General features: G+C 44.5%; 1 long non-coding RNA gene across 1 annotated transcript; it reads right to left on the bottom strand.

Annotated features, from left to right (window-relative positions):
* Positions 1-45,701: 45,701 nt before the first annotated feature.
* On the bottom strand, positions 45,702-95,331 carry LOC137311224 (uncharacterized). The gene is made up of 3 exons (XR_010960273.1): positions 94,385-95,331; positions 81,084-81,140; positions 45,702-46,052 (listed from the first exon to the last, which is right to left on the bottom strand). It is a non-coding gene; the product is annotated as an uncharacterized lncRNA (long non-coding RNA).
* Positions 95,332-144,179: the final 48,848 nt, after the last annotated feature.

Raw genomic sequence — 144,179 nt, forward strand, 5'->3', positions numbered from 1 at the left:
TTTTATGTCCCTTGCAAGTTTACTCTCATACTCTATTTTTCCCCTGTTAATCAATCTCTTGGTCCTTTTTTGCTGAATTCTAAACTTCTCCCAATCCTCAGGCATGCTACTTTTTAGGGCAACATTATATGACTCCTCTTTGGATCTAATACTATCCTTAATTTCTTTTGTTAGTCACAACCACTCGCTGTGTAAAAAAGTTTTTCCTCATATGCACTTTGGTTCTTTTGCCAATCATCTTAAATCTATGTCCTCTGGTTCTTGACCCTTTTGCCAATGGAACAGTTTCTCTCTATCTACTCTGTCTAGACCCTGCATAATTTTGAATACCTCGATCAAATCTCCTCTCAGACTTCTCTGCTGTAAGGAGAACAACCCCAGCTTCTCCAATCTATCCGCCTAACTGAAGTCCCTCATCCCTGGAATCATTCCAGTAAATCTCTTCTGCACCCTCTCTAAGGCCTTCACATTCTTCCTAAAGTGCGGTGCCCAAAACTGGACACAATACTCCAGTTGTGGACGAACCAGTGTTTTATAAAGGTTCATCATAACCTCCTTGCTTTTGTATCGATAGATTTTTGGACTCTAAGGGAATCAAAGGATATAGGAATTGGGCAGGAAAGTCAAGTTGAGGTCAAAGTTCAGCCATGATCTTATTGAATGGTGGAGCAGGCTCGAGGGGCCCTATAGCCTACCCCTGCTTCTATTTCTTATGTTCTTATGTTTTATCATTGACTTCCCACAGCATTCACTGATACACCGAGACTTCTTTAGCAAATGACGGAAAAGGCCTCTCAATTTAATTGGACTTCAGCCAGCGAGGAAGCATTTCAATAATTAAAGCAAGTTCGGAATGCAATTTGGGACAACCTTTGTCTCCACACACAGATGTAAGCAACCAACGGATGGGTGCAGTCCTCTTACAAGTACAGATTGATGGAATAAGGTTCCAACCAAGCCCTCGATCACAGAGCAAAGGGAAGAAACAATAACACTCACTTGATTAAAAATAAGAATATGATGGCCCTTTATATCTGATGAAACTAATTACTATAAAAACGGAAAGGTGACTTTGGGTTTCAAAGCTCTGTATCAAGCTGGACCTATTATTTAGGGGACGAGAAGGGGCTCGATTTTCCAGTGAAGTAATGGGTGCATTGGGTGCAGGGGAGCTCCGAAAATCGGAGAAATCCCATTCGGGCTCGGAGCCCGGCTCTAACCTGCAGACTTCCGGGTTCCCCATTGACGCGTCTGCGTGCATGCGTGCCTCCCGAATGCTGAGGTCCCACCGGCAATTAAAACTGGCGGGGTGATCATTTACATTGTTGTTGAGCTAGTTTAAGCACTTGAAGTACTTAATTTTCTCCACATTTTGGCAGGGGTGCGATTTTGAAGCATCCTCAGCGTGTTTCCCGTGCTGTGGGAAACACTCCATGTTGCAACAGACGTGTTTCAGCCAGCAGCCAGTGGGAGATTCAAATGCTTATTTGACAGATGGGGAGAAAAGGTCACTTATTGCAGCAGGGCACTCTGTCACTTCAGACAAAGTTTTGGCTGCAAGAACTATGTGTTTTCACTCAAAATTCTTACTTTCCACTCAAAATTCTGCTCTTCAAACATATTTAACTACTTTGCGGACCCCCTCAAACTCACACCGTCAGGATGGGAGGCGCCATGGCAGCATTCACCACTACATCCGAGGACGAGCAACATCACCAGCCTCGCCAGGCACGGCGTCCACCTCCACCACGTGGAGCTCCACAACACAATGCTGTGTCACAGGCATCTGCACAAGACCACAGAAGGCAACAACAGAGAGAGCGACATTGTAGGAGGCACTACCCTCACAACAGGGTCTACAGACCGAGGCTCAGTTTCCTGGACCTTTCTGAGGAACAGTGCATACGGAGGCTCAGAGTCAGTCGCCAGATAGTCACAGACATCTGCAGCCTCCTAAATGCCGAGCTGCTCCCGGCTGGGCCGAGCAGCATCCCCTTACCTGTCGCTGTCAAAGTCACCACTGCCCTCAACTTCTTCGCCATCGGATCATTCAAGGGTGCCACCGGGGACATTGCCGGGGTTTCTCAGTCGTCTGCACACAAGTGCAAAAGGCAGGTCACAGACGGCTTGTTTCGCAGGGCCTCGCACTGTGTCAACTTCCCCATGGATGACCTCAGCCAGACAGAGAGGGCAGTGGGATTCCACTCTGTGGCTGGCTTCCCACGGGCACAGGGTGCAATCGACTGCACCCATACAGCAATACAAGCACCTCCACACGAGCCAGGACTGTTCATCAACAGAAAGTGGTATCACTCCATCAATACGGTGCTCGTTTGTGACTATTGAAAAAGATTCCTTCACGTGTGCACCAGATTTCCTGACAGCTGCCACAATTCCTTCATCCTCCGGGAATCCAACATCCCGCCCCTCTTCCACGCTCCGAACACCCTTAAGGGTTGGATCCTTGGGGACAGGGGATATCCCCTGGCTCATGACACCTCTGAGGAACCCCATCACCGAGCAACAGTGTCGATATAATGACAGCCACATCAACATCAGGTCTACAATGCTATAGGGCTGCTCCAGATAAGATTTAGGTGCCTCGATCGTTCTGGAGGAGTGCTTCAATACACACTAGACAGAGTCGGACGCATTATAGTTGTGTGTTGTGTCCTGCACAACAGGGCACAAAAGAGAGGGTTGCCACTTGAGGAGGCCCCATCCACATCTGCCACCACATTGAGGAGGACGAGGAGGAGGAGGAGGAGAAGGAGGAGGTGAAGCAGGAGCAACCCACGGGCAGAGCGACGGCTCACCTGGCTGCTCGTGAGGCTAGGGAGTCACTGATATGTGAACGGTTCTCCTAACATCAGACAATGTGAAGAGTCCAGTCCTCACACTAAATGGATAGAGCAGCGCCCAAACCAGCAGCCCCCACCCCTCCCTGCACAAAACAGGCCTGCAACTACACATACACTCATTGTAGAGTGACCCAATGGGTGGCATCAAGTGTTGGCATTCATGGTGAACCTCATGAAAAGGCCCTATTTCAGAAGCCAGTCAAGAATGGCCAAGACGTGGCAATAGTGATGACAATAATAATATTTAATGTGAGTTTAACAAAAAGCTAATATAAATAAAAAACATGACCAACCGTCAAACACCCTTGTACATACCCTTCGTGCTTACAAAACCTTTGCCTTTCGTTTTCGACTACATCTACGTGATGCATCCCCTGTGGCTGCAGCAGAGGCAGTGGCAGGTTGCTCTTGTTCATGCACTGACCGATTAGATGCTTTGGGCCTACGCCCTCTGGATTTTAGTGCCCGTGAGGACCCGTCCAAAGACGGCTCCACCTGTGCAGGGGCAGACTCGGCCAACTGGAGAGGAGGCAGCATTGCGGGTACTGGTTGAGAGGGGGGCAATGGGTGAGACGTGGGAGCGCTTTGAGTGGCGTCCCCACTTCCATATCCCCTTTCGTCATGGGGCAGGCCCACATCACTCCTACCACTCTGCTGGACAACAGTTTGGAGGACATGTGTGAAGCCTTGTAAGGCCAATCCTAGTGTATCTGCATGCCTGTTTAAGGTGGAAGAATGTTGTTCACCGTAAGTTCGAACGGACGTTGTCAGGGCCTGAATGGACTCATTTGTGAGCCGTGCTTGAAGCTCAATGGATGCTAGCCTTCTCTCCATCGCAAACATTCCCGCAATTAGCCGTGACAGTATCTCAGGGAGTTGCTCACGTCTCTGTGACCCCACCTCAGAGATTCCCTCCCGTACCTGTGCCACCATTCCACTCATGCAGGTGTCCGACTCCTCCGTGGCACCTGTTCCAGTACCTCGCAAATGTGCTGCTGTCCCTCAATCATTCTCCTTTTAAAGGATGGCCCCCAGGGCTCCACATCTGCGTCCAGCTGAACAGAGCCTGGAGAGGAGTGCTTCCAACGACGAGGACTCTCCGCAGCTGCCCCTGCCACTGGTGTCTGCTCGTGCTCATATGTGTGTGGTAACTCGCCAGGTGCCATCCCAACTAACTGAGGACTAGGACCCACCGAGATGTGTGTATCTGCGCTGGTGGATGGCTCATTCAGATGTGACGGTGCACCCTCAGAGGCCGGCACGTCGTCTGAGAAATCGTTCTCTGCCGTCACAGTGGTCACTGAAGGCCCTGTAAGAGAACAGAAGGCAATATTAAGCATGATCACAGATGTGTCATGTTGCGATGAGCATCCTGAGGTGCTGAAGATGGCGGGGCATGTTAACATCAATTCATATCGTGTGTGCTGAATGTTAAAGTTGTGTCACCAGACATTTGTCGGGTGCCGGTCTCGGCGTCCCCGACGGACAGGCCCTCGAGGGTTCGGCTGAGCTCCAGCGCCTCCTGCTCCGCGTCTGTAGGGACAATGATTTGTTGTGGCCCCCCCACTCCTGTCCTCATCCTCTCCCGTGCATTCTGGGCTCTCTTCTTCTATAAGGGGAGAAAATACAGACATGTGAGTGAGTGATGGTGACATGGCCAACCGATGAATGCATTGGTTTGTGTGCGGATGACCATGAAAGAGATGCATCAGAGGGTGAATATGAGACAGAGCCATGACATTGTATGAGGATTGGGTTGTGTGGTAGTGGTGGGGTGATTAATGGGGAGGTGAGGAAGTGCTGATGAAATGCAGGTAAGTTGAAGGTGAGCCTTAAATGTGTGTGAGGAGTGATGTGATGGGGGGTGGGAAGTGGGGGCGGTGATGTGGAAGACAGAGTGTAGGAGAATGAGTAAGTTTACTCACTTTGGCTGACCTAGTTAGGTCACTGAAGCACTTCCTGCACTGGACCCAGGTGCGGGAGATGTTGCTGCTGCTGGTGACCTCCTCTGCCACCTCGAGCCAGGCCTTCTCGGTGGCAGAGGCAGGATACTTCCTCCCGTCCGCTGGGTAGAAGACACCCCTCCTCCTCCTCACCCCATCCAGTAGCACCTGGAGTGAGGCATCGCTGAATCTGGGAGCAGCCTTGCCTCTGTGCTGTTCCATTGTCATGTGTGAGTGTTTGCTCCAGGAGCAGCCATTGGAGGACTGCCCCTTTAAATAGAGCTCCTCCACCTGACAGCCTGTGATGTGGGTGCGCAGGCCGCCCGCTGCGCAGCTTTCGGACGGCAACCAATTGACCCGCGATCGCATGCGAAACGGACATTTTTTTATTGGGCGGGTTACCCACGCGCCCAATCACACCCTCTCTGTCACCCTGCCTCCACGCTAATATCAGGGTCTCTCTTCAGGTCCCAAGATCATTAAAACAACCAGTTCTTCAAATGAAATATTTCTTTAAGGTTCTGATTTGCTATAGAGTTTGGGAATTACACGCATTACATTACATTGCTTTTTACAAATACTTCACTTGTGTGCTCCTCATACTTTTAAAGTTTATTTTTTGAGCAATCACAAATAATTGTCAAATGAATCCCAAATCAATGTTCAAGGATCCTACTTCTGATCGAATCTGTCCTACAGTTAAAGGGGAATTTTAACTCCTTACACCTGGTGGAAACTGGGTGGAACGGGAGTTAAAATCCAGCCTACTACTGCCGTTTTACAGTCCTGTGACTATTTTAACACCTCTGTTCGCTTGGATGGTTGAGGTGCCCTTCTGACTCAGACGGGAGCCTCATGAATACGTGTAAATTCAGGTCTGATGATGTACACAGAACCCAAAGAAGGTTTTGAGCAAATCCATACTCACGACAAGTGCTATTCCAGAAGTCGATCGCCCTCTACAAAAATAAACTCTTTCTGGCATCTAACCTAACTCTAAACCAACATAACTCTAGTCCTCTCCTGCCTATCTTGCTCAAAAAACCTATCCGCTTGGACAGGAACTAATCCTTTCATTATTTTGAAGACCATAAACAATATCCTAAAAACAAAACACTGCGGATGCATGGATCTAATGAGGACACAAGTAGCTGTTGGAGAGATTGAAGAATACATCGACGCATCATTTAAGAAATATACTTACAAACTCACTGAAGGCACCATGACTCCCATTTCTCCACACATACCAGGTCATTGTTGAATCCTGTGATTACCAGTGCTTACTCTTTGTGCTGAGTTAAAATGCGGATTCATGATCATGGAAATTAGCTGACACTTAGGATTTCTGATTGGGCCACCATCCTAGGGTGTGTGCCGGCATAAGTCTGCCCCACCTCATTGCATTTCTGCTGTTGAATCGGGAATCCAGGAATTTCGGGGACAGACTGCATTTGAAAATCATTCCAGTAAAGTCTATCTAAATCAAGCACTATGAAATCCTTGAATGAAGCAACATTAATTACAGATTAGCTTCAGTTGTTGTTATACAAATGTAGCAATGTCAAGGCATTTTATTAAAAGTAATTTGTATTGCTTTACTGCTGAAGGCTTTGATGCTAGTTAAAGCTTATAAGTCGTCCACAGGGTGTAGCTGTCTTCAAGTCCTGTTCAACACAATCAGACACTGTGTTGCATTCTTTCTGTCACAATACAAATTTCAAATATTCATTCAATTGCTGTAAAGAGGTTTGCCAAAGATATTCACCGGATAGACATTTGATTGTTATATTAGACATTTTTGTATTAAAATAACAATAGTTTGCCTGAGCACTGAATGTATCTCCTCTGCCTAGGGGTTGCTGCATTTCATGGTGTTCATGGGCATCCTCACCTGATATTTTAAATTGTATGCACTATTGGATAGCTGCGTTCTTCAAAATGCAACACATTGTAAAACATTTGCAAACCTTCAGCAGTGCATACCTTAGGCACCTGAACAACCTGACAGTAGTGTCTCTGCTTTTAATATGCCGAATGTTCTTTCAATGATATTCATTGTCATCCAATACACTTCATTATACCAGTGTTTAGTCAGGGACTATAGGCTATGCAGAAATGTCATCAGCTATGTCTTCATCTAACAGTGAAGGTCCCCAAGGAACTATCCATTCATCTTGGCATCTTGTTCAAAGGACTTTAGAAACACATCCTAAATCAAAATAAATGATTATGAATTATGTCAGAGAAATTGGGTGGTAATATGCGTGTCTTGTCATTGCAGATGACCTGTTACATTTACAGGTTGGAATTCCTTGTGCATTATGCCAGAAAAATGATTTTTTTGTGGGGGGGGGTTCCAATTCCACATTGGTTCACAGCAAACATTTGTGGAAATCCACTTATAACATAAGAGGGATGATTTTCCTGACTCTTTTCTCCAAGGAAGATCCAGTTCTCTGGACAAAAAGATCAGGAAAAAATAGCAGAGATCTGAATGTTTGGATCCCCACCCATTTAACATTGCCATCTAATTTCCTGGGAGCAGAACCTGTGTCTCTTGCAGTAGCGCAGGCCCAACAGAGGAATTCTAATGAGGGTGTAGGAAGCGTACCTGACCTCATACCTCATTTCCCTGATCCACAACTCATTGGTTATCCCATCACAAGTATATCACTTTCAAATTGTCATTAAGAGAGTGAGGACAGAGATTAGGAGAAATTTCTTTATGTAAAGAATTATTGGAGCATGAAATGCTTCACCACAGGGAATGGTCGGAGCAGATCCATTGCATCTTTTAAGGAAAAACTTGATAAATATTTGAGGCAGAGGAAGATATTGGGCTATGGGAAGAGAGCAGAGCAGTGGAGTTAATTTTTGATTGCTCTGGCAAAGAGCTGGCACAGACATGATGGGCAAAATGGCCTCCTTCTGTGCTGTAAACATTTAAACACGTCCACAATGCAGCGGTCCGTCAGTACTGCACTGAAGTATCAGTCTAGATTTATGTGCTTAAGTTCCAGTAGTGGGGCATGAACCCAACCTTATGAATCAAAGGCTTTTGCCAAACACTACCTCTGAGACAAATTGATGCTAAAGTTGAAAGAGACTTAAGCATTTCAGTAGACTCAACATTTCACATTTTTACTCATGATAGAGTAGCAAACAACAAAGCAAATAAAATACTGAGCAATATTATAAAATTTCGTAAAGTACAAATTGGAGAACGTCCTCCTAAACTATACAGTGCTCTGGTCAGATGAGGACTGCATCCAATTTTGGTTACCAAGATACAAGTGACACATTCTAGCCTTATGGGCCATTCACAGAAGAGCCACAAGGATGATCACTAGTATCAGAAGACTGAGTTAAATAAGATGGAATAGATCAAACTGGGACATAGGAAGATAGGAATAAGCCATTCATCCCCTTGAGCCTGTTCTGCCATTCAGTTAAATTATGGCTGCTCTCCATTTCAACTTGATTTACCCACTTTTGATCCATATCTCTTGATGCCCTTGCCTAACAAACATCTATCATTTGCAGTCTTGAAAATTTCAAATGACTCTGTATGTACAACCGTTTGGGGGAGAGACATTCAGATTTCCACAACCTTTTATGTTAAAAAGTGCTTCTTAATTTCACTCCTAAATGGCTTGCTCTAATTTTAAGATTATACCCTGTTGTTCTGGATTCCCCCACCAGAGGAAATAATTTCTCTGTATTTATCCTATTGAGTCCCTTTATCATTTTAAAGATCTGAATCGTCTAAACTCAAGGGGATACAAGCCAAGTTTATGTAACCTGTCCTCAAGATTTAACTCTTTAAATCCTGGTATTCTGGTGAATCTGCACTGTATTCCAAGGCCAATATATCCTTCCTGGGGTTCGGTACACAAAATTGAGCACAATACTCCAAATGGGTTCTGACCAAAGCTCCTAACAACTAAAGTATCACTTCCTCACTTCTGCATTCCAACCCCCTTGAGATAAAGACTAACATTCCATTAATCTTTTGCACTTGTTCACTAGCTTTTAGTGATATGTGTACATGGACACCTAAATTTCTTCACACAAAGAGTGAACAACACTTGAAAGTTGATGTGGTAGAGGAGTGGAGGCTAAAACCTTGGATTGATTTACAAAATAGTTGGATGGCGTGATGGGGGGATGTGAGTGGGGGGCAGCGGGACTGCAGGGTTTTTGTTTCTGGATAGGTGAACAAGGGTGGGCCAAATCACATTCCTTACTCAAACCTAGATATTGTGATCTGGTGTATTGCCACAAAAATCTCTCAGGATGACAATAAGGAGCCACGTAATCGTTAACAGATTGAGTTAATTTTACTGCTGAGGAAGAGCTGTAGCAAACACAGGTGAAGGTCCAATGTATTGCCCATTCAACTGGAAGACGTTTGTAATAGCATCTTTTGTCAGATGAAATTGAAGCACACAATGTTGTTCAATGAAAACTAAACAGTTTATCCTTGAGGATTTTCTTTTTGCCTTAAAATTTCCTGCTGTTTTCTCAAGGTTGCTTATGATACGGAGTGGACACTTGTCTCATAGAGGAGTCATCTCTGAACTCACAGGCGTGGAAAGAGGATAGAGTGTAGATATTTATCATTTAAGTCATACTTCAGAAATGCTATGTGAACAATGTTTTTATTTATTTTAGCCAAATTTGGTACCTCATAAACTTGCAAAAAGCTAACGTGGATGATGCAGCGTGGAAGTAGTGACTTCAAAGTGGTATTTTAGTGCTAGTAGCAACATTAACAGTAATGTTATTGCTTAGAGGATGACCCAGGTAAGAGCCATTAACTCACATGGATCTTTAAAATACATATTTTGATTATTTGTTTTCATTATATATACCAGTGGGTTTTCTTAGTCATGTGACATTTCAGGTCTGGACAATATTTGCTGAGGTGCAAGAAACCCCAGAGAAATAGCATCAAGTGCTGCTAATCGATATGTGAAAAGATTCTGTTTAATGGCAGGCCAAAGATGGCAATTTATGTTTGTGGGAACAAGGTTTTGAAAAGTGAGCAGAAATCACTGCTTCACAAAATGACTGGTTTTAATTTTTGTTTTTGATTTCTTAATTGCTAACTCACGTACATAAGCCAAGAGCGTAACAAGTGGAAATATCATTGGCCGAGAAATTGGTTGACGTTGCCACCCTCCTCCCATTATTCGCAATCCCCACCCCCCCCCATGCCCAAGACCTACCTGTTTGAGGTCCCCTTCCCAAAATTGTACTGTGTTCTTGAAAATGTGGTCCACACGTGGCCTAACCAGCGGTCCTTAATGTGACTGCTGGATGCCGCCAGCAAGAAGGTAAGTTTGTTGAAAAATACTTATCTGAATGTGGAGCCAGGAGATGCAGGAGTGCTCATCCATGATCCACTACAGTGCTGAAGACCGTTGCTGGATCCCGCTTTGTCCCCTCCCGATCGCCCCCTCCATCCCAATCACCCCCTTCCTCATGATCGCCTCCCTCCTGATCGTTCCACTCCCTCCTGATGGCCCCCACCCAAGACGCAATGGCCCAAAATCCAATGTCAATTCACCGGCAAACTGCCCGAGACCCGTTATCGGGTATGCCTTGGGCCTACCCATTCCAGTGTAGGGATCATTCACTGCGACCAGTTTGTGACGGCCTGCCTATTTCTAGGCCATTATGTCTATGACTAGTTGTCTCTGATGGGCACACGTGCAGTTACACATCACTACTAGTCTTTGCATAATATAATCTTAAATACTACAGATGGGAGCTAATTGGCAGGAGTGTAGTAACATTTAGCCATAAACTGTTGGAGTTTATTGACTGCTGTGAGATAAGTGTCAGAAAGCAGAAACTAATAAGATTTGCCACTCTCTGCTGTCACCTACATACATTAATTGAAGTTTCTGATATCACCTTCTGATATCCTTCGAGCTCTTACAATGCTAACAGGAATATTGGTAGATTATGGGAGAGAAAGCCTGTCATGCTGAGCTATTCCTCTGCTGTGTTACCAACTTTCAGCTGAAGGTTCAGAACTTGAGTCTCTAATATTGTTAAGCAATCACAGGGTATGAGGGTAGATGCATTTTATTTCATATGGAAATTAATACCTCTCCTAGTTAAGGCTCCCAACCCTCCCAGAATGGCCTGGAGTTTCCCGAAATCAGGGGACCGTCCCCAGAGTCCAGGAGATCAGCAATTTAAATTTCCCACCGCAGTGCACACCCTCCCCCCATCCCCCCACTCCGGGACGTCACCCGGCCGCCGCTGGGAACGCGTGGAGTGCAGTCGGCAGGAGGCTCGAGAGTCGGGAATAGGAGGGCTTGGGAATTGCGAGTGTCCGCATTTGGGGGGTTTTCAGCAATCGGATGGAGTTGTTAAATAGGGGTCTCTGAAATAAGGGGGGGCTCTGAAATAGGGGGGCTCTGAAATGGGGGGTGGCTCTGAAATCGGGGGGAGCCAGGAACAGCAGCAACATGGTGAGTGGGAGCTGCACTGAGAGAGGAGCAGTCAGTAAAGGAGTAAATGAAACATGGGGACCTTACTGTGAGTAATGAGTGAAAGATTGTTTCCACTGGTGGATGAATGGGGAACTAGGGAATGGAAACCACGGATTCTCACTGGAAGAAAAAAAGGGAAAGGGAAGAGGAATGATCTTGAACTGAGGGCTATTGGACCGTGGAATACTTCATCATATGTGGCTATTGAGGAAGAGACTAATATTTCATTTCAAAGGGAATGGGCTTTATATTTGAAAAGGTGGACTATAAAAAGATCTTTGGGAGGGAATGGGGTTTCAGGAGAGAGGGTCAACACTGGGGCCTCCTCCTGTGCTGTAATTTCTATAAATCGATAAAAACTTTCCATTATTGGGTCTGAGCTCAGGGAGTGGTTTAGAAATGTTGGTGCTGAGCTGAGTTTAGGATGATGCGCCCTGTGAGAACCACCCCAAACTCTGAGCCCACTGCCCTCTGTGCGATCTCTGGGTTTGGTCTGTACCGGCCAGTTTTGATGTGTGCAATCCAAGTACAGAGCAGCTCTGACTGAGGTTCCCAAGTCAGAGAGTCACCTTCACACAGAGTCCAAACCAGAGTCCAAGGAGATAGGAAGAGAGATGGGCCCTATTAAAAGTGGCGTCAACTGGGGAACTTGACCGCACCTTGTGCAGTGCAGGGGATTTCTAGCTATGGGTTCAGGGTGAATATTAGCTGGTTATAGGATTACGACTAGTCACAGGCAGGATATTGGGGCATTACACCTATTACTACCAGTTAAATATGGACAATCAGTGAGTTATTGTATTATTGTTGGTTATGAGGGGAATCTGAGTGTTCCCACTTTACTATTAGTTATCAGTGCAATTTCAGTGAGTCACCATTAGTTACTGGTGGAATCAAAGTTCCTTCCACCTCTGGTTTCCCTCTGCGAATCGTTCCCCCACCTTCGCTTTCCCCTCTTCCCGTGCTCATGGCTGGCCTCCTGGTTCTTAGAATTTGTCACACAACAGCTGCTGGCACAAAACCAGGAGCAAAGATTCTCAACTACATGGGACCCAACATTTATAAAGTAAATGCAATAACATTTGTAGAAGTCATGTGATCAGATGTCATGTGATCAGAATGTCACGTGATCAAACCTCTCGGAATGCCTTGAACCAGTGTTGGCAACCCTACTCCTGGAGTATCATGTTCATGCAAAAGAAAAACTGAAAGACTAGAACTGCTCAGCCTGTGGTAATGTTGCATTGAATTAAAGACAGTGATGGCATATTACTACATGGATTCAAACACTTAAAACCATTATTAAGAGGAATGATAAACCAACTACTTCCAACATTTTCATCAGTTAAACATCCATTACTTCCAGTCTAGCAATAACATATTTGTTGAGGTGAAAGGGACTCCAGGAAAATATTATTCAGTGCTGTCTGCCTATATATGAAATTATGATCTTTAATAGATTACAGACCCTCAAGATATAGATGAATGGGTAGGGCCCTTGCTAAGATAAGGTGTAAGGCCTGGCTCAGTGGGTAGCACTCTCATCTCTGAGTTAAAAGGTTTGTGGGTTCAAGTCCCACTCCAGAGACTTGGGCATAAAATCTAGGCTGACAATTCAGTGCAGTACTGAGGGAGTGCTGCACTGTTGGCGGCGTGATATTTTGGATGAGACATTAAACCAAAGCCCCGTCTGCCCTCTCAGATGGACGTAAACGATCCCGTGGCACTATTTTGAAGAAGGGAGTTCTCCCTGGTGTCCTGGGTAATAATTATCCCTCAACCAATATTACTAAAACAGATTATCTGGTCATTATCACATTGCTGTTTGTGGGACCTTGCTGTACGCAAATTGGCTGCCGCATTTCCTACATTACAACAGAGACTACACTTCAAAAAATACTTCATTGGATGTAAAGCATTTTAGGATGTCCTGAGGTTGTGAAAGACGTTATAGAAATGCAAGTTCTTTCCTTTTTTACATGGTCTTTGATGTGCCAAATGTTCTTTTCTCATTCTAAATGTTCTATTTTTTATCAACTTTCTTAACCAATTTTAGCCCCTCTCTTTGAAAGTATTGACTCCTTAGTGGGATTAGTTCCACAGGTGCTGGTTTCACTCTGCCTTGCCCAAGTGCCCATCATTCATCTGTGAGCCTTGACAGTGAGTGTTAGTGGGGTATTTCACTAAGAAGGGTATCACAGCCTAGTCTGATCTTGATTTACTCAATGTCCCACACATGTGCATTTTCAGCAGAGGGGTCACGGGATAGTAGCCAGGACTCGGGCCCCAGCTACATTTTCTGTTTCCACCCCAGGAGTGCTGATCCCAGCAACCTCCATAGCTCCAAAAACCTCCGAGTTCTGGTAGACTTCAGGAACTCCTTCTTAGACTTTCTCTCCCCCCACCCCTAGATCCTATGACATGCTCTCAGTGCAGTTGTAGCATTCCTACGGGCATCCCAGCTGAAGTCAGCACAGACCAGTAATTGAACCTGGAACCTTCCTGGCCTGTACAGCTCAGCTAATTGCTGGGAATACTTACTGACCCATTAAAGTAGCCTTTTCTTATGTGCTGAAGTACATTTGAAATAGAGTTCATACATCCACTCTATGGGACAAATAAGTAGTCATGAACTTGCCATATTTATTGTGGTTACTATTAGATCATCCGGGGCTATGGAGAGATATTAGAAGAGTAGTGATGTTAGCAGGACAAACTTGTATTACTAGGGACACCAACATCAGCAATCTGGGTGACAGCTGGGAACTCAGGATCTAGCAGTACTTTGAGGTGGGCTCCCAGGGTCTGGGGGCACTGAAGAGTGCTCTGCAGGGTTGCAGAAACACAGGAGAGGGTGGTTCTAGGAACTTGGGTTAGGTCCTGGAATCTGGGATGGCTGTGAGACTAATCCTGGGACTTATGGGCGCTGTGGAGAGAGGTCAGAGGGCACTGAGGGCGGTTGTGGGATTAAAAATCACCGGGAATGTGGTCTGGGGGTGTGTATGCACTGAGAGCGAGTCATAGGATCTAGGGGTGGGGGGAGAGAAAGTCTAAGGAGGAGTTCCTGAGGTCTACCAGGACTCGGAGAGGTTTTTGGAGGTTGCTGGGATCAGCAGTTTTGCGGAGTGCTGGGTCTCGCACCCTTGTAAGGGAGGGATTCTGGAAGAATGGGACTCAAATTACCAATGGACCCCTTTAATCACCTGACCCACCCCCCCCAACCACCAAATGTTTCCGCATGTCATGTACCCTCACCACCACTTTCCTCACTGTCAGCTAATTCCTGTCCTTAATTTGTTGCCTTCAAGCATTTAAGCATAAATTTTTGCTTGTTAAAATTAATGAACAGAAAATCAGGGGCTGTGGGTGTGCAATTTGCTGATATGCACATCCAGCATAAACCAAGAGTGCACTGTTAGTGAGTTTGCCAACTTATGTCATCGTTAATAAAAATTAAATTTCCATAAACAAACAAAAATTACCTCGTAAAATACTCAAATGTAGTTTTCAAATTTTTATATTGCAAAATTGTTAAGCCTCAAAAATGTTTCTGGAGAGATTTTCTAACTGAATGTACATAGCCAAAAGGAATGATTGACTAAAGAAATCCCAGTCTCTGTCAACAATTTCTGTTCTCTTTTCTAACCAGCCACAAAGAACCCATTGTAACAGCTGTTGTTATTCCTATGTGGTGCTACCATTTCTCTGTGAGGAGTTCATAATAGAAAAGCACAATCGCAATATATTTATATAAACGTTATCTCTTGCCAGATATAAAAGCTTTGAGAATTTAATCTCCATATGTCTCAAAATCTTTTGAACAAAACAAAAAACTGAAACCCTCACAGGATAAGGGGATATAACCTTTTATCTTTCAACCTCTTTCTGCAAACTGCACATGTTCAGATTGCACAGATGCAGTAAAAATATCTGCTGGAAGTCCAGGCTGAGGCCTTCAAGTAAAGATATTAAAAGCCTTAGAAGATAGAAATGGCAATTCAATGGAGACATTTATTCATGTTATCGTGAAATATGTATTTTTTGTTATTTTGTTCAAACTGTTATTTTGGACATTAAAAATTTCAGTTACTAAGAAAAAAATGAGTGATCAAAAATGTTCAGATGAAGTTGACATAGCTGTTCCACAATGTCACCTGGTGACCAGAGTGTAGAACTGCAGTGTCACAGGCTGTCACATTAATGCGGATTCATTAATTAATTCAGCCTTACACAGAATGGTGAAAAACAGCACCATATAAATAAATTAAAGTAAGTTGGCCTCGATGGGGATAAATGAATTAAATAAACTGGGGAGGAAGTTGACAAAATTAATTAAAGATGTGGGGTGAATGAATTGAAAAAGCCTTGATACATCAGCAACATTAATTGAATAAAGACCTGGGCTTTACTTAACAATATTAATTAAATAAGAACCATGTCCTGCATTGAAAAAATTAAATAAATTAGAAAAATGAAGTAAAGAGGCTGGCCTGAAAGACTCATGGCAGAGGTGGAGAGGAACACTGAGGCGTGGGGCGGGCGGTTAGTCGAAAATGGAGCAGAAGCTCCTGCTTCCGCAGCTCAATTGATACCTGTAAGATTCCTTACATTTGTCCACCCCAGTCCATCACCGGCATCTCCACATCAATTGATACCTGACATAGGCCTGGAGGCTGGTATGCCAAGTGAGATAAGGCATACCGGCTTCCAGATGGGTGAAAGTAGGCCTCACGGGGGGGGGCGGGGGAGGTTCATATGGGTGAAAGTAGGCCTCACCGGTAAAGGGAGGGGGGGTGAGCTTCAGATGAGAGAAGTGGCCTGGATCCCTGAAGATTGGCCAACATTTGTAAGTGGACTTACAAAGGGGTCTGGAGGGGCTCAGTGTATCCTCCAGGATTACAGCCAGTGTATTTTTTTAAAGCCTGAAACTAACTTCAAAATTAATGTAGTTGAGAAGCAAACGATTGTGAAGAAAATCCAACATGCCGTTGGAGGCAGTGCAAAAGTGAGAGAAAGATCACACACTTGCTGCTCAATGCGACCTGGTGACCTGAGCCTCCAAATGTAGCATCATAGGCAGGCATCACCAGGTATAGACATAATTAACATTGAAAATCCTGTCAGGATTCTTGACATAGGACTTTTGAATAAAAAGATGACAGGATATACCAATTTTCATAATATATAGATGGAAATATGAAACTGCAATGACACTTAGAGCCACTGAGATTTATTATGATTTTCATTTATGTGATCCAGTACTTCACCCAAGTGCCATTCTTCATGTGTAAGCCTAGACAGTGAGTGTTGACAAGGGATTTGACCAAGCTGAGTGCAAACTCTGAGAAGAATAAGAAAACGAAAATAATAGTAACATTATAGAATGACAGGGAATAGGGAATTCAGGAGAAACTTCTTTACCCAGAGAGTGGTTAGAATGTGGAACTCACTACCACAAGGAGTGGTTGAGGCGACTAGCATAGATGCATTTAAGGGGAAACTAGATAAACACATGAGGGAGAAAAGAATAGAAGAATATGTTGATGGGGTTAGATGAAAAAGGGTGGGAGGAGGCTCGTGTGGAGCATAAACACTGGCATGGACTTGTTGGGCCGAATGGCCTGTTTCTGTGCTGTACATTCTATGTACTTCTGTGTAATTCTATGTAACATTATTCATGCAGCAAAATATTCACATTCGTACCTTCTAGCAGATTTCACTAGATAGTGACCAGGGGCCTTGGCTGACCTTCCACTTCCCTAATCCTAAAGCACTAGACCATCTCCAACAAGAGAGAGTCTAACCACCTCCCCTTGACATTTAATGGCATTACCATTACTGAATCCCTCACCATCAACATCCTGGGGGTCACCATTGACCAGAAACTTAACTGGACCAGCCACATAAATACTGTGGCTACAAGAGCAGGTCAGAGGCTGGGTATTCTGCAGCGAGTGACTCACCTCCTGACTCCCCAAAGCCTTTCCACCATCTACAAGGCACAAGTCAGGGTGTGATAGAATACTCTCCACTTGCCTGGATGAGTGCAGCTCCAACAACACTCAAGAAGCTCAACACCATCCAGGACAAAGTAATTGGTACCCCATCCAGCAACTCGCCAAGGCTTCTTCGACAGTACCTCCCAAACCTGCAACCTCTACCACCCAGAAGGACAAGGGCTGCAGGCACATGGGAACAACACCACCTACACTTTCCCCTCCAAGTCACACACCATCCCAACTTGGAAATATATCGCCGTTCCTTCATCGTCGCTGGGTCAAAATCCCTACCTAACAGCACTGTGGGAGAACCTTCACCACAAGGACTGCAGCAGTTCAAGAAGGCGGCTCACCACCACCTTCTCAAGGGCAATTCGGGATGGGCAATAAATGCTGGCCTTGCCAGCGACGCCCACATCCCATGAACGAATAAAAAAAACATAAAGCCAATATAATGTTTCCCCCATTCCCTGAGGTTAGATCTGCTAAGACCGCACGTGCAGACAAGAGATTGAATCTGGGACCTTCTTAGTCTGGATGGTTCAATGGGAGGGGATATATTTATCAATGAACCACTGGGGGAGACCTTCAGTTTAAGAATGGAAAATGATATCTATTTAATTGTTTGGCCGTAACTTTGCGTAAATATTGCAAGATTACTCCCTAAATACCCTTAAGGCTGACACAGAACAATACTGCTGAAAAGTTGCACAACCACAATATCAGCATGGAGATGAAAAAGACATGACACATTGGAAGACACTTTAGAATAGAAATTACATCAAGCCCTTCAAAATCGGCTGTTTTACAATACAATTTTCACATTTTATACTCTGCATGTTGCTGTCCTAAGTACAAATAAAGTCATTCTAAAATAGATCCACAATAAAAATCATCCCACGTTTTCTATATTTAACATAAAATATATTGAATCCTCTCCAACATCTAATTCTTCAGAGATTGATTTTGATACCTTTCATATCAAGCAATAAACTGCATGCTTGAACTCAAATTCTTTTCAATCCTAATTTAAACTAACATGTTATATACTGAACCAGAACTCGGGTAATCAGAATAAACTAGCAAAATTCACAAAAGGTTAGTGCCTGCAGATCTAATTAATTAATCATGCAGTATGTTGCCTGAAGCTTTAATGCTAATCTAGTGTTTGTTTTTTACATATTAGCTAATTTATCACAAAATCATTTATAGATTTGTACTGAACCAGGTGAATTATAAATGGGATAGCTGAGAAAACTCATTTTAGATTGACATCTAAGATTTTCAAAGTTAAGGAACAAGCACTATAACTTAGCACTATATGGTATTAAAGGAAAGATACTAGTGAAATAATTATTTTATAGTACCTACTCTAAGCATAGCAGCAGGCAACACTTATAATGTGCAAATATGTAATGGGGCTGGGGTTCCACTTAAATAGGTCAGATGCTGTTTATCCTTTACTTTTAGTGAACCTTCTGCTCATCAGGGTGAAGGACATCAGTGCTGGGAAATGGGACACCTTCTATTCCAGAACCTGAAATGATTATCGAGCAATCCCACATATTAACATGGTTAGATGTGAGATAACATTTGACAAGGTCCCACATGGTAGACTGGTCAAAAAAGTAAAGGCCCATGGGAAAGTGACTAGTTGGATCCAAAATTGGCTCAGTGGCAGGAAACAAAGGGTAATGGTTGATGGGTGTTTTTGCAACTGGAAGGCTGTTTCCAGTGGGGTCCCACAAGGCTCAGTACTAAGTCCCTTGCTTTTTGTGGTATATATTAATGATTTGGACTTGAATGTTGGGGGGCTTGATCAAGAAGTTTGCAGATGATACAAAAATTGGCCATGTGGTTGATAGTGAGGAGGGAAGCTGTAGACTGCAGGAAGATATCAATGAACTGGTCAGGTGGACAAAGAAGTGGCAAATGAAATTCAATCCAGAAAAGTGTGAGGTAATGGATTTGGGGAGGGCAAACAAGGCAAGGGAATACACAATAAATGGGAGGATACTGAGAGGTGTAGAGGAACAAAGGGACCTTGGAGTGCATGTCCACAGATCCCTGAAGGTAGCAGCACAGGTAGATAATGTGGTTAAACAGGCATATGGGATACTTTCCTTTATTAGCCGAGGCATAGAATATAAGAACAGGGAAGTTATGCTAGAACTGTATAAAACATTGGTTAGGCCACAGCTTGAGTACTGCCTACAATTCTGGTCACCACATTACAGGAAAGATGTGATTGCACTAGAGATGGTACAGAGGAGATTTACAAGGATGTTGCCAGGACTGGAGAATTTTAGCTATGAGAAAAGATTGGATAGGCTGGGGTTGTTTTCTTTGGAACAAAAGAGGCTAAGTGAAGATTCAATTGGGGTGTATAAAATTATGACGGGACTAGATAGAATGAATAGGGAGGACCTATTTCCCTTAGCAGAGGGGCCAGTGACCAGGGGGCCTAGATTTAAAGTAATTGGTAGAAGGGTTAGACAGGAGCTGAGGAGAAAATTTTTCACCCAGAGGGTGGTGGGGATCTGGAACTCACTGCCTGAAAGGATGATAGAGGCAGAAACGCTCAACACATTTAAAAAGTACTTGGATGTGCATTTGAAGTACCATAATCTACAGAGCTATGGATCAAATGCTGGAAAGTGGGATTAAGCTGGATAGCTCTTTTTTGGCCGGCATGGACACCATGGGCCGAATGGCCTCCTTCTGTGCCATAACTTTCTATGATTCTATGAACATCTTTCAGTACTGCCTCAACAATTTGCTTCACGTCAATGTGAGAGATGTTAGTGCTGGGGACCCCTAGAGGGCAGCCAGCACTCAGAAAACCCCAGAGAGGAGGGGAGGAGAAAAGATCAGCAAGGAAATAAAATGTAATAAAAACATTTTTTTAAAAACCCTTGGGTCTTTTAAATGTAATAAACTATTATTTCAACGACAAAATAAAGGTCACGTTATAATGAAAAGAAAACTAAATACTTTGAGTTGATATAAAGTAGAAGTGAGAAGTGAAAACTTTTAATGGAACATTGTTACAAAAAATCTTTCTTAGAACTGGTAACTATTAAGTAAGTAGAAAATGGTATCGGATATTGTTCTACTTATCCTGCAATGGTATTAAAAAGATACAAAGCAACTTAAGTGTGTGTCACCTTAAAATACATTTTTTTAATTCAATGTTTATCACACTGTTGAGAGTTATTGCTGGTCAATAGTAGAAAGACAGGAACCTTCCTATTTTATATTGTGCAACACAACAGCAGGAGGACTGGTGGGTTTAAGGTGGACTGTGGGTGTGTATTAGTAACAGGTCCAGGTTATTTGCTGGGAGCTTCCCTTTAACATATCATGGAGGTAGAATAGAATCATAGAAGTTTACAACATGGAAACAGGCCCTTCGGCCTAACATGTCCATGTCGCCCAGTTTATACCACTAAGCTAGTCCCAATTGCCTGCACTTGGCCCATATCCCTCTATACCCATCTTACCCATGTAACTTTTCAAAATATCATGGAGGTCTACTCTGAATCTTTCCAAATCTTACAATGTACAAAGTTCCAACAAGTCTTTCTTTATGAAAAACACATGATTAAGGAGCCATATGGCCTACTCCTGCTCCTATTTCTTAACTGCTACTGATAGTACTAAATGTCAGCCTAGGCTCAGTGGTAGCACTCTCACCACTGATTCACAAAGTTATAAGTTCAAGCCCCACTCCAGAGACTTAACTACATAATCCAGGCTGGCACTTCAGTGCAGTACTGAGGGAGTGCTGCATTGTTGGAGGTGCTGTCTATCGGATGAGACATTAAACCGTCAGGTGGACATAAAAGAACCCATGACACTATTCAAAGGAGAGCAGGGGAATTCTCCCCAGTGTCCTGGAAAATATTTATCCCTCAATCAATATCTAAAAACAGATGATCTGGTTATTTATTGCATTGCTGTTTGGGGCACCTTGCTTTGTGCAAATTGGCTGCAGCATTACAAGGGTGACCACACTTCAAATGTACTTCTTTGGCTGTAAAGCATTTTGGGATGTCCTGAGGTTGTGAAAGACACTATATAAGTGCAGGTTCTTTCTTACCTATGTCAGCCATAGTGTCACAAAGATCAAAGAGAAATTGCATGAGAGATAATTTACACTGAGAAAAATTAGAGCTGTATGAAGAAAACTCCATGGGCCCAGGAAATCCCATTTGCAGTCTGGATAAATACCATCATAGCCATTTCTCATGATCCAGGCCACTGCCAGCACAGGTGCTGGGCAACGGGTCCACAACTATGGATTGTAGAGGAAGATTACTGATGGAGGTTGAGATTATACCGTAGATGCCATTATCATTGCATCATGAGGCTACTAGGGTGGTAGAAGGTGAAGTAGATGGATCTTGGACTTTTTCCGTCGAGCAATTCCTATGTTCCTAGGTGCTCTAATCTGTCATGCCAAAACACAAAGCCTCAAGAAGGAGTTTTCAATGTGAAAATAATTTGAAGTGTGATTGCATTTAGAGAATTAGAAAAGTTAATCTTTAACCTTCTCATTAGAAATTTTTGAAATTCCCCCAACTCTGACTCAAGAATATCTTGGCCAAGAGTTATTGAAACTGCAATTTTGCATTGACTTCATTCTGACAGTTATGTGGGGTCGCACTGAGCTCACTGGGAAACACTATTGGAAAATCACTAAATGCAGAGATCTCTAAATAAAATTGCAGGTGTGCTAAAAGGAAAATTATGTGGTACAGATTTGAGCTTGTACATTCTTCCAAAAGAAAATGATGCCATTACCCTTAATATAATTTTTCAAGTCAACTAACCCTACTCAAAACTCTCTATTACCTTTGGTATCATCCACTATCCCTAAAAAGGGAATATTGAAGAATTAACCAAGTATAGTGGTACTCCTGAGGATGGCCTCCTTCTTGTTACAGGAGGAAAGATGGCTTTGTCCACACTCCTAGACAACAGCTTGAAGCATGGATGCTCGAGGCTAGATAATTTGTTCACATCCTAGGAGAATACTCCAGGCTTCCCCCCCCACCCCCACACACACACTCAACAAGGATTTTAACTGCTCAGTTGAATTCCCAAATGGGTGATAACAGTTTCTAAATGATTGTTCACATTATCCCAGGAGGATACACCTGTTTCTACGCACACATGGATCCATGCTTTCCCACATAGAAACTCAACACAAACCCCATCAATGGCTGCAGGCTTTTGTCACATAGGCTCTTCGGGTCTCTGGTCAAGGGCTTCAAGATTTGCTTAGCACGCATGCATCCCGACCTCAGATGGATTTAAATGTCACCACATCAACATTTCAATTTTAAAAATTGCCTGTATTTCCATGGAACCACCAGAATTTGGGCCCTGAATTTCTATGGGGGTTCTCCTGGTCTTTCATTGTAACTTTGGCAGGAGACCAGTAGAACCTTCAGGGAATTGGCATGAACAGCTGAAAACAGCCATTTACCTCGTTTCCTTGGGGGTTCTGCCAGTCTCCAGTAGATGTTAAAGCAATAAACCAGGAGATTCCTTATAGAATTTTAGATTCTAGTAAAATAGCTTCTAAGCCATGAAATTTAGCTCTGATGGGTGTGTGTAAGAACATTGCATGGAATCGTACAGCACAGGAGGAGGCTATTCAGCCCATTATGCCTGTGCCAGCTCTTTTAAAGTGCTATCCAATGAGTTCCACTACCCTACTCTTTCCGCATATCCCTGCAAATTTTTCCTTTTCAAGTATTTATCCAATGCCCTTCTGAAAGTTACTATTGAATCTGCTTCCACCACCCTTTCAGGCAATGCATTCCAGTTCATAACAATGCACTGCATAAAAAAGTTCTCATCTCCCCTTTGGTTCTTTTGCCTTTTTCTTTAAAATAAATAGCTTTTTGCCTCCACTAACATAATAGTTAAGACTTAATATATTAATCACACCACACAATCTCTAGGCTAGAATTATTTAGCTAACATAAACTGTTGGTATTTAATTTAACTTTTAGGGTTGAAGTTTGAAACAGCCATTATCTGGTTTGCCCTGATTAAATGATCCATTTTCAATTTTTGAACTCTGTTCTGAACTTGTTTAAAATCATTTTATATATAGAATAACAGAAGGTTAACTGTGGCAGTAGAATTGGCCACAGCGCTCCTGGATTAGGGAGGGGAAAATTTACCCCTGCGAATTAATGGCCTGCGACACTCTGTCAAGGCTTGCACTTGAATAATGTCCAGTTAAGCAAAGTAGCAGAGGGCGATTAGCACTTTTTTTTTCAAAAAATATACTTTATTCATAAAATTTGCAGCAGTACATACAAAACAGTTGTCATATCACTTTCCAAACGTACACAATACAGATTATACAATTTGCAGGTTACGTTAAGTGCAGTACAATGAACACATTGGACATCATTGCAGTTCATGACACTCTGGGGTGTCTCATTGCATCATACTCAACACAGATTATTGCTTACAGATTCATTTCTGGTCCATTTCAGATTCATTACAGGTACATTACAGCAATTTGAATTTTACATTCTGCCCGAGGGGGTTTTTCCCTGATTGCAGCCCCTCGGTTTACAATGGCGGGAAGGCTCTAAACGGTTGCCTTTCCCCACAGGGCCTTTGTGGAACTGTGCCCTTGCAAGCACTGAACAACTCAGCATAAAATGTGTAAATGCATTGCCACCATCCTCCTGGCCACAACTATTGCCCTTAATGCGAGGCATTATTGCTCTCGACTACAATCATTTCCCAAAGAACCAAATGAAGCTGGCATGATCTATACAGATTAGTTCAATATTTACACAATCTGTCTTAATGACAAGACACCTGGTGAAATGCTTAATCCATTTTTGATTCCTAATATCCAAATAAACTGCAACCGTTGCATTGGATACTGACTAACTGGTACATCTGTTCCAGTTACAATTTAGACTTTATTGTAAACAGTTCAAATCAAATGCAACACCAGATGTCTGCCATTTCTGATCATTCCTAGGTAAGTATCAAATCAAACTCTCTTCCTGTGAGCACTTATGTTTATTTGTTTGTTTTGATGAATTTACTCACCAGGATGCACTTTACAGAATTCCTTTCCTGTTAGTCATCAACTGACTCATTTACAAATTGTACACCAGCAGAATTGGAAAAAATGTACCTGCTGGCAAAGAAAAGAGACTTTTCTCTTCATTGTCAAATTAAAATAAGTGATGGGAAATGGAGACACACAAATAACATTAGTATCACTGCATGGAGATGAACATATGGCCAGGGAAAAAATTGTACATTATTGAAGGCCGGCTCTACATTTAAGTATCAATAAATGCAAACTTAGATTTACATTCATTCAGATCGTGAGGGATATATGTTTCATAAAAATAACAATGGATTATCCGTATAGTGTAAAATTTTCATGTCGTCCTGTAATTCTAATAACTGAATACCTAAATACAAGGTTTGTCCTTTTTTTCAGATGTCTAAGCTTGTACCATGTGGCCCAGTCATAGAAGCAATAATATAATAGAGATTAAATTTTGTGAAGCCCCATAGCAGGGCCTCACACACAGCCCACACATATCGACTAATCGTGGGGTTGCTGCCTGGTAAAATTGATGAATCCCCACTACTACTAGTTGGCAAAAATATGTAGCAGGACTTCCACCCGACTGCTTGCACATGGCATTCCCACCTAAACCTTTGGATTTGGCCGTCATTAAGAATACAATGCAAGCTCCTAGCCACAGAGTGGGCTGTCTTTGGACACTTGCATGGAATAAGGCTGGATTGTGAGTGCTGTTGCAGTTATTTAAAGGACTACGGCTGTGAAGGATGTTTGCTTTTTTTTGGCTGCCATACTGCACTCATGGCTTACATTATGCCATTGATAAAAAGCAACAGTGGGAAAAAGAATGCGCAAACAAGGAGTGTACTATTTGCCCTACATTAATTGTAAAGTGACAAATTATGACTTTTGTAGTCTATGCCCCTATTTATAAAACCTAAGATCTCTTATGCTTTATTTAAAGCTTTGTCAGGTCATTCCCCCATTGTTAAAGCTTTGCGTATCTGAAACCCTAAGGCTGAGGGATAGATTTTACTGTGTGGTGCACAAGGAGCTGGCGGGGAAATTGGGCCGCCCGCCCGATATCACCAGCAAGAGGCCTCAACCATCTTAATGGTCGAGCCTCATGTGAAACTCCTAGTCGAGCTGCACGTGTGTTTTTGGCATTGTTTGGCAGATCACTGCTTTGGAGGGCAGGGTTTCCAGCAAGCCTATGCAAAACGAGCTTGTACCTCTTAAAGCAACGTGTCCTTCATCATGGAATAAATTTTTGGGACGGTTTCTCAACTTTGTGTAAGGTAAAGGGCCAAAACCCATATAGTGCAGAACACTCTAAGGTTGAAAACAGCATGATGGACAAGGGAAATTTAAAAAAATGGTGACGGGTAATTTCGCAATCCTGTGCTCCCAGTGGGAAGCCACACTTGAACGGAAGTGGGTTGGAAATAGGACCACAATGCCGATTGTGATTGCTGCTTTTCATTGGAAGCGTGAGGTCGCTTGAAGGTGACATGAAGCTTGGGTTTTATAAATCTGCAGATTGCAGGAGTTCTAGGAGTAGATTTGAACCTTTAGGTAGCCGGCGAGAGGAGCATGCTAGCCAACCCGCCCATTCCGGCGATGGAGAGGCCGCCGCCATTTTGAGGCCCGGGACTCATTTGAATCTGACCGGTGGCAAGCTGCAGATGCCAACTGGGCATCCCGAGGCAGCTCACCAGTTTGGGGCCGCAGTAATGTCGGCCGGCTGGGCGATGGCAGCAGCTGCAGGTAGATCCTGGGAAGACGGCGGGGGGTGGGGGGAAGGTGGTGGCAAAACCAAGGTGGGGAGTGGGGGGTGGGGGGGCGAGTCGGGGCCGGCAGTATTTTTGTGGGGCTCAGAGGAGCACTCCTGCCTTCTCCTGAGCCCTACAAAAATAATTCAAAACTTGTCTTTCCCTATTGTTCTGGCGCTCTGACCAATTCAATCCTAATATGGGGATCAGGGTCCTATAGGAACAAGAGTAGGCCATTTAGCCCCTCGAGCCTGTTCCACCATTCAGTGAGATCATGGCTGATCTGTGACCTAACTCCATATACCCAACTTAGCCCATATCGCTTAATTCCTTTAGTTAACAAAAATCTATCAATCTCAGATTTAAAATTAACAATTGAGCTAGCATCAACTGCTGTTTGCGGAGGAGAGTTCCAAACTTCTACCACCCTTTGCATGTAGAAGTGTTTCCTAACTTCACTCCTGAAAGTCCTGGGTCTAATTTTTAGGCTATGTCCCCCAGTCCTAGACTCCCCAACCAGCGGAAATAGTTTCTCTCTATCTACCCCGTCAGTTCCCCATGTATGTCATAGGGTCCCAATTTGTGTAATAAAAGGGGCCCACTGCCTGAAACAGGCAAGTGCTTCAGCCACCTAGCAGTAGACCCTGTGAAAGTGGCAGCGGGCCAATCGTCAGGAGTTATCGGGGCGGTAAGTCAACCGATCCCATTTGAGGCTGTTGCTAGCCCTGTTAATGCCGATTGCAGCCGGTTAAAATCCACCCCATAGAGTTTTGAGGTCCTGAGGAAGTAGCCATTGAAATGAATCTTGTTTTCAACACAAGTAAGAATTACTGTAGTTCTTGTCACTATATATAACTGACCCTCTCTGTGTCCCTGCTGAGAGATTGGTAAACATATACAAATAATAAGGCTACCCTTAATACTGAGTATAGTTCGAGCAAAAATGGAAAATGCTGGAAATACTCAGCTAATCAGGCAGCATCTGTGGAGACGTCCCAAAGTGCTTTACAGCCAATTACGTACTTATGAAGTGTGATCACTGTTGTAATGTAGGAAACATGGTTGTCAATTTGTGCACAGCAAGATCCCACAAACAGCAATGTAATAATGATCAGATAATCTGATTTAGTGATGTTGGTGAGGGACAAATATTTGCCAGGACATCAGGGAGAATTCCCCTGCTCTTCTTCAAAATAATGCCATTTTATGTCCACCTGAGAGGGCAGACAGGGCCTCGGTTTAATGTCTCATCTGAAAGACTGCTTCTCTGACAGTGCAGCACTCCCTCACGACTGCACTGGAGTGTCGGCTTAGATTTTTGTGCCCAAGTCTCTGGAGTGGAACTTGAACCTACAACCCTCTGACTCAGGGGCGAGACAGAGTGCTACCAACTGAGCCACAACTGACAATAAGTTGAAATGGAGTGGGGTGGGTGGGGGGGTGCGGGAGGAGTGAGGAGATATTGAGTGTGGTGCCCCAGGCTTCTGTGCTGGGGCCTCTCCTGTTCCAAGTACACATAAATAACCTGGATTCATAGTCAGTGCATGGCAGTTAAATGTGCAAATGACACCAAGCTAGAGGGAAGCTGTGAACTCAGAAAGCAGCCAATATCTTACAAAGAGAGATCAACAAGATATGCATTTGGGCTGATCAGCAGCTAATGAAATTTAAAATAGACAAATGCTGCATATTGAAAGTCAAACTAAGCACATTACTCCATAGGCGGGATGAAACTTGCCAAGGGAAAGTTAAGAGACCGGAGAATGTTAATTAACTTATCACCCACCCTGTCCCAGTGAGCAAACAGCCATGGTGATTTCAAAGACCAGAAGTCATACTGAAACTGCGCTCTAGATTACAGCCTCCAGTTCTGGTGGCTATAACATAGAGGCAGTGCAGAGGAGGGCAATGAGGCTGATCTTCAGTATTAAAGTGGTGAGTTATGAAGATAACAGATAGGCTAGGGCTATTCAGCCTCTGTAAAAGGTGTCTCAAAGGGGAACTTATAGAGATATAAGCCGAGGCCTTCCCCCTTCCCCCACTGATTTTTCAGCAGATCTGGGGTGGGCAGAGGTAGAAGCAACTCCGCTCTATCCCAGCTTCCCTATATTTTCCGGTGGCTGGTCTCATCAGGGGAAATGGTAAATGCAAGCACAACTTCCTGTTAGGCCCGCTTCCCATCATTGAGAAGTCGATGAAGAGGGCCCCAGGAAAACCTTGGAGGAGCTTGTCTTTTCACAGGCCCCATCAGTGAAATTAAAAAGTTTTAGGCAGCAAAAACATATTTTAGGGGGTAGACCCAGGGCCGGCTGCTGCAAATCTCTGCCTGGTGGAGGTCCAGGAAGCCTGTCTCCTGTATGTGACCCTGGGGTCAGAAATACAGCCAGGTCATGGAGGCATCTCAGGAGTGGATGGAAGTCCAACTCCACCGGCGATGCACCAATTCAAGGAGGGGCAGAAAGTTTAGGTCCTGATATTTAACAGGAGAAAGATATTTAACCTGGAATAATAGTTTCAGATATGCCAGAAGAGCAGGACAAGAGGGCACAGGTTCAGAATTGTGAAGAGTAAACTTTTGGACAGATGTCAGAATGTATCTTTACACAAAGGGTGAGCTCAACATAATCAGGTGAGAACTATAAAAGGTGCAAACAGGCTTGAAACTGAGGACAAGCACAAAATAGTAAATATTCTGAATGATTGCTTCCTCCAAGTATTTAATAGAGAAGGCATGAGCAACGTGTCCTCCTCAAACTGAGTCAACCAAGGCCGAATTAATGACATTGATTTAAATAACTTGGAAATCCTAGGCCATGTTAAAGGATTCAAAACAAATCAATCCTCAGGGATAGATGATAGTTATTAAAGAGTGTTGAGGGAGACGAGGGAGGAGATTTGCGAGGCACTGATAAGCATTATGAAGGAGTCACTAGACACTGGAGAGATACAAGTAGATTGGAAACGTGAGGGGTTAAATTCGATAACCCCTGAATCTGGTCAGGGTGTGCAATTAAATTGAGATTCAGGCAACAAGTGAGTTTCATGCTGCCTGGTGATTTACCTGATTCCTGTGAGCAACCAGGACCAGCAGTGCTGTTGAGTGGCTTCTCTCCAGCAGGGGGGCCCAGATATTGCGTGAGTGGCTCGCACCTTTTAAAGGCAGCCTGCACTTCTTAAAGGCAGCCTGCAGCTTTTATTTGCAAAATATAAGATAGGGGTCTGCACGGAGTCTGAACTGAGATCAGGCATTGCATATGTAAAACACAAATGCAGGTCCTGTCCCCATGTTTACAAACTGATGCGTTATGTTAAAACATTGAATAAAGGTTGCGCACTACTAAATCCCACCACTTCCAATCTGCAGGCCAGACCTCACCAATCCGCTGGCCTGCAAGAGAGCATGCACCAAGGTTCTCTGCTGATGCACTGCGGCCTTGGTGCAAGAGGTGGACAGCAGGAGGGGCATCCTATATCCGCTGGAGAGCAAGAGGCCCTTCGAACATATGCTCCCGAGGCAGTGGGAGGCAGTAGGGGATGAAGTCAATGCCAGGCGCATAGCACCATGAACATGGATGCAGTGCAGGAAGAAGTTCAATGCTTTGACACGAGTGGTCAAGATGAGTGAGGTCAACTGTCAAGTGCCATCTCCCATCAATTGCACCACTAGCCGCATCCACTGCTCCACACACTACACCCCCATCACCCACATACCAACAAACTCTTTCAATCATTACTCAACTCTTCCAATCCTCTCACCCTCACACATTACCACTGTTGGAAGCCGCACACCCACAACTCACAGGTTACACCCATTGGCAGCTATTCAACCATGACAGGCACATCACCCAAACATCTTGCAGGACACTCACCGACACACATCCCGCTTTCTTGCAGGAGAAGGTGGTGCATAACAAGAGGCAGCAAATGGCAGTGGCTCATAGAACATGTTGTTCTCTCTCAGGATGACAGCATTCCTGTCCCATCCTGCCATTCTGCCACTGCCCTTGCTGTTGCCTGTCAGCAAGCCAGCCCACTCCCTGTAGAGTACTGAAACTTTATTATAGGAATATAGGAAGATAGGAACAGGAGTAGGCCATTTAGCCCCTTGAGCCTGTTCCACCATTTAATGAGATCATGGTTGATTTGTGATCTAACTCCATATACCCGCCTTAGCCCCATACCCCTTAATGCCTTTGGTTAACAGAAATCTATCAATCTCCGATTTAAAATGAACAATTGAGCTAGCATCAAATACCGTTTGCAGATGAGCGTTCCAAACTTCTACCATCCCTTGAGATGTAGAAGCTTTTCCTAACTTGATTCCTGCAAGTCCTGGCTCTAATTTTTAGGCTACGTCCCCTAGTCCAAGTATTCAACTATAGGGGACCTCCAAAAACACGTACAAATGCATCAGCAGCCAGAAGCAATAATCCAGCAACTTATCTGTAAATCCTACATGTTCCCTTTAAATAGCACTGGTGGGGGGGTCCTCCAGGCCGTCGACAACCTGTTCAGCTGTGCATAGTTAAGACAGCGTGTTAGCTCGAGCGTTGATTCCAAAATCATATCTGTCCCTTTAAATTAGCGTTGCACAATGATCTACCACATATTCTTCTTACTTTACATAGTGCCGACGTTCGTTAACTGCACTTGCGCAAAAGCCTATACCAAGATGGTGTCCAGCGCATGTCACGCTAGAAGCATGCGCATTCCAAACGCCATTTTGGGACCTTAGGAGGCCGTGTAGCACCTACAAAATGGGCGCTACATGGCCAAATTTATAGCCCGTGATGCCCATATTTGTAAATAATACCAAATCTGGAGCAATAGTGGAAGTGGAAGATGTGACTCAGTTAAACAAAATATGTAAGTAAGCAGAACAATGCCAGATGAAATTTAATGGAGACAAGTGTGAAGTAGTGCACATTGGAAGAAAAAATGGGTGACACATGTACTCCATAAATGATGTTGAAATAACTAAGGATGAAGTTGAAAGAGACCTAGTGGTCATAGTTTGATCCAACGACGATGAAGGAACAGCGATACATGTCCGGTTAAGGGAATGGAAATGTTTACGGTCTTTCTGGATGGATTAACTAAGATGGGTCAAAATGCCTCTTTATCCGTAATCATCTTGTCATCTTGTGAAGAACTCGAAAAGCTTACCAGGCAGGGTGATTGAAGCCAGGATACAGATCTCATTAAAGGAACATCTAGATATGTTGTGGTTGATATTCTGAAAGGGAAAGAACCTCCTCCCTGTCTTGTTAAAAAGAAACAGTTACTTGGTCACAGTAGTATTACTAACTGTTGGGATATAGCCACTCGGGCTGGGGAGCAGTGAGGCTAGGCAAGTGGAAAAAAGGAAAAGCTGAAATAATAAAAGCACATTTTATTGTCAAAAAAACCTGCAGCTTTAAAGCTGTTTTCAGAAGGAAGTAACCCCGAACAAACTTTTGAAGTCTAGTGGGAGTTTTCAAACGTTTAATGCTATTTCCCCATTACCATTCATGGAACAAATCCAGTTCAACCACAGATCTTCTGATCTTTTTTTCCCCTTTGCTCAAGAGGCCTATGCTCCAAGGGGTGGCATTATCAATTTGCTGCTGGTTGCATTTAACAGGCAGCTTCTCAAGTGTTTATTTTTCCATTTAATTCTTTTTTAAGTGCACATTTCAGACATAAATTGCTGCAATCCCAATCTGAATACAGTTTACTGTCTCCAATTCACAGTGAGCCTGAGGACATATTGCAAGACTGCTGTGTTACAGCGGCTCTAAAGTGAGGTTGTGCTTAGCTGACATTGGCTGCAATCATAAGCGAGTGAAAAATAATTACTGCGTGAAGCAGATTAAAAATAAGCTTGTTAGTTAAAGTTTTATGCTGTTATAAGAGCACTGAAGTGCAGCCCTCTGTTAATATCACTTTACATGAATGTAGTGTGTTATGCAGTGAACAATTTAGAAGATTTTGTTGTGCTACCTGGGGTTTTATTCTGTATGGGCCTTTATGTTCCAGGCTCCAAAAACACTTTTATTTAACACAAAAGATACTCCTCCAATATCTACTTCCCCTACAGTCATTAATTTTTAAAAATAATTTCATCTGTGGAGCAGAAATTCAGAAGCTTGGAATGGGGCATTTACTGAATCTGGAGAGACGAACAATCGCTTCTCGTTATATAGCATCACCTTACTTCCGACTGCTGCTGCAGCTAAAAATGAACATCTGAAATTAAAAATATTTATTGGGAGATTTAACAAGAGTAGCATTTTGCCAGTGATTATGAAGGTTGTGTGTGATTCCGCACAGCATATTGCTGAAATAAGAAGAGTTTGGAGACAAATACAGCTTTGGTCTCCATACTTAAGAAAAGACATACTTGCTCTCGAGGCAGTACAAAGAAGGTTCACTCGGTTAATCCCGGGGATGAGGGGGCGGACATATGAGGAGAGGTTGAGTAGATTGGGACTCTACTCATTGGAGTTCAGAAGAATGAGAGGCGATCTTATTGAAACATATAAGATTGTGAAGGGGCTTGATTGGGTGGATGCGGTAAGGATGTTCCCAAGGATGGGTGAAACTAGAACTAGGGGGCATAATCTTAGAATAAGGGGCTGCTCTTTCAAAACTGAGATGAGGAGAAACTTCTTCACTCAGAGGGTAGTAGGTCTGTGGAATTTGCTGCCCCAGGAAGCTGTGGAAGCTACATCATTAAATAAATTTAAAACGGAAATAGACAGTTTCCTAGAAGTAAAGGGAATTAGGGGTTTAGGGGAGCGGGCAGGAAATTGGACATGAATTTAGATTTGCGGTTAGGATCAGATCAGCCATGATCTTATTGAATGGCGGAGCAGGCTCGAGGTGCCGATTGGCCTACTCCTGCTCCTATTTCTTATGTTCTTATGTTCTTAAATTGGTAGCTCTTTCAGAGTGCTGGCAAAGGCATGATGGGCCGAATGGCTTCTTTCCATGCTGTATGATTCTCCGATTCTATAACTACTATTTTTGCATATTTGGGGCAGTGAAAAAGAACACTGGCCTCTTCATTTCTGAGACCTGTGTTTGAATCTATAGATTGGATGAAAGACCCCACTATAAGTACAGCATAAAATCTTTCCAATATATGCATCTCATTTTGCTTAGTCACATCCACGTCTATCCCAAGGTATTGGTCTTTTCCAATGCTGTGAATATCACAACAGTAATTTGCTTCAACACCTAGTGATTCATAATCTATCTACTTTACAGGGTCGCCTCTGAGAGCGAGATTGCTATCCACAACGACCCTGCAAAACAATTTGTTTAAGACTGTTGTCACAACACTTGGCCATGACAAATACTTCGGATTCCAGCTGTGACTTTGAGTTCAAAAAAGATCTACATATGGAAAGGCTTTTATTGCTAAATAAACAGTTTTACCCATGTAACTTTGTTAAAAACAGGGCAAGGTAGTGAGAGCTCCCACTGAGTACTGTTGATGTGTTAAATAAACAGTGCCAGGAAAAATGGATATTAGTTTTGATTTTAGAAACAATGGTGTAGGTTCAGTATCCCAGGCCAGGGACATTTGGCCAGGGCTTATACTCCTGCCTCAACCGTAAGCTGCTGAAACCCTCATCCATGCTTTTGTTATCTCTAGACTCGAGTATTTCAATGCTCCCCTGGCCGTCCTCACACCTTGCACCTTACGTACCCTAGAGCTCATTCAAAACTCTGCTGCCTGTATATTAACTCGCACCAAGCCCCATTTACCCATCATCCCTGTGCTCGCTGAAATACATTGGCTTCATCTGAGGATGTGCAACATCACCAGCTTCACCAGGCACACCGTCCGCCTCCGTCACGTGGATCTCCACAACAGAAAGTGCGGCATCGCAGGAGGCACTACCCTCGCCACAGGTTCCACAGACCGAGGCTCAGCTTCCTGGACCTCTCTGAGGAGCAGTGCATACGGAGGCTCAGAGTCAGTCACCAGGTAGTCACAGACATCTGCAGCCCCCTTCATGTCGAGCAGCTCCCGGCTGGCCCGAGCAGCATCTTCTTACCTGTCGATGTCAAAGTCACCACTGCCCTCAACTTCTTCGCCTCCGGATCGTTCCAGGGTGCCACTGGAGACATCGCCGGGATCTCTCAGTCGTCTGGACAAAAGTGCATAAGGCAGGTCACCGACGGCTTGTTTCACAGGGCCTTGCACTATATAAACTTCCCCATGGATGACCTCAGCCAGACGGAGAGGGCAGTAGGATTCCACTCTGTGGCTGGCTTCGCACGGGTGCAGGGTGTAATCGATTGCACCCATATAGCAATACGAGCAACTCCTCATGAGTCAGGACTGTTCATCAACAGGAAAGGCTATCACTCTGTCAACACTCAGCTCACCTGTGACCACCGCAAGAGATTCCTTCATGTGTGTGCCAAATACCCTGGTGGGTGCCTCGATTCCTTCATTCTCTGGGAGTCCAACATCCCGTCCCTCTTCCATGCACCGAACACCCGCAAGGGCTGGCTCCTCGGGGACAAGGGATACCCCCAGCACACATGGCTCATGACACCTCTGAGGGACTCCACCACCGAGCAACAGTGTCGATATAACGACAGCCACATCGCTACCAGGTCTACAATTGAGCATGCTATAGGGCCGCTCAAGATGCGCTTTGGGTGCCTTGATCGTTCTGGGGGAGCGCTTCAATATGCACCAGACAGAGTGGGACGTATTATAGTCGTGTGTTGTGTCCTGCACAACATGGCACAGCAGAGAGGGGTGACGCTGGAGGAGGCCCCATCCACATCTGCCACCCACATTGAGGAGGAGGCAGAGGAGGAGGAGGAAGAGGAGCAACCCATGGGCAGAACAGCGGCTCACCTGGCTGCTCGTGAGGCCAGGGAGTCACTGATATGTGAACGGTTCTCCTAACATCAGATGGTGTGAAGAGTCCAGTCCTCACCACCTGGACAGAAAAGCAGCCACACCAGCCCCCTCCCCCGCCCCCTGCGCAAAATAGTTGTGTAACTACACATACACCCACTGTAGAGTGACCCAATGGGTGGCATCAAATGTGGGTGTTCATGGTGAACCTCATGAAAGGGACTTATTACACATGCCAGTCAAGAATGGCCAAGACGTGGCAGCAGTGGTGACAATAATAATATTTAATGTGAGTTGAACAAAAATCAAATATAAATAAAAAACATGACAAATCATCAAACACCCTTGTGCATCCCCTTTGTGTTCACAAAACCTTCACCTTTCGCTTCCGACTACTCCTACGTGGTGCTTCCCCTATGGCTGCAGCAGAGTTTGTGGCAGGTTGCTCTTGTTCATGACCTGACCGATTAGATGCTTTGGGCCGACGCCCTCTGGGTTTCGGTGCCCGTGAGGGCCCCTCCAAAGACTGCTCCACCTGCACCTGTGCAGGGGCAGACTCGGCCACCTGGAGAGGAGGCAGCATTGTGGGTACTGGTTGAGAGGGGGGCAACGGGTGAGACGTGGAAGCACTTTGAGTGGCGTCCTCACTTCCATGTCCCCTTTCGCCATCATCCGTCCCCTGGGCCAGGGGCACAACACTCCTACAACCCTGCTGGATGACAGTTTGGAGGACATGTGTGAAGCCTTGTAAGACCAGTGCTAGTGTATCTGCCTGCCTGTTTAAGGTGGCAGAAAGTTGCTCACCCTGAGTCCAAATGGCCATTGTCAGAGCCTCAGTGGACTCATTGGTGAGCCGTGCTTCAAGCTCCATGGAAGCTAGCCTTCCCTCCATCGCAGACATTCCCGCACTTACCCGCGACACTATCTCGGAGATGCCCTCACGTCCCTGTGACAGTATTTTAGAGATCTCCTCCTGTACCTCTGCCACCGTTCCACTCATGCAGGAGTTGGACTCCTCCAGCCTCTGTGTGATTGTGGAGAGTGCACGTGGCACCTGTTCCAGCACCTCGCAAATGTGCTGCTGCCCCTCGATCATTCTCCTTTTAAAGGACGACCCCCAGGGTTCAGCATCTATGTCCAGCTGAGCAGAGCCTGGAGAAGAGTGCTCCCACCCAGGTGGACTCTCCACAGCTGTCCCTGCCACTAGTGTCTGCTCGTGCTCACGTGTGTGGTGACTCACCATGTGCAACCCCAACTAAGTGAGGACGTGGACCCACCGAGGTGTGTGTATCTGCGTTGGTGGATGGCTCACTCAGATGTGACGGTGCCCCCTCAGAGGCCAACGGGTCCTCTGAGGAATCGCCCTCCGCTGTCACAGCAGTCACTGAAGGCCCTGTAAGAGAACAGAAGGCAATATTAAGCATGATGACAGATGTTGAGGTGCATAAATTTGTCAAATACGGTTTCCCTTTCATAAAACCATGTTGACTCTGCCTAAACATATTATGATTTTCTAAGTGCCCTGTTACCACTTCCTTAATAATGGATTCCAGCATTTTCCTGATGACCGATGTCAGGCTAACTGGCCTATAGTTCCCTGTTTTCTCTATCCCTCCCTTCTTGAATAGCGGGGTAACATTTGCTACCTTCCAATCTACTGGGACCATTCCAGAATCTAAAGAATTTTGGAAGATCATAATCAATGCATCTGATATCTCTGCAGTCACTTCTTTTAGAACCCTCGGATGTAGGCCATCAGGTCCAGGGGATTTGTTGAATTTTAATCCCATTAGTTTGCCCAGTACTTTTTCTCTAGTGACATTAATTGTTTTAAGTTCCTCACTCTCATTTACCCCTTGGTCCCCCATTATTTTTGGTATGCTTTTTGCGTCTTCTACTGTGAAGACAGATACAAAATATTTGATTAATGTATCTGTCATTTCCTGATTCCCATTATAATTTCTCCTGTCTCAGCCTCTAAGGGACCAACATTTACTTTTGCTACTCTCTTCCTTTTTGCATACTTGTAGAAGCTCTTACAATCCATTTTTATATTTCTTTCTGGTTTACTTTCATATTCTATTTTCTCCCTTTTTATCAATTTTTTGGTCATCCTTTGTTGATTTCTAAAACTCTCCCAATCCCCAGGCTTATTATTCTTCTTGGCAACATTATAGGCCACTTCTTTCAATCTAATACTCTGCTAAACTTCTTTAGTTAGCTACGGGTGGATCACTCTTCCCGTGGAGTTTTTATTTCTCAATGGAATGTACATTTGTTGAGAATATTGAAATATTTCTTTAAATGTTTGCCATTGCTTTTCAACTGTCAAACCCTTTCATTTAATTTCCCAATCTACCTTAGCCAACTTTCCCCTCGTTCCTATGTAATTGACTTTATTTAAGTTTAAGACTTAAGTACGTTACTTTCAAACTCAATGTGAATTTCTGTCATATTATGATCCCTCTTCCCCAGAGGTTCTTTTACTGTGAGATTAATAATTAACCCTATCTCATTACACAATACAAGATCTGAAATAGCCTGTTCCCTTGTTGGTTCCATAATGTATTGCTCTAGGAAACTGTCTTGAATACATTCCATGAACTCGTCTTCCAAACTAACTTTGCCAATTTGATTTGCCCAGTCTTCATGCAGATTAAAGTCCCCCATGATTACTGCATTACCTTTGTTACGAGCTCCTATTACTTCTTTGACCAAGCTTTTGGTCACCTGTCCTAATGTCTCCATATGCGGCTCGATGTGACGTGCCTTGGGATGTTTTCCTATGTTAAAGGCGCTATATAAATGCAAGTTGTTGTTGTTGTTGATCTCCATCTATTGAGTCTTACTGGAAATGATGTACACTGGGCGAGTACAGATTTTGCCCTCCACAGCCAAATAGCTGACCGATATTCACTGTCTAGGCTTAAGCATGAGGAACAGTAAGCTTGGGTAGCAGTTGTGAAACTTGTGATTTATTTGCAAAGCATAAAAAAGTACCAGTTGGTGTCAGTCACACCTTAAGTTTACAAAATGTTGGTTTGCGCACTCGTTTACTGCAGTGCTCAATAATATTTCAGAGGCTCAGCTGTCTCATTCTACTTAACATGATGAGTTAATTCTCTTTGAAGGCAATGAATTATCCTCAGTACAGTGCAAACTTCTGTCCTGTAGCGGCTAGAAAATTTCTGCAAATTTTAAAGGAAACATTTCACCATAGATTAATGTAAGACAGGAATGTGATTTTTGCCCTATTGGGTTTGCAGGTATACTTAAGAGCTAATGTAACCCACATCTGAGATGGATTCTACTTGCTTTATTAAAATTTAAATTAGCTGCTGAGAGAAACTGGGGGTAATTTTAACCCCCTCCCCACCATGATGGGTGGGAGAGGGTCGGGGGAGGGGGGGTTAAATCAGTAAGTATGTGAAACCTGACCCCAACCCTCCGCGAAAGCGCCTACTTCCGGTTTAACCACGTCGGGCTTGGGGGTGTCTGAGTGACCCGCTCTGGAGAGGCGGGTCTGTGATTATAATATTTAAATGTTCCTTAGATTTTGGGAGCCATTTGAATTTAACGGCTGCAGGCTGGGTTTCCCAGGGCTTGGGAAATCCGGCAACCAAATGGAAGCCAGAACAGCTGGCTGCAGCAGGTAAGTGCTTTTCCAGCACTGCTTGTGGGTCAGGAGGAGCAGGATTGCTTCCTCCCTGCCCCTCAATCAAATCTTCTGCCACGATCTGCCGACCCCTCCGCGATTTGCCGACCCCCACGCGATCTGCCAACCCCCCCCCCCCGTGATCTTCCAGCCCCCCTGCGATCTTCTGACCTCCCCCACAATCTGACCCTCTCTCCCGCGATCTCCTGACCCTCCCCGCGATCTACTGACTCCCTCCACGATCTGCCTACACCCACCACCATGCCCCGATCTTTCCCTCCCTGCCACGCTCGGAGCTCCCTCCCTCTATGCCCCGATCTTTCCCTCCCTGCCACGCTCGGAGCTCCCTCCCACCATGCCCCGATCTTTCCATCCCTGCCACGCTCGGAGCTCCCTCCCACCATGCCCCGATCTTTCCCTCCCTGCCACGCTCGGAGCTCCCTCCCACCATGCCCCGATCTTTCCCTCCCTGCCACGCTCGGAGCTCCCTCCCACCATGCCCCAATCTTTCACCCCCTGCCACGCTCGGAGCTCCCTCCCTCTATGCCCCGATCTTTCCCTCCCTGCCACGCTCGGAGCTCCCTCCCACCATGTCCCGATCTTTCCCTCCCTGCCACGCTCGGAGCTCCCTCCCTCTATGCCCCGATCTTTCCCTCCCTGCCACGCTCGGAGCTCCCTCCCACCATGCCCCGATCTTTCCCTCCCTGCCACGCTCGGAGCTCCCTCCCACCATGCCCCGATCTTTCCCTCCCTGCCACGCTCGGAGCTCTCTCCCACCATGCCCCGATCTTTCCATCCCTGCCACGCTCGGAGCTCCCTCCCTCTATGCCCCGATCTTTCCCTCCCTGCCACGCTCGGAGCTCTCTCCCACCATGCCCCGATCTTTCCCTCCCTGCCACGCTCGGAGCTCCCTCCCTCTATGCCCCGATCTTTCCCTCCCTGCCACGCTCGGAGCTCCCTCCCACCATGCCCCGATCTTTCCATCCCTGCCACGCTCGGAGCTCCCTCCCACCATGCCCCGATCTTTCCCTCCCTGCCACGCTCGGAGCTCCCTCCCTCTATGCCCCGATCTTTCCCTCCCTGCCACGCTCGGAGCTCCCTCCCACCATGCCCCGATCTTTCCCTCCCTGCCACGCTCGGAGCTCTCTCCCACCATGTCCCAATCTTTCCCTCCCTGCCACGCTCGGAGCTCCCACCCACCATGCCCCAATCTTTCCCTCCCTGCCACGCTCGGAGCTCCCTCCCTCAATGCCCCGATCTTTCCCTCCCTGCCACGCTCGGAGCTCCCTCCCACCATGCCCCGATCTTTCCCTCCCTGCCACGCTCGGAGCTCCCTCCCACCATGCCCCGATCTTTCCCTCCCTGCCACGCTCGGAGCTCTCTCCCACCATGCCCCGATCTTTCCCTCCCTGCCACGCTCGGAGCTCCCTCCCTCTATGCCCCGATCTTTCCCTCCCTGCCACGCTCGGAGCTCCCTCCCTCTATGCCCCGATCTTTCCCTCCCTGCCACGCTCGGAGCTCCCTCCCTCTATGCCCCGATCTTTCCCTCCATGCCACCTCGGAGCTTCCTCCCACCATGCCCCGATCTTTCCCTCCCTGCCACGCTCGGAGCTCCCTCCCACCATGCCCCGATCTTTCCCTCCATGCCACCTCGGAGCTCCCTCCCTCTATGCCCCGATCTTTCCCTCCCTGCCACGCTCGGAGCTCCCTCCCACCATGCCCCGATCTTTCCCTCCATGCCACCTCGGAGCTCCCTCCCACCATGCCCCGATCTTTCCCTCCATGCCACCTCGGAGCTCCCTCCCACCATGCCCCGATCTTTCCCTCCATGCCACCTCGGAGCTCCCTCCCACCATGCCCCGATCTTTCCCTCCATGCCACCTCGGAGCTCCCTCCCACCATGCCCCGATCTTTCCCTCCATGCCACCTCGGAGCTCCCTCTCACCATGCCCCGATCTTTCCCTCCATGCCACCTCGGAGCTCCCTCCCACCATGCCCCGATCTTTACCTATCGCCTCTCAAACTGGCCGGCTGCCGGTTGGGAAATGGAGTAAAAAAATGATAACGAGGTGCAGCCCTTAAACTCGGCAGGGCCTCCGCGTTGCCGGCATTTCCAGGTTTTCCGGCCTCAAACACAAGCCCCCATTCCCTGCCCGCCTCCTCGTAAACCTCAGGACCACATTGTTTGCTTTAACATTACCTAGATTCTCGGGTTTTTGCTGTGAAGTCTATTTATATGCATCCTGCATCCACAACTGAGTAGGTTGCATCCTCTGGCCTGTACAGAAGACTGATAGCAGCTGAGATTCCAATCAATGCGGGGGAGTTTCCTGGAGACTTGTGTCATTAGAATGGTGCATCTACAATGTGGGGTCTGTTCTCAGGTTAACAGTCTTAGGAAATTATTTTCTGGGACTTTTGCGTCATTCTGCCAAAACCCTCATCGAAATCGTGAAAAGTTGATTATTATAGCTCCGCTTCCCATTCAAGTCAATGGCTATCATGACTTTGCTGGATTTACGCGAGCTTTCTTGTCGCAGCCACTTCGACTCAAAAATAATGGTACGGGTGGGCCCTTAGTCACCTGGGGCTCGATTTTCGAATGAAGTAGCAGGTGCGTTGGGGGCGGGAGGGGGGCTCCGATAATCGGGGAAATCCCGAGCGGATTCCAACCTGCAGACTTCCGGGTTCCCCACTGACACGACTGGGTGCGTGCGCACCTGACGAATGTGGAAGTCCCACCAGCAATTAAAGCCGGCGGGATGATAGTTAAGAGAGTTATTTAGATACTTGAAGTACTTGAAGTATTTCATTTTGTGCACAATGAGGCCGATGTCCAATTTTCAAGCATTCCCAGCGTGTTCCCGAGCTGTGGGAAACACTCCATGTTCTACCAGACGTGTTTCAGCCAGCAGCCAGTGGACATTCAAATGCTTGTTTGACAGATGGGGAGAAAAGGCGAGTTATTGCAGCAGGGCATTCAGTTCTTTCAGAGAAGCTTTTGGCTGCAATATCTTTGTGTTTTCCCTGAAAATTCTTAGTTATTTACCAATTTTTCGGACCCCCTCAAGCTGACACTATCAGGATGGGGGATGGGATGGCTGCATTCACCAGTACATCCGAGGACGAGGAACATCACCAGAACCCCCCCACTCCCTGCACAAAACAGTCCTGCAACTACACATACACCCACTGTAAAGTGACCCAATGGGTGGCATCAAGTGTCGCCATTCATGGTGAACCCCATGAAAGGGCCCAATCACAAAAGCCAGTCAAGAATGGGCAAGAATTGGCAGTAGTGGTGAGAATGATAACATTTAATGTGACTTTAACAAAAAACAAATATAAATGAAAAACATGACATTCTGTTTTGTGCATACCCTTCGTGATCACAAATCCTTAGCCCTTCTCTTCCTACTACTTCTACATGATGCATCCTCTGTGGCTCCAGCACAGGTAGTGGCAGGTTGGTCATGTTCATGCCATGACTGCTTATATGCTTTCGGCCTATGCCTTCTGGGTTTTGGAGCATGTGTGGGCCCCTCCGAAGACTGCTCCACCTGCACCTGTGCAGGGGCAGACTTGACCACCTGGGGAGGAAGCAGCATTGCGGGAACCGGTTGAGAGGGAGGCAACAGGTGAGGTGAGGGAGCGCTTTGAGTGGCGCCCCCACTTCCATGTCCCCTTTTGCCATCATCCCTCTCCTGGACCAGGTCCACAACATTCCCACCATCCTGCTGGAGAACAGTTTGGAGGACATGTTTGAGGCCTTAGAAGCCCAGTTGTAAAGTATCTGTCCGCCTGTTTAAGGCGGAAGAATGTTGTTCACCATGAGTCTGAATGACCGTTGTTAGGGCCTGAATGGACTCATTTGTGAGCTGTGCTTGAAGCTCAATGGAGGCTAGCCTTCTCTCTGTCACAGACATTCCTGTATTTACCTGCGACACTATCTCAGACCCTTGCTCACGTCCCTGTAACAGTATCTCAGAGATTCCCTCACGTACCTGTGCCACTATTCCAGTGATGCAGGAGTTGGACTCCTCCATCCTCTGCACTATTGTGGAGAGTGCACATGGCACCTGTCCAAGTACCTCGCAAATGTGCTGCTGTCCCTCGATAATTCTCCTTTTAAAGGATGGCCCCCGGGGCTCAGCATTTGCGTCCAGCTGAGCAGAGCCTGGAGAGGAGTGCTCCCACCAATGCGGACTCTCCACAGCTGCCCCTGCCACCAGTGTCTGCTCGTGCTCACTTGTGTGTGGTGACTCACCAGGTGCCGACCCAACTAACTGACTACTAGGACCCACCGAGGTGTGAGTATCTGCACTGGTGGATGGCTCGCTGTGATGTGACGGTGCATCCTCAGAGGCCGGCAGGTCCTCTGAGGAATCGCCCTCTGCCGTCACAGTGGTCGTTGAAGGGCCTGTAAGAGAACAGAAGGCAATATTAAGCATCATCGCAGATGTGTCATTTTGCGATGAGCGTACTGAGTTGTTGAACATTGCAAGCATTGTTAACTTCAATTCATATCGTGTGTGATGAATGTTAAAGTTGTGTCACCAGACGTTTGTGGGGTGCCAGTCTCGCCGTCCCCGATGGACAGGCACTCGAGGGTGTGGCTGATCTCCAGGGCCTCCTGCTCCGCATCTGTGAGGACCACGACTTGTTGTGGCCCCCCTCCAGTCGTCGCCCTCTCGTGTGTATTTTGTGCTCTCTTCTAGAAGGGGACAAAGAACAGACGTGTGAATGAGTGATGGTGAAGTGGCCAACCGATGAATGCATTGGTTTGGGTGAGGCTGACCGTGAACGAGGCGCAACAGAGGGTGAGTATGAGACAGAGCCATGACATTGTATGAAGATTTGGGTGAATAGTAGTGGTGGGGTGACTAATGGGGGGGTGAGGAAGTGCTGGTAAGTTGAGGGTGAGCCTTAAGCGGGTGTGAGGAGTCGTGTTGGCAGTGCAGAATGAGATGGGGGGTGGGGGCGGTGATGTGGAATGCGGAATGTAGAAGAATCAATAAGTGTACTCACTTTTGCTGACCTAGTTAGGTCATTGAAGCACTTCCTGCACTGGATTCAGGTGCGGGAGATGTTGCTGCTTCTGGTGACCTCGTCTGCCACCTCAAGCCAGGCCTTCTTAGTGGCAGAGACAGGCCACTTCCTCCCGTCCTCCGGGTAAAACACTTCCCTCCTCCTCCTCACCACATCCATCAGCTGCTGCAGTGAGGCATCGCTAAACCTTGGAGCTGCCTTGACCTTGTGGCTACTCCATTGTGATTTCTGGGTCTTTGCTCCAGCAAAAGCCTTCGGCGGAATGGCCCTTTAAACAAAGCTCAGAGCTACTCCAGCTGACAGCCTATGATGCAGGTGCGCAGTCCGCCCGCTGCGCAGTTTTCGGACGGCAAACCCGGAAGCCACGTTAAGTGGCACCAATTCACTTGCGATCGCGTGTGAAATGAACATATTATATTAGTCGGATTACCCACGCGCCCATTCATCCCCCCGCTGCCATCCTGCCTCCACTCTAAAATTGGGGCCCTGGTATCAACGCGATTCATGGCTCTCACGTGATTCTCAGCCTGGGAGAACCATTAAAGCTTTGGGGCTTCATCTCTGTCGTGTGGAATTGATCTCTCAGATTATTTTCTCTGCTTCTGTGTTACTGAGATCTTCAGTTTCGCCAGATCTGAGATCCAGAGTCCGGTGAGTGGCTGAAGCAACACGTTCAAGACTCCAACCCCTCTCAACGCATTTCGAAGATCAAACAGTTTCAATGGCGTTTCCACTGGGCATTCCCCTAATATCATGGAGGAGGAAGAGGAGTAGAGACATGTGAGGCACCATAGCTGGAGACTGTACTAAACACGCTACTACCCCCTACCCAGGGAGTGTATATGGAATGAATGTCATACCAGCAGCTGTCGGAGGAGCTTTGTGTGCACAGACTGTGCTTCACAAGAACCTAATGGCCACCACTGTGAAATGCTGCAGGAAGACCTGAAGCTGTGGTCTACTTTGCACAGGGGTGTTTCCGTCAAAATGAAGGTGACCACGGCCCTCAATTTTCATGGCTCTGTTTCCTTCCAGATATCCTTTGGAGATCTCTACAACATCAGCCAGGAGAGCGTTAAAGCTTGTATTTGACAGGTGACAGATGCCCTCTTCCACAGAGCATCGGACTTCATTGGATGGCATGTTCCCTTTGGAGTGAAAAGGGACAGGGCTTCCACAGGCTTGCTGGCTTCCCTAGGGTGCAGGGGGCTATCAATGGAACCCATGTGGTGCTGAAGGCTCCACTTGAGGAACCTGTCACACTTATCAACCGGGGGAGGGTCCACTCGTTAAATATGAAAATTGTCTGCGATGCCCAACAAAGGGTCCTGCATTTAAATTCTGAGCATTGGGGCAAGCTGTCATGACGCCTTCCAAGAATTATTCAGCGGAGATGGACAAGGAGCAAGATTCTGGGGTAAAAGTTCTATTCCTTGAAGCCGTGATGACTGACACCATTCCGTGATACCAACATTGCAACGCAGGAAAGGTACAACTGTGCACATGCGGCAACCCGGCAGGTGATGGAGAGGACCATGGGGATGCTGAAAACTCGCTTCAGGTGCCTGGATAACGCTTGGTGGGTCCTACATTACACCCCCAATATTTGGCAAAGATTGTACTGGTGTGCTGCGCACTGTCCTATTTCACTCTGCAGGAAGGGCTCAGCCTGGATTTAGCAGGCAACTTTGCCTCAGAACTGCTGGATTTCGACCTGCATGTCCCCATAGCGCTGGGGCGGTGGCTCCTCGGAGGAATCCACGTTCACAGTTGCCAAGGCAGCCAGTGAGCAGCCGGTGGCATAGTTGTTCGATCAGTGATGACCCCACTCTTCAAACCACCCCCGATCCCAACCCATGCCAAACCCACCCTATTAAGCATGAGGAAGTCTGAAACAAATATATTGTGGACTAATTCCCGTGGGGCTGTGAACGGAAGAACGACAGGCAAGGCCATCAACGATTAGAGCATTTATTCAGTAAAAATAAACTTTTATCCAACAAAGAACATCAGAAAACCATTTCTTCAACAAGCTTTTGTAGTGACAGGTGAAGATTTTCAGGGTAAGCCATTGGCAGCACTGTTTTTGAGGTCCCTGCACCTTATGCACATTCCTTTTCCAGGAAATATTGGAGTAAGTTCGCAACGGGAAGGTCGGGACACGAAACGGCATAATTAATGGGGTACGTCACTGTTCACGCAGGTTCCAGAAATTCTGGGCCAATGTGTGTTTCCTTTCCATTAACATTCCACGGAGTCATTTTAATGATATTGTGGTCTAACCTTGTACAATCAACGTTGGAGGGACCTATTGACGGGAAGGGGGAAAGAAATACAAGTGCGATCAAGTTTAATTGCTGAATAATTCAGTCAAGCTGCAGATGGATGAATTGGAACCATGCCTGCCATACCAGAGTACAAATACAAATACAAAGAAAGGTTTCTTCCTCACTACAATGCAGATTATGGGGCGATATGTTAGAAGTGTTTAAAATTATGAGAGAATGGGACAGGGTAGATAGAAGCAGACTGCTTCCAGTAATTTAAGCTTAAGATACAAGATTAAATGGAAGAAATTTAGAACAGAGAGGAGAGTGCTGTGAGGCTGTGGAATTCACTTCCAGGATTAGTGGTTGAGGCAGAAACTATGTCAACTTTCAAGATTAGATTAGACAGGTGATGAAGAAAAAGGGAATAAATGGATATGGGAACAGAGCGGGTAAATGTCATTAGAACTATTTTCTCACGTGGAGGGTAAACAGCAACACGGAGTGGTTGGGCCGAATGGCCTGTTTTCGTGTCGTAACTTCTATGTATTTCTATGAGTAGATAGGTTAGTTCTTTTGACTAGGCTACTGTTTGTTTTTAGATCTTGGCCCTGGTATAACAGATCAGTCTCTTCTGGCACTAGCATCAGTGAAGTAACACACTGCCATGCAGAGTGGCAAGATGTGGATTGTTTCTTTTCATTGATTATAGAATCATAGAATCATAGAAGTTACAACATGGAAACAGGCCCTTCGGCCCAACATGTCCATGTCGCCCAGTTTATACCACTAAGCTAGTCCCAATTGCCTGCACTTGGCCCATATCCCTCTATACCCATCTTACCCATGTAACTGTCCAAATGCTTTTTAAAAGACAAAATTGTACCCGCCTCTACTACTGCCTCTGGCAGCTCGTTCCAGACACTCACCACCCTTTGAGTGAAAAAATTGCCCCTCTGGACCCTTTTGTATCTCTCCCCTCTCACCTTAAATCTATGCCCCCTCGTTATAGACTCCCCTACCTTTGGGAAAAGATTTTGACTATCGACCTTATCTATGCCCCTCATTATTTTATAGACTTCGATAAGATCACCCCTTAACCTCCTGCTCTCCAGGGAAAAAAGTCCCAGTCTGTCTAACCTCTCCCTGTATGTCAAACCATCAAGTCCCGGTAGCATCCTAGTAAATCTTTTCTGCACTCTTTCTAGTTTAATAATATCCTTTCTATAATAGGGTGACCAGAACTGTACACAGTACTCCAAGTGTGGCCTCACCAATGCCCTGTACAACTTCAACAAGACATCCCAACTCCTGCATTCAATGTTCTGACCAATGAAACCAAGCATGCTGAATGCCTTCTTCACTACCCTATCCACCTGTGACTCCACTTTCAAGGAGCTATGAATCTGTACTCCCAGATCTCTTTGTTCTATAACTCTCCCCAACGCCCTACCATTAACGGAGTAGGTCCTGGCCCGATTCGATCTACCAAAATGCATCACCTCACATTTATCTAAATTAAACTCCATCTGCCATTCATCGGCCCACTGGCCCAATTTATCAAGATCCCGTTGCAATCCTAGATAACCTTCTTCACTGTCCACAATGCCACCAATCTTGGTGTCATCTGCAAACTTACTAACCATGCCTCCTAAATTCTCATCCAAATCATTAATATAAATAACAAATAACAGCGGACCCAGCACCGATCCCTGAGGCACACCGCTGGACACAGGCATCCAGTTTGAAAAACAACCCTCTACAACCACCCTCTGTCTTCTGTCGTCAAGCCAATTTTGTATCCAATTGGCTACCTCACCTTGGATCCCATGAGATTTAACCTTATGTAACAACCTACCATGCGGTACCTTGTCAAATGCTTTGCTGAAGTCCATGTAGACCACGTCTACTACACAGCCCTCATCTATCTTCTTGGTTACCCCTTCAAAAAACTCAATCAAATTCGTGAGACATGATTTTCCTCTCACAAAACCATGCTGACTGTTCCTAATTAGTCCCTGCCTCTCCAAATGCCTGTAGATTCTGTCCCTCAGAATACCCTCTAACAACTTACCCACTACAGATGTCAGGCTCACCGGTCTGTAGTTCCCAGGCTTTTCCCTGCCGCCCTTCTTAAACAAAGGCACAACATTTGCTACCCTCCAATCTTCAGGCACCTCACCTGTAGCGGTGGATGATTCAAATATCTCTGCTAGGGGACCCGCAATTTCCTCCCTAACCTCCCTTAACGTCCTGGGATACATTTCATCAGGTCCCGGAGATTTATCTACCTTGATGCGCGTTAAGACTTCCAGCACCTCCCTCTCTGTAATATGTACACTCCTCAAGACATCACTATTTATTTCCCCAAGTTCCCTAACATCCATGCCTTTCTCAACCGTAAATACCGATGTGAAATATTCATTCAGGATCTCACCCATCTCTTGTGGTTCTGCACATAGATGACCTTGTTGATCCTTAAGAGGCCCTACTCTCTCCCTAGTTACCCTTTTGCCCTTTATGTATTTGTAGAAGCTCTTTGGATTCACCTTTGCCTGATCTGCCAAAGCAATCTCATATCCCCTTTTTGCCCTCCTGATTTCTCTCTTAACTCTACTCCGGCAATCTCTATACTCTTCAAGGGATCCACTTGATCCCAGCTGCCTATGCATGTCATATGCCTCCTTCTTCTTTTTGACTAGTGCCTCAATCTCCCGAGTCATCCAAGGTTCCCTACTTCTACCAGCCTTGCCCTTCACTTTATAAGGAATGTGCTTACCCTGAACCCTGGTTAACACACTTTTGAAAGCCTCCCACTTACCAGACGTCCCTTTGCCTGCCAACAGACTCTCCCAATCAACTTCTGAAAGTTCCTGTCTAATACCATCAAAATTGGCCTTTTCCCAATTTAGAATTTTAACTTTTGGGCCAGACCTGATCTTTGAAGTTGCTCAGTGAAGCAGTGATGCTGTCAACAGTGGGACAGAAGGATCACAGAACCTCGAATCTAGAGTACAGTATAGCCCATCATGGCTATGCTGGCACCTGGAGAGACCAATCCACTTAGTCCCATTAACCCTGCCCTTTCCCTATACCTTTTATTTTTTTTCTTTTTGGTCATACGCATTTCATTAGAAGACTGCTTTCTATTCATTCAATACTTAATGTAAAATAAACCAGATGATTGGTTAACAATTGGCCTCATCTCAGTAGAGGGCTTATCAGTTTGCTTTCTGATAAATAGGAGAAAGCATGTGATGGCATTTGTGTACACACAATGAGGGTTTCCTATTGTTACTGTCGCTGGGTCATGCCATCATTTAACTAGATATTGGGCAGTAAAGGTATTCCCTAGCTTGTTGGCGATGAAAGGTGTACTTTTACTGAACCTAAGAGAACATCTAGTGCAGAGCCAGAGTTTGTAGCAACCTGGTAGAAATCAACTTTATCAATTCTTGAAAGAAGGTCCAAGAAAATTGCAAGAACGACTTGTTTTCAAGATCCGTACTATTGCTATACAAGTGAAGATATGAGGTCTTGAGTATTAGGGGATGGAACTATAAATGAGAGCCATTGTAACTCTGGCAGATTGGCCAAATCCTAGTAGGTATTAAAGGAACAATTTCCAAAGACTACCACTATCCTTTGTTCCCAGATCCCAAGATCTATTAAGGGGAATCCAACTTTCAAGTGGTTTCAGGAGCATTCTGCTACCCACCAGTTAATTTATTTTTTAAACGTGCAGCAAAAGCCAAGCAAAAAATGGAGCTGTCTTCAAGCAATCTGTTTCAGTGCAGTCCACTTGTCTTCACACAATTGCTACACTATTCAAATTACCTTGTAAAATAAGAAACTATGGGCAACTCCAGGCTTGTGCTAATGAACTAAATCACACATCAATTACATACTCAATTCACTGATGCACAGGAAGGCTGGTATCAGATCACTGCCCAATATAATCTTCAGAAGCAATTCATTTATACATAAATTTGTTTTTATAAAGGCTTCATTTAGCCCCATAGAGAAATCAATACAAAATGTATTACCACCTTGATAACTGAAAAATAGTCAGCTTGAATAAAGGCCTGTGTATTGGTCTATTATAGGAGCAAGTCTGGTATGTGGAGCACAGCAAATTCGTCGGTGTACTTAGCAGTTTCCCAGACACACAGTAATTACAAGAAAATTGCACATGTTTCTTTGTACTTATCAAAGTGGGAATGATAGCATCAAATTGTGCAACATTTTAACATTGGGCCAGAAATTGCTTTAAAAAGAATGGTGAGCTCAACAGCGCTCACCGTTGTTAGTGGCCAAATGAAAAAGCAAGTTCCGGTACTTGCACATGCGCAGTCAAACACGGAAATCCGGAACTTGCTCTTCCTGTTCCCTGACGATCTGACAGCTTTGCCTTAAAGGGATATCGCCAGCTGCAATCAACAGAATCAATGGACCGGTGCCAACTTGCTCTTCTGCCCAGCTGGAAACTAACTAATTTTGCCACAAAACAGGCACGCTTCAATATACCAGGTCTAAACTAAGTTTTAACAGTCTTAATGATTGCTAAACAACTAAAAATTAACTTTTAAAAGTGATGTTGGTTGAGGAAGAAATGTTGGCCAGGACCCCAGTAGAACTCCTCTGCTCTTCTTCGAATAGTGTCATGGGGCTGGAGTGTTCCCTTGGCACATAGGAGAAAAAAATCTGGCCCAAGATCTCCTCAGAAACTGGAAGCTGAGAAGAAATTGGTTTGAAAGAATGGAGAAAAAAATGTTTCCATGCTGAGATTTTACAGGTCAAGGGCAAAATTGATTAGATACAAGAAGCATGCAAATCCCTGCTTCAGTTTCCTTGTGGGAACTGAGATTTAATTTAATGTAAAGTTTTGTCAGCCTGTCAGGAAATTTTACATTAAAGCTTTCTTTTCAGGCACTCCTGGTTGCTCAGCGATCTCAATGCACCACATGGTGTAGCACTGAGCTACACCAGATCAGGACGGATCAGGATGATCCAAAGTTGAATCAATGGTTTGGGTGAGTTAGTTGATCTCACTCAAGGCAGCAGTGGTGGCTCTGAAGTTGACCGTAATATGCACAGAATACAGAGTAAGAAAAAATAAACCAAAGTTCGATCTCTCTCTGTCCAGGACTGCCTTCTGGAAAATGTGTGTGTGCACGTTCACACACTTTCCAGAAGGCAGCCCTAAACAGAGAGAGTTCGAACTTTGGTTTATTTGTTACATGGAGACAGGATTGGGTTTGACTCTCTGATGCCCTTCATGTTGAAATAGCCACCAACTTTCACTGTTCAGGCCCATCTATTGAGAATTGTCACAGGAGTGAAGTGGTATAAAGTCTGCTGGTGGCTGTGGCAGTGTACCCAGCCTGAATCAGCAATTCAGGCAAGATGGGAAAAAAAACAAAAAGCTCCCACTCACTGACACAAATAGCCAGATGGGAAAATCAACTACACATCCATCTGTTTTCCTCTCCCATTTTTAAATTTATTTTGTTTTTCCCCCCTTTATGAAAATTGAGAGCTTACTCTGCTTTTTGTTCCATTGATGGAAATAAAAATTGGGAGAGATGTAAAATGGGATGCCGATTCACCATTACCTGCTTTACACTATCACACAATATTAAGATCTACCCCTATGAATTAAAGATTGATCTCCTGGACATTGCTGCATGAACCCGGGAGAAAAAAAATCACTTAACCATCTCACTGGTGCGACTGTGCATTTGCTGCGCTGGTGCTGTCAGTGCGACTAATGGTGACGCTACCGTAAAGTCAGTGCTGTCTCACTTTTCCACAGCAACCAAGCGTAACTCTGGTTCACAAGCAATAGCAGCATTTAGCACTAAGCCTGTTTTCAATGGAGAATCTCAGCGGTGGCCCTTCATAACACTGGCTCTGAAGGTACCTTGAAAAGGAACAAGTAATATTGTACTTACAATGACAACTGGTGTAAGGTGAACCCTGAGTAAAAAACTCAATGGAAAAGCTGATGAATTCATGGCTGTATGCATTTTGACTCATCAAGCATTTGACATACCTCTGGAAAATATAGTGGCAGCAGCAGAAATTGGAGAAATTTACAGAGGTGATTCATCACTTAAGTTATTTCAGTCAAGATTGTGGTAAGAAATTGTTTCCAAAGTTTCTACTGGATTCAGAAATTGCAAAAAAACAAGCCTTGTGTTCGCAAAAAAAACAACCAGCATTACAAAGAATGTTTTGGCTCTGAAAACGCAGGAACTTTTAGTTAGTGATCGTGAACGAGCACATTTTTTCTCAATTGGAAGAGACGCCTCAAATAAAAGAAATAAGAAGATTTTCTCTGTAGTTGTTTGTTTTTTTTCAAAGATGCAAGGGATAAAATATGGGTTACTTGATTTTTACCATGATAACGATAAGACAAGTGACACCATTGAAGCATGCCTTTCAAAAATTATTGCGGAGAACGGCTTTAGTATAAATTGCATTTCATCCCACGTAGCTGATAACACCTTTGTAAATTTTGGGAAATACGGGCCAGTTTACCAGAAACTGAAACAACGGAGTGACAGAATAATTCATGGTTGGATCCAAGTGCCATATAATTCATAACTGTGTTAAGAACAGCATGAAAGCTTTGAGTTTTGACAGGGAATGTCTTACTGTGAATGTGTAAAGCAAGTTCTCTTCCTCCTCTAAAGAGACAGAAACTCTCAGTTCATTTTTTGATTTTGTAGAAATTGAGTGTAAGGAACTTCTGCGTCACATGCCAACAAGGTGGTTGTCCCTTCTGCCTGTGATAGAGCGAGTCCTACAATGCTGGCCTGCATTAAAGGTACACTTCATTTGGAGAGGGGAAGGAGCATATACAAAGATTATACAGAAAGCATTCAGCGAGGATGATCAGAAGTCTCTTCCTCTTTGTTACATTTACTTCAGGCATAACGTGATAGCAGCATTTTATGAAGCACTCGAAAAACTAGAATGCGACAATGTGACCTGCACGGAGCTAGACTGTGTCATGGAAGGTCTTCGTTCTAAACTACAGTGTAGGAAAGAGGACAAGTTGTATAGACAATCAGTTCAGGCTATTTTGCACAATGTCTCCCTATCAAAGAGGAGGAAATTTGAGGAGGAAGCAGATAAGAGATTGTCGAGATGCATTGCATACCTTGAGAAATGCTACAATTTCAAGGCATCTGTTCAAACAACTGTCACTGGACGATGAAGTGAAATGGTTTGATGTTGAGAAGTTGGCTGAAGGTCTTCTCATTGAGATTGATTTTGACATGGCATATGACGACTACCGCATTTTACGGCAAATAATTTCAAAGGAGCAAAAAAGTCGATCTAAGATTGGTGGAAGTTTTCAAAGCAACATCACAAAGTGACAACAGCCACATTTTTAAACTTGTATCTTTCAAGCTTTCAATCTCAGTCTCAAATGCATACCGCGGTTTAATCACTCAGCTTTGGAGCAAGAAAGAAACCGATTAAGTGAATGTCTGGTAAAAAACAGAGTTACAGGTGCAGCTGAACTATAGTATGTCTTGCACTGACTTTTATGAATATGTCAAAAAGTCTCCAGAGTTGCTGAAAGCAGAAAGAAGCAAGCAAAGACATTCATCTACAGCAGACCCAATCCTTAAATGGTAAGTGCAATAACATTTGCAAACTGCAGCGATCAAGTGTCACAATGATTGAGTGTCACATGATCAAACCTCCAGGAATACGCCCAACCAGAGTTGGCTGTTGGATTTTACATAGGTTCATGCCTAGTACTCCAGCTCCTGCTCCTTATCCTTTGTTTAACAAACAGATTTGAAACCCACTATCGCACAAAGTCAAAATAACCCCCATTGTCTCCAAACTAGCCACAATTCTTTAAATAAATCCTTCTTAAGTTGCCTTAAACTGACAACACATCCAACTTGCTTAGCTTTGGCTGGCAGAATCCTAACAACCTAATCTAAACCATGTGTTAACCTATATCATGATACAAAGATATTAATACTGACTTCTGTATTGTTAGGCTCTTGTTCTTTGTTTCTCACCAGATGTTCTAAGCTTTCTACCGAATCATGCCCAATGTAGGTCTGCGGTTTCTACACTTTCCCCTTTACTGTAGCTCTCTATTCCACTGCAGCCAGAATTTCTTCTGAAGATAAGGGGTCGGCCATTGAAGCATGCCTTTCAAAAATTATGAGGAAAATGAGATGAGGAAAAATTTCTTCACTCAGACGGTTGTGAATCTTTGGAATTCTCTACCCCAGAGGGCTGTGGATGCTCAGTCGTTGGGCATATTCAAGACTGAGATCAATAGAATTTTGGACACTAAGGGAATCAAGGGATTATGGGGATTGGGTGGGAAAGTGGAGTTGAGGTAAAAGATCAGCCATGATCTTATTGAATGGCAGAGCAGGCTTGAGGGGCCGTATGGCCTACTCCTGCTCCTATTTCTTATGTTCTTATGTTCTAAATATATCATGGTACTCTTTACCTATACCTAGCTGTTAACTTATTATATTATACACTATCCTACATTGGCAACCCTAGTCCCTCCCACCTGCAGTATAAGTAGCTCCTCTCCTCCACACCCCACCATGTCATAAGCCTACCAACTCACACCCAAAAGAAGAGTGTAATGGAGAGAAGAAGAGAAGATAAAGAGAGCGACAGAAACAGAAGAGGAAAGAGAGCCACATGAAAAGATCAGAAAGAGATAAGAGAGACACCATATTTTCTAACTTACTGTGTACAATGCCACAGGAGATCAACTAGTAAGTAAATAATAAATCCAATGTGTTAACAAACTAAAAGCAGTTTACAGCATTATTAGCTGCAATGTTAGCATTTTCTTTTACTTCCCCCATAGAACTGATCAGCTGTGACTGAAAGAGTGCTTCACGTTGGTGTCACCAGCTGGTACGGAGAGAGGAAGTCCTCCTTGGAAAATACAATATGCAGGCAGTGGCATTTCTAGGCTAAATTGGGTTTAAGCCTCATTTTGGAATTCATCTTTTGAGAGGTAATTATCCGTTTTAACCCTAAAATCAGAAGGCTTCAGAATGAACAATTTCCATCTGCAGTGAACATCGGACTGCCACCATAACTCACCTGAGATTCCCTGCTCGAGTACATGTACAAATTGAGCTATGCATCTGATTACCACAGTACTGTAGGCAGCCAATAAATCCTTAAATGGGCTGCCAGTTGAGAACAAGGAAAGCAATTTAGTGTAGAGAAATGTTCTTCCCTAACTCTGACACATATATATGAAAAAAGAGCTTCTAAAGAAAAGTGTCAGTTTTCATTGCTCTCCGTGCAAACAGTTTGTATATTTTCATTATAGCTCAATTGCAATTTCATGTTTAAGGATCCTGATTTTCAAAGCACTCTGTGTGATGGGCACTGAATTTGTCAATCCCATTCATGCAGTCAAGATTTTACCATTGTACTTTATTAAAAAAAACATGGCGCTTCTATTCAGTGCTTCCTTGTGTTAGTGTCTGATTGAAATTCATTGATGTAACAGGGACAGAGTACAGTGATGTGCAAGGAAAGGATGTTATATCTTCCTGCAGTATATTAGGAACACTTTGGTTAAGCAAGTGGAAAAAAGGACGTATCTGAAGAAAATGTTGCTGAAAAACATCATTTCGAAACAACTTGCCTTTTAAATGTGGACAGGTCTATGCTTTGAATGGTAAATGGAATCTATGCACTTCTAGGCGAAGGGATTTGATCCACTCATAATTTGGTTGACCGATCATGCTTGGAGGAAGGGATCTTGCTGTTTCAGTCATAGGAATATAGGAGTAGGCCATTCAGCCCCTCGAGCCTGTTCCACCATTTAATTGGATCATGGCTGATCTTTATCTTAACTCCATCTACCTGCCTTAGTTCAGTAATCCTTAATACCCTTGCATAATAAAAATCTATTAATCTCAGCTTTAAAATGTTCAATTGACCTAGCCTCATGGGGGAGAGAGTTCCAGATTTCCACTGCCCTTTATCTGAAGAAGTGCTTCCTGACATCACCCCCTTGTTCTACACTCCCCCACTAGAGGAAATAGTTTCTCTCTATCTACCCTATCAATTCCTTTCATTATCTTAAACACCTCAAACACTTCACAGGCAAGTTGACTTAAATAAAATGGTGGCACTTGTTAATTTTTTATTCTAAATTTTCTATCCAATAGACAAATCATAATACACTCATGGCATGATTTTTTTCCCTGTATTGATAAATGCTCATATTGGAGAGAGGAGATAAATAAAGCAAAATGATTTACTTGTACTTCTTCTAAGTTAATATATTGTATTCGCTGCTTACAAAGTGATCTCCTCTACATTGGGGAGACCAAACGCAGATTGGTTGATTGCTTTGGTGAACGCCTCCATTCACTCCGCAAGCCTGACCTTGAGCTTCTGGTCGCTTACCACGTTAACTCTCCATCCCACTCCCGCTTTGTCCTCGGCCTCCGACGCTGATCCATTGAAGCTCAATACAAGCTCGAGGAACAGCACCTCATCTTTCCACTAGGCACTTTACAGCCTTCCAGCTTTAACATTGATTTTAATAACTTTAGATCTTAACCACCACTCCCATTTTCTCTTGGACATTCTATAATTATTTACACCTCCTCTGGACCCAACTTTTGTATCTATAGTCCCTTTATCACTTCATTTTGCTTTGCATCATCATCCCTTGTGTCATTTAAACACTCCTTCTCTCCGCCCAGGCATGATTGACAGGGGAAGAAACCGATCATCTCTATTCTGGCCGGGAATAGTAGTGTCAATATATGCAGCCTCCTATCACAGACCTTTCCCTTTTGTTATTTCCCTGTTTCCCTTTCCCCTGTCTGCACTTGCTTGAAAGCTGTTCATCTCGAACATCTTCCAGTTCTGATGCAAAGTCATTGACCTGAAATATAGAGGGGGCGAAATTGGGCCGTGCAGTGCCCGTGTTGTAGGCCCTCCGTGGACACCTAAGTCCGAAAATGGCATCTGAGATGCACGCGCACTCTTCTGGCGTGAAGTGCGCAGGACGCCATCTTGGAAAAGTGGTCTGCGCGTGCGCACCTAATGAACACTGGCAGCATTTAGAGTAGGGAGATTATGACACGAATCATAACACGTGTGCAACACTGATTTGAAGCAGCCGGTGACATTTTGGAACTCCATGCTCCAGCCAATGCACAGTCTTAACCTCGCATAGCTGAACAGGACTTAAACGGCATGAAGGACCCCCCCACCCCCCACCCCCGGCCCCCGACCAGTGCTAATTAAAGGGATCATGCAGGAGTTTCAGGTTAGATGCTGGATTGTTTCTTCTGGCCGCTGGTGCAATTGTAAGTGTTTTTGGAAGTTTCCTGTACTTGGCTGAAATTGCAATATTCGACAGAGAGTGATCTGGCTGGTCTTGCAGTACTGTTTGTGGCATTTAAAATAGTGTGCTGGAAAAAGTTGCTTCCAGACATAGATGGCCTGCCAGGGCTTCCTCTGGGAATTGAACATGACTGGGAGAATGAAGAGAGGCCACGCAGAACAGGACAAGCTGCTAGAAGAGGGAGCAGGAGGCCATATCCAACTAGGGCCTTCAGGGACTAATTCTCTTATCTCAACGTCAGCGACGACCAGTGCATCAGATGGCTGCAGTTCACTAAAGAAGTCGTGACTGATATTTGTCAACTGCTGCAGCCACAACCGCAGCCCAGATCAGGGCAAGGACAGCATTGCCTGTGGCTGTCAAGGTAACCATGGCTCTTAATTTTTATGGCTCTGGGTCCTTTCAGGTTGCTGCTGGCGACATAAGCAACATCTCGCAGCTTGCAGGGAGGTCAATGAGACTCTGTCGCACTCAGAAACAGATTCATCTCATTCCCTCTTGCTAGAGACAAGCAGCAGGAGCGAGCACGAGGGTTTGCTCGCATTGCAGGCTTCCCCATGGTGCAGGGTGCCATTGACTGCAAGTATATTGCCATGTGTGCTCCACATCTGAACTCGGCCATATTCACGAACAGAAAGGGATTCCAATCCCTCAATGTGCAGCTGGTGTGCGACCACACGCAGCACATCATGCAAGTCAATGCCCGCTATCCTGGCAGCAGTCATGACTCCTTCATCCTGCGGCAGTCCTCCATGCCACCTATATTTCATCCAGCATGGCAAGTCAAAGGCTGGCTACTGGGCGACAAGGGTTATCCCCTCATGAAATGGCTCATGACTCCGGTCCAGAACGCACACACATGTGCACAGCAGGTCTACAGTGAGAGCTATGCTGCCACATGGAAAATTATAGGGTACACCATAGGTGTCCTCAAGCAATGCTTCCACTGCCTGGACCACTCTGGAGGAGGCCTGTGTAATAAAATTGGATAGCCAGGTGGTGAAGGATAGAATACTAGAACCTGGTCTTCAGTTGCTTCCAAGCCTTTATTCACAGAGATCCACGGTAGCGTAGTGGTTATGTTACTGGGCTAGTAATCCAGAGGCCTGGACTAAAATCCAGAGTCACGAGTTCAAATCCCGCCACGGCGGCTGGCGAATTTAAATTCAATTAATTAAATAAAAATCTGGAATTAAAATACTAGTATCAGTAATGATAGCCATGAAACTACCGGATTGTCGTAAAAACCCATCTGGTTCACTAATGTCCTTTAGGGAAGGAAACCTGCCGTCCTTACCCGGTCTGGCCTATGTTTGACTCCAGACCCACAGCAATGTGGTTGATTCTTAATTGCCCTCTTAGGGATGGGCAATAAATGCCGGCCTTGCCAGCGACACCCACATCCCGTGAACGAATAAAAAAAACCCTAGATCAGCTCTCATATAAATGGATACAAGACAGTCCCCAATTGATACACACCACCTGAATACAATTAATACTAAATGACAAATCACATGGATACAATTAACACCCTGCAGCAATCAGCTGAGTGGGTATCAAGATTTGTCATTGTATGCTGCATGCTGCACAACCTCATCATTAGGCGGTGGCAAGGGCTGTTCCTCCATATCAGGTGAGAACCTGAGCAAGAGGAAGTGGAGGAAGAGGCAGGGAGGCTACAACGTAGACAGGCTCTGTTTGCCAGGACTTTGCATGATCAGATTATTAATGAGCAATACCAGTAACCCCAATGACATCTCCCCATTCACCAACAGTCCCACACTCCTTACCTTTCCTCTCCCACATGATCATCAAATCGTCCTCCTTATGATTTTACATTAGTTCCTCCCTCAGCTCATCGCAGAAATAAAAACCACCACCAAATGCAAATTCAAATTCACTTTTATAAATTAACATGTGAAATGATCAAATAAAATGAGACTATTCACCCTTGTGCATTCCCTTAGTGCCTTTTGTTTGTGTGCCTTTACCTATCCTAGTGCTCCTACGAGGTGCTTCCCCAGTAGCTGGATGGTGGGAGGCTGCTGGTCTTCAATTGAGGAGCATGCAGATGGCCTTGGAGGATGACCTCAAGCAGCTCTGAGCTGGGAGGGCCCAGCTTCAGACTGCACCATTTCGACATGGGCTGCATCAGTCTGGCCTGGCTGGCTGACAGGCAATAGCAAGGGTACTGGCGGAGTGGCGGGGTGGGAACAGGAATGCTGTCTTTCTGAGAGAGAACAGCAGGTTCCTCTTCCATCGAACCACTGCCACTCTCCCTTGGACGCACCTCAGCAATCCTGTTGATCTGCTGGAGAACAGATTGTTGGACTGCTGTGATGCCCTTGAAGCCCCTCTGGTACCCAGAATCACAATAGCAGCAGTCTGAGCTTCCAGGGCAGAAGCCTGAGCTCTAAATGCAGCAGTTAGACCTTTGATGGCAGATGTTTGTGCTGCAACGGAAGCTGTGTCGTCGGCCATCAGACGCTGCATCATGGTGGGTTCCACAGGTGTGCTGATGGAGTTAACCACTTATTCCATGTGGGAAAGGATGAGCTCCAAGCTCTGCGCAAAGTCCTGTGGCAAGTTGGAGCTGAACTCCTCCGTGCCCCTTGACATTGTGCGCTGGCTTTCTGGCAGGCTGTCTAGTACACCAAGTATTTGGTTGTGTACACCCATCATCCTTCTTCTGTAGCCTGGCCCATCGAAGTCACCATCTGACTCCTCAGCAGTAGAACTAATATACGACCCCGCCCTCCGGTGAGCTGGCGCCTGTGGTATCCGTTCCTCCCACCCTGACTCCTGTGCACTTGCCTGGTGTCTCACCACGTGCAGATCCCTCCTCTGTCCTAGCCTCTAAACTACACGCAGTGTCAATCTCTGAGCTGGTGGCTATGAGTGTAAGATCGAGTGATGGTGTCTCTTCATCATCACTGTCATCTTCTTCTGCCTCCTCTGACTGGGCATGTTCCAGTTCTTGTGTATCTGAAGTGACAAAGGGACATGGTTGAGTTGTGGTGAGGGGAGAGGAGTAAGTAAGATGTGTGTGCTTACACTATCTGCAGCACGTGAGTCAGAAAAGATTGTGGGATGAGGGAGAAGTGGGGAGCGAGAAGGAGGATTAGGTATGCAGAGACCCTCATCATCGATACCTCCAGCATCGCCAGTGGCCATGGCCGCAGCGATAGCTCTTCTAATGATGGACAGCACTGTTTTTTCCATGGCAGTTAAGACATGGAGGAACATCTGTCCTCCTCCAGTTCTTTCCTGCTGCCTCCTGTTATGCGCCATCTTCTCCTGCAAGAAAGAGAGAAGTGTGACAGTGAGTGTCCTGCAAGATGTTTGGGTGCTGTGGCTGTCATGGTTGAATAGCTGCCAGTATATGTGACCTGTAAGTTGTGGGTGTGCGGCTTGCAACAGTGGTAATATGTGAGGGTGAGATGAAGCATTTGATTTGAAGAGTTGAGTACTGATTGAAAGAGTTTGTTGGTAGGTGGGTGATGGGGGTATGGTGTGTGGAGCAGTGGATGCGGCAGTGGTGCAGTTGGTAGGAGACGCCACTTGACAGTTGAACTCACTTACCTTGACCACTCGTGTCAAATCATTGAACTTGCTTCTGCTCTGCATCCATGTTCTTGGCGCTATGCTCCTGGCATTGACTTCCTCCCACTGCCTCTTAAGCATGTGTCTGGAGGGCCTCTTGCCCCCCTGTGGATATAGTATGTTCCTCCTTCTGTCCAACTCTTCCACCAAGGCCTCTGGTGCACCATCGGAGACCCCTGGTGCATGCACTCTCGCAGACGCAGCCATTCTTCACTATATTCCAGCACAGAATTACTTCCCAATGGACTTCCAGCGCTTCCTGCAGCCACATTGCACCTCCCCTTTAAGAGGTGCAGGCTGCCTTTAAGTAGAGCTAGCCACTCCTGACATCAGGGCTCCCTGCTGATGCATGCAGCCAATCAACAGCGCAGGTAGCACTGGCTGCACGCAGCAATCATTGAAATCATTAGGCAGCACGAATGTTACGTGCAGCCTGCATCACAACCAATGGGCGCAGGTTAATCGTACACCGCGATCCCGGTGCCTGTTTTCGGGGGTTCTCTAATATAACCCCCATAGTGTTCAAACCACTGAAAAACCAATCTCCCTACTCTCGTTTCTACTTCCAATCCTTCCACATATTCTAAATAAAACAATTACTGTAAAATAGACAGATAGATCACACTGATACACAATTTGCACCTGATGGGTCTTGCAGTAAAAGCACTGATTGAACCAATGAGTCACATAGTCTCTGGTTGAAATATCACAAAGATCTGTGTGGAGACATGGCATAAACACCAGATTTTATGGGGTACCCTGTGGTTTTTGCTAGCTTAGTTTACACAAAACCAATATTGTTAATATTCACATTACATTCACTGTTGATTTCATGCTTTTGTTTTAAGGGAGTGCAAGTCACAGGTGTAGAAAGGGAAAAGATCATTTCTTTTCTTTCTCCCATCTGACCAAGTGAATCATGCATTAAAACACAATAATTAAAATACTAGTGACATTGCCTGTTGGTAACACTGCAAAACAGCTGTCCACATCGGCATTATACACTCCTCATCAAAAATTTGGTTTAGATCATCCCTTAATCTGCCTTGGTAGTGCCCTCTCCCTTCATAACTCGAGTTGGAGGCCAGTGCAACCCCCAGGAAAATAGCATAAACAGCCAAAAACAACCATTTACACCATTTCCCTGGGGTTTCAGTGGTCTCACCCTGAAGTTAAGACAGTAGACCAGGAGGAGCCTTGTGGAATGTCAGGGTTCCTGATTCTTCTCTGACTGTTGCCTTGCCTGGCTTGGCAAAAGATCATCGAATGACTATCTCTTTCTTCTGCTTCAGTCACTGATATGTCATTTTCCATCGTAACAATTTGGCCTTCAGCAATACAAGAAAATCCATAATTCACACCTGTAGTAAAAGTTCAAACCACCATCACAGTGAGCCCTCTGAACTTTCAAAATGAAAGAGAAGACACCAGCATGTCAACTCAAGTTACTTCTTCATGAGTTTTAGTTATGAATTGAAAGGAATGTGCTCATATTATAATTCCACAATTAGAGACAGAAATAAAAAGCAAGGAAGATTGTGCTGCCCATGTGTGCCAATCTGAAAGGTGGTAAATAAGACACAGTCAGGCTTTTACATTCAGGCTAAACTAATAGTCAGATTTATTTACAAGTAGGATAATTACACAGAAGCAGAAAAGCACAGGATGGAACCAGGAGTACAATATTTGATTTATACACAAAACTGTTTCAAAACATAAACGTTTATTTTTAACTTTAGAACTGAGTCTGTGGTGCACTGTGAAGTGAATATTCCACAATGCCCATGCCTAGTACAAATTTGTCATAATCCCGTTGTCCTTAAATTCCACGCCCCTACTTATAAACCCTAAAGACGCTTGGTCTTTTTATGGCTTTATGTACCTGTGCTTGACTTTCAGAGAATTATGTATTTGAACCCTTGGGTCTCTGTTCCTCACAGCGTCTTTCCATTTAGTGTTTACTCCCATTCCTTGTTTTTCCCAGCCAACATGTGTTACCTGATGCCAACATCAAATCGTATCTGCCACCTGCCAGCCCTTTGCAACACATTTCTACATCATCCTGAAGTCTTTTACAGTCCACATTACTATTTTCCAAACCCCCAACTTTGTGTTATCAGCAAATTTTAACATTGTGCTTTCTATGCCATGTCCAGATCAATATATGTATACCCAGAGAGATAGAGAGAGAGAAGCCAGAAAAAAAATGGGCCTAACACTAATCACATCACTTCCCAGTCTTCTCCAATCTGAACAATTGGAGCACGCTGGGGCTCGCCTCTCGAGAAAAGAGAAGATTGAGGGGTGACCTGATGGAGGTCTTTAAAATTATGAAAGGGTTTGATAGGGTAACCATAGAGAAGACGTTTCCACTTGTGGGGGAGACCAGAACTAGGGCCATTAATATAAGATAGTCACTAAATAAATCATTGAAAAAGCACCAACTTGCTTTTCTGCCCAGCTGAAAAGTAAATAATTATGCCACCAAACAGGTACGCTTAAAAATGCAGGTCTAAACCAAGTTTTAGCAGCACAGTAAGTCTTAATGACTTCCAAACAACTAAAAATTAACTTTTAAAAACGTGGAGTCTCATTACTCCTTATTGTAATATTTTTGGTCATTAAAAATGTTCTTCTTAAAAATTAAGAAATTTAAAAATTATTTTTTTTTACTTTTTTCTTCTGTCTCTTTTATTTAATTTAATTATTTCTTACCTTCTCTTTTTTCCGCTGTCTATAACTGTTTTTACATTGATTTAAATTGTTGTACCTTTCACTTCCTGGTTTTCACGTTCCAAGCCGGCAGAGACAGTGAACGCAGCTTCCATGGCTCCTAGCTTGGCTTGAACGGACGCTGGGTTCTTCTCCGAAGTGGCCGACGAAAGTGGGTTGGTATAAATCTATGGAGCGGTGAGGCGTGTTGGTTCATTGCTTGGTGCGATTTCTACCCCAATGTGTCTAAGTCATAACGATGATCTCTAAGGATCTGTGCTGCCATTTGACCTCAGCTTCAACTCGTGACAAAGAGCATGTGTTGAAAATAACGATGATATATCCATTTGTATCATCTTTGGTTATTCAGGCTGCAAAGTGCATGGCCACATTTCAAGTAGCTGTTCATGCTGGCTCCAGCATTGCCTGGGTTACCAAGGCTTGAACAGCCTATTAGAGTATTTATAAAGCACTCTGGTGTTTGTAAAGCAACAATTCATTGCAGTAGATTTTAACTTTCACTGCCGATTAAAGTCAACCCCATTGTGTTTTATTTGACCTAAGGGATGAATTTGATTCTTCATAGGAACAAATATTTACCTGGTCAAAATTATTATTTTTGAGCTTTGATGGCATCAACACTTTCAGTGCTTTAATCATTTTATCGAACTACTGTAAACTAGCCTTTTAGTACTAGTAATTTGCAGTCTGTTGCTTACCCACTAACACCCTGCAGCATGCAACACTCAAATCCTTTCTTGTATTATCCTTTCCTCATTCACTTTGAATTTCTATTCTGCCTTCAGTACTGGCTCCATGATTATTTTCCTTGCTTCTGCTTTTTTGGCTTACACCCACTCTACCAGAATTTGTTTTATATCAGAAAACCACAAGTCCAAAAATGTTAGGGACACAGAGGCTAAGCCAGACTTTGCCAAACAATGCAGTCGTAAACATTGAATATATATTCTGTGAACCCTGGAAATAATAGGTTAAAACTTAAAAAATGCACTTTTGCTAGTTGACCGATATAAGTTAATGTACCTCAACAGACATGACTGAGAGCACCTGGTTGTCCCAGGTAATTAGCACTAATTCTGTTTTTTAAAGATAATGATACCAGAAAGCTCAGGAGTTTGAATCGATTATCTATCAAACTAGGACCTGACCGAATAACTATATATTAAAAATATATCAAATAAAAGACAATTACCTTAAGTACAAGGCCACAAATTAATATTGATTGCACTATGACATGGGGCCAAAGTATTTACATAGCAAACACCAGTTTTTCTAAAAAAATAAAACACTGTAGATGCAGCTTTGGTGGGTGAACTAGGGACAAATCACATACTGAGGAATAAAACCAGACTGATAAATGTATATTTAATTTAGAAAATGGTTCCAGAACTTTCACATAAACTGTGTGTTGGTGGTTACTTTTGTTCAGATCCATTTCAAAATTATGTTAACCGAAGATAATTTCAGTCTTCGGAATGTCAACTCTGCCAAAACTGCTCACTATTCCAGGATCATCCTGGAATGCAAAGATAACCCCCGGCTTCTCTTCTCCACTACAAACCGTCTTCTTAAATCCCTCTCCCCTGCCTCCTCCACCCTCACCTCCAACAACAAGTGCGAGGAGCTCATGGACTACTTTGTCACTAAGATTGAGGCCATCCGTTCAGCTGCCTCTGCCACTTCCCTCCCTTCCCCTAGTCCACCAAGCCAAACTTCCCCTATGGCTCCCCCCTGCCCTAGCTCTGAACTCACATCTTTCTCTAGTTTCTCTCCTATCTCCCATCATGCCCTCTCCGAGCTCATCTTGACCATGAGACCCACCTCCTGCTCCCTCGACCCTATTCCCACCAAACTGCTAACCACCCAACCTTCCTTCCTGACCTCCATGTTAGCAGATATTATTAACGGTTCCCTCTCCTCGGGTACTATCCCCCTCTCCTTCAAATCTGCCATCATCACCCCCCACCCCTCAAAAAGCCCACCCTTGACCCCTCTGTCCTTACACACTACCGCCCCATCTCCAACCTCACTTTCCTCTCCAAAATCCTTGAACGTGTTGTCGCCTCCCAAATCAGTGCCCATCTTTCCCGCAACTTCATGTTTGAATCTCTCCAATCAGGTTTCCGTCCCTGCCACAGTACTGAAACAGCCCTTATAAAAGTCACAAATGACATCCTACGTGACTGTGATGAAGGTAAACTATCCCTCCTCATCCTTCTGGACCTGTTTGCAGCCTTTGACATAGTTGACCATACCATCCTCCTCTAAGACCTCTCTTCCGTCATCCAGCTGGGTGGGACTGCACTTGCCTGGTTCCATTCTTATCTATTCAGTCGCAGTCAGAGAATCACCTGCAATGGCTTCTCTTCCCACTCCTGTGCTGTTCTGGAGTCCCCAAGGATCTATCATTGGCCCCCTCCTATTTCTCATCTACATGCTGCCCCTCGGCAACATCATCCAAAAACACAATGTCAGGTTCTACACGTATACTGACGATATCCAGCTCTACCACACCACCACCTCCCTCACCCCCTCCACTGTCTCTGATTTGTTACATTGCTTGTCCGACATCCAGTACTGGATGAGCAAAAATTTCCTCCAACTAAACATTGGGAAGTCTGAATCCGTTGTCTTTGGACACCGCCACAAATTCCGTTCCATAGCCACAAACTCCATCCCTCTCCTTGGCCACTGTCTGAGACTGAACCAGACCTTTTGCAAACTTGGCGTCCTATTTGACCTTGAGATGAACTTCCAACCACCAAGACTGACTACTTCCACCTCTGTAACATTTTCCTTCTCCGCCCCTGCCTCCGCTTATCTACTGCTGAAATCCTCATCCATGCCTTTTGTTACTTCTAGGCTTGACTATTCCAATGCTCTCTTGGCTGGCCTCCCATCTTCCACCCATAAACTTGAGCTCATCCAAAACTCTGCTGCCTGTATCCTAACTCGCACCAAATGCTATTCACCCATCACCCCTGTCGCTACATTGGCTCCCAATCCAGGAACACCTCGATTTTAAATTTCTCATCCTTGTTTTCAAATCCCTCCATGGCCTCACCCCTCCCTATCTCTGTAACCTCCTCCAACCCTACAACCCTCCGAGATCTCTGCATTCCTCCAATTCTTGCCTCTTGCGCAACTCCGAATTTCATCGTTCCACCATTGGTGGCCATGCCTTTAGCTAACTAGGCCTTATGCTCTGGAATTCCCTCCCTAAATTTCTCCACCTCTCTCTCCTCCTTTAAGATGCTCCTTAAAACCTATCTCTTTGACCAAGCTTTTGGTCACCTGTACTATTATCTTCTTATGTGGCTCAGTGTCAAATTTTGTTTGAAAATCGCTCCTGTGAAGCACCTTGGATGTTTTACTACTTTAAAGACACTGTATAAATTCAAGTAGTTGTTGTTGTAGTTACCCTGTTAAACTTTACACAATCTTCTGGGATAACACTATTAAGCTGCTTAGTACAAATGTTATCTTTAAGTCTATCAGACCCTGCCTGATGATGGAAACAGCAAATTTTGCTTTGTTTTGAATATAGAAACAGTTTGCAAGTAATGCTCAAATCGTCAGTTGACAGAACAATTGAAATATTGCAAAATACAGTAAGTTTGATTCTTCAGTTGTAATCTCTGTATGATAAGGTCTCCCATCATCAATATATTAGAGGTCACAATTGAACAGAAGCTTAACTGGACCAGCTGTATCAACAGCATGGCTACAAGAACAGGGCAGAGGCTGGGTACTCTGAGATGAGTGGCTCTCTCATTAAAGCCTCTCCACCATCTACAAGGCTCAAGTCAGGAGTGTGATGGAATACTCACCACACACCTGAATGGATGCTGCCAAAACAACACTGAAGAAGCTCGACATCATCAAGAACAGAGCAGTTCACTTGATTGATGCTCAATATCCATCACCGACACACTGTGGCTGCATGATCTACAGAACACATTGCAACAATTCACTAAGGTTTCTTCAACATTACAGGAAATTGAGGTTAAAATAAAATTGTAAAAGGAGGTTTATGACAAATATCAGGTACAGAATACAGTCGAAAACCAGGAAGAATACAGAGAGTGCAGGGGGAAATTGAAAAAAGATGTAAGAAGGGCAAAGAGAGAGTATGAGAAAAGATTAGCAGGTAACATAAAAGGGAACCCAAAAATCTTTTATAAATATCTAAAAAGTAAAAGGATAGTGGGGCCGATTAGGAACAAAAAAGGAAATCTTCTTGTGGAGGCAGAGGGCATGACTGAGTTACTGAATGAATACTTTGCATCTGTCTTCACAAAAGAAGAGGATAAAGTTAATGTTGCAGTAAAGGAGGAGGGAGTAGAGATATTGGATAGGATAAAAATAGATAGAAAAAAGATGCTAAATAGGTTGGCATCAGTCAAAGTTAATAAATCGTCTGGTCCAGATGGGATGCATCCTAGGTTGCTGAGGGAAGCTAGGATGGAGACAGTAGAAACTCTGACCACAAGTGGTTCTGCAGGTTGAGACTATAACATAATTTAAAAGGAAATTCCATAAGTGTTTAAAAAGGAAGATTATCAAAAAGCAGGAAATGGGATTCAAGTAGACAGCTCCGGTTGAGGGGTTAGCATTAGGACCGATGCGTTGGGCCAAATAGTCTTCTCATGTTTGCGATTTCTATGATCATCACAAGCTACGCCAGAAAGAAAAGAAAATGATATAGCTGATCCAGGAAAATTTGTCCTTGTAGATAGACGCAGGTTAAAAATGAGGAAGTTAAGAGTCAGAACGAAAGCCAGTCAGGGCTTTTACACCAAAAAGATATTAGAGTCGTGGAATCATTTACCAGACAAGGTCACTGAAGCAGACGTTATAAATGGATTCAAGAGGCAATTGGATATGTTTCTATAGAGAGAAAGGGTTGAGGAACATCATGAATCGTAGAATGATATAGCATAGAAGGCCATTCGGCCCGTTGTGCCTGTGTCGGCCCTTTGAAAGAGATAGCTAATTAGCCCCATACCCCTGTCCTTTCCCCATAGCCCTGCAAATTTTTCCCTTTCAAGTATTATCCAATTCCCTTTTGAAAGTTATTATGGAATCAGCTTCCACCACCCTTTCAGACAATTCATTCAAGATCATAATAACTGGCTGCGGGAAATGGCCTTTTCAACTTTCCAAACTTAAAAATACTGATATGTTCTAAAGTTGTCAAATGCCCAGTATTCAGCCTTATGACCTCACCCATTTCCATCACGGGAGCTAGTGTGCCTTGCTGAAATTTATCTCACATTGTAATGACCGTAACGGGAAATAAGTCTATCCTTGTGTCTCATGTTGGAAATAGTGAGTCTAATTCCTGAGGCGCATACCAAGGTCTGATCTGAGACAATAGAAGATATTAAAATTCATGAGCAGCATTCAAATTTATGCAAACAAATCTCTCAGCGTCTTTGATGTGAATATTTGTAGACTAAATTAGCACCAACTGTGTGGATACAGGAATAACTGCATGGTTAGCAAACTTCATTTAAATCACAATTAGTGTTAACAATGTGTTTCATTATCTTCCTTTATTATAACAATCATTGCAAGAAGTTGAGAAAAAAGCTATTGTTATAATAATTACATAACTGTGGCAAGTGTGCACTACAAATTATGAAGAAAATGAGGTGTCCAAATGGGTTTAGTTCTACAATTAATCTCTGACATCTGTGCCTTTTCGCAGGTACAAAATGATAGAGAATCCTTAAATCAGCTCACAGGAAATTAGGGATCCACACAACAATGAACTGAAAGCCGACAGTAGGTCAAATTTGACTATTTTGGGTTTATTCTTTAACACCAAATTTGGCCTAAACTCAGACCAATTCTGCCTTGATGACAAATAGGTGTAGATTTTTGTGTATTGTACACATTGGGTGGTCAGTCAGTCAGTGGAGCAATCAGGAGGCCCAAACCATTTAGATGGTCAAGCCTCATTTAAATGTCATAGTAGAGCTGCCTGCAGGTTTGCAGCATTGATTGGCAGCTCGGCTGTTTGGAGGGCAGGATTTACAACGGGCCTGACACCTATTTAAAGCCAGCTTCCAACTCTTAAAGCAAGCTGTCCTTTAACTTGGAATTAAATTTTGGCATGATTTCTCAACTTTGCGTTAGAGATGTCTCCTGCAAGGGCTCCTAGATTTAGTGAAGCAATGGTAGAGGTCCTAGTGGAGCAGATGGGGGCCCGGAGACAGGTTCCTCTCAAATGCCAGAAGGGTGCCCAGGTGGACACTGCAACAGGGCTGGAAGGAGGTGGCAGAAAATGTGAAAGCCAAACACATCATCCCAGGACATAGTTCCATAGAAGTTTACCCAGAAAGCAAAGTTGCGAATGTCTTACTATCTCTTTTTCTCAACATGTGACATTGCCCCCTCCCCCCAGCACTCCAAACCACCGCCCCCCTCAATCCCCCACTGTGTGCTGTTCTTAAGATTATTGAGTCTCCTGGAATGGGGCACGAATCTCCCGGGCACTCCTAACAGCCCAGGAGACCTGCGCCTTTTAAAATTCATGCCTCAGCAGTGCACCCCCCTCCCCCTGCGTGATGTCACCCCCACTGGATGGGAGAGAGAGAGAGAGATGGAGCGGGGAGAGGTGCGATATTGGGCTGGACTGGAAGAGGCTGAACAGGGACGAGGGGGCAGGGGATTGGGGGTCAGGGGATTGGGAGGAGAGAGGAGGGAGATTGGGAATCGGGAGGGGGTGGGAAGAGGTCACGTTAACTCCCAAAATCAAGGCGATGATGTAAAACAGGCAAAGTCGGATTAATTGCCCATTAGAAACTCCATCCAATTTCCCTATCAATTGTTCCCCCAAGGTGTGGAAATTTCCCCCCTCCAAAAGTTGAATCAATTAACAAGCATCAATAGCATTACTTTACTTCGTTGTTATCTCACAGGGACACACACAGTCCTTGGCTGAAAAGGGTGCGGGCATTTTGCTGCCAATACCAATGAACGAGATTGCCAATTTAGAAACAGTTTTGTGCTGTGGACTCATGCCCAAAACCACTGAATTAACAGTCCTTTCCTGTAGGACCCATTCAGCCAGAGTAGACTTGAATCTGGTCCCAGAGTTGAAAGGAAAGTATCTAATCCACAGCACCATTCAGTTCCTCCCTTGACCAAAGGTTAATAGAGCTCAACGAACTTCTTAAGAAACTGAATTAACAATCCATTAACACCATAGACTAAAAAAAGACAGTAGGAAATACACGCTTTTACTCTGCGCAGGTCTTGCTGGTTAAACCTGACTGCAGTATTTTACAATGCACACATTGGCGTCCAAATTAATCAGCAGAAAGTAAGAACATTCAATTTCCATACATCATTGTAACAAGTCTGAAGAACAATTAACTATTCAAGAATTGCTGTTAAACTTACAGAATTACCAAGCCTGAAAATCTTGTAGCATGACTTTTTTTTCCCCCTCTAATGGACCATCATTAAACTAAAATGTAATGGAAAATTCATTTGTCTCTTCAATAAAGTCTCTTTTTCCTCATTTGTGTAGTGACGCATTGTGCTTCAGAGAATAATCAGTAACTCAGAAGTCATTTAAATTTTATGAGGTAGGCCTGAAAGTAGACTGGGTTTGATCTTAACATTAAATGTGATAGCATTTTTAAATAAACATTACGTCTCTTTGATCCAGCAGCATTAAAGTGAATGGTGGATTTGTGCGCTGTGTTTACACGTTTTGTGGGCCGTCTAAAGCAACAACAACTTTGAAAAATAGCCTGAGGTTCCTATTCAAATCTTACATAATTTCTTTGTTAGTTTAATGGAAGCTAACATTTTACCAGTAAGCACTGAATCTAGGACTGGGATTATTAACATATTATTATTGTCTTATGGCAGCTATGTGAAATGGATAATGACTGAATTAAAATGCATGAGATTCATGCCCCCTTGATGGCTGAACAATTTTATCCAGTGAGTAGTTGACCCATAAAGACCAGGAAGGCTCCAAGTTCAATCCCTGATCTACACTAGGTCTACTGTAGAGGCACTGTAGATGCACTATTGCAGGCTTTAGTGTCTCTGGGTTAGAGAGGGGCAAATTCTCCAATGTTGCCACACTATCCAGCAGACCCCTACCCACTGAAAGTGCATTTATGTGGATGTGGGGTGAAGATAGAATCAGGCTTAGATGTGACACCCTCTGTGGTAAAATAACCTGCTAACACTCTCAAAGCTCATATATGCTTAATGGCCACGTGGTGAGGGACTGGGGCCTGTGTAACCATATCCATTGGAAAATCTATCATGAAGAGAAGTGAGAGGGACAGAAAACTGGTAAATGGGTGATTCTTCAATCCTGCACTCCCTTTGAGGAGCTGCATTCACAAATTGGTCACAAATTGCTTCTGTCAATGGGTAAAGTTACAATTGAGATAAGTTTGATGCAGTTTTAGATTTATTGTCTGGCTATGCTAATAAAAGAGAATTTCAGCAGATTGTTTTAACACTAACACACTGTATTGACATTTTAGAAGTGGTAACCTGTATAATTGTGGATATGCATTTTCCTGTAAAAGAAGTTGGTGAACATTTGATTACAGGTATCACTTACATTGGGTTATTCAAGTCAACAGGTACATCATCATATTTGAAATCTGAATAGTGAGGGAACTTCCAGTTCATGTACTTCTTTAATTCTGAACCCTCCTCCATGTATTGACAGGTTCCCAATCTAGCATATGAAGCAGTTGAACATCGGAACTTAGGATCAGCAGTAGGCAATTCAGCCCCTCAAACCTGTACCAGCATTCGATTAGATCATCGCTGATCTGTACGTCAACTTCATTTAACTGCCTTTGATCCATATCCCTTGATGCCCTTACAAAATGAAAATCTGTCAATCTCAGTCTTGAAAATGTCAATTGTCCCAGCTTCCACAGCCTTTTGGGGGAGAGAGTTACAGATTTCCAATAATCTTTGTGTGAAAAAATGCTTCCTGATTTAACTCTTGAATGGCCTAGCTCTAATTTTAAGATGTTTCCCCTTTGTTCAGGATTCCCACACCAGAGGAAATAGTGGGGTCGATATTAACCCCCCCCCCCCCCACTGATGATGGGCGGGAAAGGATCGGTGGCGGAGGGGCGGGGGTGGGGGGGGGATGTTAAAAAAATTAAAAATCACGAAACGCGACAGCAACACACCGCGTACTCGTCTGTCACCACTTTTACAGCGGTGGGTTGCAAGGCGTGCCTTTATCCTGTCTTGGAGAGGTGGGACAGTTCATTATAATATTTGAATCAGGCTCCCAAAGTGCAGTTGGGAGCCTGATTTAAATTTAATGGTTACCGGCCTGGTTTCTCAAGGCTCAGGAAACCTGGCAGCTAAATGGAGAAGGGAGCAGCCGGCTGCAGAAGGTAAGTGCTTTTTAGAGCACTGCTTGTGAGCCAGGAGGAGCAGGAGTGCGCTGATTTTCCCCACCTGGCAGCCGGCCAGCCTGTCAATCAATCCTGCTGCTGGGCGGGAAACGGAATTTAAAAATGATAATGGGGTCCTGCTGTTAAATTCGGCAGGACTTCCGCCTCCCTGGGATTTTCGGGTTTCCTCCCCCCACTACAGTGATCCCTCCCCGCCTCCTCATAAATATCGGGGCCAATATCTCTGCATCTACCCTATCAAATCCATTTTTCATTTTTAACACATCAATTAGATCACGCCTCATTGTTCTAAACTCAATGGACTACAAGCCAAGTTTCTGCAACCTGTACTCATAATTTAACCTTTAAGCCACCTTTAAATCATTCTGGTGAATCTGCACTGTACCTCTTCCAAGGCTAATACCTCCTTCCTGAGATCTGGTGCTCCAAACTGAACACAATACTCCCGATGGGATCTCTCAAGGCTCTGTACAGCTGAAGCATGACTTCCATCCCTTTGTATTCCAGCCCCCTTGAGATAAAGGCCAACATTCCATTAGCCTTGTTGATTACTTTTTGTACCTGTGCACTAGTGATTTGTGTACATGGACACCTAAATCCCTCTTTTCCTCCACAGCTCTCGCCATTAAGAAAATATTCCTACTTGTCTTTATTGGATCTGAAGTGGAGTGCCTCACACTTCCTCACATTGAACTCCATCTGCTGTGCTGATAGAGCTGACCACCTGTTCCCACTTTCCCAATGGAGGGGAGGAAGGAAAAGCATTAAATAACTAATTCAATTCAGTTGCTCTCATATACCTATTAAAAGCTGATTACAGAGCAGCAATGGAAGATGCTCAGAACTATGAGAGCTAAACGAAGTGGAGAAACAAAACGGTGGGAAAATATTATTAAATTAGTATTTTTGTTAAAAAAGATAGAACTACCTTTCTGATTCAACAACTCCCTTTATGGCTTGGATATGTTTATGTATATAAGCTATCAGCCTTGAAGAATGAAGAAATACTTGCATTTATATGGCATCTTATCAGTTGTTGAAAAATTTCAGTGTACTTCACACAATGACATTTCTCTGGGGTTGCCTTAAACCTTCCGCCGGGGATCAGGGAACCCCGGTGAAATTTTAACTCAGATGTCTTTCGAAATGACCTCGACGGGATGGTATTTTGATTTGAATAATGTCAGCTGTAAAATAGTTCATCATGTTTCTCCAGTGCCATAGAAAGATGTTAACATCCATTGTTGCACCTTTTTCAAATATGCTCGCGGTAACCTCCCCAACCTGCTCCCGGAACTTAGGGGCACATGGAAAGAAGATCTTCTGATTTAAGGCAGACAGAGAACATTTGGTAGCTTTTCCATTGATTTCCAGAAAAACGTGTTAATTTTTGATTGAAGGTGACCTTATTTGATTGTCATTTTAGCTGGACTGTTATTGGATGGCACGTTCATATTCCCAGTTCAATATAAACTGTGCCATGACTAGCGAGTAGAGAACCTGTTGCACATGTAACAAGAACATGGTAATAACTATTGTCATATTTTTCATGAATAATGCCATGATTTTCTTTTGATCGTTGAGTGACTGAGTTAAAGGAACCCCAGGATCAGGCATAATGTATGTTGGGAGTTCTCCTGTAATTTGTTATGCTGGAAAAACATAGATAATGTACAGTAGGTTGGAATTCTTGTAAAACTCATTAATAATCTCATCTCAATTACGCCTGCATATAATTCTCAACTGCTCAAAGTTTAATTATATACCCAAATTCATTTAAATATGGATGTGGATCACAATACAATATCTCTGTTGTACAATTACATGTAAAGGAACAAAAGACCAACACTAAGAAAGGAATTTTCAGTGATTACCTTTATATTAGATCTTGTATAATCGTGTAAGTATCTCTCTGTGAGACTGACTGCCCATATATATGCCCCAGATCTGAATAGACACACATTGCAAGTTAATTTCCCTTCTCCTCCTAAATGTTTTGTGTGTCATTGTGCCTTTCAGAGATAAGTGAAACATTTATTCAAACTATTTCCGACGTTGGAATAAACACTTAAAAGATTCTAAGAACTAAGAAAGGCAATTCACTTTATTGGGTCTTAAACTTCCAAAGGATTATGCTCAAGTCAGGATCTGTCCTAGCAACTGGCTCAGACAAACCTTCCATTAATTTCTGCCTCTATAATACTTTAGTTGACTTTCATATCATTTCTCTGTGTCTCACTGCTGGTTCCTTTCATACTTTTTGTGGTTTCAGCTTCTGAGTGTCTATCTGCTGGCTTCTTTTGCCCCTTTTTTGTGATTTCTTTATATTTCCATGCAATTTTTTCATAGTTTCTAATGGTGTCACTCTGTTTCTGTTAACCTATTTCACATGTCTTTGTGTTATCCCTTCATTTCTTCCATATTTTCTGTCCTCAGAAATCTCTTGAGATCTTTCTTTAATTATTTGTCACAAGAGAACATCAGTTCTCTATCATTGGAAACAAAAGAACAAGAAACTATCATTTGTCCGATATTTGAGTGGTTCAGAAATTCACACTTGATGGCTTTTTTTGACCTGCTGCACTCAATTAGCATTTTTATTAAAAAGAACAAATACATAGAGGACGTGTCAGGGCCAGTAATGTGACAAACCAGACTCCTAGATGGCAAATGGATCCCTGTTTACACAGGAAAACTGTGGATTAAAACTTGATCTGCATAGTATCACCTTCCTTGTCCTCCCCACCCCCCCCCCACCCCACCTCCACCACCCCTTTTCCATGAACATACACAAGCAAATCACCAAGCTAGTCAGTCCTATGTCACGAGGAGGTTGAACCCAAGGAGTCATTCCAGGGTCCAGCATTGCCAGCAGGAATTTTAATGGATTGAATATCATAGCCTGTGATTTCCTGAGTTGAGCTCCCTGTGAGCAGTGTTCCCCACTGGAAGCTTTACAAAGCGGAATCAATCCCCACTGCATCAACTCAGGATCAATAAGCTGTAACTTTCTTTAATTAAAAGTGATTTATTGCAAGCTGTAAAACCGATTGTATTTTTTTTAGTAAAATAACACCATAATTGCAATGCTTTCATACTTTTATAGGCTGTATTTAGTTTTTTGTTTAAATGTAATTTATTTCCATATCTGATTTTTTTCAGTCTACGTATGATACTTTACACATTAGTGTCTCACACACATGCTGAGGTCCAATTGCCCGTGGGGTGTCAAAGGGCCCCCCTGAAATCTCACAGGCTATTTGACTTTGGAAACATGATGGTTGAACCCTTTCCTGATCTCACAGATGTCCATATGTGCACTTTCCAACCGAAGCCACTGGTGAAAAACGAGGAGCAAGAACCTTGGCTGATTGCTTCCTCAGCTGTGGAGACTGAGGTCAGTTGTAGTACCTGACCACTGCCATTTACTACCACTGCATCCAAAATCAGCTAACTCGACACAGACCAGTGATCAAACCTGGGACTTTTCTGATCTGGATGGTTCCGTACCACACTGAGGGATGCATTAACCCACCAAGCCAACAAGGAGCACCTAGTGAAAATGGTTAAAGCTGCACTGGGGTATTTTTAGTAAGAGAGCTGAGAGCTCTGGGATAAAGAGTTCAACTTGTCATGCTGACTGGATCACTCAGAGGTGGCAAAGTCAACTGAGAGCAAATGGTCAGGTGCCACCCCACTTACTGAGTGGAAGTAAGTGACTGTTTTGTGATGTGACTGTTTTTGATGTCATTTTGCTACTGTGGGGCGAGATCTTCTTGGTTAGTTATTTCCAGCGACATAAAAACGTTCTAAAACAAGAAGTTTGTGCTTTTGTTCGAAATAATGATTAGAAAAGGCCTTGCCACTGTGTTTATTATGTTGTTAACACAGAATCATAGTGCCACGTTAATGTTAATGGAAAAGGGATTTTTATTTTAATTCATCTGCCCACACATCTGCTGCTCCTGTTTGCATTATCTTGTTGGCCTAGTCACCTGGCGATGTAAAGGTAAATCTCGATTTCAGTGGATGGAAGATTTTCCGATACATGTTGGCTGCATGTGAGGCCTTGCTGTCAGCACAAAACCATATAAAATTTACCCTCTAGCATGCGCTACTCACCATCTTGAATAATGATCTAACTAGTGGGATATGGTAGTGGGTGCTCCAAGTGCAGTATTATGGCTCTGCACCGCTCAAGATATTGGTTAGAAGATTCAAGGGATATTTGTTCCATTTGTTTTATTACCGTAGATATTCCGGGATGAAATATTAAAATGTTGCAGCAGATCTTTATCTTCAGTCCAATCCAGGCCTCAGGATGTCCCTTTTAGAACAGTAGGGTGCCAATTGAGACCAGCTGCCTCCAACAGGCACAAGTACCTGCCCCGATTATTTAAATAGCTCTGTTCATGGGATATGGGACAGGATCAGTGACAGGTCAGTGCAGCAGGCAGAAGTCATCTGGCAATATCATTACACAGCCAGAATTTCTAAGTTATTATGTTTTACGCCTCCACATTGTTAAACTGCAGTGTACAATGTCCTACTTATAAATCTGACACAAATTAAATATTAAAATCTTTTTCAACACACATTGCTTGTTCATTATGGAGGAATCCTCAAGGGGCCAGTGTTTCCATGCTTTTTATTCCTACTTTTATATTCTTTGTTCTGTGTGTTTATTGATGGGATTCTATTAGCTTAGAAATTTTTGTCACCCTATGCCACAAACCATTAAACATTTCCAATGAAAAATACAACTCAACTCAGTCAGAGGAGACAATGCTCAAGGTGACGGTGGCAAAGCTGGACAGAAAGGACACTAAAGTTGAATACTAGTTCTTTCAGTAGTAATGCTACTTTGCACATAGCTACCATCGCTCCACATTTTTCATTTTTAATTGCATTATTGTACAATGGCTAAAACATCAATTAAGCCAATTATTAGGGATGGACTTGATTAAAATAAGCCAAGGTACTGTTCTCTGTCGTTTTATGAGCCATAAATATATAACTCTTCCGTACGTTTTCAGCTCAGTGTGTAATGACTGGGCTATGTACAACTATAAGGAGTCATTAACATTTACTGTGGATGCAATCTAAGAGAGGCTTCAGGATCTGAAAGCAATATGTGATTTTTAAAATCTTAACTGCAGTGATTATGTCACAGAGTTGACTTAAAAGAAAAAAGCAAAATATGCAGCGATGGAAATTGTGCTCTTTGTTAAATTGCACAATACAAGGGAAAACACAATTCTCCATGGCTCCGGCCTGTTTTTCGCTGGGAATGGGGCGGCAGTGAGACCAAAATCACAAGGATGAACCTACTGCTCTGTTCACGCCATTGTCCCATGCACCGTTATCTTGGAGCGGGCCGGGAAACATGTGATCAGAGCTCCTGCTGGACAGAGGGAGCCTGTTAATGCATCCAAGTCATGATCCAATGACTTATAAAGCATCTCAAATCAATGCACAGCGCCCGTGCCACAGAAGCCCCACCCATTCAACTGTGTGTAAATAGCCCAAACTAGTGGTCCTTAAAGGGACCACTGGAGGCCGCTTCAAAACTGATGCAGGTAAGTGTTTTAAAAGATTTTTGTGGGATCAGGAGGAATCCTCCCCTCCCCAATCCATCAAAACACATAGGTGTAGTAAAATAGATGAAGAAATAGGCCCATCCAATGTTTACACAGCATATTAATAATAAAGCAAATCATATCGCACTTTCCAATGCTTAAATGAAACTGATCGAGTGATTGGATGCCATTTTTATTCATTATGTTGAGTTTTACTGAGGCTGGGTTCTTTGGGCATGGGCCTCATTGGCCAGTTCATTAATCCATCCGTGGGGGAGGGAAAGAGACAGCAGCACTAGTGTGGTCAACTTTTGTTAGTGGATTTCTCCCGTTACTGTCACAACTATGGGTTGTTAATCCTTTAGCAATTAATTCCACTTGATTCTAGCCCGAACGGTTATAAAATAGCAAGTTTAATAGGTTGACTTACACAGAGTTGCACTACAGCGGTCTTCGACATTACAGTCAACAGTATTATAGTTACAATACAACCGCTACAGATTACATTAATGACAAGCAATCAGTACAACCTGATCTGTCCGTGAATTCAGGATGATCAGACCTGAACTTTATGGACTGCCTGTGGTAATGGACTTCTGATCATCCCCTCTTGAGAGCTCTAACTTTTGGGAGGGAGCATGCTCTATCTTTATACTATTCGGCTGCATTGTTCTTTACGTAAGCACCACTGGTCTTATCTCATGGTCATAAACCATCCCACTTTGCTGACTCTCAGAAATCACCAAGGATTGTTTATACTACCTGCTGCATAAACAATTTGTACCACATCAGCCTTAAACATGACTCCTGCAATGTTTATTGTTTACATAACCTTCCACTGTTATCAGGTATGTGGTTTCTTTTGCAACCACCTCTCTTGTTTTGATGGAAATACCGTCTGACGTTAGCCTCTAGAAATGGGCCATCTCTTGACCTTTGGATGTTTAGTTCTGAAGTTGCAATAGGATTGTTTCTTATAAACTATCTTTCTCACACACACACACACACACACACACCGAGACACGACTTTGCCCCTTTCCTATTAATACCGCCCTCTTGCTAAATGTTTGGGAGCTTTATGCGAACTATGCGAGATGGGATATTGACCATGCTTCCTTTAAACCATATTCTTACATCTCCCTCCTCGTGAACCTGAGTGAAACCTCTCTGGTTCAATTATCATTTTATCACTCAACTATCTCCTTGGTCTTGCCTAAGATCATCTTGAGTTTGCATTTTATCAACATTAGGTTTACATAAGCTCTTATAGACATATACATATTGCTTCTGAGTTTCATTTGGTTAATACAGAAACCTACAGTGTAGCATAATATCAAGAAATGATGGACTTAAAAGATTCTCCAGCTCTCCTTTTACTAATATCCATCTTGTGGATACCTTTGTTACGTATTATTTCTCCCTAGCCCAATTCCATTGTTAACTGAAAGGAACCTAACCTTGAATTTTGGAAATCCAAATGGCTATCTCCCGCTTTACTTTAATTTCAATCCTTCTGATTGGTACCAGTGTTTCCTGGTTGTTTCATTAATTAGTTGGTTTCTCATGCAGTGCCTTGTTTAAAAATGTATTAGAGTTTTTTGAGGATGTAACTAGCAGGGTAGATAAAGGGGAACCAGTAGATGTAGTATATTTGGATTTCCAAAAGGCATTCAATAAGGTGCCACATAAAAGGTTGTTATGCAAGATAAGGACTCATGGGGTTGGGGGTAATATATTAGCATGGATAGACGATTGGTTAATGGACAGAAAAGAGAGAGTAGGGATAAACGGGTCATTTTCAGGTTGGCAGGCTGTAACTAGTGGGATGCTGCAAGGATTGATGCTTGGGCCTCAGCTGTTACAATCTATATTAATGACTTAGATGAAGGGATCGAGTGTAGTGTATCCAAGTTTGCTGATGATACAAAGCTAGGTGAGAAAGTAAGCTGTGAGAAGGTTGCAAAGACTCTGCAAAGGGATACAGACAGGTTAAGTGAGTGGACAAGAAGATGGCAGATGGAGTATAATGTGGTGAAATATGAAGTGATTCACTTTGGTAGGAAGAATAGAAAAACAGAATATTTTTTAAATGGTGAGAAACTATTAAATGTTGGTGTTCAGACAGATTTGGGTGTCCTCGTACAAGAAACACAAAAAGTTAGCATGCAGGTACAGCAAGCAATTAGGAAGGCAAATTGCATGTTGGCCTTTATTGCAAAGAGGTTGGAGTACAAGGGTAAGGAAGTCTTACTACAATTTTAGGCTTTGGTGAGACCTCACCTAAAGTACTGTGTACAGTTTTAGTCCCATTATCTAAGGAAGACCTTAGATACTTGCCTTAGAGGTGTTGCAACGAAGGTTCATTAGATTGATTCCAGGGATGAGAGTGTTGTCCTATGAGGAGAGATAAGTAGAATGAGCCTCTACTCTCTGGAGTTTAGAAGAATGAGAGGTGATCTCATTGAAACATATAAGATTCTGAGGGGGCTTGACAGGGTAGATGCTGAGAGGTTGTTTCTCCTGGCTGCAGTGTCCAGAACCAGAAGGCATAGTCTCAGGATAAGGGGTCGGCCATTTAAGACTGAGATGAGGAGGAATTTCTTCACTCAGAGGGTTGTGCATCTTTGGAATTCTCTACCCAAGAGGGCTGTGGATGTTGAATCATTGAATATATTTAAGGCTGAGATAGATGGATTTTTGGACTCTAGGGGAATCAAGGGATATGGGGATCAGTCGGGAAAGTGGAATTCAGGTCAAAGATCAGCCATGATCTGATTGAATGACACAGCAGGCTCGAGGGGCTGCTCTTATTTCTTATGTTCTTAAATTCTTAAAAGATTTTCTCACTCTCCTGAGCCGCATTATCGATTTCCAGTCATGCTGTTGTTCAGTAACTGAACATGTCTGAGACCCGTTCTTCACTGCATCTTCATCACAGCATTTCTGCATACTAGTTACCTCACACACAACATATCATTATTAGCTTTCTGTTGGCCAGATAATCTTTCCTCATGGTATTTCTGAATGGCATACGTCATATGTCCAGTAAGATTCAATCCTGTAAGACCAACTGCTCTGCTTAAAGAGTGGTTCCAATAGCTCACCAGACCGTAGGCCCTTGTAATCATGTTCTTCATCCTGGTAACATAGGAACCTCAACTACACTTTCCTGACTTTCACCAGGTTGTATATTCATACTAGATTGATATCTTTTGGTAAATCATGCCCAGGGGATTTATTTACTCATAGTGACCCAGGGTGATGACTTCAGAGGAATTCCCATTTGATGGTGTAATTTCTCCGTTTCTGTTATGGGGCTCGATTTTCGGATGTCCGAGCGGGTGAGTTCGCGGTGGGGGGTGGCTCCGAAAATTGGGGATTCCCGGGGCGGGTCCAGAGCCCGGCTCCAACCCGCCCACTTCCGGGTTCCCCAGTGACGCGCTTAGATGTGCGAGCAGCCACCGCATGTGGGACTCCCACCGGCAATTAAAGCTGGCGGGATCCCACTTAAGGCAATTAATGTGATAGTTCAGGTCGTTAGGAGACCTGATTTGGAGGATATTTTAGGAGGGGTGGGATTTTGAGGTCAACCGAGCATGTTTCCTGTACTGGGGGAAACACTCATAGTTGAAATGGACGTGTTGCAGCCACCAGCCTGTGGCAGCTGCAAGTGTCCATTTGACAGGCGGTGGGGGGGGGGGGGGAGACCCTCACTCATTGCAGGAGGCCACTCTGTCACTTGGGACAAAGTTTGGCCTCCACCACCCTCCTCCTAACAATAAAATTCACCAACTTGGAACCTCAACCCTGCTGTGCAGACACATGTACCTACCTTGCGGACCCCCTCAGATGTACATCTTCCAGATGGGGGCCGCCATAGCTGCAGTCATGACCTCCTCGGAGGATGAACAGCATCACCAGCCTCGCCGGTCACGCCGTCCACCTCTGACATGTGCAGCTCCACAACAGAGTGCTGTGACACATCCACCTGTACAGCAGGAGGGAGGGCAAACGCAGAGAGAGATGCGTCACAGAAGGCACTACCCTCACTACAGGGTCCACAGACCGAGGCTCAGCTTCCTGGACCTCTCTGAGCAGCAGTGCACACGGAGGCTCAGAGTCACTCGACATGTAGTCGTGGACATCTGCAGCCTCCTTCATGCTGAGCTGCTCCCAGCTGGCCCATGCACCATCTTCTTACCTGTCGCTCTCAAAGTCACCACTGCCCTCAACAAATTCTCCTCCGCATCCTTCCAGGGTGCCACCGGGGACATCGCCGGCATCTCTCAGTCATCTGCACAAAAGAGCCCTGCAAATACACCTACACCCACTCTGCAGTGACACAATGGGTGGCATCAGGTGTGGGTCTTCATCGTGATCCTCAGGAAAGGGCATTATTGCACAAACCAGACAAGATTTGCAAAGACGCGGCAGTAGTGGTGATAACAAATTTTTATGTTTTTTTGCAAAACAAACAAAAGTAAATCAAAAACATGAAATTTTGTCTTACACCCTTGTGCATCCCCTTTGTGCTCACAAAACCTTCGCCTAACGGTTACGGGAACCCCTACGTGGTGCTACCCCTGTGGCTTCAGTAGAGGTAGTGGCAGGTTGCTCTTGTCCATGCTCTGACTGATGAGATGCTTTGCGCGGACGCCCTATGGGTTTCAGTGCCTGTGTGGACCCTTCCAAAGACTGCCCCACCTGCAACTGTGCAGGGACAGACTCGAGTACCTGGAGAGGAGGCAGCATTGCGGGTACTGGTTGAGAGGGGGGCAACGGGTGAGACGTGGAAGCGCTTTGAGTGGTGTCCCCACTTCCATGACCCCTTTCGCCATCATCCCTCTCCTGGGCTTTCTGGCATCTCTTCTCCTATCAAGGCAAAACACAGAGAGGCGTGATTGAGTGATGGTTGCACCGTGACCCACTGCATGCATTAGTGTGGGTGGAGGTGACCGTGAGGGAGATGCATAGGAGGATGCGTGTGAGATATAGCCACGAGATTGCATAAGGATTGGGTTGTGCGGTAGTGTTCGAATGGGAACTGGGGCGGTGAATAAGTGCAGGCAAGGTGAGGATGATGGTTGAGTGGATGTGAGGGGTGATTTGAGAGCGTTGTGGTGGCAGTGCAGAAGGAGTTGTGTGGTGGTGGAGGTGATGTGGAAGACGGAGTGTAGGAGAATGTGTAAGTATACTCATTTTGGCTGACCTGGTTAGGTCATTAAAGTGCTTCCTGCACCGGACCCAGATTCAGGAGATGTTACTGCTGCTGGTGACCTCCTCGACCACCTTGAGCCAGACCTTCTTGGTGGCAGAGGCAGGCCACTTCCTCCCGTCCGCTGGGAAAAACGTTTCTCTCCTCCTCCTGACCCCATCGAGCAGCACCTGGAGCGAGGAGTCTGAGAACGTTGGAGCAGCCTTGCCTCTGGTCCGCTCCATGCTGCCAATTTGGTTGTTTGCTGCAGGAGGAGCATTGGAGGACTGCCCCTTTAAATAGGGCTCCTCCTGATGACAGCCTATGATGTGGGTGCGCAGTGCGCCCGCTGCGCAGGTCTAAAACGGGAAACCCAGAAGCACGGGTAAGTGCCTTCAATTAGGCAGCGATCGCGTGTGGAGCACTCTAATTTCACTGGGCGCGTTACCCACATGCCCAGTCGACCCCCAGCTGCCAACCCGCCTCCCTCCTAATATCGGGCCCATGTTCTCAATCACTTCCTCTCATCCAATTTTACACATTATATTACCATTTCATCTCATTCATGGGCACTGGAGGAACTTTACTATTGAAGGGATTCGCAAAATTTCACATGTTCCCCCCCACCCCCCCGAAGATTTATTGGAGTTATTAAAGAAACCCTGGTGTGACTGTGTTTTAAAAAATCCAGGGTCTCTCAAAATGGCTGCAGTCAGACACATGGCCAAGGGCCAGCAGATTTGAAATTGGATTCTCCAACAGCTTGGCAGGCTCTGTGTTTCAGACAGGTTTCTTTGAACAATGCAGTTGCATTCACGCCCTGAGGCAAGCCATCAATGTTGCCGGCCTGCACATCAAAATTCGAGCAGGAGAAATCCCAGGACAAAAGATAGCCCATCAAGGAACATTCGGAACAATGGAAAGCAGTTATGGAACAGATCAGTACAGGTACCAGCCATTAATGTAAATGGGCCAAGATCGGGACCCCTTTTGTCTTACGTTTTCAGCCCAAATCGGACAATGGAGCAAACTGATGAGGCGCGAAATTAACCCATTACCGGGAGGGTATAACTGGGGCTTCCCAGTATCTCTCTCTCTCTTCTCTTCACCTCTTGGCCCGGTCCTGTCTGCCTGCTAGCAACTAAGAAGGAAGGCCATCCAGTAAACCTCACAACCACATGTCGACGGCAGCAGCAGGGCACCGGGGCCAGGCCTTTTCATCTGTTTCACCGGTGAGCATTAATTTTCTGGCCGCCACAAGACAACCTAGCTCGGTGTAAGGGTGGGGGTTAAAGGGGATATTGCTAAAATTGTGATTTTAGAATTTTCCCTCGATGTGTCCGTTTCTTCCACCCCGTTAAGTGTAAGACTGTATTACATCCATAGCGATTTCTTTTTTTTTTATCTTCTGTATAATACTGTTTACCTTGTAGTTTTAGTTTTCTTATTAATAAACATTGGTTTTCCTTGTACCAATCCACTGGTCTGTTCGTCTGTCCTTGTTACCACCCGATAAGTCCTCAGCTCAGAATCAGGAAGGGGAAAGCGATTCGCAACCGCACTGCGGGCAGGGCAGCTCAGGAAAAACATAACTGGCTGACCTATAATAAGCCCGAGAAACAGTAAAAACCCCTTACACTATCCAAAACAATATTTGCAGTCTGGTCCAATATCTTAATACATTTTTGTGTTTACTTTACTTTACTTAAATACTTCTTGGACTGCTTCTCAATAATCCAAGAGCAGTATTGTTGGACTGACAGGACTTGTCAATGTATTATTTTATATCCCCAACCCCCCCCAAATACTTTCTTCCTTGATACACGGCATCGAGCAAGAACCATTTAGATCGGACTCATTTTATTTTAAAATATAATTTGATTACCCCCTTAAAAGGCAGGTAAATTTTCCCTTCTCGAGTGCTTGAACAGCGACTCATATCAATTTAGCTTATCAATTCCAATTTCAGAAGCCAATTATGTCTAGGCTTTGTGGCTTTACAGTAGAGACAGAAGTGCTTGTAATTACTCTTGGATAGTAATCCTCCACCACCCAGCACTCTGTCTCGGAAAATAAAGCAAAACAAATCAAAACGCTTTCGAAAGAGGAAAATCAACTCAATCAAGGCTGACGATTGCTTTTGCTTCTCTTTGCAATTTTGAATTTTCAAAATCCAAGTCTTAAGTCTTAGTCCAAAATGTCACCATGCTGCAACATTTGATACCTGCCAATGTCTACAGATAAGATCTTAAATTCTGCACACCTCTGGATGATTCCTGCACCAACATTTCTCCAGCAAAGATTGCTCCGTAACTTTGTGAAGGCATTTTTGTGTCAAAGAACTACTCTTGGCAATCCTGCACCATCAACACTCATATGGTCCCGAAAACCACAGTCCCCACTCTAAAAAGAAACTCAGGAAATCCACTGAGGCTCTTCTTGAGAGCCCAAGTGGTTAATTTGTCAATTCATGATTTTCATTCTGTTACCGTGGGGAAATGTCCAATTAAATTATGCCAATTATTTTAAATAAATGCAAAGGTTGTTGCTTGGTGAATCAAAAACAAATGTTGGTGTCCTTGGAAGGGGTTAACTTCTTTGCAAAAACGATGGAGCCAGACATTATCAGTCGAACGCAGTGTTCTCAGCGTACATCAACGTCGCTTTCATGTCATTTAAAAAAAACCCTTCGGGCCCGATATTACCATGGCGGCGGGTTCGCGGCTGGGGGGCGATTGGGCGCGTGGGTAACGCACCCGGTGAAATCAGTCTGCTCCGCGCGCAATCGCAGGCTAATTGGATCCACTTATCTCTTGTTCCGGGTTCCCCGCTGCTGATCTGCGCGTCGGGCAGACTGCGCATGCGCAGTAAGATCTGTCAGCTGGAGGAGCTCTATTTAAAGGGGCAGTCCTCCACTGACTGATGCTGCAGAATGTAGGAAAAATTACAGCATGGAGCAGCCCAGAGGGAAGGCTGCTCCCAGGTTTAATGATGCCTCACTCCAGGTCTTATTGGATGGGGTGAGGAGGAGGGGGAGGACAGAGATCTTCTCCCGGGCGGGAGGGAGGAAGCGGCCTGCCTCTGCCACCAAGAAGGCCTGGCTCGAGGTGGCAGAGGAGGTCACCTGCACCACCAACATATCGCGCACCTGCATACAGTGCAGGAAGCGCTGCAATCACCTAAGTAGGTCAGCCAAAGTGAGTACACTTACTCATTCCCCTACACTCCGTCTGCCACATCACCGCCCCCACCCCACATCTCCTTCAGCACTGCTAACACTACTCTGTCACATCACCCCTCATACCCACTCAAACCTCATCCTCATCTTACCTGCACTTACTCAACTCGCCAGTACTCATCCCGCCACTACCACTCAACCCAATCCTCGTACAATCTCATGGCTCTATCTCATACTCACCCTCTCATGCATCTCTTTCACAGTCAGCCTCACTCAACCTGCCACTACCTGTGCTGCAGCCACAGGGCATGCATCACATATGTACAGTAGGCAGCGTAAGGCAAACGTGTCATGAGCATGAAGGGGATGCACAAGGGTGTTTGAGGGATTGTCATGGTTTTTACTTATATTGAATTTCTGATCAACTCACATTACATATTATATTGGCACCACTACTGCCACGTCTTTGCGAATCTTGTCTGGTTTGTGCAATAATGCCCTTTCCTGAGGATCACAATGAAGACCCACACCTGATGCCACCCATTGTGTCACTGCAGAGTGCATGTAGGTGTATTTGCAGGGCTCTTTTGTGCAGACGACTGAGAGACGTCGGCGATGTCCCCGGTGGCACCCTGGAAGGATGCGGAGGAGAAGTTGTTGAGGGCAGTGGTGACTTTGACAGCGACAGGTAAGAAGATGGTGCTCGGGCCAGCCAGGAGCAGCTCGGCATCAAGGAGGCTGCAGATGTCCACGACTACATGTCGAGTGACTCTGAGCCTCCATGTGCACTGCTGCTCAGAGAGGTCCAGGAGGCTGAGCCTCGGTCTGTGGACCCTATGACGAGGGTAGTGCCCTCTGCGTCGCTTCTCTCTCTGCGGTTGCCCTCCCTCCTGCTGTGCAGGTGGATGTGTCACAGCACTGTGTTGTGGAGCTCCACATGTCAGAGGTGGACGGTGTGTCCGGTGAGGCTGGTGATGCTGTTCGCCCTCCGAGGAGGTCATGACTGCAGCTACTGCGGCCCCCATCCAGAAGATGTACATCTGAGGGGGTCCGCAAGGTAGGTACATGTGTCTGGACACCGGGGTAAGCATGCAAGTTGGTGACTTTTATTATTAGGAGGAGGGTGGTGGAGGCCAAACTTTGTCCAAAGTGACAGAGTGGCCTCCTGCAATGAATGAGGGTCTCCCCCCCACCACCTGTCAAATGGACCTTTGCAGCTGCCACAGGCTGATGGCTGCAACACGTCCATTTGAACTGGCAGTGTTTCCCCCAGTACGGGAAATAGTCCCAGTTGTTTGTAAAACCCCAACCCTCCTAAAATATCATGTTAATCAGGTCTGTAAACGACCTGAAATACCAAGATAAATACCTTAAGTGGCATCCCGCTGGCTTTAATTGCCGGCGGGAGTCCCACATGCGGGGGCTGCGCGCGCATGTCAGCGCGTCTGTAGGAAACCCGGAAGTGAGCGGGTTAGAGCCGGGCTCACGACCCGCCCCGGGAATCCCCGATTTTCGTTGCCCCCCCGCCAGGAACGCACCCAATCGCGAGTGCTAAAATAGAGCCCTTCGTGTCAGGGAAGTTAATATTTTAGTTTGTTCATCTTATTTTTAGTTAGTCCAACATTTCCAGGTTGTTGTCATAGAGACACAAGATTAAGTTTCATTTCTTCCACTTTAGTCTTCACAGCGAAACAAAATTACTTTTGGCAAAACGTTTTCAAACCTTTTTATCTACAAATGTTGCAGATCAAATTCTAATTGTTGTTAAAGCATTCAGCGTTTATTTAAAGTGATATTTATTCAAGCAGTCGTTGGACCAAGCTATCTCCATCCGACATCTCTTTTCTGAGTTCTGTGAGGATGAACATTCAGTTCTGATAACGTACCAATTTACTTTTACAATGGATACCAAATGTGTTCGATTCTGGGACCGATCCAAAGTCTTTTGTAAGTGGCCAGCGGTGGGTAATGGCTTTCCATCTGCTGAAGTGAACCCTTTTTCTCTCAGATAGGTAAATAATCAGTCAGTGACAAACAAGTAAAATGGCTGTCAGAGAGAGGTCAGGGCCCGTTCCCCTACATCCATCTAGAGGACATAGGCCACTGTGGCTAATTCAGCTTGCTGTGCTGATCGGCCTCCAGTTAACTCTTTTAATGCACCTGACAGTGACAACTTGGTGGGGGTGTGGGCAGTCATAAGTATGACTTCATCTGATCTGGTGATATAGGCAAATTTGTTAGTGGACCAGTAGATAGTTAAAAGGTGAACGTCTTTTCCACCGATGATAGTCTTTGAGAGGCATATACCACAGGCACCTATACACCATGTCGTTCTTGGAGCAGAACAGCCGATATCGCAATGTCGCTTTTCACTACTTCGAGCAAGCATGGTTCGCCATCCTTTGGGGTTTAATTTTAATCCATTCTCTGTAATCACTTCTAACAGTTCTTTTAACAGATCGTAATTTTGTTCCATAGTCTCAGTACATAACAAAATATCATCCACATACTGTAACCATTGCCGATTTGTCAGAAAGTTCAGTCAAGATGTCCTTCAACACCTGATGAAAAACGGAGGGGGGTTGTGAAATCCCTGTGGTAAACAGGTCCAGGTATACTTTTGCTCCCGTATGTTGAAAGCCAATTTATACTGGCACTGACTGGTTAATCTGTACTACTCGGTCTATTCTGTCACACTCATTTTTGTGTTGTGCCCAACAGGTGGTTGTCTTTAGCTGTTGATCAAATTCTCTCCGTTCATGTTGGAGGCACGCCGCTAGGTCAGATTGACCTTGTACCCCTATCAACAGCCCTCTTTGTGGAGAGTCTGCACCCATTTAACACAAACACATTTTTACAATGTTCACTAGCACATTGTTCTTTCCCATCCAACTACTCCTAAGATACCGTCCTCTGTGTGGCAAGTGTTTACATCCCCTACTGGACTTCCGTCTCTGCCATCTTTCCCGTATCTCCTCCTCCTCCAAATTCCCCTAGCTCTATTGTGCTCTGAAGTTCAAATTGTTGGCCAAGTGAACCCCAAACCACGGTATGTGACGTGCCAGTATCTACTAGCAATATCTGTCCCTGACTTTCATGCTTCCACACTGGTGGGGAGGGAAATGCTGGGGAAGGGTAGAATCGGAGTGATCTAAGTGCTTCTTCAAGAATTTTACCTCCTGTCATCAGATTTTAATCTTTCCTCCAGCTCCTGTATTTTCTTTTGATAGTGGGTGTGATTTCCTGCTCCTGCTACACTATGCTGATTATCCTGGTTTTTGACTTAGGACTCCTCGTAGGGCACGACTTAACCCATCTACCTTCTTTAATCACATTTTATCCTAACCTTCCTGTTGCCGTAGTTCGGCATTACACGCTGCTAATTTTTTGGCTCTATTTGCACCTTCGGTTTGAAGGTAATCTACTGACACAGCCAAAGTCACGTTATAAGCAGTTGTATGAGCTAATTGATCCTCCACCTCTAATTTTTGTTGAGGTCTCTAATTGTTTCTTAAGTTTTATAATTTACCATAACACAACTATAGCTTTCCAATTTTCCTTTCTCACGTACTTTTGTGGGTATGATCATAACCAACTCTCCTAGCTGTTGTGCTTTTTTAATCAAGGAGATATGAGATATCTTTTATTTAATCTTTTCTGATTTTCGGTTACTTTTTCTGACCACAGCCGACCACAAGATGAAAGGGTGCTGTCAGTTTTGCTAACAGCTATCACATTTTAATACAACCAAGGTGACTATTATCAAGACACGGATGAGGGGAAGAGAAAGAGTGTGAAGACTGATAGGGTTGAATAGCCACCCATTTAAAGGGAAGCGATACAGATGATTGATAGTGGTATAAATTATAGGGCGTTCCTCAGAACAAACAAGTCGAAACATGTCAATTGACTTTCTATTGTGTAGATGCAAATGGTGTCAATCGAGAATAAAGAGTTTGACCACCTCTGTCTTATCAAACAAAGGACTTCATTTCCACATCGTTCACCTGAGGAAGGAGGTAGCCTCCGAAAGCTTGTGAATTTAAAATAAAATTGCTGGACTATAACTTGGTGTTGTAAAATTGTTTACAATAATTTAAGTAAGCAGAGACACAGCAATCTTTGTAAGGAAATAGCCACCTCAAAGCCAATTGTTTTTCAATAGTGTTTGAGTGTAACAAAGATGGTCAGTCTGTGTGTATTAAATAGGTTTCGGTAGGCGTGTCCAAAGTATGAGGAAAAGTGGCATAAAAAGACCACGCTTTTGGCTGATAGGGAATACAATACTAAAGGTGATGTCTCTACTGTACCCAAAAACAGGCTGGAATTAAAGAATGCATATCTACATTTGATTATACTCTGTTTGTTCAAACTTGATAAAGGATAGAGTTTCTTTTAATTAGAAGAAGGTTACCGTATTCTGTTTACTACACGTATTCTTTAACAATTACCTCAAAATTATCAAAATTGATGCCCTGTACAAGATAACAAGATATTGTTCTTCGATTTAGAGTTACACACAACATTAACTCCTTACACATCAATTCACACTCACCAATACTCAAACAACTTCAAATACGTCAATTCACACTCACCAATACTCAACACAACTTCAAATACATCAATTCACACTCACCAATACTCAACACAACTTCAAATACATCAATTCACACTCACTAATACTCAACACAACTTCAAATACATCAATTCACACTCACCAATACTCAACACAACTTCAAATACATCAATTCACACTCACCAATACTGGACACAACTTCAAATACGTCAATTCACACTCACCAATACTCAACACAACTTCAAATACATCAATTCACACTCACCAATACTCAAAACAACTTCAAATACGTCAAATCACACTCACCAATACTCAACACAACTTCAAATACATCAATTCACACTCACCAACACTCAACTCAACTTCAAATACATCAATTCACACTCACCAATACTCAACACAACTTCAAATACGTCAATTCACACTCACCAATACTCAACACGACTTCAAATACATCAATTCACACTCACCAATATTCAACACAACTTCAAATACATCAATTCACACTCACCAACACTCAACACAACTTCAAATACATCAATTCACACTCACCAATACTCAAACAACTTCAAATACGTCAATTCACACTCACCAATACTTAACACAACTTCAAATACATCAATTCACACTCACCAACACTCAACACAACTTCAAATACATCAATTCACACTCACCAATACTCAACACAACTTCAAATACGTCAATTCACACTCACCAATACTTAACACAACTTCAAATACATCAATTCACACTCACCAATACTCAACACAACTTCAAATACGTCAATTCACACTCAACAATACTCAACACAACTTCAAATACATCAATTCACACTCACCAATACTCAACACAACTTCAAATACATCAATTCACACTCACCAATACTCAACACAACTTCAAATACATCAATTCACACTCACCAATACTGGACACAACTTCAAATACGTCAATTCACACTCACCAATACTCAACACAACTTCAAATACATCAATTCACACTCACCAATACTCAAAACAACTTCAAATACGTCAAATCACACTCACCAATACTCAACACAACTTCAAATACATCAATTCACACTCACCAACACTCAACTCAACTTCAAATACATCAATTCACACTCACCAATACTCAACACAACTTCAAATACGTCAATTCACACTCACCAATACTCAACACGACTTCAAATACATCAATTCACACTCACCAATATTCAACACAACTTCAAATACATCAATTCACACTCACCAACACTCAACACAACTTCAAATACATCAATTCACACTCACCAATACTCAAACAACTTCAAATACGTCAATTCACACTCACCAATACTCAACACAACTTCAAATACATCAATTCACACTCACCAACACTCAACACAACTTCAAATACATCAATTCACACTCACCAATACTCAACACAACTTCAAATACGTCAATTCACACTCACCAATACTTAACACAACTTCAAATACATCAATTCACACTCACCAATACTCAACACAACTTCAAATACATCAATTCACACTCACCAATACTGGACACAACTTCAAATACGTCAATTCACACTCACCAATACTCAACACAACTTCAAATACGTCAATTCACACTCACCAATACTCAACACAACTTCAAATACATCAATTCACACTCACCAATACTCAACACAACTTCAAATACATCAATTCACACTCACCAATACTGGACACAACTTCAAATACGTCAATTCACACTCACCAATACTCAACACAACTTCAAATACGTCAATTCACACTCACCAATACTCAACACAACTTCAAATACGTCAATTCACACTCACCAATACTCAACACAACTTCAAATACATCAATTCACACTCACCAATACTCAACACAACTTCAAATACATCAATTCACACTCACCAATACTCAACACAACTTCAAATACATCAATTCACACTCACCAATATTCAAACAACTTCAAATACGTCAATTCACACTCACCAATACTCAAACAACTTCAAATACGTCAATTCACACTCACCAATACTTAACACGACTTCAAATACATCAATTCACACTCATCAATACTCAACACAACTTCAAATACGTCAATTCACACTCAACAATACTCAAACAACTTCAAATACGTCAATTCACACTCACCAATACTCAAACAACTTCAAATACGTCAATTCACACTCACCAATACTCAACACAACTTCAAATACATCAATTCACACTCACCAACACTCAACACAACTTCAAATACATCAATTCACCCTCACCAATACTCAACACAACTTCAATCAGATTAATTTTCATTCGTGATAATTCAATGTCTGGAATTTGAGACTCTCACATCTTTATAAGAACCAGAATTTTACTGTGGCCACAATAAAAGTCTGGTTTCCACAATTTGATAGGTTAGTTAACCTCAATAACTCCAATTTTAATTCAGCAATATCAAAATTAAACACAAGACAAAACAGATAACATTTTCAAAGTAGCATGTGCTTACTCAATCCCAATAAATTACATCATTTTTCATTTCGTTCTTCAGGCGCGTCTTTCCAAAAACTGTGAAAATACTGGAAATAACTCCTTTCACAGCTAAACAAAATCTTTGTTACTTTCCACAAAAAAGGAAAATACATAACAAGCATTAAAAAGAGGTCGCAGCCCACGACAACGAAAAGAAGGCACTCACAATGAGGACAGGCTTTTTGAAGAGACAGTGCACTATTCCACAAGCCATATTCTGTAGCTTGTGATCCTTTCCCTTTCTCCTTCATGATTCCATCATAGACTGCAACCCCATTCTGTACCGACTCAAAGTCTCAAGCTCACAGTCTGTGTCCTCACCCAAGCCTGGACTGGTGAAGATCCCTCCATCTTTCTTTTGTTCTTCTTTCTTCACCTTTCAACCTACCCATCCGAATTTCAACTTCCTCTCTCAACCGCCCTAATTCCTGTGGCTGAAACAACAAGACTTCCATTTTCCAATCCTCCTCTTTAATTTCCTTCTCCCTTATCAGTTTCTTCAACCTAGTCTCTACCTCACAAAAAGTCTGACAGAAGTTCCTATTGTAACTCCTTGTCCTCCTGAACAATTTTTTTCCGATTTTCTCAAGGGCATGCATGACCCTAATTTTGACTTCTCCATGTATGTGTGGATTGTCGAGCATAAACCATCTTGCCATGGTGTATTCTCTCACGGGCTTGAGGTATGGCTACCTCACTCGGTCACAACCACTTATTCCTCCTTCACATCTTAATTGGAATACAATCAATCTCTTAACACTAGCTACTCCAAACCTTTAAAACTTGAGCCGACCCAGAGATGCCATTTGTTGGCAGATTTCTCCCATTACTGTCGCAACTATGGATTGTTAATCCTTCAACAATAATTTCCGCTTGATTCTAGCTGAAGTGTTTATAAAATAGTAAGTTTAATCGATGGATTTACACAACATTGCACTACAGTTGCCTTCAACATTACATTCAACCAGTATTATAGTTATAATAGAACTGTCTACAGATTACATTAATGACAAGCAATCAATACAACCTGATCTGTCCGTGAATTCAGGATGATCAGACATGCCGACTGCCTGCGGCAATGGACTTCCGACCATCCCCTCTTGAGAGCTCTAATTTTTGGGAGGGAGCATGCCCTATCTTTATACTATGTGGCTGTGTTGTTCTATACATAAGCACAGCTGGTCTTATCTCATGGTCGTAAACTGACCCACTTTGCTGACTCTCAGAAACCACCAAGGATTGTTTATACTACCTGCTGCATAAACAGTTTGTTCCATATCAGCCTTGAACATGGCTCCTGCAATGTTTCTTGTTTTCATAGCTATCAGGTCTTAGTATGTGGTTTCTTTAGCAGCCACCTCTCTTGTTTTGGCGTAAACCACTGTCTGCGTTAGCATCTAGAAACAGGCCATCTCTTGACCTTTGGGTGTTTAGTTCTGAAGTTGCAGCAGAATTATCTCTTACAGACTGTCTTTCACACATTCACTACTGGATTGTGTTGACTGCTGCTCTCCATCAATAGAAACAGTTTTAAAAAAAAATGTTTTAAAAGGCAACGCAATTAAATAAAAACAGTAAATGCTGGAAATGTGGAGCTGGTCAGTCAGTATCTGAAGGAGAAAGCTAGGTTAATATTTCAAATGGGACCCCTTCATCAGAACGGTTCACCCCCCTTTTCTTTTACAGAATACTGACTGACCTATTTTGCATGTCCAGCATTTTCTGTTTTGAATTCAAATTTCCAGCACTTCATTATATAGTAAACATAATTAAATATATTTGTTGCACAAATAAGATAGCCCATGGTGAATTTGTCATTTGTTTAGTTGGTAAGTTCACTGGATATGAAAACACATCACCATTAGTTAAGCTTGATAAAATTAGCATTTACTGTCTTCCAGTCCTTACTTTAAACCATTTAGTACTCTAATTGGCAGTTTACACCAATTAAAGCTCTTTAAGGGTAAATTCACTGATCCTGCACTCTCAGCAAGGAACAGCCCTCAAAGTGAATGCGGGTTGGAATTAGGGCTGAAACACTGAAGTACTCTGACTTCATTCCCTTCAACTGAAGCTCCCTGCCAAGAGAGCAGAATCGCTCCTACAGTTTTGAACAGTTGTAGGGAACAATCAACAAACAGGATCCAGGATCTTTACCTCATTAAAAAAGAACACATTTTCTGGTCATCATCACAATGCTGTTTGTGGAACCTTTCTGTGCGCAAATTGGCTGCCACATTTCCTACAATACAACAGTGACTACACTTCAAAAAAAAAGTTCTTCATTGGCTGTAAAGCACTTTGGGATGTCCTGCGATTGTGAAAGACGCTGGGGGTTTTATTGGATAATCCCCAAAACCGAGTGGGGGGGGGGATCGCGGTACACAATTAACCCGTGCCTGGTCGTTGAGATGAGGGCAACACACAACATTCATGCTGCCTGGTGATTTATCTGATTGCTGCAAGCAGCCAGACCTGGCTGCACTGTTGAGTAGCTGCTCGCCAGCAAAGTGGCTAGTACCACTTAAAGGCAGCCTGCACCTCTTAAAGGCAGCCTGCACCTCTTAAAGGCAGCCTGCACCTCTTACTTGCAAAATATAAGATACAGGTCCGCACAGAGTCTGAACGGAGGTCAAACATCGGATACATAAAACACAGATGCAGGTCCCATCCCTAGTTACAAACTGTTGAGTTATGTTAAATCATTGAATGTTAAAGGTTCCGCACCATTAAATCCCACATCCTCCAATCCGCATGCCAGACCTCACCAATCTGCCGATCTGAGTTTACCAAATCTGCGAGAGACCGTGCACCAAGGTTCTCTGAGGCCTTGGTGCAAGAGGTGGACAGAAGGAGGGGCATCTTATATCCACAGGACGGCAAGAGTCTCTCCAGACATATGCTCAAGAGGCAGTAGGGGATGAAGTCAATGCCAGGCGCATAGCAGCATAAACATGGATGCAATGCAGGAAGAAGTTCAATGCTTTGACATGAGTGGTCAAGGTGAGTGAGGTCAACTGTCAAGTGCCATCTCCTACCAACTGCACCACTAGCCACATCCACTGCTCCACACACTACACCCCCATCGCTCACATACCAACAAACTCGTTCAATCAGTACTCAACTCTTCCAATCAGATGCTTCCTCTCACCCTCACACATTACCAGTGTTGCAAGCAGCACACCTACAACTCATAGGTCACAAACACTAGCAGCTATCCAACCATGACAGGTACATCACCCAAACATCCTGCAGGACACTCATTGAAAAACGTCCCGCTTTCTTGCAGGAGAAGGTGGTGCATAACAGGAGGCAGTAAATGCCAGTGGCTCCATGGAACATGAACCTGATGTTCTCTCTCAGGATGTCAGCATTCCTATCCCACCCCTGCCACTCTGCCAGTGCCCTTACTGTTGCCAGTCAGCTAGCCAGACCACTCCCTGTAGAGTATTGTAACTATATTATAGGAACATAAGAAGATAGGAACAGGAGGAGGCCATTTAGCCCCTCTAGTCTGTTCCGCCATTCAATGAGATCATGGTTGATCTGTGACCTAACTCCATGTACTCACCTTAGCAACTTAGCCCCATATCCCTTAATACCTTTGGTTAACAAAAACCTATCAATCTCAAATTTAAAATTAACAATTGAGCTAGCATCGACTGTCATTTGCAGAAGAGCGTTTCAAACTTTTACCACCCTTTGCGTGTAGAAGCATTTCCTAAATTCAATCCTGCAAGTTCTGGCTCCAATTTTTAGGCTATGTCCCCTAGTCCTAGTATTCAAGTTTAGGAGACCTCATAAACAGCTACAAATGCATCAGCAGCCAGAAGCAATAATCCAGCAACTAACCTGTAACTCCTGCATGATAAATGGTGCATTGAGTTCCAAAATCGCATCTGTCCCTTGCACACTGATCTACCGCATATTCTCGAAACTTTACATGGTGCTGGCATTCGTTAATAGCGTGTGCGCAAAAGCCTTTACCAAGATGGCTTCCAGTGCACGTCATGTTAGAAGTCTGCTTGCGCATTCCCAACACCATTTTGGGTCCTTAGAAGGCCGCGTAGCACCTACAAAATGGGCGCTACATGGCCCAATTTACAGCCCACTATATAAATGCAAGTCTTTCTTCTTTCTTTCTCATGGCAGCTATCATTATTGTAATGACCTTACCCCACTCTTTATAGCTCATACTTTCTGACAACATCAACAACAATTACAGAGCTATATTCTTACTGCATAAAATTTATTGTGACATATCAATAATATGCTATTATCTGGTCACTAGTTTGGCTCCGGAGCAAATTGACTGAATTGCTATGCTTTCCATCAAATGATTCTTAAGTGGAATCATTGGGCCCAACATGGTCAGCGCAGTCGCAGCACGCCAGAGGCCCGAGGTCGAGGTTCGTCTGAAACTGGGCCTCGGGCCACATCTGAATAATCCTGGTGAGCTGCGCCTCTTTACCCAGCTCGCCGGTTTCATCTGGACCAATTTGGATCAGCTACAACACGGACAGCCGCAATCAGGTAGGTCCGGGGGTGTGGGGGGAGGAGAACAGGAGGTTGGGGTGAACACGAGCCAGCAGCGGCCCACAGAATTGCTGTGGATCCAGGAAGAGGACTCCTGCTCTTCATAGCTCCACAGTAAGCTAAGCTAAAAAGAAAAAATATACCCTTTTGGTGGGCCCCAGCAGTCCCTTTAAGGACCACTGGTTAAGCCAGAGAGGGGGTCTTCAAACAGGTTTTAGACCCCTCATTTTTTATAAGGAACCAAACTCATGTTTAAGTTGGCCGTCAAGGACATTTGACTACCACCTGAGCTAACATGGCATTGGGCATTTTTCAGGCGTGAAATTGGATTGTTTTACGCCTGAGTAATGGGTGAAATGAGGTCTAATTTTGTCCCCATTCTCTCGATTTCCAGTGTGAATTTAGAGCAGAGGTTTCAACATTTCTAGAGCCTTCAATAGACTATGGCATCCCGGCTTTGATGGGAAGCTGCCCTCTTTGGTATAACTAGTGAGCAGCACATCTTCTTCAGATGACACAAACATCAGGACATGATAAATGGATGCTCCTTTTCTTTGTGAACACCTACACAAGACCCAATGATTCTTGAGCTAACTGTATCTTTATCAATGACCAAGTGAATGCCATCTAAAGTAATGTTCTCCTCACTGATGACATCACTATTTACATCATGTCCAACTTTCAGAAAAACAGCCACAAATCATTGCAGACAGTTATAAACAGAATTGGACAGTCGGTCGATAAATGGTGTGTTATCTTCAGTCAGTAACTCTTGAGAAAAATTGTTTGTGGCCTTTCCATTCCTATAAGGACTGATAACTCTCTCAAAGACAAATATTTAGATTGCTGGTTTGGGTACCTGGGCAGCTTTGCGAGGCTTTGCTTTAGTAAGCTATTAGGCCTGCTGCAGGATTATCTGTACTCCTGAATTGCCAAATATTCTATGACAAGCTTCAGCGTGGATAACCATTCATGAAAAACTACATGGATCTGACTAATAGACTCCTCCATTTTTCTCCTAGACTTTCCAGCATTTATCCCACAACTCACACAGATGATCCTATTAAGATACCAATCTTCCTTTGAAAATAGTCCTGTGAGGTCTGAATTAATAGACAGTGCAGCAGAGGCAGGAACTGTTCTGTGCCCCTGACCAACAGGAGCCTCGCCTAAAACAACCAATACTATTTGCTCATCCCCTAGCTTCCCTCTCCTGACCGCAATCGTCTAACCCCACAACCCCACCACTGGCCTGACTGCCGGGGAATGTTCTTGCAGGTCCCAGGCCGCGACCTCCTGCCGCGCTCACCCAAACCCCCCCCCACCACCCCAGGCCGACGTCACTGATGACGGGTTCGGGTGGGAGTTGGGCCTGGCCTATTTAAATGGTCCCCAGGAGTCAAAATGGCCTGGGTATCATATTAGCGAGCGGGGGGATGCGTTAGGCTCACCCAGCTGTCCCCACGCCCCAGTTAAAATCGAGCTAAAGAATCTATGCGCGATAATTTATATGTAAGGAATGTCAAATTTATAGCAACAATTTTAAATAATTGCATAGAAAGTAACCTTCGGGTCCAACAAAGATAATTCCAAACCTACCTTTGCTGGGCCCATGGAACTGATCGGAACCCTCAAAGCGCACGCTCCAACCAGTTCCAACTTAAAATGGCAATCGAGGTCTTATTTATGCCATAGCACCCCAATTTGCATATTAAAAGGGGCCTACCACCCGAAACAGGCAGTAACTTTAGACGTCCGGTGGTAAGCCCCTTTCAATTTGGCGGTAAGGCTACCAATCACATTTTGAGGCTGCCACCACCCCATTAACGCCTGGCACAAATCGACCCCTTCGTGTGCGGGTTGAGGTATGATGACGTGGGTAGCTCAGCACCAGTATCTCAAATATGTCCCAAACCAATACAAACTGCAGTGCCCTTTGTTGTAGGTCACCTTCCCTCAGCCTTATACAGCCATAGTCAATGTGCTCATTGTGTAATGATAAAATACTCTAGCAGTTATGCTCAGATTTGCTCTCGCAGTTTATGCTTTTATCTGAACCCTTTTGGTTGGTATACAGCCTTGTAACTCCTTCTTCCGTGAACAACTTTATTATTGCACCTCAATGACATCTCAGTAAATGATAAGAAAATGCACTACAGCACATTTAACAAGATGTAGTGAAATGTCAGATTTGACCTGGTATTTTACAGGTCATGTCCTCTGTTTTCCTGGCTGTTCACTACATTCACTTTCCTTCTCAACAGGAGTAGGATTGTTTGTGCTGAAGTCATACAATTCTTCAGTGTTCTTGACTTTTTTCTTTTCATGTAAGGCGGCTTCATAAGCTTGTCCTAATAATTATTTAACGAAAGCACATTATATAGTCGTGTTTGTTAAAAGTAGCACTGGTTATTTTTTACTGAAATGGGATCCTTTTAGGTAGCATGGTAGGGCTTCGGGTAGGAAAACAATAGAAAATATGCTGATATTCAGTTCTTGCAAACTACCGCCCCCTCAAAAACCTCCCTTTCCTCTTGATTGTATCGTTGCCTCCCAAATCCATGCCTATCTTCTCTGTAACTCCACGTTTGAATCTCTGTCATCAGGTTACTGTCCCTACCACAACACTGAAACAGCATTAACCAAAGTCACAAGTAACATCTTCTGTGGTGGTGATCGTGGTTGTTTTTCGGACTGGAGGAAGGTGTACAGTGGTGCTCCCCAATACCACTGTTTTTTTATATATCTATTAATGACTTAGACTTGGGTGTGCAGGGCACAATTTCAAAATTTGCAGATGACACAAAATTTGGAAGTGTAGTGAATATTGAGGAGGATAGTGATAGACTTCAAGAGGACATGGACAGGTTGGTGGAATGGGCAGACACAGGGCAGATGAAATTTAACGCAGAGAAGTGTGAAATTATATATTTAGGCAGGAAGAATGAGGAGAGGCAATATAAACTAAATGGTAGAATTCTAAAGGGGGTGCAGGAACAGAGAGACCTGGGGTTATACGTGCACAAATCTTTGAAGTTGGCAATTCAGGTTAAAAATGCATACAGGATCCTGGGTTTTATAATTAAAGGCTATGGGCTCTAAATTGGGCCGTGTAGCGCCCATTGTGTTGGAGGGAGAAAATGCGTGCAATCAATGTGCAACGCTGATTTAAAGTGATACACACCATGTTGGACCTTAACGCTCAACTCAACGCACAGTCTTATCCCCGACCACCTAAACGTGTCTTACAGTACCTGAAGGACCCCACCACCAGCGCTATTTAAAGGGGCCATGCAGGTGTTGCAGGTTAGTTGCTGGATTTTTGCTACTGGCTGCTGGAGGATAGAAAGTGTTTTTTGAAGCTCCCTGTTCTTATTGAGAGTTCCTACAGTACTTTTGCAAGTGCTTTGGCAGGTACTGCCTTACGGGTCAGAAAGTTACAATCGTGGTTGAACAACATTCCTGCCAACCATGGGCGGTCTGCTAGGGCTTCCGCTGGGCATTGAGCATGACTGGGAGCATGCAGAGAGGCCACACATAGCAGGTCAAGCTGCATGGAGACGGAGGATGAGGAGACGCAGGGCATTGAGCAGGAGGCTCTACCCAATGAGGGCCTTCCGGGATCAAGACTCTAACCTCAACATGACCGAGGGGGATTGCATCCAATGCCTGAGGTTCACCAAGGAAGCTGTCACCGAGATCCGTCAACTGGTGCAGCCACAACTGCAGCCTCAGAGCAGGGCGAGGACAGCATTGCCTGTGGCTGTGAAGGTCGCCGTGGCACTGAATTTCTACGGCGCAGGAGCATTTCAGGCCTCTGCTGGCGACATGTGCAACATCTCGCAGTATGCAGTGCACTACTGCATAAGAGAGGTCACAGACGCACTGTACCACATAAGGAACAGGTTCATCACCTTCCCTCTCAACAGAGACAAGCAGAACGAGCGAGCATGGGGGTTTGCCCACATTGCTGACTTCCCCATGTTGCAGGGTGCCATTTTCTGCACACATATTGCCCTGCGTGCCCTGCACATCAACTCAGCCGTCCTCATCTACCGAAAGGGCTTCCACTCCCTCAATGTGCAGCTGGTGTGCGACCGCACGCATTGAATCATGGGGGTCGATGCCCGCTACCTTGGGAGCAGTCATGATGCCTTCTTCATAGGCCAGTCCAACGTGCCAGCTATCTTTCACCCGACTCGGCAAGTCAAAGGCCGGTTACTGGGTGACAAGGGCTACCCCTCACACCGTGGCTCATGATACCGGTCGGGAGCCCGCGCACACGTGCACAGCAGGCCTATAATAAGAGCCATGCTGTCACACGCAACGTCGTGGAGCACACCACAGGCCTCTTCAAACAATGTTTCCACTGCCTGGACCAGTCTGGAGGAGCCCTGCAGTACTTTCTTGAGTGGGTGGGCAGATTTGTGGTGATATGCTGCATGCTGCACAACCTCGCCATCATGAGGGACCAGCCTTTGCCACCAATGATTGCAGAAGACCCTGAGCCAGAGGTGGACGAGGAGGAGGCAGAGGAGACGAGATGGAGGAGCAGGAGGAGGAAGAGGCTGAGGAGGAGCAGAAGGAGGGGTTGGAGCCGGAAGAGGAAGTGGAGGAAGATGCAAGGGTGCAACAGGAACCACATACCTTGTCTGCATGGGCTCTGCGTGCTCGCCTGATCTGTGCCCGCTATCAATAATCTGAACTACATCCCCCAACTCACCAACAGTCCTACACTCCCCACCTTTACACTCACACCAGACAATCAAATCGCCCTCCATCTGATTACACATTGGTGTTCCTCTCAACTCATTGCATAAATAAAAACCACCACCAAATTCAAAATCAAAGTCTCATTTATCAATGAATAAATGAAATTATGCAAACATAACAGAACTACTCACCCTTGTGCATTCCCTTAGTGCCTATTGTTCGTGTGCCTTTACCTTTCCTAGTGCTCCTACAAGGTGCTTCCCCAGTGGATGGAGCATGGGTGGTGGGAGGCTGCTATTTTGTCATAATGTGTTGCGTATGAATTAAATTTTATAAAAATAAAACCAATCTCTCCTTTTATTTAAAGCCCGGCACATCGTCATCCAGTTAATTTTTAGCTTCCTTCTTCATGATCTTCTTGGAGGACAGCAGGTCCAACTGCTATGGCGTCACTGCCACTCTCCCGGGGCGGTGCCTCATCAATCAGGGTGATCGGCTGGAGAACAGATTGCTGGAGTCCAGTGATGCCCTGGAAGCCCCGTTCCACAGTGGTCCCCAGACCCACAATAGCAGCAGTCTCAGCTTCCAAGACAGCAGTCTGAGCTGCAAATGCAGCAGTCAGACCTTGGATGGCAGATGTTTGTGCTGCAATGGAAGCCGTGACATCAGTCATCAGATGCTGCATCATGGTGGGTTCCACAGGTGCACTGATGGAGGTGACCACCCGTTCCACGTTGGAAAGCCCTGTGCCAAGTTGGAGCTGGACTCCTCCATGCCCCTTCTCATTGTGCGCAGTCTTTCTGGCAGGTTTTCCAGTGCCCCAAGCATTTAGTGGTGTACGCCCATCAGCCGTCTTCTGTAGCCTGGCTCATCAAAGTCCTCATCTGACTCCTCTGCAGCAAAACTAGTGATCGACCCCTCCTTCCGGCGAGCTGGAGCCTTTGGTATCCGTTCCCACAGCCCCGGCTCCTGCGCACTTGTGCTCAGTGTCTCACCACGTGCAGATACCTCCTCTAACCTAACCTCTAAAGGACGTGCAGTGTCAGTCTTTGAGCTGGTGGAAGCAAGTGTCAGATCGAGTGACAGTGTGGCTTCAGTGTCCTCTTCCTCCTCCTCGGACAGTGCCGTGTTCTTGGGTATCTGCAATGACAATGGTTTACAGGTTGAGTTGTGGAATGGGGAGAGGAGCAAGTAAGACGTGCGTGCTGACAGCATGTGCAGCACATGAGTCAGAAAAGATTATGGGAGGAGGGAGATGTGGAAAAGGAGAAGGAGCATTAGATATGCAGAGACCCCCTTCATCGGGACCTCCAGTGTGACTTCTTGTGATGGCTGCAGCGATGGCCCGCCCTGAGCACTGTCTCCTCTAAGGGGGTGAGGACGTGTAAACATGCCCGTCCACCCTCAGGTCTCTCCTGCTGCCGGCTGTTATGCGCCACCTTCTCCTGCGAGACAGAGGACAGTGTCCTTCCTTGGTTCCAATATTATCTATCTGATAAGATGCCAGAGTATCTCCAACAATGGCCCTCTTCTCTTCCTTATCTACATGCTGCTCTTTGGCGACAGAATCCACAGACATGGGGTCAATTTCCACATGTACACTGAAATACCTCTCCACTACCTCTTGATCCCTCCACTGCCTCTGTGTTATAAGACTGCTTGTCCAATATTCAGTCTTGGATGAGCCACAATTTCTTCCAGTTGAACATTGGAAAGACTGAAGCCATCATCTTCATCTCTGGCCTTAAACTCCATACCCCCACAACGATTTCATTCCCCTTCCCACCCATTGTCTCAGGCTTATCCAAACTGTTTGAAATCTTGGCATCCTATTTGACCCACGTCTATCTTTGTTACCTCTTCCAGCCCTATAACTCACCCAAAATCTCCATTCTCTGGCTCTGGCCTTTTGTGCATCCCTCCTCCCTTTGCCCCACCATTGGCAACCATGCCTTCCACTGCTTCGGCCACACGCTCAAAAATTTCCTCCCTAAGCCCCTCCACCTCTCTACCTCCCTTTCTTCTTTAAGGCCTTTCTTAAAACCCACCTCTTTGGCCCAGCACCCCTCCTAATATCTCCTTCTTTGTCTCAGTATTCATTTTTATCTGATTCTAACTCTTTGAAGTGCGTTGGGATGTTTTTCCATGTTAAAGGCACTATATAAATGCAAGGTGTTGTTGAAAAATGGGAGACAGGCTGAGCTGAATATGCTGGGTGGCTTTTTCTCATTGCTGCCTTCCTTCAGTTATTTATTATGTGCTTTGCCACTGAAGCGCCACTTCTGCCAACTTCTTTACGAGCTGTCTGTTGTCAATCTTTCACTCAGTTCTTCTGGTCTTCTGATCCACCATCTCAACTTTGGCTTAATATTTGTTTTTTCAGCAGGCACCCATTGTAAATTTCTCACTATGCCATTCCGTTCCTACTTATAGTAGCATTGTTTTTGTTATTAGAAATTAGATAAAGATGAAAGAAAGAATTGCCATAAAAGGATTTCAGGTTTGGTGCATATTTTGAAATGATCTAATAGCGGTTATTCGTTTGAATTGTTGCTAATTCGGAATTGCCTATACCCAGGCAAAGCATCAGACTCACTTCAATATGGCTGGAATTTTATATAAAGTGCAACAGACAGACAAAACATTGGAAGGAAATGAAAGTGCAAAGAGGGTAATTGCTACAAAGATTAATTGATACACAGTTGATGACCCATCACATTAAATGGACTTTTTTTTAAGCATTTGACCAATCATGGAATTGCCATACTGAGATAACGCACAGAATCATAAATTCAAATTAGTGTTTCTGTTTTATTTCAAGTTTTATGTCTTTTGTAACAACATTATAAACATTAATATTTCATTCACTAGCTTTTAAAGTACAATTAATACTTAATAGGGTGACACTCTAAAATACATAAAATATTTCATACAATGTAATCAGAAGAAAGTGAGATCAAGGAAAGGGCTTTCAACCTATTCAGTTTGGCCTGTCACTTAGGTCTAAGTTTACTGTCTTGCCTCAGTATGCGAGGCATATCCCTCTAGTTCTTGTGAATAACAAATTGGTCTATTTCATTTTTGAATGTGTCAGTTGAACTAGCATTCACTGTACTTACCGAATGAGTATTCCATACCTTACAATGGTAAGTGTAAGAAGCTTGCTTCTTAAAGAGGATGGAAAGTCTAGGCAAAGTACGTTTTGTTCAATCCCAGGAAAACACACGGGTCTAGAAATTGGTCATGGGTCTAGAAATCGGACTACTGAGGCCCCAATATGACGGGCAGGAAGCCTGCGCATATTTCAGGCCGGAAATGCACCGCCCACTATGTTGGATAAGGACAAAAAATACGCATCCTTCACCCATGCCTTAGACAGGCGTTAGCACCTTTGCATATGCAAGTAAGGGGCCTAATGCCTGGTTGAGGCCCTCTCTCCAGGATCTGTTGGTCCTGAGGCGCAGGCTGCACTCAGGGAAATCAGGCCTAGGAATCACCTGCTAGGCACAACCAAGAAGCTCAATAACTTACCTGAATGTGGAGCCAGATGGAGCAGGAGTGCTCCTCCCAATCCCACATAGAAACATAGAATCATGGAATGGTTACAGCACAGAAGGAGGCCGTTTGGCCCATCGAGCCCATGCCAGCTCTCTGTATGAGCAATCCAGTTAGTCCCACTCCCCCGCCCTTCCCCATAGCCCTGCAGATTTTTTCCCTTCAAGTACTTATCCAATTCCCTTTTGAAAGCCACAATTGAATCTGCCTCCACCACCCTTTCAAGCTTTGCATTCCAGATCATAACCACTTGCTGCGTAAATAAGTTTTTCCTCATGTCGCCTTTGCTTCTTTTGCCAAACACCTTAATCTGTGTCCTCTGGTTCTCGACCCTTTTGCTAATGGGAAGAGTTTCTCTCTATCTACTATGTCTAGACCCTTCATGATTTTGTACACCTCTATCAAATCTCCTCTTAACCTTCTCTGCTCTAAGGAGAACAACCCCAGCTTCTCCAGTCTATCCACATAACTGAAGTCTCTCATCCCTGGAGCCATTCTAGTAAATCTTTTCTGTACCCTCTCTTAGGCCTTCACATCCTTCCTAAAGTGCGGTGCCCAGAATTGGACACAATGCTCCAGTTGTGGCCGAACCAATTTTTTATAAAGCGTCTTCATAACTTCCTTGCTTTAGTACTCTCTGTCTCTATTTATAAAGCCCAGGATGCAGTATGCTTTTTTAACTGCTTTCTCAACCTGCCCTGCCACCTTCAAGGAACTGATAGCTGCCGCTGTCCCCAACATCGTTGCTGGTTGCCCCCACTCCCCACATTGCCACCACTCCTGGCCCCGATCCCTGACCTCCCAGCTCCGAACCTCAATCTCCCTCATTCCTGGCCCCAACCCCCAGTCTCCCAGCCCCAATCCCTGGCCCAACCCAACACCGATCCCAACCCAACACCGATCCCAACCCCCGGCCCTGATCCCCGGACCGGACCACCTGGCTCCGAACCCCAGCCCGATCTAATCCCAGATCCAATCCTTGGCACAGGCCCTAACCCAACCTCGATCCCATCTCCTGGCATTGATCTCTGGTATGACCTGATTCCGACCCAGACCCAACCCCCTGAAGCCACTTACCTGAGGGCTGCTGAGATGCTAGCAGTGCCCTGATCTTGCACTACTCTTTGCCGGTGGGCTCTGATTCCACGTTGGCTCCATTATGATGAGACCCAAAATCTGGGGAACCTCCGACTTCACCATTCAGGCACAGGGAATGGACCATGCGCCCCCCCCCCCTCACTTGCCCTAAATTGGGAGTGCCAAATTTCCGGGTCACTGCTGGCAAAGTTTTCATCGTACCCAGTTGGTAGCATTTTTCCTAGGTCAGGTGGCCCTGGATTAGCTCCCAGGTCAGCCTACAGTTACAAGTCCCACTAAAATTAACAGTGCTTCCCTGTAATGGAAATGGCTTTTCTCATGTTTTTATGCAGCCAGGTTTTTATGAAGCCAGAAAATTCAGTCTTTTTGAAAAACATTGATGAAAATTATTATATCTTTCTTGGATAAACATTGGGGAAACACTTTGAAGAGGAAATAAATCTCAAAGACTTTCCTTCGTAAAACGTTGTTTTGTCAGGCTATAATCATATTCCTGATTATTTCTTCCTGGTTTTGTACAACAGACTTCTCCACGTGCACTTAGTCCATTTACTTCAGGATTTAATATCTGAAAACCTCAGGGTAAATTGACAGATGTTTGTTCCAAGCAGGAAGCTGTGTCCAAAGGGAGTACAGGTTGAGAATTAATGCATGCTACAGTGTTGCAGCCTTATCTCCGACCTACACTCTTTTCGAGTACAGCACCCCACTGGGAGCACAGGATTAGAGAAGCGAGCCTCTTGTCTCAGCTCAGTCTTCTTCTTTTTGTTCATGGAAACAGCTGTGCCCCTCCTCATAGCTAAGTAACCAAAGACCCCAAACCATTTTATTGACCTTCTGTCATCCATTGCATTCCAAAAGATAAACATGGGAGCAATTAACTACACTGCATGCTAATGAAACTCAGATTAAAAAGTGAACAAATTAGCAAGATGTTATCATCCATTGTTGGACGGATATGAGGGCAGTCATTGAAGTTGTCTCAGAAGAGAGAGTGGGCCTGAGCAACACTGTGACAATCCGAAGCAAGGGAACACCTGAAGGTGTGAGAAGCAGCTGCAGTGCAAGAATAAGAAGAGAGGTAGTAGCGGAAAATTCTATAGTCAAGCAAATAGACAGCCTTTTTTTGCAGCTGTGACCAGGAGCCCAGAATAGTACGTTAGCTCCTCGGTGCCAAGTTAAAAGCCAGCAGTAAAGGGGGCAGGATGTGCTGATCCCTGTCTTGCAATCGAGGGAAGAATATGTTGATCCTCTCTTGCCGTTGGAAAACCATTTGCGAGTATGGAGCAGCATGATATTAAAATTCCCTCTCATACATTTTTAGGCAAGAATCTGCCTGTTAGGGTCAATTTTAACTCGCGGCGGGCATCGTGCATCCGGGAGGTGGGGCAGGTGGCAAACCCTTGTGGATGTTGTCAGCATGAGGCCTGGACCATTTTCACTCCCAGGTCTCACTAACATTTGAAGGACGGGCTGCCATCCAGAACACCTGCAGAATTGGGCAGCCCGTATAGGTGACCCTGCGCAATGTCTTAATTGAGGTTGCATTGCCTGAATGCAATTTCCATTCAACAGCTGTAGAGATGAGTTAAAGGGCTGCGGTCTGCTTTCCTGATGCATCCCTGGAGGTTCTAGTGGAGGAATTGAGGGCCAGGAGGGATATACTGTTTCCCACCACCTGCAGCAGCATCCCTAAGGCCCCTGTCAAACAGGCTTGGACAGATGCAGCTGAGAGGGTCAGTGTCAGCAACATCACTCCCAGGACCTGGGTTCAATGTAGAAAGAGGTTCAGTGACCTCACAAGGATAGCAAGGGTGAGTACACCTCTCCACCTCTCTCAACACCACCAGACAACACTCCTCTCATCCCTTTCCGCCACTCTCAACTATTGCCTCCCCTCCATCGCATTCTTCATCAAGCAATCACAAGGACAAACTAAGAAACCTCTCTTGATCATTCCAAACTCACTAACCTCTTCCTTTCCTCTCTTTATGTGGCATTATCTTCTCTCACATACTACCACTTGCACAATCACTAACTACTCTCACCACTCCTTCCTCACTTCATATCACACACACTTGCCTTTACATTCATTATCTCCCCATCCTCATTCCATCTTGCTCCTTCTGCACCTCTCAACACATCCACTGTATGCACATCACCTACACATCTCCACTCACCTTCAAAATAGCCACTCACTTTCGCCTTCTCAAGGCAACACATAATGCCAGGGAGAGGAACAGGATGGTTGAAGGAGTCTCCAGTATCATTGCATTCACCAGGCACAGCAAGAATGCCTGATGATCAGTGTCCCAGGCTGGGTCATGAGCATTGGGCCAAGAAAGGCTAGTGGTATACCCAAGCCAGGTGTCTGCATATTACTTATATCTCTTCATTAAACTCAGCCCAGATGCAGCAAGTTTAGCATCTTGAACCTACATTCTCCAGACTGTTTTCTGATCATCTAAAGCTTCTCCCTGCCATCCTAACTCTTGTCCCTTTTTTAAAAATTCTAGAACCTTCTCAACACCAAGAAGCTCCTGCGCAAGAACAGACCTTTAGAGGAGGACAATTCCTCTAACGATGCAGCATCGGGCCCTCCACCTCTCCCAGGCACCAGCTGGGACATTGGCACACTGCGTGGGCTGGATAGCAAGCTGGAGGTGACTGTACGTAATGAAACACCCAGCACCAGTGGGCAAGGCCCTCTTCCAAGCTCTGCTGAGGATGACAGAGATGAGGTCTTCCAAGACTTAGATAGAAAATCTACACTGGTACTGGAAGGTGTGCCATGGAATTTCAACAGTGTGGCTGAGAGAGTGGAGGAGTCTGCATTCAGCCTCTGTGGTGCCTGTGTAGTTGTTGTAAATTAGCCTTGTTCAGTTATTTGAAGAAACTCTACATCTGACTAGTGTTACTTGCTTGGCATCATCAATAATTTAGAATCTTAGGAGAAGCTATCTGCATCCCTGATAAATAGGCCTCCTCCCCTTACTCTAGCGACTGTACCGTGAGGATGGAACAAGGGTGGAAAGGATGATTCACAAGAGTTATAAGACAGTGTTGGTATGGGAGAGACTGCAGAGTTTTAATATATATTACCACTGCATTGGCAAAAGAAAAATCTCCTGAAAAATATTCTAACAATACTGGGAACTGTGGAAGTTTATGATGCAGTAGATTGATTGAGCTGCTGTACAGTTTAACAGCTTGATTAAGAGCTGACTGGCTTGACTGTGACCATACTGTATAAGATTAGGTAATATGAGGAATGAGAGGACATTAAAAATTGAAATCTCTTCAACCCATCCTTTAATGTATCTGTCTCTATCTATCTGAACTGAATTCACAAACATTTTATCATTTCGACTGGATAGCTCACAGTTTATTCCTGTGTGGAATGATGGTAGATTTCATCAGGCTGACCAAAATCTCAAGTTTGATATAGGAGTTGGCCTTTTTTCATTAGAAAAGCATATATTGCTAAAGCCCAAACTTCAAACATACCAGCAGCAAAGAAAGCCTTCAGTCAGCTAATGGCATTTGGTCATCAAGCCCACTGCATCCTGGGGTAGATAAAGATATGCATTTCGCACATTTTCCTGGTCCAAACGGGCACCATGAAGTCAAATTCTGCAGCACGACATTCCGCACCGAACAGTGCTGGAAGCGAAGCCCGACGCCATATTGGTTCGGCCACTCGATAGGCACTCCTGGAGGCCGCCTGAACAAATGTAGGCATCATTTAAATATGTTAATAAGGGTCCTACTCCTCAATCAGGATCCTTTTGTAAAATTGGTATCCTTGCGCGCCTGGAACGACACTTCCTTAACCCTACCAGCAAATCATGGCTGGAACAATCGGCAAGCAGCCTTCACAAGCGGTAGTTGAAGGGAACCTCACCTCCATTAAGGTAAGTCTCTGGTTAGTCGTTTTAGGCCTTTAGGGTGCTTTTTGGCCAAGTTTTTGACACTTTTTTTTGTGAGATACTTTTGTAGAGTGAGCGTGTGGAGGGCAGGACCTGTTTCACAGGATTTGCTTATTCTTAAATGGTGAACATGTGAATGCTGTTGGGCTTACCCTTGAGGCTCCCAACTCAAGTGGAGGAGCAGCAGCAAGGAAGTTAGCCAAGACTTGCACAGGCTACAAACAGAGGAAGAAGGTGGCAAGGGCGCGGGAGGCCGAACAGCATTCAGAAACAGAACATCATACCTAAACAGAGGGGCAGTGTATAAGGCAGTGTTGAGTTTCAACAGAGATGCAGTCACTTACCTATGCCACCCATTAAAGCAAGAATTGGAGCCCAACACCAGGGCATACTGCACTGCCTTTGAGTTAGAACATTATGGATTCAAGCCCTAGGACTTGAACAGATGAACTACACAAACACATCAGTGTAAACCTGAGATGGGTTCTGCATTGTTGAAGGTGGTGTCTTTCTAGGAAATCCTGCCAGTCTGTAGACCTGGATAGCATGTTGTTCAGTTGCCTCTGACCAGTATCAAGCTTGATGAAGTTGCCACAAAGCATTTGTGACTTGTCTAATGTTGGTATGAACTGCAATCTGATTAAATGACAGAAGCCCTTTTATTGTTAATCACAACTGAAATACTGCGACATACTACACTGCTCAACCAATAGCCTGCAAAGTCAAGGAAAGATAGTTGTCTCAATTGCTATCTCTTGGTCAACAAATTTACACTTATTTCAAGGCTTCTTACTTTAGATCAGTAAATGTTAAAACAGGTTGGCAAATCAAATCATTTTTATCGTAAATCTCACTTAACAAGGTATTACATCCTTGAAATTACTATGGGATATTACACCTTAAAATAACGAGGGAATGTCATACAAACACATTAAACATTTGCCAGGTAATACCACCATTAGAAATTTCTAGGCTTACATCATTAGAAAGGAAAGGAAAGAAATCCACCACCATAGTCATAACCAAAATGGTCTACTGAAGTAAACAAACAATTTAAATTATATGTACTCAAATACAATTAATAACGATTAAGAGCTTCTTCATGTACTGTACCCTGGATTTGAATACAAGTAGTTTCCCTGAAGAAATAGGCCCAGTGATTTTATCTTTCAACCCAACAAACTTCTAACTCCCCCAGTGCAGTACAACTGGGTGTTTTTTTTTAAATACTAGTGATTCAGTATTAGAAAGGTCTTCTGATAAGTAAGAATATGGAGCCATAGATTATTTTAACAAATGAAAAACAAACAGCATCATGAAATCTATTATCACAGTTGAGCTGAGCAGAACAATTTAATCCTGATTGGTGTCCTATTTTTAAGCGTTCAAGAATGCAGTCATCTGTTCAGCCATTATTTTCAATATTGAGCAAATAAGACAAACTAATATTGTGTAATAATTATTAATGCCTTGTATATTTCTCGATCCAGACAAAGGAATTGCTTTTGAATATTTCCAGTTATTGGAAATGTGAACGGTAACAATAAAAATCTGATTATGTGCATTAATGTATTCATAATATAAGGCTATGCTAATGCTAATAACTGGACATGCAAATTGTCCATAGCAGTCGCATTTGAATATCTAAGATTATTTATTGCCTGGGAAACCTTGGGTCTGATTTTATGTTTGAATATTAGCACTCAAGTGGAAAATTGTTATTTTACATGGAAATGCTTGTATTAATCAGTGCTGTCTTTTGAGTATACATAAATATTAGCGATTTCATGGACATAAAGCATTATCACTACATGTAACTGAGGACAAAGTGGAAATGTTCACCAAAAGTAAAACAGTTGCAAATGTGTTTCTTTTTCCTGATATATTTTATGCATTCAATTTGTTTTTATAATTTTGAATGCTTTTAAAGACTCATCAGGGTCTGGGCTCTGAAATTCTGATTTTTCGGTTGGATAAAGACCCAGCAGATTGATTCAGGTGGTTCAGAGGTCAGATCATTTGGCTAGTTGGAGAGCAGGAGAGGACTCTGAGACATAGGAACAGGAATATGCCATTCAACCCCTCAAGCCTGTTCTGCCATTCAATAAGATCATGGCCGATCTGTACCTCAACTCCATTTACCTGCCTTTGAAATAGCCCTTGATAACCTTGCCTAATAAAAATGCTGGGTCAATTGAAATTTTCAATCTCAATCTTGAAAATTTCAATTGACCCAGCATCCACAGCCTTTTGGGGGAGAGAGTTACAGATTTCCACCACTCTTTGTGTCCTGATTTCACTCCTGAATGGCCTAGCTCTAATTTTAAGATTGTGCCCCCTTGTTATGGATTTCCCCACCAGAGGAAATAGTATTTCTGAATCTACCCTATCAAATGCTTTAGTCTTTTTAAACACCTCAATTGGATCATGCCTCGTCCTTCTAAATTCAAGGGAATACAAGCCAACTTTATGAAACCTGTGCTCATAATTTAACCCTTTAAGCCGCAGTATCACTCTGGTGAATCTGCACTGTACTCCTTCCAAGGCTAATATATCCTTCCTGAAATGCGGCGCCCAAAACTGAATGCAGTACTCCAAGTGGGGCCTGACCAAGGCTCTGTATAACTGAACAACTGAAACATCACTTCCTCCCCTTTGTTTTGCAACCCCCTTGAGATAAATGCCAACATTCTATTAGCCTTTTTGATTACTTTTTGTACCTGTGAGCTAGCTTTTAGTGATTTGTTTACATGGACTCCCAAATCTCTTTGTTCCTCCACAGCTCCTGGGCAAAAGGGAGTGCAGTGGAAGGCCCATGAATTCAGCTGGAACTCGAAAAAGGCTGGGCACCTGCCTGTGCTGCCAGTAGCCACAGGCCCTTTTTTGGGTAGATATCTCTTTGCATTTTGAGTTCTTAGTATTTCTATGGAGTGAAATCGCTGGATATTACAGCACAAACGCATAACATGCTTGCATGAATTTCCCTGATTGCTTTTTTTATCAGAGGCATTAACCCACTTATTTTAAATAGGTTAACACCTCTGTTAAAATAGCAGACAAAGGAATTTCATATGAAGGCAGTAAACATTTATACTCCAGTACTGCAGAATGAAATTTCATTCCATTAATGTATTTAAAAAATGTAAATTTTAAAAAAAATCTTCGCAAATGAAAAATCACATCTAAAGTTTTAAGAACAGCATCCCAGTCAAACTGATCGTGATCTGGCAGAAATGTATTGAAATGATATTTGACAAAATGATCTGACTTGCTTAAATTAGGGATTTAATTTTCTGTGACCCAATCCCAATCATATTGTTCTGATTAAGAGTTAACTTGTTTGTTCTTTCCACAGATTACTACATGAGTTTAGCATTTTCTGTTGTTGTTTTTGATTTCTAGCATCTGCAGTATGCTTTTTGCCCAATTATGTTGTCGTCTTTTAACGTTGTATTTCGTGGTTCTTCATTACGAAAAGGTCAATGACTGATGTAATCTTCTCTGCAATCTTGGTGAGTTTATACGTTGGCAGGACTAATTAAAACAATGATACTGGCAATACTATTGATGCATGGCTGTCAGATATGATGCATTATCCAAAGATCTACAGGGCTGATTTTAACTATTGGCAAAGAACAGGCAGGTGGCGGGTGAAGCTCACCCATTCTTGTAGGTATGAGGCTCGAGCCGTTTTAAGGGCGAGGCCTCATTTACATTCTGCCAGTCTGCTGCGGGCACCAAACAGGCTGGTTGTGGGAGGGCAGAAAACTGGCTCCTCCTCCTCCTGACCCCACCTACAAAAAAAAATGTAACACATCCTGGGCCATTTTGTGAGCGGCCTTGAGCAGGCCCTTTAAGGATCACAGGTTAGGCGGCTTACCAGCTAGTCGAAATGCGCAGCGCACACTCCACCCATTTGTACCTCGAAGTTGCAATCGGGCTCCAAAGATCGTCATAGGACCACTATTTGCATATTACAAGTAGCCTCCTGCCTGAAACAGGTGGGCACTCTGGCTGCCCATCTCAAGACTCTACCCAACATGGTGATCGTCGCAGTGGTGCAGAAATAGCTCAAATCGGCCCTTGCATAGTTAAAGAGAAAGAACTTGCATTTATATAGCACCTAATAATGTCCACACAATGACGCAGAGTTCGTGGAGGGTTGTAGGGCTGGAGATGGTTTCAGACACAGGGAGGATGAGAATTTTAAATTTGAGGCATTGGAAGACCAGGATGACCAATGTAGGTCAGTGAGCACAGTGGTGATGGGTGAGCAGAGGACGTGGTGCAGGATAGGATACGGGCAGCCGAGTTTTGGATGAGCTGAAGTTTATGGAGGGTGCAGGATTAAAGGCCGGACAGGAGAGTATGAAGCAATTGTTAGGCTAAGTTTTGGGCTCCTCCTTATAGGAGGAATATAATAGCCTTGGAGAAAGTGTAATGTAGATTTTCCAGGATTATATTGGGATCATGAGTCTGAGTTACAAGAAAAGGTGCAAACTATGCTGTAGTCACTCGAATCGAGAAGATCAACCCAGGTGGTTATTTGATAAAGGTGCTCAAAATAATAAAAGGAATAGACATCATCGGGTTATGACTTTTGAATGTAAATTAGGCCCCACCTGCCTGGGGTAGGCTACCCTTAGGCGTCTGTTCTGAGGTGAGTCAAGATGGTGAGGGTCAGGAACATGACAGGAATGTGGCACTTCCATATTAACCCCCTGCCCACACCATACCCACTGGGCGGGCAGGGTGAAAATTAACCCTTTAAAGTCAGGTCCTCCAGAGAACCCTGTCAAAATCGTTGTGGCAAACACCAGTCCTGTCACCACAAAGATGCAAATTCTCCAATAGCAGAATATTTAGCATATAGTATTTATAAATCATTAAACATGGCACTAAATTATTAGGATTTAAATAATTACCTCTAGTTTAGCCTGCACATCTGCATTGTAAATTCATACTCAATGAATTTTTATCAATATAAATTTTTACCTAAATTATAAAATTGCATATCCTGTGAATATGATTACATTTCAGAAGATGGGTATTATTGCAAATATAATGAACATACTCCTTATCAGTCTTTCTCATTCCATGCCCCATGAAGCAACACCACAATGTTGAGAGTCCATAGGTAAATGGCACCCAATTGTAAAAAGGGCTTGAGTCACTTGCTAAGTTACCAATCTACCAGAGATGGCTAGGCACTGCATATAAAATCAGATATTACCGGAAATACTCAGCAAATCAGACAGCATCTGTGGAGAAAGAAACAGAGTTAACTTTTCTGGTAGATGACCTTTCATTGGTACTGCTTGTTCCCGAGATCCATTGCAGGGGGGAAGGGAGGTGGGGGGAAGCTGCCCTCTCTGCCCTGTCTCTCCATTAGTAGTAAGGTACCCCATTTTTCCAATTACTTGTGCTATTGCTATTGGTGTCAGCTATGGCTCAATGGGTAGCACTCTTGCTTCTTAGTCAGAAGGTTGTGGGTTTAAGACCCATTCCAGCACAAAAATCAAGACTGACACTCCAGTATAGTGCTGAGGGAATGCTGCACCGTCTGAGGTGCCATCTTTTGGATGAGACATAAAACCGAGGCCCCATCCACCCTCTGAAGTGGACGTCATAGAGTTATACAGCACGGATAGAGGCCCTTCGGCCCATCGTGTCCGCGCCGGCCATCAAGCCCTGTCTACTCTAATCCCATATTCCAGCATTTGGTCCGTAGCCTTGTATGCTATGGCATTTCAAGTGCTCATCCAAATGCTTCTTGAATGTTGTGAGGGTTCCTGCCTCCACAACCCTTTCAGGCAGTGAGTTCCAGACTCCAACCACCCTCTGGGTGAAAAAGTTCTTTCTCAAATCCCCTCTAAACCTCCCGCCTTTTACCTTAAATCTATATCCCCTTGTTATAGAACCCTCAACGAAGGGAAAAAGCTCCTTAGTATCCATCCTATCTGTGCCCCTCATAATTTTGTACACCTCAATCATGTCCCCCCTCAGCCTCCTCTGCTCCAAGGAAAACAAACCGAATCTTCCCAGTCTCTCTTCATAGCTGAAGCGCTCCAGCCCTGGTAACATCCTGGTGAATCTCCTTTGCACCCTCTCCAAAGCGATCACATCCTTCCTGTAGTGTGGCGACCAGAACTGCACACAGTACTCCAGCTGTGGCCTAACCAGTGTTTTATACAGCTCCATCATAACCTCCTTGCTCTTATATTCTATGCCTCGGCTAATAAAGGCAAGTATCCCATATGCCTTCTTTACCACCTTATCTACCTGTTCCGCCGCCTTCAGGGATCTGTGAACTTGCACACCAAGATCCCTCTGACCCTCTGTCTTGCCTAGGGTCCTCCCATTCATTGTGTATTCCCTTGCCTTGTTAGTCCCTCCAAAGTGCATCACCTCGCACTTTTCTGGGTTAAATTCCATTTTCCACTGTTCCGCCCATCTGACCAACCCATCTATATCGTCCTGCAGACTGAGGCGATCCTCCTCGCTATTTACCACTCTACCAATTTTTGTATCATCAGCGAACTTACTGATCATACCTTTTACATTCATATCCAAGTCGTTAATGTAGACCACAAACAGCAAGGGACCCAGCACCAATCCCTGTGGTACCCCACTGGCCACAGGCTTCCAGTCACAAAAACAACCTTCGACCATCACCCTCTGCCTTCTGCCACTAAGCCAGTTTTGTATCCAAAGTGCCAAGGCACCCTGGATTCCATGGGCTCGTACCTTCTTGACCAGTCTCCTGTGGGGGACTTTATCGAAGGCCTTACTGAAATCCATGTATACCACATCCACTGCATTACCCTCATCCACACGCCTAGTCACCCCCTCAAAAAATTCAATCAAATTAGTCAGACATGATCTTCCCTTGACAAAGCCATGTTGACTATCCCTGATTAATCCTTGCTTCTCCAAGTGGAGACTAATTTTGTCCTTCAGAATTTTTTCCAATAATTTTCCTACCACTGATGTTAGGCTCACTGGCCTGTAGTTCCCCGGTTTTTCCCTACTCCCCTTCTTGAATAATGGTACTACATTAGCGGTTCTCCAGTCCTCTGGCACATCCCCTGTGGCCAGAGAGGTTCTGAATATATGTGTTAGAGCCCCTGCAATCTCCTCCTTTGCCTCACACAGTAGCCTGGGATACATTTCGTCCGGGCCTGGGGATTTATCCATTTTTTGGCCTGCTAAAACCGCCAATACCTCCTCCCGCTCGATGTTAATATGTTCGAGTATATCACAGTCCCCCTGCCGTATTTCTATGTCTACATCGTCCTTCTCCATAGTGAAAACAGATGCAAAAAATTCATTTAGAACCCCTCCTACATCTGCCGGCTCCACACACAGATTGCCATTTTTGTCCCTAATGGGCCCTATTTTTTCCCTAGTCATCCTTTTACCCTTAATATACTTATAAAACATCTTAGGGTTTTCCTTTATTTTGCTCGCCAGTGTTATTTCATGGCCCCTCCTTGATCTCCTAATTTCTTTTTTAAGTATCCCCCTGCACTTTTTGTACTCCTCTAGGGCTTCCTCCGTCTTTAGCCTTTTGTATCTGCCAAAAGCCCTCCTTTTTTTCCTAATCCATTCTCGTATATCCCCTGACATCCAAGGTTCCCTGGAGTTCTTGGAACCACCCTTGACCTTTACGGGAACATGTTGCCATTGTATGGTCTCAATCTCCCTTCTGAAAGACTCCCATTGCTCCGATGCGGATTTTCCTACAAGCAGCTGATCCCAGTCCATTTTGGCCAGATCCTGCCTTATCCTATTAAAATCGGCCTTCCCCCAATTTAGAACCTTTATTTCCGGCCCCTCCCTATCCTTTTCCATGACCACCTTAAATCTCACCGAATTATGGTCACTGTCACCAAAGTGCTCACCTACTAGCACTTCTTCCACTTGGCCGGCCACATTCCCTGGAATTAGGTCCAGTACCGCCCCCTCTCTTGTAGGACTTTCTACATGCTGGCTCAAAAAGCTCTCCTGGATGCACGTTAAGAATTTTGTACCCTCTAAGCCTTTTACACTCTGAGTATCCCAGTTAATATTGGGGAAGTTGAAATCCCCCACTATTATTACCCTATTATTTGCACAATTTTCTGAGATTTGCATACATATCTGTTCCTCTATCTCCCCCTGACTGTTTGGGGGCCTATAGTACACTCCCATCAAAGTGCTTGCCCCCTTTTTGTTTTTAAGCTCCACCCATATGGCCTCATTAGAGGAACCTGCTAATATATCATCCCTCCTTATGGCAGTAATTGATTCTTTAATTAATATTGCGAGCCCCCCTCCTCTTATACCTCCCCCTCTGTCTTGCCTGAACATTCTGTACCCCGGATTATTGAGCTGCCAGTCTTGCCCCTCCCTCAACCATGTCTCTGTGACAGCAACAATATCATACTCCCATGTGTTTATCAACACCTTCAGTTCATCCACCTTATTCGCAAGACTCCTTGCATTAAAATAGATGCCATCCAGCCTTGCCCTCACATATTTGCCCTGTCTTCCAAGCTGACTTGTTTTTTTCTCTATATTTGGCTGCACATCACCCCCTATTGTAGCTCCACTCTGTATCCCACCCCCCTGCCAAGTTAGTTTAAACCCCCCCCCAACAGTGCTAGCAAACCTCCCCGCAAGGATATTTGTCCCGCTCTGGTTCAGGTGCAACCCGTCCGACTTGTACAAGTCCCACCTTCCCCAGAAGCAGGCCCAGTGATCCAGGAAACTGAAACCCTCCCTCCTGCACCAACTCTTTCGCCACGCATTCATCTGTTCTATCCTCCTATTTCTATACTCACTAGCCCGTGGCACTGGGAGTAATCCAGAGATTACAACCTTTGAGGTCCTGCTCTTTAATCTGCTACCTAGCTCCCTAAATTCTTGATGCAGGACCTCATCTCCCTTCCTACCTATGTCGTTGGTCCCAATGTGGACCACGACCTCTGCCTGCTCCCCCTCCCCCTTGAGAATGCCCTGTAGCCGCTCAGTGACATCCATGACCCTGGCACCAGGGAGGCAACAAACCATCCTGGAGTCACGTTTACAGCCACAGAAACGCCTGTCTGTTCCCCTTACGATAGAATCCCCTACCACTATAGCTCTTCCACTCTTTTTCCTCCCAGCCTGTGCAGCAGAGCTACCCCTGGTGCCAGGAAGTTGGCTGCTGCTGCCTTCCCCTGATAAGTCATCCCCCTCAACAATATCCAAAGCGGTATATTTGTTTGAGAGGGGGACGGCCACAGGGGACCCCTGCACTGCCTGCCTGCTCCTCTTACTCTGCCTGGTGGTCACCCAATAACTTCCTGCCTGTACAACCTTTACCTGCGGTGTGACCATCTCACTAAACGTGCTATCCACGACGTTCTCAGCATCGCGAATGCTCCTTAATGAATCCATCCGCAGCTCCAGTGCCGCAATGCGGTTTGTCAGTAGCTGCAGCTGGATACATTTCCCGCACACATGGTCGTCAGGGACACCGGAAGGGTCCCTGATTTCCCACATAGAGCAGGAAGAGCATAACACGGGGCTGGGCTGTCCTGACATGACTTACCCTTTAACTAATTAATTCAAATTAAATGAATCCCACCAATTTCACTTCAATTAAAAGGTATACTCAAGGGCCCTTGCTGAACAGCAGTCCCCCACTACACAACAGAGACCCGAGAATCCACAAACTCTAACCTTAGACAAATTCAGCAGGAAAATACTCACCAGCCAATCACTTACCTCTTCCTTGGTGACGTCCCACTTGGATTACTTTTTGCTTCTTATTTATCTTAGGTGCAGGAGTTAAGTCCCTGTGATGTCGCACAGTAGTTGTCTCTTGGTGCAGGTCTGCTGCTGCTTTTATTCCACAATCTCAGTCTTCTGCTCTCAGGTCCACTACCGCTCTGCAGGAAAAGTTTGGAAAAGCAAGGCAAAGCAGCACCTCCTTCCCCCAAACTCCCACACTTACCGAACTCTCAGCACACTGTGTAATATCCGCACACCGTTCTGTCCGCACTGACAGGCCCCTGTATTTCTACAGTTGAGACTCAGATGAGTCAGGTCTGCCCCACCTTCAAGTACCAGTTGAATCTAGCTAACCAATTAACTTGCTGCAGCAGCTCTCTGCTGAAGCCTGACAGAAACTGAAAAATTTAAACTTTTAAATTGACCTTAAACAGTTGAAGCAATATGCACTAGATTTAAAGAGATTAACCCTTAAACTCCCACACTTACCGGACTCTCAACGTAAATGATCCTGTAGCACTATTTTGAAGACGAGCAAGGGAGTTCTTCCGGGCGTCCTGGCCAACATTTATCCCTCAACCAACATCACTAAAACAGATTATCTGGTCATTATCTGAATGCTGTTTGTGGGACTTTGCTGTGAGCACATTGGCCTCCATGTTTCCTACATTACAACAGTGACTACACTTCAAAAGTATTTCATTGGCTGTAAAGGGCTTTGGGATGTCCCATGGTCGTGAAAGGTACTATATAAATTTACTGGATGACTACATGTTTCAGTCTGACCTATTGTAATGCTCCAGTATCATTACTAATGGGTGACCACACGCCTTAATGCACAATGAAATGCCATTGAAGTTATCTAAGCTGCAATATTCTCTTCACCACATGTTGATTCTCCATTACTCAGACTAGCTAGTCTTCCATGTGATTGGCAGTGTGAATTGGGAGTGCTTGTTAGGCTGTTGTTTCTGTCATTAATGATATTGCTGAGGTGAGTTGAAAACTTTTGCTTCAGTTGAACTACCACTGAAAGGGCAGAAAGATTTTGACCAAAGTTGCACAAATAGGAAATCACACACTAATGAGTTCTGGATAATTGATTCCGAAATCCCCTTGTATCATGCTTACAAATGGAAGACTGCAATAAAGGAAGTTAAGAATGGTCTGGTCATGTCTTAGATCATTAGCACTTTTGCAGGCTGTTTGATAAAGTGTTAGTTTGCTGCATCCATGCAGTGTTTAAAAAATCCAGCTCCAAAAATTGAGGATTTATTTATTCATATATTCAGCAGAAGTCTTGTAACCCAATTGATTTTGGTTGTCATCCTTCAGACCTTGCACATCTATGTATGTTTGATACTATCAAGTATGCTGAATTATTTAAGGAACAATTTATTCCCAGTGACAATTAGATATAATGTCCAATGTTATAGAACTACTCCTCAAGGCTGCTTTTCCCACTCTGACTGTTGTCAGCCTGCTCTTATTGGGTTATACAGACTTGCTAATGTGTTTATGAGTGACAGGTATTGACCAGGGAGTTATTCAGCTAAATAAATGTTTGACAACTTGAATCGCAAGTCTTCAAGCAACACATTAACGTTATTTATTCAAACGATTCAGTGTGTTGCAAAGATTTTATCGATAATGCACTTGAGGATTGCTGCTGCGTCTCAGAAAATTTTTGTGATCCAATAATTATATTGACGAGCCAAGTACACGTTAGAGTATTTTTATATCAGCAAAACGAAACAGCTAATGAAGCAAGTGTAATGTTTTCAGAAAGTAATTGTCTTAGCTCACGTTTTGCTGAACTCAACACTGTAAACTAGATCAGGTGCCCTCTTACTGTAATTTCATTCTTTCCACAAGTGTACAGCTTTTCTTGAAAAAAGTAGGAAATATGTTCGACTCTTCAGCTATGGCATAGGACTGAATACTATACAATGTTTTGTAAACTAGGTGGCAGCAACACACTTGAGGACCTTAGAAAAGAAGGGGAGAGGTTAGAGATAGGGTGGTAATTATGGGGGACAACAAAGTCAGGGGTCAGCTTATTGATGGGGACGCAATGACAACAACAATTTTGAAGGGCAGAACAACAATGCCTGAGTAAGGAGATCAATTCTCAATGTTAATAAGCATTGAGGCAATGCATGAAACATGTTTAAAATGAGTGTGGAATTGTTATGAAGGCTGAAACAATGGAAGCAAATTTTTTGATGAGGAGAGGGGAAATCGGGGGCAGGGTCTTAGTGTCAGAAATGTGCCAACAGCATGCCAAAAAGTGCTGGGGGAGCTAGATCTTATGCTGATCCAGGACGTGAACCTCATTTTATTTAGAAAACTGAATGAAATGAAGGCAAGGCATTCATACTCCCCATTTTCCATTGATTTATTTCAGTAGCGCAATGTCATTGCAGTGCACCTGTTTAAATGAGGTGAGCTTGCATCCTGACTTTCTGGACTGTAGATTAAAAAATCCTTAAAGCTGTCATGTCCCTTGCTTTTGTAAGAGACAAAGGAGTAGTTTTTTGTAATTTTTAGTTATTTACTGCTGCCTTTCTGTATTTTTCATTGGCTTTTAGGCTAATTCTGAGTTGAATCCTGATTTTGAATTTTCTTTTTCATATTTGCATCTACTCTTCTGGAGAGTTGGCCTCTGCCTAGTATCCCTATTTGAGAGACCCATGCCTACCTGTGCAGGTGGGTGTATGGGCAATATCACTGTTACTTGCAATGTCCAAGGAGCTCTGAGTGCACTGCTTACACTTTGCCAGGGAGGCAGTCTTGGAACCAGACCTCCAGATATTCAGGCTTAATTCCTTCAAGCGAGAACTGGATCTGTTTCTGAATACCTTGTACAAAAGGTAGGTACTGTATAACATTAATCAGGGTCAGAGTGATCTCATAGACTAGTTTTGATGACCTAAATGCTGCGGAGAAGAATTTCCCAGATTTTGTTTTCCCAATTTGGCCTGGGTTTTTATCTGGTTCTTCGCCTCTCCCAGGAGATCATGTGGAAATCCCAGAAAGTGGTGTAAAGAGTGCTTAGGCTATTCTGCCAAAGTTACAGCAGTTGAATGGGTGAACCCCCTTGGAAATGCACCCCCAAGTATTCAACAAACATGTCAAAACAAAGACTCCACTGTCTGCATAGGTCTGAGGCTGTCCTGCAGTAAAGCCCAGAAAGATCTCCAAAATGAGAAGATGTGCTGTATGCTGCATGACTATAATATCAGGGTAGGAGTCACCAAACAGCAGGTGTAAGAGTAAAGAAGGAAAGAAGAAAATAACTTTCATTCATAGAACACCTTTCATGACCTCAGGACATTCTAACGCGTTTTACAGTCTATGAAGAACTTTTTGAAGTGCAGTCACTGTTGTAATGTAGGGCAACGTGGCAGCCAATTTGCGCACAGCAAAATCCTACAAACAGCAATGAGATAAATTATAATCTGATTTTAGTCCTGTTGGTTGGGGGATAAATATTGGCCAGGACACCAGGAGAGCTCCACTGCTCTTCTTCAAAATAGTGCCATGGGATCTTTTACGTCCACCTGAGAGGGCAGACGGGGCCTCGGTTTAAAGTCTCATCCAAAATAGTGCCATGGGATCTTTTACGTCCACTCTGACAGTGCAGCACTCCCTCAGTCATCCGAGATAGTGAGGGAGGGCTTGAAGAAGAGGAAAACAATCAACCCTCAGTGAAAATGAAAATCGAGCAGTTTCTTTACCAGACGAATGATGTGCAACGCCGATTTTACGCCCGAGTGGCAAATTGAAAATTTACCCCAGTGTTTTTTTTTTACTCTGGTGCTTCCTGTTAGTAATTGCGTTTGGAGCATGTCATCTATTACCTAATGCTTTAGGTGCTCTCCTTGTGGAGAAGAAAGTGAGGTGGCTGGCTGCCAGATGTCCTCAGGGGCTTCCTGGGATTGTGGTGGCTCTGTACCTCTTTCTGCAGGGCAATAAGATGGCCCTGAGGGGCTTCTGAGGCTTGCAAGTTTTCTGGCTTTGCATAGGTCACATTGAGGATGGAGAGTCACCTTGACGGACAGATCTCTCATCCATGCTGACTCCTGCCACAGTCCTGTTGCTGGGCACTCCTTCAGCTGATGGGCGCATGGAGACAAACTACAATGAAGACATTGAAGTGTTATATTAGGGTAGTGTCCGGATGATTCCCCAACGCAGTGAATTCAGACCGAACCAACTCATGGACACTGGAGTTTGAAGTCTCGTTCCTCCCTATCTCTGTAATCTCTACCAGCCCTACAACCCTCCAAGATCTCTGTGCTCCTCCAGTTCTGGCCTCTTGCACATCCCTGATCTTAATCACACCACCATTGGCAGCCCTGCCGTCAACTGCCTAGACTCGAAGCTCTGGGATTCCCTCCCTAATCCTTTCCGCCTCTCTACCTCTCTCTCCTCCTTTGAGATGCTCCTTAAAACCTACCTCTCTGACCAAGCTTTTGGTCACCTGCCCTAATGCCTCCTTAAGGAGTAGCTCAGTGTCAAATTTTGTTTGATAACGCTCCCGTGAAGCGCCTTGGGATGTTTTAATACATTAAAGACGCTATATAAATGCAAGTTGTTTTTGTTATTGTTGCCTCTACCGGATCAAAAATGACATTCCCCAGAGAATCCACAGCTGTGCTCAGAATTTCTGTTAATGAAGACTTTTCTACAAATGCTCTCAAGGGTGGACTGCAGTTCTTTGAAGCCATCATTGCACAGATGCGAGCTGTCACATTGCAGGGTGTTTTGGACATTCTCAAATGACAGTGCTCAGAAAATGGCATTCTTTGTAGGAATTCCTGGATGGCACCAATGCCAGAACTCAGCATCTAAAGATGGCCTGGAGCTGGCCCTCTAGCCAACCACTTCCTGCAACTTTTATATAGAAATACATAGAAGTTACAACACAGGAACGGGCCATTCAGACCAACCAGTCCATGTTGGCGTTTACCCTGCACGCAAGCAATTTGTGTTTTCTAATTAATAGTTCTCATTGCTCCAAACTGCACTTTTGCCTCCTATTTTCAAATAAAGATTATATAACAAGACAGTATAGATTGCAAAAGATGCATTGCACACCATCTCACAGTTTAATTTCATCCAAGGATAAGCTCTGTTCTGGTAAACTATTCATACAGTGAATGTCTGAACACTTAATTCTTAATAGGCCTAATTTCCCAGGGCTGTCATTAGCATCTGCAAGGAAACATAAAAGGTGTAGGCAAAAAAGTTGGCTGTTGGTTAACATACCACTGCTCTGCATAATTAAGAGTGAAGTGAAGTTTAAATAATTAATTACAGTTTAAAGCTTTTAATTCCCTTTGCGAGAACACTGAAAATCAAGGATGTTAAACAAGATTTTAGCTGAAATACACTGACTTTCTTCTATATGTCAAATGACAGTCCCAGGAAAAAATAGGATTGGACAATTAGGTCACCTTGGCCATTTATGAGGTTTTCTTATGCTTTTAATTAAATTTCTGGGAATGTGACATTAGAAACTAAAGGTTAGAACGCAAAGTTACAAAACATGCAATTTCCAAGACATATTAAAGACCAATGCGTAATGGCAATAAAGAGAGACAAGTGAGTGTGTGAGAATATACCGCATAGGTTTTATGTAAATTTGTATGGTGCACAGTGTGTGCACGCAACTGGTTTCTAGTAAAATTAAAAAGAAAACATTTTGCATAATGACTGCGTCTGCCTCTACTCCTGTTCATATCACTGTTTCAACATTACTTGTTTTTTCTTGCCTCTTTTTTTAAAATTCATTCTCGGGATGCGGGTGTTGCTGGCAAAGCTGGCATTTATTGCCCATCCCTAATTGCCCATGAGAAGATGGTGGTGGGCCGCCTTCTTGAACCCTGCAGTCCGTGTGATTAAGGTGCCTCCACAGTGCTGTTAGGTAGGGAGTTCCAGGATTTTGACCCTGTGATGATGAAGGAACGGCGATATATTTCCAAGTCAGGATGGTGTGTAACTTGGAGGGGAACGTGCAGGTGATGTTGTTCCCAATCATCTGCTGCCCTTGTCCTTCTTTGTGGTGGCGGTCGCAGTTTTGGGTGGTGCTGCTAAAGAAGCCTTGGTGAGTTGCTGCAGTGAATCCTGTGGATAGTACACACTACAGCCAGGTACACTGTAGGTGGAGGGAATAGATAATTAAGCCAGCGGATGGGGTGCCGATCAAGTGGATTAATTTGTCCTGGATAGTGTCGAGCTCCTTGAGTGTTGTTGGAGCTGCACCATCCGGGGAAGTGGAGAGTCATCACACTCCTGACTTGTACCTTGTAGGTTGTGGAAAGGCTTTGGGGAGTCAGGAGGTGAGCCATTCACCACAGAATACCCAGTCTCTGTCGTGCCATAGTAGTTACAGCATTTATGTGGCTGGTCTTAAGCTTTCATCTGCTAATATCACCAACGGTAATTTGTAGGCCTTCGTGTTTTCCATTCTGCAATGTCATAGATTTCCTCCTAACCTGCGAACTGTTCCCAACATGTAGAAACTGATCTGATGCAGCGCCCACACAGCACCGCCCCCCCCTCGGGAATTTCTTCATATATCTCTTCAAGTGAGCATTCAGGTTAAGTCTGAGGAAAGAATAGTCGTGTAAGAAATCCCAGATCTGTCAGTCCGTGGATCGCTGCAGAGCACTTTAAGTACCTCACTACCTTCTCTCTTTTCTCATCAAACAGTTACAGCCCTGGTTTTATTCTGCCAACTTTCAGCAGGTAATGTGTAAAAGCTGGTAGCCTGTCATATAGGAGCTGCATACTGTTTGTGCTCACTTTCATTCCTCTCGCCTCTTCTCCTGAAGGCACTGAGTCCTGCTGAGGTACAACAAGTGCCACGTCCTGGGGTGCCTCACCCAAGTGGCCACTCTTCATTTGTCAGTCAACAGTCAACAGGTGAGTGGGTTTATCACAGTCGGTCCTGAACTTGCACTTATGTAACATGCAAGGATTAGGATAGGAACATAGGAGTAGGCCATTCAGCCCCTCATGCCTGCTCCGCCATTTGATAAGATCATGGCTGATCTGTGATCTAACTCCATATACCCGCCTTTGGCCCAGATCCCTTAATACCTTTGATTGCCAAAAAAAGCTATCTATCTCAGATTTAAATTTAGCAATTGAGCTCGTATTAATTGCCATTTGGGGAAGAGAGTTCCAAACTTCTACCACCCTTTGTGTGTAGAAATGTTTTCTAATCTCGCTTCTGAAAGGTCTGGCTCTAATTTTTAGACTGTGCCCCCTACTCCTAGAATCCCCAACCAGCGGAAATAGCTTCTCTCTAGCCACCCTATACGTTCCCCTTAATATCTTATAAACTTCGATCAGATCACCCCTAAACCTTTGAAACTCCAGAGAATACAACCCCAATTTGTGTAATCTCGCCTCGTAACTTAACCCTTGAAGTCCGGGTATCATTCTAGTAAACCTATGCTGCACTCCCTCCAAAGCCAATATGTCCTTCCGAAGGTGCGGTGCCCAGAACTCCTTGTTGATTTTAGCTCGGGGGCATTGGTATGAATTGCAGTACCCTAATAATTTCCTTATTGAGAGCAGCTGTCTCAGCACAGACCAGTAACTGAACCTGTGATCTTCTGCTGGACTGTATTGCTGAGGTCTACACTGGACAGTGCACTTCCCAATTGAGGCACTAGAGAGATCCTTATTTCTATTTGAGAGGAAATATATAGAATCATAGAAGTTACAACATGGAAACAGGCCCTTCGGCCCAACATGTCCATGTCGCCCAGTTTATACCACTAAGCTAGTCCCAATTGCCTGCACTTGGCCCATATCCCTCTATACCCATCTTACCCATGTAACTGTCCAAATGCTTTTTAAAAGACAATTCAATTGTGAGCAGTGTGCCTATAAAGGACACGGAACAAATGTTACCAAGTGCTCTCAAACATCAGCTACAAGAAGATGATGAGCATACAATGCATTTATCACTGAACGTGTACAAGAGTTGTCAGTGATACACACGTGAGCCATACATTACTAGATATGATTCAATTACTCAGGTTTACACATTTATTTCATGTGATATTCAATAAAATGAACACAGCAAGTTTTTAAGGATTATTTGATTTTATGAGAGAGCTACAGTGCCCCCAGTGACATTGTAATATCTTTTTCAAAGTAGTTTGTGTGATACCCATGCAAAAACTGTCTGTTTTTAAAGATCCATCAATGCTGATAGATTATAAATAGCATTGCTGCAGCTATCTATTTTGATTTAGAAAAATCAAACAAATGAATATGGTGCTGTCACTCACAATGACACCAGAGCTCAAACATTTTACAACTTTCAAAATAACAGGAATTGTTGTCCATTATTATTGGCAGTATAGTCTGATTTTGAGTCTTCAACAACCATCAAAAGAAAATTGCTGCAAAAATTAACTTAATGGATCTTCATCTGTTCGAGTGATGCATCATGGAGGTCAAAGATCAAATACATCCATTTTTTAAACTATCATTACTTTGGTTACACTGCACAGAAAAAGACCATCGCTGTTCTGAAAATTTCATTGCATTTTTAAGTATTGGATTTTCAGTCCCTTTGTGCAGTTCTTAGCTTTGTGGAGTTTGAAATAAAAATCAATGCGCTTTGGAATGACTCACTATTAAGTTTTGCATCTGCCTCTGTACTTCTGAATACTCAATATCTTGAACTGAAAAATTACCTCAGTGTTGGTTACTGTGGCTCTGCCATAGATACCTTCTTGGGTTTAGTGCCATTAGCCACACCCATAAGCAATCTGAGCATCTCATTCATATGGGAGTTGACTCACACTGTCCTATATCTACCTCCATGATAGCGTAACCAGGGGATTTAACAATAGGATCCTCTTGTGACCTAGATTGGATATTAATGTCTTTCACACGTGTAATTCTTTGATCTCTCTGAAGGCAGACCAAGCAAATACTTGGTGAGTCGAGGCTTGATAAGAATCATCAAGCTGCTGTATTTCATAGTGAGTGAACATACAAAGCAATAGTTACCAGCAGATTTACTTTGTTCAAGTAATACAACTTATATTCACATAATGGTACAAAATACAGAACATGACATGATTTTCCACCTCAGTATGTCATCTTACCTGACTTGAACATGATGGCCCAGAAATTCCTGGGGCCCTGCTCCATTGGCGTAAGTGAGCTCGAGCAGAACCCTCACCCATCCTTGCCCAAAATCAAAGTCACCATCCCTAATTCTAGGATCATTTGCATGGCTGAGGTGGGCTACCGATGATTGCAAGAGCACATCAGCAGTGACTGCCCCTGTCCAAACCGATCCATCCTTCTAACTTGAAATGTGTTATAAGGCACTGATATCCACTGAAGTGGGAGTTGTTGGGTGTCAGAGGACACCATTGGAGAAAGGGGAACAGCATCAGTTTGAGAAGGCAGCATCATCAGAGAGGGGCAGGATAAAATGAAGACAGTGATGTGAAAATACATCAGAAAATATTTCAGTCTGATTCGGTTAGCATTGACTTTTTCCCTAATTTTAGCTGGGATTAAATAATGGTTGACGAAGTATTAATCACTACTTTGCAAATTACAGGGTCAGATTGAACCAAACGTCAAACCCATGTATTAACACAGCAATGTGGTAGCAGTGGATAAACACTCCGCTAAATTCAAATTGAAGCTGTAATGGCTTATTTAAAGAAAGAAATAATATGCTTTATCAGTGAAGATACCAATTCATTAAATGACTTCAATTCTATTTAACCTATTTGGCAATCCTTACTTAAAAACATAGCACATCAAGGGTTGCTAACTGTGTGAACTCTAGAGGTTTCCTTCACAAGTGGAAGAAACATTCTATTTATACAACTTGTGTGTTTGTGTTATTTTGCTATTTTTTCAAATAAATTTAATAATGCAGTTTTGTGTCATACTGTGGTTATTTTTTGTGGTTAGAGTGGAGAGCTGTGAAACAGCTGCAGGTCTCACCAGTCTTGCCTCCTGCTCTTTCTCCTCCTGGTCCTCCAGCCCCAGTGCCAGACTGAGCAGCACACCCATGTTGCCAGAGGAAGTTTGTGCATAAGCCCTTCGGAAGAGGTTGTCCCCCAACTCCAAAATCAACATTGTCTGTTCCAGGCAAGGTCATCGCCACTCTGAATTTCTTTGCAACTGGATCTTGCCAGGCAGCACCTGGTGACTTTTGCCATATTAGTCCGGCAGCAGCTCAACCTTATATTAAGACGGTCACTGGTGCTCTCTTCATGTGGACCACACCCTTTACTTCTTTCCCAATGGAACCAGATAAACAAAGAGCTCGAGCTATTCAATTCCACAGACTGGCAAGGGACAGTTTATTGGAGCATGTGGCATGCAAAGTCAAATAAGAGAATTGTTTCAATTTTGTGCATGGGAAAAGCTTTCATTCCATTAATGTGCAGTTGGTGTGTGATGCCAATCACTTTATTCTGCATGTGAATGCCCTCTACCCTGTCATGGCACTTTCATCATACGCCAATCCACCATCCCATTCCTGTTGACTGCCCACACTGCTAGCTTGTCAATACCCTCCTACATTATTACTTAAAGTCTGTCACGGCCCCTAATTTAGAGTCATCAGCAAACTTCAATATTATTCTCCTTGTGTCATATGTCCACATACTCATATAAATAGAAAGCAGAAGAGGTTCTAGAACAAATCCCTGAAGCACTACCCACAATCCAAAAAAATCTTGTTTAGCCCTACTCTTTTTTTTTTCTGGCCCACTAGTCATCTTTCTATCCATGCAGCTATTTGCTCTTTACTGTCGCCTCTGGGCTGTAAATTCAAATCCAGCCAAGGCTGATAAGATGGAAATCTTATTGGCTATATCAATCCTATGTTTGGACAGCCTCAATTCTCATGGGCCTCTAGTTGAAATCAAATTAGCAATCTGAACCAGATTAACTGGTGCAGGAAATGGTCCAAAAAAAGATTCACTGGTTCACAGGAGGCACTCTTCTGAAATTCGAGCTGCCGCACATTGTTGGACAGAGTAGGGGAAACCTTTTTTCTCCATCTAACCTTGTTATTCTTGACCCGGGAATGCTTGATGCTGACATTTTTTGCATGAAATAAAACAAACAAACATTCTCCTTGATCGGCACAATATTCACAAAAAAGGTCAAAGCAGTCCTCTATTGCAGTACACTTCAAACATAGCTTCAAAGCAGCCACATTTCAGTTCCAGCTTTGAGTAGTTCCAACAGGCCAGTGTAGCCTCAAGGGTTTTAAATAAAATATTTATAAACAAGAGAAGAAGCACCAATAAAAATGCCAACCATAACATTAGTGTGACCACACTCATATTCCTGGATTATGTTAACATTCGAATCCTTTTGCATGAATTAGGGATAATTTTGTTGCCATTCTCTGCCAGTTGAGTGTGTGCCAGTTCATGGCACCGCATCCACCTTGTGTCTTTTTGACAGTGGGTTTTTCATAGAATCATACAGCACAGAAGGAGGCCATTTGGCCTACCGTGTCTTGCCAGCTCTTTGAGCTATCCAATTAGTCCCACTCCCCTGCTACTTCCCCATAGCCCTGCAAATTTTTCCTTTCTCTCTATTGAATTGTGCATGCCACCTATTTGCCATGTTAGTGATTTCAAGAAATGTTTACAATTTTGAGAAATGAAAATATAAAATGTAATTTTCTGGGAAAAGGGAACTAGCAGTCTTTTTGCAGATGAGCAAATGTTAGGGGACATTGCGTCAATTTTTTAAAAATTCGTTCATGGGATGTGGGCGTCGCTGGCAAGGCCAGCATTTATTGCCCATCCCTAATTGCCCTTGAGAAGGTGGTGGTGAGCCGCCTTCTTGAACCGCTGCAGTCCGTGTGGTGAAGGTTATCCCACAGTGTTGTTAGGTAGGGAGTTCCAGGATTTTCACCCAGCGACGAAGAAGTAACAGCGATATATTTCCAAGTCGGGATGGTGTGTGACTTAGAGGGGAACGTGCAAGTGGTGTTGTTCCCAAGTGCCTGCTGCCCTTGTCCTTCTAGGTGGTAGAGGTCACGGGTTTGGGAGGTGCTGTCAAAGAAACCTTGGCGAGTTGCTGCAGTGCATCCTGTGGATGGTACACACTGCAGCCACGGTGTGCCGGTGGTGGAGGGAGTGAATGTTTATGATGGTGGATAGGGTGCCAATCAAGCGGGCTGCTTTGTCCTGGATGGTGTCAAGCTTCCTGAGTATTGTTGGAGCTGCACTCATCCAGGCATTAGGCAAAGCAGATCTCTAGAACCTCCATTTGTAAAAAGCCTTTCACATCCTCTGGACATCCCAAGTGCTCCTCAACTAATGAATGGCTTTTTTGTGGAAGTGTAGCCACTGTGGTAAACATGGTAGCCAATTTGCACACAGCAAGGTCCCTCAAACATCAATGAGATGAAAAAACAGTTATTCTGTTTTGGTCCAGCACACCAGGAGAACTCTCTGCTCTTCTTCAAGAAGAGCCATAAGATCTTTTACATCCATCTGAACAGGCATATAGGGCCTTGGTTTAATGTCCCATCCAAAAGTCAGCATTCTAACATCGCAGCACTCCCTCAGTACTGCACTGAAGTGCCAGCCTAGATTATGTGCCCCTGGTGTGGGGCTTGAACCCGCAAACTTGCTAATCCACTGTGGTTCCTGCTCGTAACCAGTTTCATCACTTTATTGATTTAAATTATGTGTTCCATTTGTTAAGAAGGAATGGAAAATTATGATGACCATTCAGTGCATTAAACATGTCTAACTCAATTGTCCATGTACAAGTTGTACTGTCATGGATGCTCCCCAACTTATTTCTAAATCATGTCAACTTTTACATCAGCCCTAACTAGGAAAAATATTGGTTAAGTTCCTAGTCTTAAAGCAACATCCTTCCACTTGTAGTTTGATGGTTCTTAATGAGGAAAATTGAGACGCTCTAATTGGGCTGGAAATTCCACTCAGCAACCGTCCAGGGAGATGGGATGCATGTTTTCCCTTTGCGTTTACATGGTCAACCATCAGACAACAGAAACAAATGATCAAATTTTCATGTAAAAGAATAAAAATACTTACTCTGGTAGTTGATGTATGGCCATGTTGATTTAATGGATGGTATCTGTTCCTTTGATTTTTTTTTTCCCCTGCTGTAAACTATTGGGACGTATTCTATGTTAAAGTTGCTATATAAATCCAAATAGTTGTTCAAAACAAAACAACTTTCCAACTTTTAAGTAACAGTGATTTTCTGTAATCCCCACCTGCTTCCCAAGTTTCCATACATCATCTTCTCCTGTTCTGAAAGTGTTGACTCATTCTGCAGTACAGTTCCACAGATGCCACTGTTGTCCAAAGCTTCACCCAAGGGGCAGTTCTACATGTGAGAATCTTGATAGCATTAGAGTGTGAACAGGCATGTGAGGGTGTGAAAGGCACCACAGTCAAACCCTGATCCTGTGCTCACCCGATGTCCACACATGTGTATTCTCCAGCATGAATCATTGGATAGCAATAAGGAGCAAGTACCCTGGCTGGTTTCGGCCCTCTCCTGCACAGTGGCCAATTGTTCTGCCTAACTAGCAGCCCCAGCTGAGATCAGCCAGCTCAGCACAGAGGTGATATCAAACCTGGGAATTGCTCCATCAAGCCCATTACTTCCACAGCTCCCTATCATGGGCCTTTCCCCTCCTGTTTAATCTCCCAACATGAAGTTTTTTTGTAAATATTCCATCATTCCTAAAGGTAACTCCAGAATACTCCCCTATGCCTACATATACACTGTTCAACCCTAGCCCACTGTCTCTCATAGACAACACTCTACCTCCAGTCTCAGTGGCAGCGGATCATCATGACCTGAGGAGAATTTGATCATCTTAATCCATAGGGTCAATTTTCCGAAGTCACTTGATGGAAAAGCTGAGCAGAAAATCGCTGCACAAATGGGTACAAAAGGTCACTTTCATGACGCAGCTTACATATAATGAGCAGTCCATCTCATTGCCGTTCACAACAGAACAATTAGGTATGTATATTCCTGCTGTGGATGCTTTCAGGAGACTGTCTCTTATATTCTTCCATTGAGATATTAGCTGAATAACTCTTAAGTACAGGAAGGAGTCCAGAGAAAACATTCTCCACATAGCTGCAAGTGCCTCTGTATCATTATGACATTATCAGAAATTATTCTTTGTTTTGTAAAGTTTCTTTTCTTCTCCTCTCCTGTCCTGATAAAGATAAATACAAATGCAAATGAGGAAGGCCATTCAGCCCATCTAGTAAGCTATGACGGCACGCCCCGTGACCCCATCACAGTATCTCGCTGCCTCTTGAGTGACTCCAGAATTAATTCTATTGAAAGTACTGCCTGCATGCTGGACTTCTGTTCCACAGGTGCCAGGTACTCCTTGATATCTTGCCCAAATGGCCATTATTTGTGGTTGAGTCTTGATAGATTAACAGAAGGTTATCAAGGGGGAAATAGACATAAGATTAAATGTAGGAGATTTAGGAGAATAGGAGAAATTTATTACACAAGGTGTTCTGAGGCAATGAAATGCACTCAGAGTTATTGATTGAAGCAGAGATAATGTCAACAGTAAAGGTAGGTGTTTAAAGAAAATCGCATTAATGGGATATTGTTGTAGTTTCTTTGTAATTCTATGTAGTCACAGCCAAGCTCATTCCTGTCCTCACCCAATGTCCACACACATATACTTGCAGCAGGCTTGCTGAATAGCTATCAGAAGCAGGAACTTTGGCCAAACCTCCATTCCCTAACCCAGGAGACCTGAGCCTAATTGTAGTGCCCCTACAACAAGTCTGGTTGACCAGAACAGGGATAAAACCTGGGAACTTGCATGTCTGTATGAACTTAAGAACATAAGAAAAAGGAGCAGGAGTAGGCCATACGGCCCCTCGAGCCTGCTCCGCCATTCAATCAGATAATGGCTGATCTTCGACCTCAACTCCATTTTCCTGGAAAAACCCCATATCACTTGATTCCACTAGATTCCAAAAATCTATCCATCTCAGTCTTGAATATATTCAATGGCTCAGCATCCACAGCCCTCTGGGGTAGAGAATTCCAAAGATTCACAACCCTCTGCATGAAGAAATTCCTCCTCATCTCAGTGTTGAATGGTCAACCCTGTATCCTGTGATTATGCCCCCCTAGTTCTAGACTCCCTAGCCAGGGGAAACAATCTTTCAGCATCTACCCTGTCAAGTCCTCTCTTAATCTTATATGTTTCAATGAGATCACCTCTCATTCTTCTAAACTCCAGAGAGTATAGGCCCATTCTACTCAACCACTCTTCAGAGGACAATCCTCTCATCCCAGGAATTAATCTCGCGAACCTCCATTGCACCACCTCTAAGGCAAGTATATCTTTCCTTAGATAAGGAGACCAAAACTGTACGCAGTACTCCAGGTGGGCTCTCACTAAAGCCCTGTACAACTGTAGTAAGACTTCCTTACTCTTCTACACCAACCCCCTTACAATAAAGCCCAACATACCATTTGCCTTCCTAATTGCCTGCTGTACCTGCAAACGAACTTTTTGTGTTTCTTGTACGAGGACACCCGAGTCTCTCTGAACACCAACATTTAATAGTTTCTCACCATTTAAAAAACATTCTGTTTTTTTATTCTTCCAACCAAAGTGAATATCCTCTCATTTCCCTGCATTATACTCCATCTGCCATCTTCTTGCCTACTCACTTAACCTGTCCATATCACTTTGCAGACTGCATCTTCACAGCTTACTTTCCCACCTAACTTTGTATTGTCAGCAAACTTGGATATATTACACTCATTCCCTTCATCTAAGTCATTAATGTAGATTGTAAATAGCTGAGGCCCGAGCACCTGTCCTTGTGGCACTCCACTAGTAACAGCCTGCCAGCCTGAGAATGACCTGTTTACCCCTACTCTCTGTTTTCTGTCCTTTAACCAATCCTCTATCCATGCTAACATATTACCCCAAACCCATAAGAGCTTAACTTGTGTAACAACCTTTTATGTGGCACCTTACTGAATGCCTTTTGAAAATCCAAATATATTACATCCACTGGTTCTCCTTTATCTACCCTGCTAGTTACATCCTCAAAAAACTCGAATAAATTTGTCAAACACAATTTCCCTTTCATAAAACCATGTTGACTCTGCCTAATCATTTTATGATTTTCTAAGTGCTTTGTTTGCCACTTCATTAATAATGGACTCCAGCATTTTTCCGATGACTGATGTCAGGCTAATTGGCTTGTAGTTCCCTGTTTTCTCTCTCACTCCCTTCTTGAGTAACGGGGTAACATTTGCTACCTTCCAATCCACTGGGACCATTCCAGAACCGAGAGAATTTTGGAAGATCATAACCAATGCATCCACTATCTCTGCAGCCACCTCTACAGCCACATGCTTCAGCTACACACTGCAATTATCTGTAACCTCATGGCCCACCACAATCTGTAACCTCATGGTCCAGCATATCCCTCACTTTTTTTTTTATTTGTTCATGGGACGTGGGCGTCGCTGGCAAGGCCAGCATTTATTGCCCATCCCTAATTGCCCTTGAGGTGGTGGTGATCCGCCTTCTTGAACTGCTGCAGTCCATATGGTGAAGGTTCTCCCACAGAGCTGTTAGGTAGGGAGTTCCAGGATTTTGACCCATTGGCAATGAAGGAACGGTGATATATTTCCAAGTCGGGATGGTGTGTGACTTGGAGGGGAACGTGCAGGTGGTGTTGTTCCTATGTGCCTGCTGTCCTTGTCCTTCTAGGTGGTAGAGGTCACGGTTTGGGAGGTGATGTCGAAGAAGCCTTGGCGAGTTGCTGCAGTGCATCCTGTGGATGGTACACATTGCAGCCACGGTGCACCGGTGGTGAAGGGAGTGAATGTTTCGGGTGGTGGATGGAGTGCCAATCAAACGGGTTGCTTTGTCCTGGATGGTGTCGAGCTTATTGACTATTGTTGGAGCTGCACTCATCCAGGCAAGTGGAGAGTATGCCATCACACTCCTGACTTGTGCCTTGTAGATGGTGGAAAGGCTTTGGGGAGTCAGGAGGTGAATCACTCACCGCAGAATACCCAGCCTTTGACCTGCTCTTGTAGCCACAGTATTTATATGGCTGGTCCAGTTAAGTTTGTTTACCATTGCCATCTAGACAGGAGATCATCCCTGATTCAATGAAGAATGTAGATGAGCATGCCAGGAGCAGCACCGGGCATACCTAAAAATGAAGTGCAAACCTGGTGAAGCTACAACACAGGACTACATGCATGCTGAACAGTGGAAGCAGCATGCTATGGTCAGAGCTAAGCGATCCCACAATCAACAGATCAGATCAAAGCTCTGCAGTCCTGCCACATCAAGTTGTGAATGGTGGTGGACAATTAAACAACTAACAGGAAGAGGAGGCTCTGTAAACATCCCCATCCTCAATGGTGGCGGAGTCCAGCACGTGAGTGCAAAAGATAAGGCTGAAGCGTTTGCAACCATTTTCAGCCAAAAGTGCCGAGTGGATGATCCATCTCGGTCTCCTCCCAATATCCCCAACATTATAGAAGCCAGCCTTCAGCCAATTTGATTCACTCCGTGTGATATGAAGAAATGGCTAAGTGCACTGGATACAGCAAAAGCTATGGGCCCCGAAAGCATCCCGGCTGTAGTGCTGAAAACTTGTGCTGCAGAACTAGCCACACCTCTAGCCAAGCTGTTCCAGTACAGCTACAACAAAGTGGAAAATTGCCCAGGAATGTCCTGTCCAGAAGGAGCAGGACAAATCATAAGGTCAGAAATGGGGATGTTCACTGATGATTGCACTTTGTTCAGTTCCATTCAAAACCCCTCTGATAATGAAGCAGTCCATGCCCGCATGCAGCAAGACCTGGACAACATCCAGGCTTGGGCTGATAAGTAGCAAGTAACATTTGCACCACACAAGTGCCAGGCAATGACCATCTCCAACAAGAGGAGTCCAACCACCTGCCCTTGACATTCAATGGCATTACCATCGCCAAATCCGCCACCATCAATATCCTGTGGTTCACCATTGACCAGAAACTTAGCTGGACCAGCCACATAAATACTGTGGCTACAAGAGCAGGTCAGAGGCTGGGTATTCTGCGGCGAGTGACTCACCACCTGACACCATCTACAAGGCACAAGTCAGGAATGTGATGGAATACTCTCCACTTGCCTGGATGAGTGCAGCTCCAACAACACTCAAGAAGCTCGACACCATCCAGGACAAAGCAACCTGCTTGATTGGCACCCCATCCGCCACCATAAACATTCACTCCCTTCACCACTGGCGCACTGTGGCTGCAGTGTATACCATCCACAGGATGCACTGCAGCAACTTGCCAAGGCTTCTTCAACAGCACCTCCCAAACCCGCGACCTCTACCACCTAGAAGAACAAGGGCAGCAGGCACATGGGAACTTCACCACCTGCACGTTCCCCTCCAAGTCACACACCATCCTGACTTGGAAATATATCGCCGTTCCTTCATTGTCACTGAGTCAAAATCCTGAAACTCCCTACCTAACAGCATTGTGGGAGAACCTTCACCACGCGGACTGCAGCAGTTCAAGAAGACGGCTCATCGCCACCTTCTCAAGGGCAATCATGTGTGGGCAATAAATGCTGGCCTTGCCATTGAATCCCACTTCCCATGAATGAATTTTTAAAAAATGGTGTTTCGTAGTCAAAAATCCCTTGACACTGACAGAGATTATTGTCAATGCCGGCCTTAATACGGGCCCACGTTTCCAACAGTGACATCTGCCTTAGTCTTGAGTTAATAATGAGACTAGTGTGAAGTTGTAGCAGGATTCACAGGCTGATTAACAGCCTGACAAAGGCCGCAACTTGAACACTCCTTCCATGGGCACCTCATTATCAAAGGTAATGACCTGGGAATGGGGTTACATTGGCAGTTTCTCAGTGACGTATGACTATGGTGATAAGCCACAAGCGATGGACCATCTGCTCCACTGCCAAATCCTGTCTGTGTCCTGTACTGTGAATGACTTTGCCACATACAATGATAATGCCAAGGCATGTGTAGTCTTGTTGAAGGAAGAATGTGAAAGTACGATACGACGATGAGCTACACACAGCCTTAGCTGAACATTTGGGGAGCTCGAGGAAACAGTTCAACAAGATAAAACACTCCAGCAAGAGATGACGCAATAGCCTTGAAATAACTAGAAGAGCTGTTAACGCATTTATGACATTCATAAGAACATAAGAACATAAGAAATAGGAGCAGGAGTAGACCATACGGCCCCTCAAGCCTGCTCCGTCATTCAATAAGATCATGGCTGATCTTCAACCTCAACTCCACTTTCCAGCCCTATTCCCATATCCCTTGATTCCCTTAGCGACCAAAAATCTATTGACCTCAGTCTTGAATATACTCAACGACTGAGCATCCAAAGCCCTCTGGGGTAGAGAATTCCAAAGATGCACAACCCTCTAAGTGAAGAAATTTTTCTTCATCTCAGCCCTAAATGGCCGACCCCTTATCTTGAGACTATGACCCCTAGTTCTAGACTCTCCAGTCACGGGAAACAACCTCTCAGCATCTACCCTGTCAAGCCCTCTAAGAATTTTATACGTTTCAATGAGATCACCTCTTATTCTTCTAAACTCCAGAGAATATAGGCCCATTCTACACAATCTCTCCTCATAGTACAATCCTCTCAACCCAGGAATCAATCTAGTGAACCTTCGTTACAACCCCTCTATGGCAAGTATATCCTTCCTTACATAAGGAGACCAAAACTGTACACAGTACTCCAGGTGTGGTCTCACCAGAGCCTGATATAATTGCAGCAAGACTTCCTTGCTCTTATACTCCAGCCCCCTTGCAATAAAGGCTAACATATCATTTGCCTTACTAATTGCTTGCTGTGCCATCATGTTAACTTTCCTCCAGCTGCTAGTAAGCAGAGGTGTTAACCCATTTAAAATAATAGGTTATTGCTTGTGTTAAAGTAGGGGACAAAAGAATATCATACTAACATTAACAAAAGAAGCGGCAGGGAGAGCAGACCGAGGAGAACAAGAGGAGCGGCGGGGAGAGCAGACCAGGGAGAACAGGAGGAGCGGCGGGGAGAGCGGACCAGGGAGAACAAGAGGAGCGGTGAGGAGTGCGGACCAGGGAGAACAGGAGGAGCGGTGAGGAGAGCGGACCAGGGAGAACAGGAGGAGCGGTGGGGAGAGCGGACCAGGGAGAACAGGAGGAGCGGTGGGGAGAGCGGACCAGGGAGAACAAGAGGAGCGGTGAGGAGAGCGGACCAGGGAGAACAGGAGGAGCGGTGGGGAGAGCGGACCAGGGAGAACAAGAGGAGCGGTGAGGAGAGCGGACCAGGGAGAACAAGAGGAGCGGCGGGGAGAGCGGACCAGGGAGAACAAGAGGAGCGGTGAGGAGAGCGGACCAGGGAGAACAAGAGGAGCGGTGAGGAGAGCGGACCGGGGAGAACAAGAGGAGCGGTGAGGAGAGCGGACCGGGGAGAACAAGAGGAGCGGTGAGGAGAGCGGACCAGGGGGAACAGGAGGAGCGGCGGGGAGAGCGGACCAGGGAGAACAGGAGGAGCGGCAGAGGGAGCGAACCAGGGAGAACAGGAGGAGCGGCAGAGGGAGCGAACCAGGGAGAACAGGAGGAGCGGCAGAGGGAGCGAACCAGGGAGAACAGGAGGAGCGGCAGAGGGAGCGAACCAGGGAGAACAGGAGGAGCGGCAGGGAGAGCGAACCAGGGAGAACAGGAGGAGCGGCAGAGGGAGCGAACCAGGGAGAACAGGAGGAGCGGCAGGGAGAGCGAACCAGGGAGAACAGGAGGAGCGGCAGAGGGAGCGAACCAGGGAGAACAGGAGGAGCGGCAGAGGGAGCGAACCAGGGAGAACAGGAGGAGCGGCAGAGGGAGCGAACCAGGGAGAACAAGAGGAGCGGCAGAGGGAGCGAACCAGGGAGAACAGGAGGAGCGGCAGAGGGAGCGAACCAGGGAGAACAAGAGAAGCGGCAGAGGGAGCGAACCAGGGAGAACAGGAGGAGCGGCAGAGGGAGCGAACCAGGGAGAACAAGAGGAGCGGCAGAGGGAGCGAACCAGGGAGAACAAGAGGAGCGGCAGAGGGAGCGAACCAGGGAGAACAAGAGGAGCGGCAGAGGGAGCGAACCAGGGAGAACAAGAGGAGCGGCAGAGGGAGCGAACCAGGGAGAACAAGAGGAGCGGCAGAGGGAGCGAACCAGGGAGAACAGGAGGAGCGGCAGAGGGAGCGAACCAGGGAGAACAGGAGGAGCGGCAGAGGGAGCCCCATTCATTAAGAACAGAGAATGACATCACAGTGACATCACAGTGAACAGAGAAGAGGAGCTCTGAGAGACTCGGAATAAAAGGGTAGGTTAATTGGGCTAAGTAAACTGTAAGTAAATTAATAATAGTATATCTAAAGGGAGTTTAGAAAAGAAAAGGTTTCTAAATACATTGGATGGGCTGCTGAGACCTATTGCCTGCAATTCCTGTGCCAGGTGTGAACTTCAGGATGCTCCATGTGTCCTGGAGGGCCACATGTGCAGGAAATGCCTCCAGTTACTCAAACTCAAGCTGAGAGTTTCTGAGCTTTAAGGGCGGCTGGAGTCGCAGCAGTGCATAAGGGAGACTGAAGGTTTCCTGGATCATTCGTTCCATTAGGTGGTCACCCGGCAGCCACAGAGAGTTCAGGATAGCAAGTGGGTGGCCATCCGAAAGGGTGGGAAGAGGCAGGCAGTGCAAGAATAAGCTGTGTGTGTGGCACTCTCAAACTGGTATTCAGCATTGAATCCCAGTCAATTCAGGGTGTGCTTGTCAAACAGGTACACTCCCATGCTATTCTCAGGGCATCCCAGTCTCTTCAGGTTGGTGATGTGATCTCCAAGCTTCTTGATCATCTTCATTTGTTCATCCAAGTAGTGGGTCTCCAGGAAGTCATACAAATGAGGGTCTGTCCTCTTAGTGGACAGTTTGTGCAAATCCAGCAGACTCTGGTTCACGTTCTTCTCCATCTGCAGAGCTCTCTGCATTGCCTCCAGACCATTGCTCCACTCATATATTGAATACCAGTGAGGGTGGCAACACCTCAAAGGAGTGCAGCCCTGAGCATGACACCACGGGGCAAAGGACTGCACAGGGGGGGGCACAATGAAGTGTAAAAATGCTGTAGTCATAGGCGATTCAATAGTCAGAGGGACAGACAAGGGTTTCTGTGACCACTGATGCGAGTGCCTCATGGTGTGTTGCCTCCCTGGTGCAGGGTAAAGGACATCATGGAGAGGGTGAAGAGCATTCTGCAGAGGGAACGGGAACA

Source organism: Heptranchias perlo, chromosome 3 (assembly GCF_035084215.1).
Source record: "Heptranchias perlo isolate sHepPer1 chromosome 3, sHepPer1.hap1, whole genome shotgun sequence".
NCBI classification, from domain to species: Eukaryota; Metazoa; Chordata; class Chondrichthyes; order Hexanchiformes; family Hexanchidae; genus Heptranchias; species Heptranchias perlo.